This window comes from Gordionus sp. m RMFG-2023, chromosome 3 (assembly GCF_954871325.1).
Source record: "Gordionus sp. m RMFG-2023 chromosome 3, tfGorSpeb1-WG-v2, whole genome shotgun sequence".
In the NCBI taxonomy this organism is placed as follows: Eukaryota; Metazoa; Nematomorpha; class Gordioida; order Chordodea; family Parachordodidae; genus Gordionus; species Gordionus sp. m RMFG-2023.
This window is the reverse complement of record NC_088777.1, coordinates 13,831,655-13,975,833: the sequence shown is the minus strand read 5'-3', so window position 1 is coordinate 13,975,833 and position 144,179 is coordinate 13,831,655. Positions and strand designations below refer to the sequence as shown.

Sequence of the window (144,179 nt, the reverse complement as noted above, 5' to 3'; positions counted from 1 at the left end):
CTAAAATATTGAGTTAGCCATTTTTAAAAATCGCCTCAAAACGAGCCGTTTAACAACACTAGTCGTTTACCTCAACAATGTTTAATTTTTGAATAATTCAAAAAATCAATTATATTATTTTAAAATTTTGATAGATAAATATGTTTATACCAATGTAATAATAAAGAAAAATAAATTATAAAAGTTTTATATAGGGCTGCGCCTATATTAAATATCGGATCGGCACCAATATTTAGCATTTTAAAAAAATATTGGATCGGGTCAATAAAAACCCGATCCGATCTTTTTACTTTTTTTCTTATTTTATGTTATATATGTAAATAGTTTATTTTACATTATTTTAATATTTCAAAGATTTTTTATTTATTTTTATAAAAATTGAAAGATCTAAATGTTTTTTTTAAATTGTAGTCTTAATTGTAGAAATAAATTAAATGCATAATTCAATTTTTTGCAAGAAAATAGGGATTTTTTAATTACATTTGGTTCAATAAAAAATCAATATAAATGAATTTTTCTGGGTTCGAAAACTATATCATTTAGCACGCAAAATAAATTAATCACTATAAATTTTAATATAATCTTCAAAAATTTTCCAGAAGTAATGAACTTATCCCCCCAATACCTTCGTAACGCTTCTTCCATAGCAGCATTGACCCAATTTCTCGATTCAGTCGAGCCGTCGGCTTCTCTAATTTCGATCTTTTATATCCTGTTCCCCATTCTAAAGTTGAAAGCCATCAAAAATAGAATTAACATGCATATATACCCATCCTTATCATTTTTTCTTATTTTCATTCTTCGGTAAGCCTTATTCTATCGAAATAGGATGAGTTGGTAAGTCATTCTTCCTAACTTGTTTCATGTATTTATCTTTAGAAATATAGGTAGTAGGTTTGTTCTCTTCAGCATGAGAATACATAATATTTTCGTATATTTTTTCACATCTTTATCAGGATTATCTCTAAATAATTATATTAATAAATATTTCATAATATTTTAATATCTTATATAGAATTCTCAAATTAAGACCAATTCCGACTTAACTCATGCTTAAAAAATGTTTTGGGCACGGCTGATTTTTAAAAAATTATTTCTGAAACGAAAAAATATATGGTACAATATATGTATCACCAAAATTTTATAAATAAATGTATGGTATTCATACATAAGGGTAATATATGACACCCCTTATTTATGGTTTTTTACCTGGAAAATATTTGAAGATTATATAAAAAATTTTACAATGATTAATTTATATTGATATAGTTTTCGAACCCAGAAAAACTCATTGATTTTGAATCTGATGCAAGAAGGCTTTAGGACTTGTATATCCTGGTATACATGTCAAAGGTTGTCTGTTCCATTTTGCACAAGCTCAATATCGTAGAATAAATAAATTTGGCCTGTCGAAAATTTATAATAATCCATCATATAATATTAATTTGCAATACCTTTTCTACGTGAAAAAGATGTTCATATGGTCTAGCTACAACATACATTAATGTTTTAAGCCTTAAAAATTCGAATTTTCTACATTCTTCTAATTTTATTAAAAATTCATGGCTTAAACATCGCTCGCATCCTTACAGAATGCCAAATGTTTTGGATATTATTGGTCCTAGGACCAATAATCATATAGAAGGATTCCAAAGGCGCATGAGGATATTAGAAAAATGTCAATATCCTAATATATATATATAATTTAATTGAAATCTAAAGAAAACGACTGAGTGAATATGATATGATAAAATTACAAATAGTTAATGGAAGAAAAATTAAAAGACAAAATAATAAATATTTTAAATGATACGTTTACGAAACAATGGAGATGGACCTAATAGCTTATGTTGATAAAATAGGTTCACTTGTTAGGCTATTTCCAAACGGAGCATTTTTTCAAAGTTATTTTTGATGCATGTTTTTCAGTGAATTTTTTTTATTTCCAAACAAAAAGATAATATTGTGTGGAATTAATTTTTTGGTTGCTGCCTCACTCGGGGGACTTATTATTTTTTTTTTAGTTTATTTAAATATTTTTTTATTTAAATATAATAAGCGATCGCACAAATCTAATTTAATATTTTTCCGTTCTAACAATCTTAATGAAAATGTGTATATGATCATTATTCGGGCAATCAGAGCAGAAACTTTATAGACCCAAATGATATATCGACCATACTCAACGTATTGAGCGTTTATGGAGGGATCTTAAGGCGAGCATCCCAGAACTGGAAGAAAATATTCTCATTTTATATGTGTGAATATTATTTTTGTAATATTAAAAATATGTCAAATTTAAGTAAATTTTTAAATGATATATTTATATAGTACTATTTTTGTTTTTCCTTAAAATTATATATATCTATATTATGTTGTTTATATATTATGTTTTTTTAAATAAATTGCTTAATTATCTAGTATTCGATTTAATAGTCCTAACTTAGTAGCATCCAATAAAGTACATGCCTTTTTAAAATTTATAAATATTATACTCTATTTTTAATGTAAAATTAAAGAATTGTGAAAATTTTCACCGAATCCCTTCAAAAATATAATCCAAAAATTTGTCATATTAATATATAAAAAAATAACATATAAAAATAATAAGCCCCAACCCCCGGAGGCAGCAACCATTTTTACAATATTTTAAAAAACAATCTGGATCCCTATTTCAGACGCCATTTAATCGTTATTAAAATCAAACCAGTTTGTTTTCTATTTACTATTAAATGGCGTCTGAAATAGGTATCCGGATTGTTTTTTTAAAATGATTCTATAAATTATAATCCTTTGCTTGAAAATAAAAATAAAAATGCTGATAAAATTACCCCAAAACTTCTTTCTAAAAACGTTCTGTCTGGAAATAGCATTAGTCGTCAACTTTTAGCTGAGTATGAGTCTGACGCTGAATTATCTGCCGCTATAAGTCAAAATAATCCAGAAATTAAAAATTCCGATGATATAGGTAAAATTAATCCAGATGTATGGAATTCCTTCAATACTTATTTAGATCTTTAAATTTAAATAGTAGGTTGAATTCTTTCGACATTATTTTTATATTTTTAATTTTCATACCAACATTTATTTGTGGATTAACTATCTCAATTACAATTTTAAAGGATTCCGGATCATCAGGTTATAACCAATAACAATGATAATATGGATCTTTATTAAACCTCCTTTTAATGGCATTAAGCTTTAGTAATTTTTTAGTATTTATTTATTAATTAGTTTTTTATTTCAAGTTGTTTTTTACTGGCCTAAGAAAGTAGATATACTCTCCAACTGGAGATTAACCTCTCCCTATTGTTGGGCAAGTCTGGACAAGTAATGAATATTTATACTAAGTAACCACTAAATATCGAAATGGGTATCAAATACGAATTGAAAAATCTTTTGACTGATTCATTTATGATTAATGGGTTGAACAATGTCTGGGGGAGGAGAGGTGTCCCCAAGACCTAGACTAACTCACTTAAAGTGTATTCAAAATATTGTAAAAGATTTTTCAAATTTAAAGCTCGCGCCGATGGCAAATGATTTAAAATTGAGAGATTTCCAATTCCCATGAATAATTTGAGAAAGGAGATATTGAAGGGCATTTTGATGCTGGGAAAACGAAATCATTGGCGAGAGATTGTGGTGGCCTGGTTTAAACGCTGAAATAGATCAGGAGGTGAAAAGTTGTGATACATGTAATAAATATGCTGATAATCCTCATAATATACAAAACCCTTGGGAAACAACATATTCGGAAAGATGTGAGATTTTATATCGATGATCTACTGATTATTGGGGACGACGATGAAGCTTATTTGAATTAGATAAAAATGGTGTTTGATAAGATATCAAAATATGGGCTTACACCAAACTTTACAAAAATTATATTTAAAAAAAAACTAGGTATACATCCGAATGCAGATAAGATTAAAGCTATTTCTAACATGCCGGAACCGAAGAATTGGCAACTTTTTTGGGGATGTCAAGCTATTATCGGAAATTTTTATGTAATTTTGCGGACATAACTAATCCCTTATACATAGTTAATAAAGACAAATGGTTATGGGATAGTACACAATACTTCAAGAAATCTTCGATGACCTAAAAAAAACTATCCAGGATCGTACAATAATTCTTCAAGATTTGATAATAGAGCTAGTTATAATAACAATAACTATAATAATTATAGGTTTAATAATTATTATAATTACAGATATAACAGACATTATAACGATTCAACATTTATTCAAAGACATAACGATAATCATAATATTGGAAATCAAGGAAGAAATCAAGTATGCAATTGTAAATATCATAACAATGATAATAATCAATCACGATACACAAATAAAGAACATTATGTACAATATCATATTAAATTTAGAAAACTTCATGGTGGCAGCTGCCCCAAGAACCGTAGTTTTTTTTTAAAATATACTTTTTGTAAAGTTTGGTATAAGCCCATTTGATATCTTATCAAACACCATTTTTATGTTATTCAAATGAGCTTCATCGTCGTCCCCAGTAATCAGTAGTTCATCGATATAAAATATCACATCTTTCATGTCTCCGAATATGTTGTCCATAGTTTGTTGGAATATTGCTGACGAAGTCTTTAACCCAAACGGAAATCTCGCAAACCTGTAATAGCCCTTGTGTGTTGATATTGTGAGAAAATCTCTAGATTCCTTGTGTATAGGTACTTGAAGAAATGCGCTTTTAAAATCAATCTTGATAAATTTCTTACCTTTAGATAATTTTGCAATTAAATCATTGATGCGTGGTATTGGGTACTTAAAATCTTCTAAAGCACGGTTAATAGTATTTTTGAAGTCAGCACAGAGCCGAAGTGAGCCATCGCTCTTAAAAACGGGAGTGAGAGGATTAGCCCATCTAACATCTTCAACAGGTTCAATGATTTTGTCGTTTATCCACTTTTGAAGTTCTTTTGTTATCAAATCAATTCTAGAATATGGTATACGCCTTGGCGGTATGATTTTCGGTGTGGCATCTTGTTTTAAACGTAATTTGACATAGCTGCGAATCATTGGCTTTTTGTTAAGTTTAAAATTGCATTGCTTAATTAATTCTTATATAGTATTATCATAATCATCCTCAACCAGATTCACAAATTTATCTAGTATATTTCCAAAAACTGTTATCTATCCAGGTCCTTCCTAAAAGTGCAATCTTATCACTCTGGACCACATAAGCAGTTAAGATTTATTTATTATTTTACTAATAATTTGTTTTCAATGTCAGCCATCTGTCTGCTGAATCAACAAAGTTAAAATAATTTTATCTATTTTATTATGTGAGAATGGTATTGTACACATATCCAATTTTCATCTTGTATTAATTATCAAACTGCAAATTTTATGGTACAAAAATATTAAAATTATTTTTTTATAATTCTAAATAATATATATCTATATGTACATCATATTTCAAATGTATATAAATTTATATATTTTTAAAAAAATCAATTATTACAACTTTTTAATTTTTTTCTAAAACTAAATATTATATATCGATATCGACATATACATCATTAAATTGCAAATTTTGTGGAGATTCTAAATATATATAAATTTCTATATTTTCTTAAAAATTTTACATAAATATTATATACCGAATATGTAACATTAAACCGCAAATTTAATGTTAATTCCGAATATATATAAATCTATATACTTTAAAAAAAATTTTACAAATATTATTCTTAATTAATTTTAATAAATTTTTTTATAATAAATATATTATATCAATTATATCATTAAATTACAAATTTAATAAGGATTCTTAATATGTAAATATATATATTTATTTATTATATAATATAAGATGCCCAATTATCTAATTACAATCATTGCTTTGGAAGCTTTTATTATTATTTATTACATTTTCGTAATTTTGGCCAAATATTTTCTATATTTTTTAACATCTTCGTGATTTTAGGCCAATACGTTCAATATCAATTCTAGAGGGCAACACATAGTATATATTTATTTAGCGTTTACAGATTATACTTGTTACCATTTTTTATTTTAAATTAAAGATTTAATATATTCTAATCGTGATTATTGATTAATTTTTGTTGATACTAACCTAAACTCATTACTAAGATACCCTATGAAGATACCACAATTAGAAAAGTTGAAAGAAACTTTTTTATTTTAATTACAATATATTTAATATTTTAACTATTTATTAAAGAAAAATCCACAGTTTTACAATTTCCAGATCAAACAATCAAAATTGAATCGTAAGATTTATTACCAATTTAATCCTTTTTTTTAAAATATAAAATCTTATAACATTTACAAAAATGCTTGTTTTTAAACTAAATTCCATATAATATAAAGGATACTATATTACTTTAATACAATTTTAATCAAGCTTGGCCTATACATATACAGTCAACCCTGTATAATTTCGGCACCTGATAATTTGGGAAATTCCCTAATTTGACCAAAATTTTGAGTCCTAATCAAATTCCTATTAATTATTATTATTAGAAAACGCCTTGATAAATTGGGCAACTATTTACTTTTAAAAGTGGGTATTTATTATTTTTTAATGCATTCATTCATTTATAATATACAATTTTATCATCTTTTTAAAACTATGTCATAAATAACAAAATTAATAAAGAAAACAAATATAATGAGTAAGAAGAATTCAAAGGGAATGTGCTAAAAGATTTAATATTTCTAAAAGAACAGTTCACAATATTCATAAATCTAAAGAAGGCATTATCAAATGTCATACAAATAATGCCAAATAGACAAAAAAGATAACTTATCTTATACATACATAATTTTACTCATATTTGAAAATGGTTGACCATAATCTCAATTTTTCCTAAACTAAGTATATAACAGGTGGTAAAATGTTTTTAAAAAAGTGAAAAGTCTTGATGAATTAGGCAAAAATTTTGGTCAAACGGTGCCCAAATTGGATAGTTTTGACTATAGTTAGCCTAGTCGTCCGCCAACATACTCGGCCCGCTAAAAGATCGCCGATTGAACCGAACAAGCTGGCCAACCATTTTTAATAAAGTTGTAGCGTGGCAAGAAAATTTTTAAAATTATATAATATAATCCATATCGCGAAATTGTTTTTATAAATTTTATAAAAAATGACTTTATATTATTCTACCCCCCATTGTTAGTTTCTATGCTACATTTTATATCAGTGATAGAATGCCATTTTTTTATTCCTCAACATTTCTAGCTGTTTTTTTAAAGTTGCCATATTATTCCTGGGAGCGAAGAAGGCATTTAAAAATAATAGGAATACACATTTTTATCTATTTACACAATTTTATAAATTTTGTTCGTTTAACAGATTTGATTGAATTGAAACAAAAATTTACAGAAGATAAGGCGCGGATAGCTGAAATGAAGGCCAAAAGGAAATTTAGGCCGTTATAAAGATGAAAAAATATTTGTTTTTTATGAATTTTTTTTGATTTATAATATATAAAAATTGTTTATTCCTTTTCGAAAAAAACTTTATAAATTTGGAAAATTCAGTTGGAAATTCCTTAAGTCTCTCTTGATTCTAAGTAAAGTCTTTAATTGTTAAATAGGAAAAAATAACACGAATGGTTGGATGGGCATAACTCGCCCATATTTTAAAATTGTCATATATCAACCCTATATTGAGCTTTGATAAGACATTTACTAAGTTAACTTAAAATTAATTATAATATACATTAGATTTAGTAATAAAAATCTTATGATAATTTTTGTAAAGAGTGTCGAAAATAAACCAAAATTGCTTAAATTTTCATATTTCTATTATAAAATCTACTTGAAATATGCAATTTAACATTTAATTATAGTATAAACCCTTGGGTCGTTAACTTTTTTAGAAGGGGTTTATTTTTCGAGAATTAACAGTAAATGGTTATATTTAAAATTACCAAATAAATGAGTTACTATCTAAAATTTAAAAAATATTATATCTTAAATTATTTCAGGGAGTCTTCAATTTTTATGCATCTTGAGCCCCTCTGCGGATCCTCCTAACTACATTACTAATATTAACTTGTTTTCAAATTATATTTAAAAAAATTAATAAGAGTTGATATGTGCATCCTTGTCTAAAAAAAATGCCTATATCCTAAAAATTATTCAATAAAAATGCACGAAAATTTACAGATACCTAATTTGGCATAAAATGGGAGGCTACTGAAAAGAAACAGGTCAACATATACAGTAGTGACAATTTAAAAACCTTCGGGATCTTGCTATGCCTCAGTATACCACATAAGGGTTATAAGCAGGAACAGAAACGGAACGTTCCGGAAACAGAACTTGGAGAAAATTATCATAATGATAAATCAGAGGCCCGGAAAGTGATTGACTTAAAAATTGAAAGGGGGGTTAAAAATGTAAAAAGATAAAAAAATCCGGATTATTTTAAAAAAATGGTTTTCAATTGTTATGCTTTTTTCGACAAGCAAATTTATGTAATACCCAACTTGATTAATACTTAAAGATGTAATAATTGTCTAAAGATTATTGAATAAGATGAGAGAAATAAAATTAGATTTATAGGAACGCGTTCCGAAACGTGAGCGTTAATATTTTAGGATTTCTAAAAAATAATTTAAAGAAAATTAAGGGACAAAAATAATTTTTTTTAATGTACATTGACTAAATCCAAAAATTGTAAAATTGAATTTAAATTATCAAATTAATTTTAAAGTTTAGCGCCCTTAATTTATTAACTGACAGTAAATGATAAAAATTATGGTGGAAAAAATAATTTTATCAAAACCTAAAATCTTCTAACCTCTAATAGTCGCTTACTCAGGTTCTGTGGGTATTTTAATGGACAAATTGGATAAGGTAACCACTTAAACGATAAAATTACAAATATAACCAATGCTTATGGTATTTTAACTGGCTAGACTTCAAAATACCGAAGAATGTAGGAATCAGAATCAATACTTTACATTAAGGAACTATGCCCTAAAAATTTAATCGTCCAATTTATTTCTCTCAAGATAAAATATATATTAGTATAGAATAGAAATCATCACTAAGCCGTCAATTTTTGGTAATAGAGAACAAAACCCCATCGAATCGGAAATGGGGGAAAAAAATCAAAATTAACAACTGGCCCTGTCAGGAAAATCAAATAGAATCAATTTCATTTTACTGATCTTCATCCACCTGTTAAAACATTTTAATTTGTTTGATTTTATTGATTCTTCATCCATTTAGCTATAGTTAAAACAAAACAATAATTTTATTTTTAAAGAAAATTAGAATTACATTTAATTATATAGTATAATTAAAACAATTTTCTTTAAAATGTAAAAAAAATTGAGCGGAAAAATTAAAGTAATTATTTTTTAAATTATAATTTTTTCAGAAATTTGAAAAAAACATATATGTATATTTTTGTGTTATTATATTAAATAAAGTTTATTAGACTTTTTTAAATATATAATTAGAAGATTTAAATTATTAATAAAATGTTCATATTCCTGGATATTAATCCTAATTATTTTCGCCATTAATATATCGCAATTAGTCTCTAAATTTAGGTTTTGTTTGATGTCAAATGTGGGATATTATTAAATTTTATAAAATTAAAATAAGTTATTTGTTTTAATTTAAAATACAAGAATATAAATACTTTTTGGTTTGATTTTATAATTGTTATTTTAAGAACATCGGGTATAATTAATTTTATTTCAAAATTTAAGCAGAAGTTGAGTTATCTTTGTATTATATAAACAAGAAACGTCTTGATTAGTACCGTGTTTACTAATATCCTCAATCGATGCTTTACAAACAAATAATTTGAAACCCGTTGATCTTTTACAATATTTTTAACAAAATGTATATTATATTACGTATACGATACCAAAGAATTTATTTCCAAAAAATAATATCTTCATATAATAGTGCATTTCTTTAACAGGCTTTCTCCGCCCCCTCCTGTTAGGTTGCTTAGCATGTTTCCCCCCGCACCGGACATCAAACTTTTAATGTTAAGAGTTCCTTCCGAAAGTCCGCCTATGATCTTCACCACCTCTCCGTAGTTGCCTTCTTGAGCGTATTGTAAAGGGGTCTTGCCCATGCTGTCGGCTTTGAATAAGTCGGCACCTTTAACGCAAAGCATTTTGACAGTATCAAGAGCTCCGCCCTTTGCTGCTATAGTGAGTGGAGAGTTGCCTTGGGCATCGGTTGAATTAACGTCTGCTCCACCTTTGAGAAGCGTTTTCACAACTCCATCCATCATACTCTTACCAACACCCCCTCCACTCTGACCTCCTGTTAGGGTAGAAGAAACCCCCGCTTTTATAGCTTCTAACAGAGGGGTGTTGCCATGAGCATCTTTGAGGTTGGGGTCGGCTCCGCTTTTGAGAAGTGTTTTGACTATATCAGTGGAACCCTTTTGCGCGGCATATGATATGGCAGTTTTCCCCAAGTTGTTGGCTAAATTCGCATCAGCTCCCTTTGATAGCAGTGCTTTTACCATCTTAACGTTGCCAAGCTGGGATGCCAACAAGAGAGGAGTATTATTATCAGAGTCCATGGCGTTAAGGGCGTCAAAAGGAAGCCCCGCCGTATTTCCACCACCACCTGTTGCGGCCGAGGAGGCAACTTTGATCAGCTTCTTAAAAGTATCGTTATCGTTGTTTTTGACAGCGTTCAGTAATTCCATTTTTTTTTATTGTTTATATAAATATTTATATTTTTGAGTAAGTAACAAATTGTATCAGGAACAGAATTTATAAATTTGTCGAAAGGCAACTAATTCCAAGAATGCTTGCTAGATGATGAATTTAATTTGTCTAAATAATTTTCCTAAGAAAAATAAGAAAAAATTGAAGATTTAATATGGAATATAAATATTTATATTTTTGAGTAAGTAACAAATTGTATCAGGAACAGAATTTATAAATTTGTCGAAAGGCAACTAATTCCAAGAATGCTTGCTAGATGATGAATTTAATTTGTCTAAATAATTTTCCTAAGAAAAATAAGAAAAAATTGAAGATTTAATATGGAATATAAAGTTCAGCCACCAGATATCTGTAACTATCCTCAGAAGGACCAAAGAATGAATATGTAATAATGTTACACAAAATGTTTATATTATTAATGTTTTGGCGTATTTTGTTCCCTTTAATCGTTCAACTGTTCTCTTTTAAGCAAAAAAAGGCGAATACGCAAAAATATTTAAAATATATAAGCTTTTTTTTCAAATTAAAAAAAATCTATTCAAGGATAATAAATAATATAATTTTTTTTCTTAATGAAAATTATGTTTTTTTTTAAAATATATAAATTTTTAGCAGTATTAAATTGTGAAAAAAAACCTTTTAAAAATAAAAAAACATTATTTTTTAAAAAAATTTCAATGACAAAAATATGAAAAATAATTAAAGAAATTTTATATTAATTAATTCAAAAATTAAAATGAAGAATCTTTTTAAAATCTTTCTTCAAGAAGAAATTAGAATTCTGATAAATATTCCAGCATTTCTAACTATTAAGAATAGAGATACAACAATCTTCTACTATATGTATAGCCTTGGCTTGGTATTGAGATAAAATTTTCTATTAAAATCAAAACCACAATAATCCTCCATTTGTGTAAACATCACACAATCCTTTTAAAATACAAAAAAAAATGAATTATAAATATTACATAATCTAATCTACCTGAGGGAGGAAGGTGTTTTTTTTCCCTCTTCATATTATTGATTTATTATTTCGTCTAGTAAATTCTCTCAAAGTGAGAATTATTACCTTGAAATTTTTTTTTGTTGAAAATATCAAGTCTAAACAAAAACAAAATTTGACAAAAAAAAGTGTAGCATCTTAATAAGTTAGGATTTATAATTACTACTCCAAAAATAAATTTCGAAATATTTATATAAAAGATAAATCGGATAAAACTACCTTGATATATATTTATTAAATTCTATTTTCTTAAAATTGGGGCCAATAGGTGTTCCCCCTACCCAAGGGGTATTTGAGTTTTATTTCTGTAAATTTCATTATTTAGACTAATATTTCCTTTTAATTAAAATTTAAAATAACTGAAAACATTCATCCCCATGCGAATGGGACAGCAAAATTTTATGCAATTAAAATAATTATATACCTTTTTTTTAAAAAAAATAATATTTACATAAATAATCTATATCACAAATTATTTAATATTAGACTATAAATGTATAAATAATTACCTAATTCATATTATAGGTTCACGAATCCCATTTTAAAATGAAGAAACCTAGTTAGTTATTTTATGATTTTTACTAAAAACTTAATTAGTAAATTAGGGCTTTTTTTAAGAATAGCTAAATATAATTTTCCCGCTTGCCAAAAATCTTAAGCGCCCTGAAAATATTGTATTTTTGAGGAAATTTTTATTTAAAATTTTTAAAACTGAAAATGAGGTAAAAAATATATCATAATTAGATAAATCTTTTGCTTTAAGGCACATATAAATCATTCAATGATTTACGATATTTATTAAAAAATCATTTATAAAACTTGAAGAACAAAAAAATATAATATTGTTTCACGAGTTAATATATTGTGCTGTGTGTGTTGGCTTGGTATATTTGTTTATATTTTGATAGAATATAGATAAGAAACAAAAAGAACTAAATTTTACAAATACTTTACATAATTGCAAAAAAATTAAAATCTAAACAGAAATGTAAATATTTATTAAAAAAAGTCAATAAAAATAAACATAAGGGGAAAAAATTAAAAAATAATATATTAAGGAATAAAAAAAAATGTATATAGTTTCTAAACGAGTTCAATATAAGTTATAATTATGTTATATTGTGTTATCATAACCTAGATCTAAGCGTGGCATGAATTTCCATTTTTTTTTCTCTTTCTCACCCCATCCCAATTCATTAAATTCATATAAATCTCTGTTTATGTAATTAATGTTTTATAACAAAACATTTTTTTTACATATAATTATTTTTAAGAGTATTATAATAATTTAGTAGAAAAAATCTTTTACTTTATGAATTTAAACTAAGTGTAGTTATCTTGTAGAAGTAGGCGCGCGCTGGCAGTAAATTATTTTGCTCAGCCCGTAAAATATTTTTAATAAATTTGATAAATTCTTAACTTTAAAAAAATTCAAACTTGTGGTTGCAGCTTAATCTACAAAAATATTTTTCGCAAGTTATATCTGGTATAGTTAAGTATGACCCAGATCGTTAAATTGTAAATTTTCTCTAGAAACATTGGAAATAATTTACATAATGAAATATCATTACCAAAAATATCAGTGTTTTAATTAAAATAAAGGAAGTTAGGGTGAAATTAATTTTATCATTTAACATTCATATGCTGCTCGTATTTACCGTTTTTTCCGATATTTCTTCAACTTAAAATCATTTTTTGGAGCGCGTTTTTTAAAATTTAAAAATCTGATTTTATCTAAAATTTTGATCATGTTTGTAACAACCCTATAAATTTCAGACAATTTTGACACGAACTTTTGAACTTAACATAATTTATATTAGTTTTTCGATATATTATAGAAATTTTAAATGACTCAAAGGTTATCTTCAAGATCGTCTACAATTCATAAGTAAGGTATTCTAAACATGCTAAATACATTTCCGGTATAATCTGATTTTTAAATTTAAATAAACGCGCACAAAAAATAATTTTAAGTTGAAAAAATAACACATTGCCGGAAAAAGTACATTGCCGCTAATATACACATTATTTATAAATATAAATAAGAGCCGGGGTATAAAAAAATTTTCTTTTTGATGGACTTGAATTTTTTAAACTTTGGTCGATCAATAAATATTCGACCTCTATAGGTCTGATATTTATCAAGCCCCTTTAAAAATAATATTACATTTTAAATCTTAGCACAAGTTATAAATGGAAACGTGTTATCAATCTTTTGAAGTCTACATTGTCCCATACAACTTCATTGCCATTCATTGGTCAAATATCAAAGAAGGAATATGCCAAAATGTTGCGAGTTACTTAACATTTTTATTTACCAAAAAAAGAATGTCAAAATATTGTTATAGTTTATTGACATTTTTATTTATATCAGAAACCTGCAGCTGTGGAGTACTAATTTCTAGCTCTCCCGGTCTAAAGTTTTTTAAGAAAAAATACAATGGTAGATAGTTTTATTTGATTTTAATTTTTGAATATTTTAAAATTTATTCGATTCTAATATAAATCTAGTCACTAATCTAAAATATTTTTGATTTTAAATTTTACAGATGGATGCATCTTCGAATAGTAAAAACGATTTCAATTGACTATTTAAAAGAAAAGATTATGAATATTTTTAATATTTTTTCATAATACAATATTAAAAATATTTTTATTATTTATCATTCCATTATGAAAGATTATGCAGTAATGCAAAACTTTAACTAATAAAAAGTGTAGATGGGGTAACAGTTAAATTAATCATCGGCGTCAGGAGGGAGGGTTAGCAACCTTAAGTTAAATTGCAACCCAATTTATAAAAAGTAGCTTTGAAACCCTGTCAGAGCCAGTGTTATCACCAACAAAATAGCTATGAGTAGTATCATAGAATGATACAATGTCATAGACTATGACGCCATAAAACGACTAAATTTTAATAACTACGAATAATCGCCTATAGTTAATTTTAAATATCTATGGCTAATAGTTATTTTTTTTTAAATCAATTAACCGTCCCCCTATTCCTTTATATTAGAACTTTATATAAAATTAAAAAATCTTTTTAAAATATTTACAGCCTGAGCTATTTAAAATTGACTATAAATGGCTAGTTATTTTTTATAAGCGATGGCTAGTTAAACTTAGCCATTCTCCATCTTACGAGGAGCGAATATCGCACTACTTCAAAAAAAATATAAATCGGGATTGATAATGTTGTGTTACAAATATATGATTATTTATAAGATGAGTTAAACAATCAAGAATTAAATTTAAAGTTGGCTGCCTGTTTAAATATGACGACTTCTATCTCATATGAATGTGCTGCATAAACCAATAAGTCAATCTGTCCGACATAGTCTCAGCAAAGGGGTCATCACGCTGCAGGTATTAAATTCAACCACGTTTTCCTATCATCCACTGTCCATTCCTTCTAACTTTATACTAAAATTTTCAAAACTTACTCAATTATTAAATTGATTGTAAACACAAACTTGTAAATATTATATTAAAGTTTTATTATTTTTCTTTTAAAATTTAATTTTATATCATCCATAATTTTATAATCTACTAATCTCGTATATTAATTCTACAATTTAGTATTCTTTCTTACATATATTTTCACGTTAATATTAAGTAAATTTTACAATCTAATATAAATATAATTTCTAAAATATTATTAATTTCATTAAAAAAGATAATTACAATTATATAAATATAATAAATGGCTTTGGTTAGCCTTCATGTGAAGGCACAAATATATTGATAATTTTGTCATAGTAAGAGAAAATTTACATAATAATAAAATTGTATTTTTGATTCCATAATGTTTAAGTTAATCGAAGCTCAATTAAAAAACTATTGCTCTTTGATTAATTTAAATGCTTATAAATTTATTTTAAATAATTCTATATATTACCCTATTTCTGTTAAATATAAATATTTTATAAATTTATATAAAAAAAATTGCATTAGATCATTATTTTTATGAATGAATTTGTAAACGACTAGTTAATGAATATCCCATTGCTATAGAATTAAAATTATTACTGGTGAAATCTGTCAAAGGAAGAATCTTGATAGATGAAAGAAAATTAATTTCCTTTTAAAAACTATTTTTACAGACAAAATCTTAATTTTTAGAGCGGTTGTAACGAGATGTGGGCGAAAATTATGACGAATATTCCAAAAATTAAATTTAGTATACCTAAACCATTTAGACAGAGAGTAGCAAAATATTATTAAAAAAAATTATTGAACAATTCCTATTTTTTGTTTACTAAAGTGCTTTTTCTATATCACAATTTGTATTGGTGCTAAATAACTTCAAAAAAAGGGAAAGGAAAATTTTATAGGCATTTTAGGATTTTCCATCTGTCAGATTTCATTGTAATAACTTTTATAATTATATATTTGAGGAAAAAATAAATTATACAAATAAATATAAGTATATAATTTACAATATCTATAAAACAATTATTTATAATAAATTAATGAGGTAGACCTATATGCTACTTGTAAAAATGGGCGGACAAAAAACATTTATTATTTAAATTTTGTTTGCAATTTATCGAGCGTGACTAGAAAGCTGGAGATTTTTTTGATACCAGAAAATTTGTGTGCTTCATCTATATATATATAATATTTTTTTAAAAAAAAACATTATTAATTTCTGAAAATGATTTATTTATTAATAAATAAAAGCTAAATGTAGATCACCTAAACCTCGGTTTTTACCTGTGACAGCTATCATTTAAGAAAACCTCAAATTATTCGAGGTCGAGGTGGTCGATATCTAATAAAATTATAGCCAAGCATGTATAATATAGAAAACATATATAATTATTTTGTATGGAAAATAGAAATGGTTAAAGAAAAATAACACAAGGGGAAGAAAAGTGTACAATAATTTTTGTGGTTAAACCTCTTGAAGAAATAGCAGTATTGGATGAAGTTTAAGATTTAGCTAGGGTCAGGTATAGTTGATAATAATTCTTTGAAATAGGTTTTAATCTATCTAACCATCTATTGTTAAAAAAAATTTAGTTAAAAGAATGTAAATATAATTAATGTTTTTAGATTTCTTTTTTGATAAAAATTACTGCATTCTTCTAGCAATGAGTGAGGCAAGGTCTAGATTATAAATTTCGCTTATTAATATGATATTATGGTTTCCAGCGTTATTTCTCTCTCAATTTAAAATTCGTTTCATCTAAAAAAAAAGAAGTTAAAATAACTTTTTGAAATCGGAATTGGTCGGCATAGCCATATATAAGACGAGTCCTTGGCCCATAAATTTTATACAATTGTGCATTCTTATAGAAGGCTTTACCAAATAATCGGGCACGAATATCGTCTCCGTTTTGAAGCTCATCTTCAAAAAGAATAAATAAGATTTTAACCCATCAGTATACTCTCGTATGGTCTACAGGACCACAAAGCGTGTTAAAATTAATATTACTTGGAAATGGTTACTATGATCTCAAATCTTAGAATATATACATATATCCAAAATTTTGTTAATTTTGATTAAGTGGTTTTGATAAATATAAATTATTTGTAAAGGACGTGGGTCTGTCAAATAAAATTCCAAGCCTAACATACGTAGGTTTTTTTAAGTTAATATTTGAGTATTTTTTAAAAAATTTTAGAAAATTTTGGCGTAAATAGAATTTATCTTAAACATTTTTTACCTAATCATAATAAATAAATGTTTTATAAAGTTTAAGGTTGGATTGAGTTGCCAAAATAAATATAATGAATAGAAGTGGAGATAAATTAACATTTTAAATTTGACAGACCCCATCAGAGCTCTTATGTCATTTTTTCAAGAAGATCTCATATCCCTTACTTATTTATAAATCCAAATTAACTTATTTAATCACCAAATTTTTAGACCCTTAATTTTGATATCCTTATTTAATAATGATAAAATGAAGAGTAATTTGATTACAAAATAATAACCTGATTCAAAAATCGATCCCAAGATGGCGTCTGTAAATACATATATGGTGCTGGTGCTATCTCAAATTTTTTTTTTTCTTTAATTTCCGCAATTTCATTTTCATTGCGAAAATAGATTAGTGCCCTAGTTTGAAACCATCCAGTTTTAAGAGACGCTGGCAGGAAAGACAAAATGGCAGAGGAAACAAAAGCAGATGATTTTGAAGTATTATTATTATCGTTCGTTTGCCTGTATTTGTCGTCTGGAGATTTAATTGGAATTTCCTCTTCTAGCTTGTATTTATCGTTTGAAAAAGATGCTGAAGCAGACGATGATAAATAGTGCAAATTATCGCCTTCTATGTGTTTATCGGTAATAAATCTTTGTAAGTAAGGAGTTGAAAAAGGCGATAAAAATGTTTTATGAATGCCTTTGGGTGAATCTACTTTTTTGACCAACACCCAAGTAGTATAATTCATCAATCCTTTGTCATTTTTGGTCGAAACTTGAATGCTTTTGTCCAAATTATTTTCTAGTTACATATACAAATTAGCGTGTAAAATAAAATTGTCTTAAATGTTAGCATGTGGTTTGATTTCAAAAAATAAAATTTTACCCTCAATTTACCAGAAAAATTACTATGCATGTCTTACTAACGGGGTCAAATACAACCAGTAACTAAAATATAAAGAATTAGTTCACATCAATTCCTTTTAATAAATATATTTCATATTAGCATGGATTAGTGACCTATCTATAACAGTAGCCCCTGCAACGGCGCAGGTTAGAAGAAACTGCTAAATAAAAATTGCATGGGAGTACCGACCTTTCAAGCAATTGCTTCAATAGGGAAATATTGCACCCCCATGATAGGGGTATATTTATTTTAAAAAAATTATATGAAAAATATGTTATTAAAAAAATTTGAAAAGAAATTGAGGCTAATAGATGCTACTCGATTATAGTCAATGGTATTTCTGACGCTTTTAAATTAGAAGTAATGGAATTAAAGATATATATAAAATGGTGAAAAACAAAACACAGTTAAAAGAGTCATTGATACATAGTACTGGTAACACAAATGGTGTTAATATAAAAAATATATTTACAAACTTAACTAAAAGTTACCGCTAGAATTAGTTGGGCAGAGCTATGATTGAGTAGATGGATAAAAGGAATTCAGGCTTTGATATAAACTGAGGGCCTAAATGTGGTTTTATTTGGAACGATTAAACTTAATAATTGTTCAATTAGATTCATGTTTATTTTAATGGGGTTAAAAGGTAAGTGAAAGCATGTCAGAGTGAAGAACTGATAAAATAGCAACGATTTTTGCGAATCAATAATATCCTTCGATAATATTATCTTTTTGTTTAGGTTTAAATATTTATTTTATATATTTATAGAAGCTGATTATTAGCATATAAAGCCATTGAAACTGTTTTTCTACTTTATGATGCCTTGAGGGCATCATTGACTAATTTAAAGCTGTCACTTCTGCAATGATTAGTGCTATTGTTTTTAGAATAGAAAAATTTGATATAATTTTATCATTTTGTGTTTTGAAAAAAGAATTATTTATTGATAACAAACTTGGCATGTACAAAATTGCAAACCATGTCAAAGGGCATATGGTTTGCAATTAATCAAGTTCAATTGGCAAAAGGTTGTCTGATTCATTTGGAAGTAAAATTTAAATTAATGTCTTGTATCATTTTTTTAATCTTATTAGATAATGAAATTGAATATTATCGTATTTTCTAAGGCTCAAGAATTTATAAAGGTAAGAGATCTATCTTCTGATTTGAAGGTTCGAGGATTTAAACAATTCAATCCAAAAAGGAAGGAATTATATACTTTCATTATTAAATTTAATATTTTATTTAATCCTTAAAACTAGCGTGTTTTATGCTGCATTTGATTTTGTTATAATGCAATTTAATGAAGAATATAATGATAATTCCATATACTTTTAAATCAAACAGAAAATTGTAAATTTTATCAAAATATTTCATTATTTAACATCTTTTGATGATAATGTGTTATGATTCAGACTGGAAAAACTATTCTTTAATTTTACCTTATTATTCAATTCCCTTTTCAGCTTTACCTAATTTATTAATTTTATATACATATTTATCCTATAATCTCAGATATTGCCGAAAGGGTCATGTGCAAAATGAAACAAGACTTAGGAGCATTATGAATGATCTATTACTTAATAATTTAACCATTATATCAATGGAACAAAATTTATTTAGACAGTTAAATATCGACGAAATTATAACTTATTTCGCTCTCCTAATTTATCTAAATTATTAATTTATTTTATTGTGAATAATTATATTTAAAAGAACTTTCCAAAATGAGAATTCCAACCTGACAAACTCATTAAGTTTTTATTAATAACATAAATTCGTCAATTTATAGTGGTGGTTAGTAGTCTACAGTGCCTGTCAAGGGTTAATATTATAGGCCTGACGTTAAAAATAGATATATTATTTCTTCCATTTATAAAAAGTCGGGCCTCGAACCGTTAGACTTAGTGCTAAACATTCTTACCACTGAGCTTTAGATATACCGATGCTAAATCTCCTAGCCTTAGTTGACTAAATACAGCTTAGCCAAGTTTTTAACCTAAAAAAATAATTTAAACCTCTAAATTGAGCCTCAAATTAAAGATTGAGATGAATTTTTTAAGATAAAAACTTGGCAAGCATTTTGGTGGAATTGCCAAAAGTTAGATGGCTTGAAAATAAATAGCTTTTGCAGGTCTCTAGTTGTGGGTATTAAGTATACAAGGTCTTAGCGGTCCATCTGTAAAAATTTTCAAAAAGGTTTCTCAGCTCAATCCTAAATAAAAAAAAATTATGAAGAAAATAGAATAGATATAAAATTTTGCTAAATTAGGCCCGTAAAAATATTTTGCACAAGTTTGCCTGACCCCAAAATCTTTTCCCGCACTCGGGTTGAGGTCTATTAGGTATTAAAGATAAGACTTTGTTTGGAGAAGGTTTTAGGTAAATTTATAATAAAAATAAACTATATACTTTGTTGTTCCAGCTTGACGTTAGAGAGTTTATCGGCTAAATCCTTTTAAAATCAATAAAAGAAGAAGAAAAATAGACTCAAAAAAATGTATTCAACACAAATATAACAATATTTTTAAATATTAAAAATTACGTCATTTTAAAATGAGCGCTTTAATGAAAACTTAATTTATTAAATGTGGTAAACTTTGAAAGTTATAAAAATATCATTTAACTTTTATAGATTTCTATAAATTAATTACCAAGGCCTCGTTCGATATGGTGTATCTTTTAGGTATGGATATAATAGAATTATCCCATTTTTTCTGTCCTATAATCTTTTTATTATCAAGATTTTTAGGGTCTATGTAAGGCATTTTCGCCAAACCTACACTTTGGTTGGCGGGAATCCCCAAAATATTCATATTTTTTCCGTTCTCAGTGGCCTCAAAGTTTCTATAAGGTAATTGATAACCGTAACATTTAGACCCAAAGAGATTTGTATTATTTATACAATTTTTCTTGTTCCCTTGAATAATATTATTGCTTAGACTTTTATAAAATTTAGAAGTATATGAGAATTTTGGTGAGAAATTCTCTTTAGTCATCTGGAAATTATCGTTCAGTTTTTTGGCGGAATTTGAAAGGGTCAATTTTTTGACCATCTTTTTGGCGGCGGAAAATTTTTTGAGGGATAAAATTAAGATATTGTCGTTCATATTTTTTTTTGAGCCTTGAATCGAGAAATCGGAGGAGGAAATGGAATGTTTGGTCGTTGTTTCTTTGGAAAACATATTCTGTTGAAATTCTATAACAAAATTTAAAAAATATTTTTTTAAACGTTATATCGATTTAAAGAGAATAATATTTATTATATCATTGGATGCAAAAATTTCATTATTGATAAAACTATATTATCATTATAATTTAAGAAAGCACCTCAAATGCGAAAATATTTGGAGTGATAGATTGGAGGTGTATATTAGAATCCTGTATGGACAAATGAAGCCCGAGGGGAAGTCAGATCAAGCGGACTCGGGCCAAACTTTATAAAATCAAATGGACTCTGCGGAGGAAGGCAAGACCGATAAAAACAGATAGGTATTTAACGTAAAATATATTATTCTTGTCAGCAATTTTCAATCATAATTTATTTCATTAAAAACTATGTGAAATAATTTATAATACGTCCTTATTAATTTTCAACCTAGATTATTGTCATAAAATGTCACAAGTTTATTCACACATTTTCCAATTGAATCTATTTAAAACTTACTTTTATATGATCGCCATTGCAATATGAATATACTGTTTTATTAGGTGATTTGGATTTTCGAAGTTTATGTTTCAAAAACAAAGAATAAATTATTATTTTGAAATTATTACTTAATTATTTAATTTAAAAAAATTTAATTTTTTGAAATAAACCTGTATCCAAATGATCCACTAGGAATGATTTTCTTTTACCACCGATTTCCATAGAGTTCGAAGGATTTGTTTTTCTTTCAAATATCGTATTGTGAATTTTTTTAAAAAACCCATGCGTGTCAATCGAATTGTGATCGATTTGAGATGGAATGATCCCCCTTTTCATTCTTTATTTTTCTCAATCATTCTTTTGCCCATTCATTCTACCCTTCCTTTCTTTCTTCCTTTCTTTCTTTCTTTCTTTCTTTCTTTCTTTCTTTCTTTCTTTCTTTCTTTCTTTCTTTCTTTCTTTCTTTCCTTCCTTCCTTCCTTCCTTCCTTCTTTATTTAATATCAACTTTCTTTAACGTCCTCCCCCTTTTCCCCCTTTTTATTTCTTCAAAAATTACTTTTTAAACGGTAATATGATCCGATCTCCAAAATAAAATTTAGGTTTTGACGAATTGTTATCTTTTGCGGTAATAGTGGCATCGTTCCCAAATTCTCGGCTCATTTTACAGTCCAATGAGTTTTTAAAAAAATTTCTCCGATTTTGATGCAACAACCAATTTTTCATGGCTTAATTTATAAAATTAAGGCAAAAAAAACATAATAAAGATAATTATTTTTTAAAGAAATAAATGTACGGCGGCGAACTATAAAAAATTGTATAATTATGATTGCTATAAGAAGTTTTTCTATATATATATATATATATATTGAAAAGTCATAGAATGAAAGAAAGAAAAGGAGGTAATAAATAGTGATTGTTTCCTATTGGTTGCGCTTGTCAATCTAGATAAATTACAAGCACCAATATAGGTGGATATATTTTGAACCCAGATAAGGATCCCTACATGGAATCGTAATTAAATTTGTTATTTTGATCTTTATAAACTAAATTATTCGATCTAAACAAATATATGATATAATGGTAAAGTAATTAACTTCATTTTTCGAATTTTAGCATATTCGACATTTTGTAAGATTTTAGCAAAAATAATATTATATAAGCTTTGAAATTTAGCAAATAGAAGTCCAAACTTTTATGACATCGGAGTTAAATCTCCAGGCTTACATAATATTATCTCGACTAAAATCTTAATAGGGCCGTTTTTAAAAATCAAATCGGATGGTTACTTTTTGAAAAATCGATCTATAAACGATTATTATTTTACTGTCGATTTTTTATGCACAATAATTTTACTTTTAAAATTCAGATTTATAAAGGTTTGTACTTTTAAATTGAAAATGATTTCTTTTATAATTTCCACCATTGAGAAAAGGTTCCTTATTTCGTTGAGCAGATGAAGCACTCATATCCGGGATTAACATGTTAACATCGGTCCTTGATCTATTTTTAAATACATTTTCTTCGTAATCGGAAGAAGAAAAGGAGGAATTGTGGTCCATTAAACGGTTTTTACACTTAAATTTATTTACCTTTAAAGTGGAAAGAAAAAGAAATGATTTGAGAAAAAGAACATATATGGGGATTTGAGACTTGCAAACCCCGGCCTGCCCTGGTTGTAAACATTTTAAAAAAATTATAACGGGCCGGGCAATTTATCAGAGACGAAGGCCCGGCCCTAAGCCCAGCCAAGATACTCGGGCCAGGCCGTATTTTAATTTTTTTAAAATATACCCGGATTGAGCCTGAAGATTTTTTTAAAAAAAATATACCTGAGTCGGGCCGTATATTTTAAAACCAAATATTTTAAATAGCCATTATTAGTTATAAAAATTGAAAATAAATATAATATATTTTAAAAAAATCAGGGCCGGGCCTAAAAATATTTTTAAAAAAAACCGTGGGTTTGAAAATATAAAATCCGGGCCGGAACGAAAAAATTTTTTTAAAAAAATTCCGGACCGAGCCTTGCTAATAGTACTTCTACAGGTCTCTGCAATTTTTACATAAAAAATTAGGCAGAAATCTCTCATCTTTTGTAAAATTTTGATAATTTATTTTAATTTTCAAACTAATATTTTGAATTAATATAATTTTAAAATACTACAATATGCTCATTTCATTGTATTTTAAGAATCATCTAACCAAAATAATAAATCTATAAATAACATAGTAAATTCAAAAAAATTAAACAAGTAATTTATATGATCCAATTACAAATACACAATACAGATATGGTTGTTGTAAAAAGAAATAGATAGTCATAGAGGAAAAATATAAAGTCCTTAATTAAAATTGGGAAAAAATTACAAACAGATAATAAAAAATGTGATGGCCGGAAAATCCGTACAAAAAAATTTAAAAAGCCCGGGGCGGACTTCATAGAATTTAAATGAGCCTGGTCGGGTCTGGCAAATTTAAAAAATTTTAAGAACCGGGCAGGCAACTATTGCAAAAATTCTTAACCGGTCGTATCAGACAGGTATTATATTGTCGTTCGTAATATTGTTAAAAGAAATAGGGTTTTGGGGACAGTGATGATCACATTAAATAGGCTAATAAACAATCATCGAATTCCTAAATAATTTACGCAAGATTGTTCTTTCAGAATATTTTCAACTATGTTCATGGTTCGTTTAATTTCGGGAGCAGACGACTCCGAATCGTAAGTAGTCGGCGAAAATTTAAATTGGCTGGCGAGAATATCATTTTGGCCATTAGAGGGTGCATTTGATACGTACCCATTTTTCCTAGAGTTTTTATATAAATTAAATATATTATGCAAAAGATATATTATAATATTGCAATTTGCAGGTGAAGAATCCTCATCATCTAAGGCTGTGTAAAAAAGGAGAATAATTAGAAAACGTTTCCGTAGTAAAAATTTAATTTGCAATTCAAGAATATCATAATTAAAATGTGAACACTGATGATAATTATTTATAAAATTAATTTATTATTTTCATTACCAATAAAGTGCAAGTTTATTGGTAATATAAAAAACGTGGCCATCTTCATTATGATGGCGACAATTTTTTTAACCCTTTGGACAAAATTGAGCTGGTGATCACCTTGTAAATAATATTATTGTAATGCCAATAAATAATCTAAATTAACTTAGCATCATGAATATCTGAACCAGGAGACACGATAATATTAGCTTGGGTAGAGTAGGTAATATTCTTAACTTGTCGCCAATTTGTACATGTTCTAGTTATTAGGGTTAGATAGGAAGGTGGATCGACTGAGGAGAGTAGAAGATTTTTGACGTTGGTTATTTCCCAACCAATCTCGAAAATGTAAATGATGTAATAAATTAAATAAATAATAAACGTTATTAATAAAATAATTGAATTTGAATAAACATGAATGCTCCTTTAATTTTGCGATTAAACAAATTATTGATGAATGTAAAGAATAAATTTAAAGGATACTTCTTTAAAATTAAGTTCCTTTTTCGCCATTTTACGATGCTAACTTACACCATATTTTATATTTTTTTGAACTTATCTTTGATTCACAGAAAATCCATTTTTTTAAAAAAACTATCTCAAAGGGCAAGCAATTTATTTAAAAAATTAATGCTATAAAAATTAAAGAAAAATAGGAAATTAGGGCACGATTTCTTGATGTCATTTTTTGCCATACAGCCAAATAGTATATATTAGAAAGGTAATGTGCTTTTTGAAAAAATCAATTATAATAATGACACTCCCAGTGTACTATAATGCATATTTCGAGAAAAAAGGGAGGTATATTTGCTGTACCATGGTGAATGGAAAGGGTTAATCTGGGAAAATGAAAAGGATATTAATTAGCCTAAAATGCACACTAATATTTTTTTTTAAATATATGTAAACAAAATTTTGATTTAAAAACAATAAATAAACTATGAGCTTGTTGGATATCATCAAAACTTGGTCTCCTAGATCTAAGCGACCGCAAAGCGAGGCTGGAGACTGCATATAAAAAAATAAATTATTAACAAACATATTTTGGACTAAAAAATTTTCTAAACAGATGTAGCTGAGCTACACTTCCTTAAAAAAAGTATAGACCATATATAAAAAAAAGAGAAGAGATTTCCTAATATTAAAATATATAAATGGCGAAAAATTTTTTTGTTTAAAAAATTCTGATCTCCATTTAATGATATGAAACAGAGATTTGCAAAGCCCGACCCCTCCTGTCCCAAAATCCAGCTTGCGGGCCAGGTAAATCTAAAAAAATATATAAAGGGTTGAACAATTCGTACCTAAAAATTTTAGGGCCATGACGGACAATTTGTACACAAAAATTTGGATGGGTTTGAAAATCTCTAATTTTTCATAAAAAAATTTGATAAATTTTTTTTGAATTTAAAGATAGTATTTTGATTAATAAAATTTAGAAATAAATTACAATATCCGTATTTCTTTATATTTTAAGAACTCTCTAACTAAAATACTAATTTTTAAATAATATAATAAATTGATAATAAATTAAACAAGTTATTCATAATCAAGTTAATTATGATGTGTTCTAATTACAAATACACAAACACAATACAGATGTCAAACACAATTGATTTATAAAACAGTTGTTGTAGAAATAGGTGGCCATAGAGGCTCCCGTTCTAAATCGCTAAAAACAAAAATAAATAATCGAGAATTACGCTTATATCTCCTAGATAATTTTTAAAGTAAAATTGTAATTAATATTTAAATAAATGCCAAGGAAGTAAACACTTGTATTTTTAAATTGAGTTTTTCTTAAAAATAGCCAAAAAATGGGGTAAATATCATCAAGATTCTCCCCAAAAAAATCCAATCAACTATTATTATTTTCAATATTACTTTTAAAATTTTCCAGGAGATATAAACGAGATTCCAATTTTTCTTAGCGATTTAGAATCGATCCTGCCATAGATGAGAGATATAAGAGCCTTAATAGTATTTGAGGAATATAGATAATAAAAAATATAATGGCCGGAAATTCGTATAAAAAAATTTAAAAATCCAGGGTGGAGTTTTCGTAAACTTTTAATGGAACAGGTCGGGTCGAGCAATTAAAAAAGTTGGGCTCTAAAAAAATTCATATCAATTAGACTCCTGCTCTGTATTTAGCTGTTTGCTCCGTCCATCGAGTCAGGTCTATTTAAGGCTATATTCATAGTGAGATCTTCCGGCGCCATTTAGAAGCTGATTGATTTTTTAAATCTGTTTATGAGATCAATTTTTCTTTATTAAATCAATAATTCCTAGATTATTATCATGAATAGGAATTAAGGATAAAATTAATATAAAAAAAAATTGATTTTTTTAAACAGATTTTTAAAATCGATCAGGTGTTAAATCGTGTCGGATCGGATCATACTTAGTATTCAATTTAGAGCAGTTAAATCCGAAACGTCCGGACTAACTTCAGGAGCCAAACTCGAATCTGTAGCCTAGTGTGTAAAAAAGATTTATATTTTTCTTTTAAATAGAATATATTTATTTAAATAATAAGATTTGGCGGCGTCTTGATAAAAAAAAATAACTAACATTAATGCAAAAAAAAGTAAATTCAATAAATTAAATAATAAGTATTGTTAAAAGTATTAAGTTACCGTTACAATTTGCATTCTTAAAAATGTAACTAGTTATAGTTACTAATTTATACTTTAAAAAAAGGTAGCTAGTAAGAGCAACCAGTTAATTTCTAGTTTATAAATTATTTATTATAACTCAACAGTAAAATTAATATGTAACAATAATCATTAATAATAAGAAAGGAAATTTTTTTTAAATATTCTAATAATCACAAAAAAATGAAGTAATTAAGTATAAATGAGGAATGGAGGTTGTCATTCATTATAAAGAAAACTTTTTATTAGCGCATTTTTGGTAATCAATATCAACCTTATTGTAAGTATTACTAATTCAGTTTCTTTCTTAAGAAATAAGAGATAAAATATAATATATTATAAAATATTATTATAATCAAATATGTTATTTTAGTTTTAAATTGTTAAACGAAATTATTTTGGAAATTAAAAAAAAAGAGTGAAATATCTAAGGCATCCTAGCTCACTTTATAAAATCAAGAACTCATATAGGATGTATGTGTAATCTCTAACATTCGAATTTATTTATGACTAAATAAAGGATCCCTTACTTCAGGTGCTATATAGGAGATTACGTGCCAATCATTCTCGACCTTTATATCGATGCCCTAATAAATAATACAATTTTAGAAAAAGTTGATCTTTCGTTTTAAAAAAATTATGAAATATGAAGTAAAAAAGCTAAAGAAAAACCCATATATTTTCGTTGAATTTGCCATTTTCATCTCCCCTATTTTCCGTCTTATTGGATCTTTCCAACTCGTCGCAACTTCTAGAAGAGTGAAATGTAGCCGGCAAGAAAGAAGATTTGAGAACAAGTTTTCTGTAAAAAAAGGGCGTCAGAAATATTTCCGGTTCAAATTTAGAGGAGGATGACCGAATCACAACACGGCAAAACTCTATAACAACTGACATCTTTAATAATAAATATATATTTATAGGGGGGGGGGGAGAAGAATACAGCGAGACTTGTAAAAATATGAAAAAATCTTATCAAAGTTTTCATTGTTTTATATACTAGACTAACCCTGACAGCGCAAGGGCAATAATTTTCACTGATGGCTTTCGCATGAATACATTGTAATTATCCATTCCACTTTAAATGAGAAAAAAAGGGTATTAAATTATTAAGATTTCTTTTCGTTAGTCAAAAGAATTCCTCCACAATTCACCTCTTTTTTTACATATCTTAAAGCTAATTGCTTTGAGAAATTTATTTAGTCTTATTAGCATTTTAAATGAGAACCGAACTTGAGTGTTCTTCTTTATGAAGGTCTCAGTTCACCATGACCACCGATGCAAACTGGTGTCCTTTGTAAGGAAATTATCCCAAAATTCATGCTTATTTTTTATAAAAAGGCATAAGTTGGAACGGGGACCAAAAAGGTTTCCGGTTCCGCTTTTGAGTATTTTTTAAGTGGTTCTACATTTGGTTCCTAAAATTTTAAAAAGTTGGTGGTACTCCCTAAATTTGGAGCGGTTCCGAGGGTTAAGGATACAGGTTCCAAATGCTGTTAAAGCATTAAAAAAATTAATAAATCGGAGTTAGAAAAAAATTTTCAAATATTTTTGATTTGTTTTTTTAAGAGGATCAAAATCTTTTTTTTTTTAAATTTGTTATTCCATCATGAAAGATTTTTTTATAAATAAAAATAACAAAAGATTTGAATTTGAAGTAAAATTTAAATCAAAAAACTTGTTTTGACATTTGAGCATTCTCAAAAAAATCTTTATAAATCAAATTTTTTAAAATTCTTGAATAAATAAATCCTCTAAAATAAATGAGGCAACTTTTAAGACAATATAAATATATAAATGACTCGCGCTTCTGATAGAAGCGATCCCGGAACGTTTTCTGAAAATTTTAATATAAATACAAATTTTGAAAATAGAGTTCCGGTTCCTAGATTTCTCCCGGTCCAAATGGTTACAGGTTTCAAACTAAAAAAACCAAAATGGTTTTCATTTTTATAAGATAATTCTACAATTTCCAATGACAATAACCCATTAGTGGTATACGTAATATTAGAAGGTATCCACTCCGCCCGCTCATCTTCCCTAATTATTTTTTTCTCAAAATCAAATCAATGTACAGAAATATAGGTAAATATTTTTTTTACAGTGGAATTTAAATCTCTTATTAGTTGATTATCTTTCAGCTGGCTCTCCCTCCTCTTCTTTAAAAATTCTTTAGACTTTTGACAAACATTTTCGTTATTAATACAACCATCGCTTTCTTTTCGAGTATGACCGTCATCCTTATCCTTAAAATCATCTTCCACAACTTCGTGATTAGCTTCATTATAATAGTTGAACTTGGTAGACTTTCCATTCCGAACCTCATCACGATCTTTAGGGCCATCACCGCTAAATTTATGATCAATGTTTTTACTATTATCATTGCCGTAATTAAACATGGAGGGGGCCTGATTTTTAGGAGATGGCGTTTCTCTCAGAACCTTTAAGAAACCCTTGAATACGCGAGATGTCAAATTGACTAAATCCATGCAAAGAAAGCAAGTAGTTATTTTAACGGTTTGGCAATCATCCTCCTGGGAAGTTATGAAATCGAATCTATTGTTATAATGACAAGAATACTAATGTTATTAGTACTAGATAAAAATCTTATTGAGAAGGAAAAAAAATATTATAATTTCCTTTTATTATTATATTGTTCCATCTCAATTTTAGGTAAAATCTTATATTATTTATAAATATGAAATTTAGGAAAATCATATTTTATAAAAGGTTAAAATCCATTTTTCATAATTTATTTACCTAGCCAACCAATGGATGATATCATTAAATATTTTGATCAAATTTTTTAGTTCCGTGTTTATATAGGCTAGCAGTGTATCTTCGTAACTCGATCTCTGTCTATCATAATTTTTAAATGACATCTTATTCTTTAAAACACTTCTCAAGTTGCTGGCAACAGTACAGGCCCTGCAATAAAGTCTCTGTAGTGTCTCATATTTATTGTCGTACACCTAATATTTATAAAATTAATAAGAAAAAAATAAAATAGGGGAAAAAAATTAAGAGAACAAGAGAATAAGAAAAACAAGGAGTTAAATTAAGGTGCATCCATCGAACCCAGTATTTAGAAGGAAGCCAATTGGGTATGATTCCTACTTTACCTATATCAACTCTTTAATAGGGAGAAATGTTTTTGGATAATTGAACAAATTAAAAATATATCGATAAAATAAATATGCATATAAAGCAAATGAGGTATTCCAATTATCCAAAATATCTATATAAACACAATATTTTCCGCCATTTTTATATAGCGGCTCAGTCAATTTTAAAATATCGTCCCCAATATTCTAAAATATGGATAATCGGACCGATCTGATTCATATTTAAAAGAGGGTACATTACTTTCCCTAGATTAAATCAATATTTTTCAAAGGGGAAAAAGAAGATGAATGAGTAAAAGAATCAGAGAAAATGTTAACAAACAAGATTTATAAACAAAAAACTTAAGAAATTTTTTTTTTAATAAATAAATTTGCATACCAAAAAACCAATTTTTGATATTAAATAAGTCATGTGATCTGAAGATTTTTCATCAGTAATTCCAATCACATTTCTAAGGTAATGCTTGTCAGTAAAATTCAAAAGCTTAGAGCCATCTATTTCTTGTTCCTTGTATTTTCCAGCAAATTTTGACAGGTCTTCATTTAGTCCTATTATATAGATTGTATAATTATAACAAAATAAACGAGATAAGATTAAATTTTTAAAATAATATATAAAGCATTCATATATAAATAGACATTGTGTAAAATTAGTTAAAGGATTTCGGATTTTAATATCTAATTTACTAAAATCTAAAAGTCCACCTTGTCTCTGTAATTCCAAGCAAAATAAGGTAATTTAGTTTATTGAGTTCAATTAGCCTAGATAGGTTTTTTACATTTATTAAATATCTAGTGTTGTTAAAAAGCTCGATTTAAAATAATATGTAAATCTGGAGATTTTGTTTGAGGGTGACAAAAAGGGTTTTGACTTTGGAACTCTATATGTCAAATCTCGAGGTTTAAATGATATTATTTGGGTTAAAATCTTAGTTTGGTCGGGAAAATCCACCCAAATTGTTTTTTAATAACCGTAATATAGGCTACCTTTTTCCTTCTCTTTCAAACTTCTCTGCTTATTTTTGAGTTTATGATATCTTTTGGGAGCTGTTTTAATATTTATCACTATAGCCAACTACACAGCATATTCTACACCCTTGACAAGAACTTTGTTATTATAATTGGTCAGAACCTAATCTCGACTCTTGCCAACTACTATGGCATCCTAAGACTCCCTCTTTCCTTTTAAGCAAATACTTCATTAATGTTAAATGTAGGGATCTAACTAACTGCGAGGGTGTTAAAAGCCTCGATACATCACTGTTGTATGTAGACCTAATCCTATTTTATCTTATTGAGCTTATGCTTATCTTTTAATGAATCTTACACTAATAGAATTATTTTACCAAATGAACGTTAAAAATGGTGAAATAAAAAGAAATTACATAAAATGAAATAAAAATGATTACATAAAAAAAACTTCAAGAAGATTCTAATAATGAATATAAATATATTCAAATCCCTGAACCTTATTTATAAAAAAAAGGGTTTGGATTGAAATCACGAGGGTTTGCCCTGATTTTTAGATAGTAATGAATAGGTTGTCAAGAATCTTATTTTTTGCCAAATAATACTTAATCCAATGGGTTCAAGGGTATTTAGTGTAGGAAAAATTTATGGATATTTAAGTAGATGATGCTTTCTGTTGAATCTTATAATGGGTTAATAATAAATCAAGTTTTGTATCAAATTAATAATAAATCTTCTGAAAAATCTTTTATTTATAGAAAAATAAAAATATTTATATATTAACATTATCCATTCAATTTATATTCAACATTGTATGATGAATTTAGCAAAAAATATAAAAATATAGGTTTAATAATATCTAAAAATAAAAAATATTTACATATTATGTTATGTTATTATATAACAAATCAGTGGCTAAATAGGTTGACTCTGGCTATGATTTATTTTCTCTATTAGGGCATGAGTTAATAAAATTTTGAGATTCAAAATCTATTTTCTTTATATTTAGTTAATATTAGAGATAAATATATGGATTTATAAACTAAATTAATATGTTATGAAGCAAGTTATAAAAACGAATTATCTATATGTTGCAGATGATATGTTAGCCCTAATTGGAATGATAACATTCTATAAATATCTGCCATTATCCCCAATTGCAATAAAAAGTATGGGGCCTACCAATTTAGGAGAAAATAGAAGACTTTTCAACAATATATTGGTAAAATATATAAACAAAGAAACCTACATATGAAATTTAAAAAATCTATAGATCAATGGGAATCAAAAAACTCTACAGTAGATATTAATCACAATTCTTTTCAAATCTCCATGCTCATGCTAAATATGCTAAACACAAACAAATATTTTTAACATCCATCATTCATGAATTTTAGTATAAATTTTCATATAAAATTATCAAATATTTGTAGCCCATATGTGAAATACATGCAGATAACAAAGAAAGTCATATTATGTTACAATAGTATCTAATTTCATACAATAATAACTTTCACTAAAATTTGATATAATTTCAATAATTTTTTAAATACCAGCTATCCAATCATAAACATTTTGTGAATCCCATCCTTGGAATAGAAATAATAATAAATTATCATTCTTCATTCAATAACAAGCAGCTTTTGACCAAAATATAATGAACTTATAAATATACTACATCTAAACTTCTCGATATTATAAAAATTAAAAATTTCATATGATTATATGAATGAATGTTTTATATTTAGGTAATGAAATTGAATATCATTATAGCTGATTATTTTCTTCTCGGATGGGAGTTATATTGTCTCGCTAGTGCGCCAGATGTTCTTATTAATTGAGAGTAAATGGTAGACATTGTCTTTCCAGTTCTATTTTAGAACTTATGTCTTACAAAATAGAACAATCAAAAGCTGGCTTTCCAATTCAGATTGAACGAGGGTTTTCTCTTCTTAATATCTTGTGCCCGTCCTATGGTCTCAGAGGCACTCACGTGTTAACGAGTTTCTTTCAGTATTGATAATGATCTCATCGATTTAACTGAGTATCTAAAGATTAATATATATTTAAACAGAACAATAATCACATCTCTCGTTTGGAATACAATTTATCATAAATTTAAATGCTTTTTTAAATTTTACATGCTAAAAACTAAAAATCGTGCAAAATGAGCATAATGAACAAATAAATAATTCTAAATATTTCGGGGTAAACCGCATATGTATTCGGAATCCATTTTATTACCAGTTAGATCTATTCAAAATACTCTTGTATTGTATTAGTAATATATTTTGATTTATCGCTTTTTGGATAATAGTTATTTTTAAAAATCCTTAATGCTAAACTAAACCCGTTTGGATAACCTTACTGAAAAGTATAATTTAAAATTTCTATAAAATTATCATTTTATACTTTCCAGAGGTTTTTCAAATTGAAATTGATGAAAAACTTTTATAATCTATTTCGATATTATATTTTTATTATTATAAGTGTCCTCTCTCTGTAAATTTTAAATTACAAATAAAAAAATAGTGGTATTTGATTATCTTTATTAAAAGGTTCGATTAAAAAAATGGCCTGATTGAGAATTTAGCCAAAATAATATTATATAAGCCTCAAGATTTGGCAAATAGATATTTAAATATTTTTGTCATCTATATGGAAAAATTCCAAGCTACATAAGTTTTTTGACTAAAATCATAATCGAGCCTTTTTAAAAAATGGGGAATTTTAACAATCCTATTCTACACTAGCTTTTAAACATAATATTGAATATAAAATATCTCATAAATTTAATAAATTAAATATATTCTAGATGATTTTTTAGGAGGATATTATTTAGTAAACCTCCAATTAAATTTTCTATACCAAATTTTAAAAAAGAAACAACCTCGGAAATAATATAAACCCATACATTTTTTATTACAAATTTGAGGGAAATTAAAGCTGAAAAATAAATCTTATTTAGCTCCTTTTAAGAAAAACCGTAACATGGAGCCTTGAGAAAATATTTGCATGGGGGCTTGGCCACTGTTACTCTATTATGTAATTAAAATAAGATCATGCATTAGGATGTTCAAATTGTACAAAAGATACATAAAATTAAATTTTTTAATATTATTTTTAGGTATAAATTTTTTATATTCGATGTTTAAATATTAAAAAATCCATTTTTATTCATTAGTCCATATTTTGTTAAAATGAATACTTTACCTATTTTTCGAAAATAAGATATTCGAATACTCAACTTTTTTTTATCTTTTTTGAATAACCAATTTAATAATTTCTTATATAAATTATTACTTATATTTGTCAAATTAGAGAATCTTTTTATAAATAAATATTTTTTTTGCCAGCATTCCTTCTATAGGCGATTTTAAGGCATCATTATTATTTTATATTAACAACCATTCAAGATCAACTTATTAGAATATTCGAAATTCACAGTATTAAATAAATGATTTCATAGTTTTTAAATCAATTTGTTCAGTTTATAATTCATATTTTCACAGTTTTATAATAATTGATTTCCCATTAAATATATATTTTCAGCCTATAATTCATGTTTTCAAAAATTATTTTTTTATTATATTTTACCGAATGTTGGGTTTTGTGTCCGTTAAATTATTTCTCCTCTTCTAATATAAACACCAGAGTTGTTAAAATCTAGATATCTGCTGTATCTAGATACCTTTTTTTAAAGTATCAGTATCCAGATACTATTTAAGAAGTATCTTTTTCTATTATTAGATATAATTTTATTTTACGTTTTTTTAATATTAAAAATAATAATATTTATATTAAATTGATTTAATAACATGTCTTAGATAGGGTTCAGTTTTCCCTGTGCGATGGATGTTGAATATGAAATAGATTATTAATTTTGGACGACTCAATAATTGTTAATAGTTATATATTTTTTTTCCTAGTTTTGCTAAGTACCAACCAATAGAATCTACTCATTTAACATAGATTAAAATCTGTTCTGCCTTACCTTATAATATTATTAAATATAGCTGTAGTTTATGGGTATGGGCTGTAAATCCTGGCCTATTCCCTTTCAATCAGCCCATAGACGTTTAAATATTAGTCCTTGGACTATTATGTGTACACTACGTGCGGCTTGATCACAAACGTGTAAAGGACTTCTCATATTTTTCATCGAAAATTTTTTTTATTAGATGGAAAAGAGAAATACCAAGCCTAGCTCTGTTGTACCAACGTTTAGAGGGTGAATGTGTTTTATCACGTATAATATGTCTTATATAAAAACAAACCATAATTTTACGCAATGGAGACATTCTTATTTAAATTTAAATAATATATGTCATTATTTTTACAGCAATTTTTCTAAATAATATTTGATTTTTTGGAAACCACTTAGATGATTATATCCTACCGTCAAGTACCCCGGTAGAAAGAGATCTGCAGTTTTTGATTACCTTTATATTTTTTTAAATAAATTATATGATGTTGTATTTGCAGCACTGGAATTTTATATATCAAGCAAGGAAAAAGATTCAGAAGATGCTGAGTATCTTTTGCAGGCTATTAATAAGCCATAATTTTTAAATAAATTCAATATATTTATTTCTTATTTAATTATACATATGATTTTAGCAAAATGCTACAAAAAATTGATTTGGATTTAATGGACATTATGATTAGAGCAAAGGATATTGTTGATTTATTAACAAATATCAGAGAGAATGTGGATATAAAATATTTTGAAGTATATGAGAAAGTAAACGAGATTGCCAATATGTTTGGGATTTAAATTTTTAAACCTAGAGTAGTTTCTAGACAATCCAATCGCTCAAATATTGCATCTACGATTGAGGATTATTATAAAATAAACATTTTTATTCATCTTATTGATATATTTTTATTTCATTTAAAGGAAAGATTTATTACTCATAATTTTATTTTAAAAAGCTTTTATATTCTTTTGCCGGTTGAGTCTAAACTGTTGATTACACTTGAAACACGAGAGGATATTAAGAATATCTCAGACGCTAATAATTTAGTAGGCTCATGCTCTGCAGGCCCTTTCCTTGTGTAATTGCACTTTAGATTCCCTGCCTAATATTAAAACATTAATTATTTTAGCTACCTTACTAATTAGTACCTGCACTAATCAAAGGTCTTTTTCAACTTTAAAAAGGTTAAAAACCTATCTAGATGAATTAGGAAAATCTCAAAGAAAAGTAGACCTATCTTTATAAATTCAAGTCAAAAAATTGCTATAAAATCAAATTTTTTCGAAAATGAATTTTTAGTTATAACATTTATATAATTTATGCAATTAATACTATTTTTTATCAAAGAACTGTGTATTATTTATAATTTGATAATATCGTCATATTTTTTTAAATACCATTATTTGCATAAATACTTATATTTTATGTAATTGTTAAATTACATTTTTTTTAAAAATAGTTTTTATAATATAAAATTTTTAATATTATAATCTGTATAAAATATCTACATTTTGAAATTTATTTTAAATAATAAAAATAAATACATGATTAAATAAAGGAATTTAATGGTAAAGCATTTTTATATAATAAATAAAATCTATAATGAAATACTCTCTAAAATTTTGTTATTTGCAAATATTTTAAATAATTTAAACATATTTTAAACCCCCCATCCCCATGATAAAATCCTGACTGCGCCATTGATTTTGACAATAGAATTAAATTACGCATTATGCACAACGCAAAATAAAAATTGCATTTGTATCTATTTTTAGACGATGTATCAATATCAAGATTCATTTGAAAAGTATCTTTTAAAAATTTATAACGCTGATAAACAATAACACTTATTGCATAGCTTTAAGCTACCCGCTAACGCGGTTCACTATTTTGGTATAAGGCAGGCGTATATGGAGAAAGGTGGGGGGGGGGGGATAGGAGATAAATCCCCCTCCCAAAAGCCAAAAATAAATTCAAAGTGGGAATTATCATTATATAGGTCGCTATTTTATATAATTTTTTCCATCCATTATATTTATTCTTGAAGAATGATAATGTTTGTATATCAATATATAAATCCAATAATCAAAAGGCACTGCTAAGTTAAAAATATTCAGCTTTATGAAAGCGCTTCAAAATTTTAATAATGGCTTCATTGTTAAATTCTTGATATCTCACATGAATTCTTTGTCCCTTGTAGAAAATAACATGGATGAATACTATTAATTTCTGGAAATTGTAAAACATCTTTATATATTTTTTTCATCATCCATTTATCGTTAGTCTTTTTTAAAAGGAATAAAATTTTACATTACTCGTTGGGAAAGTAGAATAAATGTCTTGCGTACATTTCAATTAGAAGAAATTTATAACGCACTCCTTGAAATAATAATATAAATATTGGTTCATATGGTAATAAAACTAAAAATGAGAAAAAAATTATTTCAAAAAAATAAAAAAAAGATCAACTAGCAACACAGGCCTTGGACCTACCGTTTACTATAACCAAATATAAAGAATTCTCGGTATGAGGCTATTTCTATCATATACCTAATTGAAAATTTTATGCAAAACCCTTCTCTTCTTTATCCTTTATCTTTTATCATGGGGAATATAGAAAATATTAAATTTGTTTTAAAATGATGTAGACATATAATTACTTATTATACTTGTATTTTATATTATAAAATACGATTTATTTATATTTGATATTAATTTGGGGAATTCGCAGACAAAAATAACAGCAACACACCCACATATTTTTTTGAATGAGACTAAGAAAGATTTTGCCTCAGGTCGAATTCATGATCTTGAAACACTCATTAAATCTATAACATATATAATGATTAAATTGTAAATTATCCTATCTTTATTTAATATATATTTTCAATAAAATAAAATATACTACATTGAATATACACATATATATATAGTATATAATACATATTATTATTATAAGATGTTGATTTGTACGAATATTATAATAGATAAATTAGGTATGATGATTTTTTTTTAATTAAATTTTTGTCTATAAACAGTCAAAGTCGATGCCGTCGTTACTGCTGACTTTCTTATCGTTTTCAATTTTCATGATGATCAGCGTTTTTTCCCGTTCCTCTAATTGAGCCTCCAGGTACAAAACTTCTTGTATTAACTGGGCTTTGGTCATGGAATTAAGTCGCTGATTTCGAGCGGTCTCATATTCTTCAGCAAATTCTTTTTCCAGGAAAAGTTCCTCTTCGTATTCCTCGGCTGACAGACCGCCCATACTAGCGGCGCTGTCATCTAAATGGGAAGGGTAATTATGGAGCCCGTAGCCACCGTTATGGGTAGTGGTGTCAAAAGAAGGAGTGAATATAACTCCATGCTCATCTGTGTAGTGATCTTGCATGAGAAACTCGTTGTCATTTTTTGGGGCATGGGCTATCTCCTTCCTCAGCAGGATAGTCTCATTTTCGATCAAAGGATCAAGATGGTGAATTGGAGTGGATTTACCTCCGACTCTTTGGGTATTTTTAACACTTTCACTAATTGTTTTTTTATCCATAATTTGAGTGCGAGAACGTTTGGCGCTATGTCTGCCGCGAGGTTGGTGGATATTTCTCGAAGTGTCTGTCCGTTTAGTTCCACGCCTAATGGTCAGACGATTTCTCAAGGAATATCTACTGTTTGAATTAGCAATGTTTTTGCGGCGTTTATCACCACCGGAATCATAACGTCGACCAGTTTTTAAGTTATTTTTTATGGGATAAGATCTACCGCGTAATTGATACCGTCTTTTATCAGAAGGCCCTTGGATATCATTTAATCCATCCCCTTGATTAGGAGGCATATGGGGCAAAATCAAAGAATCATTTTTTCCCTCTGAGAGGTAGTGACGTGAGGACTTAATTGAAGAACCCCTCTTAGAGACAAAATTTTTACCGATATTGCTGTACCAAGGTTGCCAGTGAAATCGGTCATAATGAGGCGGCTGATGATAAAATGGGACATGAGGGTTGTGTGGACGTGGCGGAAAATGTTGTTTACGAGGATTTTGATGGATTGCTTGTTGACGGTGAGGATTGAAATTATGAAAATGGGGAGGATTAAAGGGGTGATAAGGATGATATGGGAAATAATTAAGGGCTTTGTTAAGGAAGGGAGGTGCGTTCTTGTGAAAAAAAGGTGGGGGGACGGTATGTGGAAGGATAGGATAAATATTTCCAGTGGGAAAACGATTATTGGAATCAATAGGTTTAAAAGGGTGTCTGTTGCCACTAATTGGATCGTTTTCGGATGAACGTGGTAAACGATTTTGGTGAATGCGGCCTTGATCTGATAAACAATATCGGCTGGGTCTAAAATTGGAACTCCCGGATAAGAATCGTTTACGATTTCTATAATTATTTTCATTATTGCCATGGTGGCTCAAATTAAAATCGTTATTGGTAACTTCTGCATGAGAGTCAATTCTAGTCTTTATTATGGCGTCATTTTCAGATTTGTCAGAATTTTTATGAATATCTTTTTTCATTTCTGCATTCAATTTAACTGCTGTATTGTTGGCAGAGCCATGATCTACATTTTTGATTCTGTTTAGCTCTTCTTCAGTGTAATATATTTTTAGATCCATTGCTAAAGTGGAATTATTACAACTTTCCGAATCTACATCTTTAATTTGTGAAGTGATGTTTTCAGGTCCTTCCATTGGAAGAGAATTGGTATTAATTCGATCATTCGAATTACTGCAAGTCGCTGAATCCTCAATTTTACTTTTAATTTCTTTATTTAAGATGGAATTGCTTGAGTTGTGAGGATCGAAGGGAGGTCGATCATTAAAATTGTTTAAGTAGGGGGGTACTTTATAATTGTAAAATCGTTTGTTCACGAAAAAACGGTTTTGGTAAGGCCCATTTTTCAAACATGTGTAACAATTGCAATAGGTATAGAAACAACACTCACAATTAGAGTGTGGCTGCTGTTGATTGTAGTACTGATGATTGCTATAATTTCTAAGTTTATGATGAGATTTATTGAAAAACGAGTGTTTAGTATTACCAACCATCATAGTGGGGCTACTCAAATCACTAATAGTGCCAAGTTGGCTAGCATTAATCACGTTTGTACTAGGTAACATTTTGTTTTTCTTTTTGCGATTGCGTTTTCTCCTCTTTTTGATTGTTGTTTCCAAGGTTTCATTACTATTACTGGCAATGAGTTCAGGTTCAATTTCCCTTCCTTCTAAAGTAGTTTCTTCTGTTATGCAATTCTCTCCTATAAATGATGAAATTGTACTTTTAATTGGTAATACGGCATCCTTATCAATGTTGTCATGTGAAGAATCATCCATAGCCCCATCTCCAATTTGATTTTGGTTAGCACTCATAATATCTAGAAATTAAAAATTGTTTAATATTACTACCCATATATTTGTAAGTTAACAATAAAAATGTTTTAGTAATTCAATAAAATGGTTAATATTTTAGTATACATTACACTCAGTCTTTTATTAATATTTATACCAATATAAAAAAAATGATAAAATAGAAGTTGTTAATCCCCTTTGTTTCTCTTTAACCAAAGTCATCTTGTAATTATTACATATAGCAAGCATTAATGATCTACAAAGGCTTAAAAAAATTATGTTTATTAAAAAATATTTTTAGGGTTAGGCAAGATTTTTACACTTCATAAGCCAATGACAATATTACACCCCTAAAATATAACCCATCACCCCTTTTTAAATTTTACCTAACCTCCCAATGATAGCATCATTAAACTTTATATCCTTATCCCAATTTAAATGATGATCTTGCAACATACCATACCCATAGTATAGATTACTGGGTAGGGGAGTAGTGTTGTTAAAAAGTGGGTTTTTTACACTTCCAAACCTTAGTCATTCAACTTATACCAATGCCAATTTGGTTGTAGCTCAAAAATTTGATATTTGTTATTTTCCATGAAGAGTAAATAAGAGTAATAGATCCAACTTCTTACAATATCCAATATTTATAGAAATTCTTTCTGATATTAAAAACTTTTAGCTCATCTAAAACATGTTAGTAGAATGTGGAATATTTTCATGTCAAGCCATTCATTGAGTAAGGTTTTCACAGGTCAAAATTACTTTCTCATTTAAAAGCCAACCTAATTTTGGATGGGTAATTTAACTAGGTCTGTGTGGATGGAAATGCCCTGGTTATAAATGTGTATATCTGGAATTGGCACAAGATAGGCAGTAAAATTTTTAATGCACAACTATCGGGATATTAATAAAACTTTAAAATACGTGATACGTGATAAAACGTTTTTGCCCTCTGGTTGTGGGTACAACAAAACTACGCTAGGTTTTCCTCAAAATCCATCAAACTGGTAATTAGTGGAAGAAAAATGAGGAGCCCTTCACACATTTGTGGGCAAGCCGGAAGTACTTGTAGGCACAACATTTTGAAAAAAGTTGCTTAAACCTCTATAGGCTTAGTAAAAAGGGGTGGGGTAAAAAAAGAGCCTATACCCAAGAACTAGATTATAATTTAATTACTTTAAAAGTGGGTGATGGCTGATTTTAGGTTTAAATTCTTTAGTGTAAGTTTTGATGATTACTATCATTATTGAGATTTAATGTTTAAATAGAATCTGTAAATAAATATGATTAAAATCCTGAACAGTAAATATAGTGTTATTTTTTATTATTAATTATTCAACCCATACAATACAGTAATCATAGTCTATGTTCAATTTAATGTAACCATTTCAGCTTCAAAGGGAATTGAGTGGGATAAAAATATTTAATATAAAATTGGATGATCCTTTGCTCTTATAAATTGCAAAAGGATGTAGATATATACAATCAAGAGTGGAATGAAATGTTCAATAACCTAATTCCTTTGGTTCTTATATTTACAAGAATAAGGAATTCAATATATCTAATTGTGTGACCCTTCACTTAACTTTGGATCTGATATACTCAACAAATTAAAATAGATCAAATGAAATCATTCCAGTTTAGAAGGTATATGTGTAAGTAAACTTATAATTGCAAAAGGAAATGTAGAATATTATAATAAATCTAATTGTATGGTTATTTCATACTTACTGAGTGGAATAAAAATATTCAATATAAAATTGCATGTCTTTTAATCTTTATAAAGAATAAAGATAATATCTAATTGTGTAAATTTATAAATTACAAAATAATGTAGATATATATAATCAAGAGTGGAATGAAATGTTCAATAACCAAATTGTGTGGTCTTTTAGATCTATCTGATGTACACAACAAATTTAAAATAGATCAAATGTAACCATTACCGTTTAAAGGTATATGTGTAAAAAAAATGATATGTTTATCTACATTATAGTAAATAAATGCTACTTCCTTAAAAGGGATTTATAGATGCAATATCATTACAGTTCTAAAAATATGTCCATAATTAGGGTTCCACAGGTACCAAAACCTTTCTTTAGGTGTAACTAAGGGATTTACAAATGCGATCATTACAGTTCTATACATGTCCATAATTAGAGTTCTATACATGTCCATAATTAGGGTTCTACAAGTACCAAAACCTTTCTTTAGGTGTAACTATCTATGTACTGAGACTGACCATGATTCAAATGTGTATAAGATAAGAAAATTCATGTTATAATTATAAATGGTATAAGCTGGAAGTACATAATTAACAAAATATCTTATCTTGAGGATCTTCTGATAAGTTTAAAACTTCTTGAAAATAATTCCATAACTTTGAATATTCTTCATAGGACTTCAAATAGTGTTTACATGGCATACCCACCACCGATGTTATAGTTTGATGTTTTTAATCTCATGTGTTGAGAGGATAAATCAACTTTAAAATAAGTTATCAAACAAAAAATATTCTAAGGAGTCAGCATTGCCAAATAAAATCAACCCATTTTTTGCTTATCTTACCAAGAATAAGTTGTTGATTTGATCCTGGAAAATTTTTTTTAATCAGCTGATTCTAACACCATTTGTTTTATAACATGTTTAATTTTATATTGGTATTCCAAAATGCTCTTATTTAAAAGATTACCTCCCAATCTAGTGTCTAATCTGAGATACACACATTGATAACTGGGTCATTTTAATAATGGCAAAAATATCACTATAGCCCTAATTTAATACTAATTAAATCAGGCCTATGTTAGTATTAAAATTTTATTTGCAGTAAAAAAAAATTATAACTCTAGCCAAATTTGGAAATGTTTTTTAAAGAATTAGCTAGTATAGCACTATTTCAGTCTATTTGGTAGATCATTAGTAAAATTTTTCAATGGTATATAAAAATTAAAATCCATTTATATATTTTTTTTAAATATAATATCAGTAAAATAAGATTTAAATAATTATTATAATTTCTTAAATTGCATCAATATTTAATTTAAAAATTTTTTCTTTAAAAGAATATTAAAATATACTTATGTATGCATAATAAATTACCTTGTTAGTCTTTTTTTTGTATTTTTTCCAAATTACTATGTGAATTTAAAATTTGCAATATTCTGCAATTTAAAAAAAATATATTAAAAAATAATAAAAACTAAATTTGGATAGAAGTATTTTTTTATTAAGATGTTTAACCCTTTAAACAATTAAAATAAAGGTAATAAGTAAATTGTTCTACAAAAGTCTATTTCATAGATAATAACCAAATTTATTTTCAATTTAGAATAAAAGGAAATAATCCATGATATATATAACTGTTAAGGTTGGCAGGGAGTTAGACAAAGATTAAGAAAGTAATTTTAAAATTTTTATTTAATAAATTTATTTTAAAATTATTAAACTAAAAAAACAATATAATTTTTATCTTTAAATAGTTTATTATATCAATTTATATAAAAAAATCTATTAAATAATTTATATCAAACTATTGAGTTAATAATATAAAATGAGTCCGTGAGTTTAATATTAAAGAATAAAAAAAATCAATCTTTAAGGTTAATATTGAGTTAATAGATAGCGAAAAATATATATCAAAAAAATCAATCAGGACATCTCGACATTCTACTCTCCAAAGAAATTCGGCTTATGATTTCCTTGGATATGTTGAGTGGTATCGCCATTAACGTTCGTGATCGCCACGCAATACGCCACCCATGTTCATGGTGCAATCTTCTTTTCAAACCGAACGATGGCTTGGTAAAGTAAAGGCAGCCATTAGCTAACTTGGCAATCAAATCGTTAATTTTAGGTATGGGGTATTTGAAATCTTCAAGCCCTGTGTTAACTGTCTTTAAAGTAGGCGCACAGTCTAAGACTCCCATTGTTTTTAAAAACTGGTGTGAGTGGACCCATCCACCTGGCATTTTTTACCGGTTCGATGATCTGGTTTCCAGCCAGGTATTTAATTCTTTAGTTATAATATCTATAGGGTACCCTTCTCGGTGGTATAATTTTTGGCTTAGCTTTTGACTTTAGTCGTATAGTTTTCATGACAGGTTTATTATTTAATTTTGACTTGCAATTAGATATCAACTCCGCCAAATCGTCTTTATGATCCGTATCAATCATGCCTATGAATCTTTCAAGTATGTTTTTAAAATGTTTTAACCATGATCTTCCTAGTAAAGGCATCTTGTTACTGTTTACGATTAATGCATCTAAAATTTTAGAATTCCCTTCGTATTCTACATTCAGTCGCGTTGCGCCTATCACTTGTATCGTCTTGCCGTCTTAACCTGATAACTGTATACTGGACTTCGTAAGGTTTTTTATGCCTATTTTCTCAATCATATACTTTGGTAGAACTGTAAATCTCGTGCCCATATCTACTTGTAGTGAAGTTATGACGTTATTTATTTTCATGTTCACCATGTATGCATCATCTTTGATATTTAGAACTTCGTTTTCTAAATTATTTATATCAATAATATTTAATAAATTATAATCTTTTTTATCGTTTGATATGATTTTATCATCTTCGATCTCTTCTATATTAACTGTATTGATTTTTTTTAAATAAGGCGCTTGATGTCTAGGATTATGATTCATGTAATTTTTGTTGTCACGATCGTAAAATTGTTGATACACGTTGGATCTATTATAACCTCTAAAATTTTGAAACGGTTGTCTGGTGTTGTCAAATCTGTTGTGGTTTTCGAAATCATTAAAAGGCTTGTAATTATTATTATATCCATAATTGTTATTATTAAATCAATTATTATTGTTAACTATTGTGTCGTAATTGTTGAAAGAAATATAAGGAGTTTCCCATCTATTTTGATCATGAAATCTGTCATTATTTCGTCATGGAAAATGATAGTTATTTTGGTTGTTAAATTATTGGTTGCAATAATAAGGTCGAGTCTGCCATGGATGTCTAAACAGATGTTTGTAATCATTATCATAAAGTCTGTTGCTCTCAGTATATGGCATCATCTGGGTATTATCATATCTAGTATAAGTTGGTTTTTGTTCGTAAACTTTCTTATCTTGTCTTGCTCCCTCCAAATGTTTTAGATCAGAGTGTGTGTTGTCTTTGATAACAATCTTATGTATACATGTTTCAATGTCAGTTTCGTCTAACTCTTTGCCTATCTTTATAATGTCAACTAAAATGAGTAAATCTATTTAATTTCCTTAGATGAGCTTGATACCTTGATTTTTTATAAAACCCTGTCGTATCTGATAAAGTTTCAGTCCATATTGAGCTGACAAATACGGGTAACCCAATCTAAAAAACTTTCTCTTTTTGAACCGCTGCATTGAATTCGCTAATTTTTTTTGTTTCAAATCTTGGCAGGCTGTAATAATCTGTTTGTTGATGAGTGTCGACGATTTCTTGAGATCGGATTCAGTGCATATCGAATATAGTTTAGAAAATATGTCATCTGGTAAATTATGTAGTAAAGTCATCGTCATCTGTGCTGTTATTTTTTTTAAAAATAGGTTCAATTTTGGTTAAATATGTATCAATGTTTCCTATATATTTAGGAAATTCGCATTTATATTATATAGAAGCATTAGAAACAGTGGGTTTTTATCGTCCATAATTAATTGTAAAAAAAAATTTCTTCTTGTTTTATTTATTATTATTTTTTATATATAATATATTTATTTTATTCTTAGAAATGCGAAATAATTAATATGAAATTCATCTTTATATTTTAATAAAAATTTTTAAATTATAAAGAAATTTACAAAGATAGCCGCTGCCACCATGTTAAGGTTGGCAGGGAGTTAGACAAAGATTAAGAAAGTAATTTTAAAATTTTTATTTATTAAATTTATTTTAAAAATATTTAACTAAAAATACAATATAATTTTTCTCTTTATACAGTTTATAATATCAATTTATATAAAAAATTTATTAAATAATTTATACCAAACTATTGAGTTAATAATATAAAATGAGTCCGTGAGATTAATATTAAAGAATAATATTGAGTTAATAGATAGCGAAAAATAAATATTTAAAAAAATCAATCAGGACATCTCAACATAACATTAATTATGTAAAATTTTTTCCAATAATCAGGAATCGGGGGGGGGGGGGGGGGGGGGTGAGGTAGGAACATGATATCGGGTTGGACACCGCGAATGCTAACAGGTAGAAAAGTAATTAAGTTTTATATTATTTTGAGCGGGGGGGGGGGGGGGGGTAGGAAGAGTTTTCAATAAATTTTTCTTATAGTGGATAGGCCCTTTAAGGGGGATGGGAAAAATTTATTGGGGGTTATCTATTAAATTTTTAGATGAAATGGGACAAAATATATTGCTGTAAAATTAATCTTTTATTGTTGACCTAATATAACACTATGATATTGCTCGTCGTCCAAATCTATAAATTGCAAACAATCATATACATTATTTTCCTAATAAAACTTTTTGCTATCCTTTTAAATGTAATTAAAAAAGGTTAGGCATTCTCAGTAACTCATATTCATACCAAACAATATGCTAAGGCATTCATTGTAAATGAGAGGGTTTTTAATTGAATTATTGATCTAAAAAATAACTTATTATATTCACAATATCTTGAAAGTTGGTAGTAGAAATAAAATAATTTAAGTTATTCTTTTTAAAATTTATGAAAGGAGTACCTTTATAATTAAAAATGTGTAATAATGAAAACGGCGAAAATTATTTAGAGGATTTGGCATAGGTTTTTAAGGGGGGTTTGCATCCAATAAAAACCCTATCATATAGACGTTGATTATATCATACATACACAGAGTTGTACAAAAGATCTTCTTTGAAGATTTTTGAGCAAGATCGTTGAAGATCTTAAAATTTGAGCAAGATCTTTGAAGATCTTAAAATTTGAGCAAGATCTTTGAAGATCTTAAAATTTGAAAATCTTTTAATTTTAAAAAAATTTGAGCAACAATCTACAGAGATCGAGATCTTTGAAGATCGTAAAATTAAAAGATCTTTTATTTTTAAAAAATTCTGAGCAAAGATTTTCAAAGTTCTTCATATTTTATAATGTTATAGTAAATTATTATTTTTTTGATATTATTTTTTGAAGTAAATGGATTAGTAAGCATATTAAATTAAAATAAAAATTCAATTAAGATGTACCGACAATTATCATAATCCTTATTTTTTTTAAACTTTTTTTGACATATATGGGTAAAAATTTGTATTTAAAAAAAATTATATTAAAATTTCAATGAAGATGTAATAAAAAAGTGACAAATGTAATAATCGTTATTTTTTAACTTATTTGATTTATTGTGTCGTAAATAGGTTATAATTTTTATTATTAAGATGTAAAAATAAAATTTCAATGAAGATGTACCATAAAAAAGTGACAATTGTCATAATCGTTATTTTTGAACTTTTTTGAATTTTTTTAGAGCATAGATATTGTTAATATGTTAAATTAAAATTTCAGTGAATATGTATCACAGGAAAGTGACAGTTGTCATAATCGTTATTATTGAACCTTATTGATTTTTTTTTAAAGCAAATGGGTAAAATAGATATTGTTAACATGTTAAATTAAAATTTCAGTAAAGATGTACCACAGAAAAGTGACAATTGTCATAATCGTTATTTTTGAACTTTTTTATTTTTTTTTATATATAACATAGAAAGCTGACAATTGTCATACTCATATGTAATATTTTTTAACCCTTCACTACAAAGGTGGAGTAAATAGGACCCCACAACTTTTATAATCTTTGTAATACAAAAGCTAGAAGATATTCCGACCTGATTTTTTCAGTAGTTTAATATTTTGTAACAAGGAATACAACTTCCAAATTTCATGATTATTGATTTGATAGTTTTTGAGATATATGCTATTTGTTGAGCTTGGGGTAAAATATACCCCACCTATGTAATGATGTAATTTTTTTTTTAAATCCAATTTTTTTTTTGTTACTAATTATATTTATGTATGTCAGGTTAATAAATATAATTGAAAAAAATATAATTATATCTATTTTTTGATTGATATATATGACTTTAAATTTGAAAATTTTATATTATTTATTTTTTCGGTGGAGTAAAAAATCATAAATTTAACATATGATTTTTAATTTGAATTATTCTAGTGACATTTTATACTTTGAAAATAGAATTATATGCTGGCAATCAGCCTGAAGGACCTTATAAATTGAGAAATAAGCCTTTTGATGTGGTTGAAAGGTTAATTCAGCCCATTTTTAAGAGTAATAGGAATGTCACCACAGATAACTGGTTTACTAGTTATGAACTTGCTATACATTTATTAAATTCCCATTCATTAACAATAGTAGGAACTTTAAGAAAAAATAAATAGCAGTTTCCAACATCATTTAATTAAAAAAAAAGATATTTGTTCAAGTTTATTTGCCTGCTAATATAATATGACATTAGTATCATGTACCAAAAAAGTATAAGCATGATGCTTTCTACCCTTCACTATGATAACAATATTGATACATCAACTGGGGATTTGAAAAAACCAGAAATTATCACATTTTACAATCTCACCAAAGCTGGTGTTGATGTTGTGGATCAGCTATGTTCAAATTATTCAATAAGAATAACAAATAGATGGCCATAACAATTTTTTATAACTTGTTGAATATATCTTGCATAAATTCTTTAATAATTTATAAATCCAATAATTTAAAGGAGATTAATAGATCAAAGTTTATAAAATTATTAGCAATGGAGCTAATAACTCTATTAATGAGTAATAGATATGAAAACCCACATGTTAATAAACTACTAAGGGATAATATTGGGAACATGCTAAATATAGAGGAATTAAAACCTATTTCACCCAAACAAAAAGGAAGGTGCCCCTCTTGTCTAAGGGTTAGGGACAAGAAATCCTCATTTATTTGTTCAAATTGTTCAAAATTTATATGCAAAGATCATATTTATGTAACATGTCGTGAATGTTTTATTAAAAAAAAGCATGAACTTTAATATCAAATATTTTTTTTAATATCTGATGTTTTATTATAAAATTCATTTAATTATTACTATAAAATATTGAATTAATAAAATATATAATCAAATTTGCTTCCATTCATTTATTTTTGGTCATATCATATGATTAAGGAAAGTTCCAAAAAAAAGATTTTTTTTTGAGCAGCTTTAGTAAATATATCATAACTTTATTTATAAATAAATGTAAATCTAGAAATTTTGTATTTATTATCTCTAATATTTTTACAATAAGTATATAAAATTTTAGTTCTTAAATTTTATTATTTTCTGAGATATAGCTATTTAAAATTTGGGGTAAAATAGACCCCACCTATGTAACCGCGGGAGTTTTTTTCACCTATGTAGTGAAGGGTTAACTTTTTTAAAAAACAAGGATAAAATAAAGATATTAATTATTTATTATTTCAAAATTATTGAAAATATATATTGTTAACCAGGTTTGTTGTTAGAAAGGTCTTACCCCATCTAATTTTAAAAAATTACCATCCCCAATCTAATTTTTTTTAAATAAAAAATATTGGCTCAGCATGTTTCCTAAATCTTTGATGGCTTTAGATTATAAAATATTAAAAAGTGGTGCTTTCTAACTTCTATAATTTGAGCGTTATTTAAGTAAAAGTCGTGCTTTTACAATTTACAACGACATTAAATAGCAAGCCTTTGCGAACTATAAGGCATAGGTCAAACTTATATTACGAGTCCAGATTTTATAATATATTTATGGATTGTCAAATTCTTGGTTTTGACTAAATAATAAACCTGACCTAATTTATTCAATTGGGTAGATCTAGTTTTTTTATTCTGAAAATATTTTATATTTTTTTTATTTTACTCTTATCAATTCGAGTCGCGAAAGGCAGTTTTAATTATGAATATTTAATGTAAACCTAGCAAATAGTTCAATATTAACATCGAAATATTTCTTCCTATAAAATTCAATCCATACTATTTGATTTAAATTTAAAAAAATGATGTCTTCTAACTTCTATAATGTGAGCGCTATTTAATATAAATTAAAAGTCATACTTTTACTATACAACGACATAAAATAGCAAGCCTTTACGAGCAATAAGGCTTAGGTCAAATTTAGGTTACGAGTCCAAATTTTTAAAGAAATAATAAACCAAACCTAACTTATTCAATTATGTCGATCCAGTTTTTTTCATTCTTCTGAAAATATTGTATATTTTTATTTTGCTCCATCAATTCGAGTCGCGAAAGGCAGTTTTAATTATGAATATTTATTGTAAACCTAGCAAAGAGTTCAATATTAACATCGAAATATTTCTCCTTTTATAATTTGACTCATACTTTTTGAATTTATCATATTATATAGACTTTTACACAAACTTCAAAAACTTATTTGTATCTCTCCTTTTAAAATTCATCACTTTCATATTATTATTACATGTGTTAGTAAAGTCAGTATGATGGGGGATTTCTTAAAAATTTTAAAACTATGGCCATTAATTTATAAAATTTTTATAAATATATAATTTTTTATATTAATAAAAAGAAAAACTTCACTTTTCGCCTTCTATTTTATTTGAAATGCACAGACGATTTTGAAATTTATTTATATATTATTTCTTTTCTACCTCCCCTTCCCTCCCTGCCTTGTTGAAAGAAAAAAACATAAAAAAATATTATTTACTTTTTGTTTTATTTAACTTTTTCTTCCTTTCAAAAAAATAATTACATTATATTTAAATAAAAATATTATTCGTACTTACAATCTATTATATATGCATCATATATAAAAATTGCACAAAACAAAATCCTTAATTTGTGGTATTTATTTATTTACAAAAATAGTACTAATTTTCTTCTAAAAGTTTATTCTACAAATAAAACCACTCTTAGCAAATAGATTATTTCGGCATGTTAAACCTTAATTTTTATGTAAGCCTTAAGATTGTGGTCATAGATGGCACAAAAGTTTGGACATTTAGCAGCAAAATGTCGAGGTAGGTAATAATAGTTAAGCAAATAGATTATCGGCATGTTAAACCTTAATTTTTATGTAAGCCTTAAGATTGTGGTCATAGATGGCACAAAAGTTTGGACATTTATCAGCGAAATGTCGAGGTTTAGGTAAAGTTAAAAATATTTAATTCCCCGAACCAAAGTGAAATTTTTTTCATTCAAATATATTTAGTATTTTTCTTTACTAAATTTAGCCTTTTTTGAAAATCGAGCAGTTTAGCACTTATATTTATATAAAATTCTCAAAAACATGATTTAAAAATACAAATTTATCTTTCATCAAAGGAAAGGTGGGACTATGAAGACCTCAGTCATTTTAAAAATTTCAGTACTTAAAACAAGTATTTATGTGTAAAGTAAAACTAATTTTTATTTTTTCAGTACTTCAATAGTTTGGGTAAAGTCTTACATACTATATATTTAAAAATTTTATTTTGTGCTTCAATTATTCGTCATTTTTTAATTAGTATTTAAAATAATTTTATTTATTTAAATAATACATGATATAATATATACAAATATTCAAATAAAAATTTTACGTTATTTAATAAACTTTTATAAAGTTTAATTAATAAAATATCATTTAATATAGATTTCTCTAATCTTGTTCGTAACGGTAGGATCAATCCCAGAGCACTGAATGATCTTTCAACAGATACTTTAGAGCAAGGAGCAGCTAGAACTACTCGCTAGAGGGCATATAATTCCGGATTTTGAAATTTTTTTGATTGCCAATATTGCAAAACATTTTGATCAGATGGCAATTTTTGACCATATATTAAACCATTAATTTTGGTGTTGATAACAATGCTTTCAATATTTTGATATATTGGAGCATTAACGCTTTCTCGCTCCAAATATATATCTAATCTGGTTTTTTTACAACTTACAGGGATTAAAGGAGAGCCACTCAGAGCTGGATTATCTTTTTTATTAAAAATTTGAATTTGTCTCCATGTAGACATCAGATGGTCCTAAAATAAAATAGATTTATTTAATTTAAATTTAAATATTTCTAAATTTACCCTGGCCAATTTATCACTTTCGGATGGATAGATTCCATTCTGATAATTAAATCTGGGATCCATGTAGATCCCACTTCTAAAAACATTATTATCAAAAAGATATTTTTTCCGATAATCCAAACATTTAATCAAATTATTAGAGAATTCATTATTTATTTCCTCTAAATCCAATTTGCATTCAAGCCATAATTTTAAAAAATCTCCTATGGTGCAAGATTTCTCTTGTAGTTTAATGGTACATAAATTAACTGGAGATAACATGGTGAGATTAGCTTCAATTCTATCCCAGAGTCGTGAATTTATAAAAGTTTCTAAATATATATGCCCCATTTTTAAGTAAAAGTTTTTATTATCCCTCAGATTCTTTAGCATTCTATAGGTGCTATTCCATATAGTAACAGTGTCTAACACTGGTTTGTTTACTTTTTCTAATGTATATAATTTTTTATATTTTTGTGATTTACATATTTTAAGAATAGATCGTATATCTTCTAAGTCCTCCTTTAGAATTTTTTTTATAAAATCATTAACTCCCAACCAATGACATATATAATACCTAGACTGACGATTCATTCATTAAAAGTGTACATCATTGAAAATCAGCTGGAGACGCCATCTTGGTTACACTAATCATTATTAAAATTTTAAACCAGCGCCTAATTTATTCCTATATCTTATGCAAACTTTATTAAAGATTTACCGGATCATCGAGATAATAAGGAAGCAAGTTATCAATTTAATAGTAGTTTTTAACATGAGAATAATTACTATATGTGTTACCAAAATGGCGGGTCCAGCTGATTTGCTTTTAACGATGCTTAAAAATGCATTTTAATGAATGAATCATCAGTCTAGATATTATATATGTCATTGCTCCCAACAAACCTGGTTAACAATATATATTTTCAATAATTTTGAAATTTTCAAAATATCTTTATTTTATCCTTGTTTAAATTTTAAAAAAGTTTAAAAATATTACATATTACAAATATCAGTTTTCTATGTTATATATAAAAAAAAATCAAAAAAGTTGAAAAATAACTATTATGACAATTGTCACTTTCCTGTAGTACATCTTCACTGAAATTTTAATTTAATATGTTAAAAATATATTTTTACCCATTTGCCTTAAAAAAGTTCAAAAAAGTTAAAAATTAAGGATTATGACAATTGTCATTTTCCTGTGGTACATCTTCAGTGAAATTTTAATTTAACATGTTAACAATATCTATTTTTACCTATTTGCTTTAAAAAAATTATATAAGGTTCAAAAATAACGATTATGACAATTGTCCCTCACTGAAATTTTAATTTAACATGTTAATGTTGTATTATAATAAATATTTATTTATTATATAAAAAATAATTGATAAAAAAATAATATTAAAAAAGAAATATATTATATTTTGTAAAAATCGGTGTTTATTGATTATTCTTTTTTGTTGCAAAATCGTGAAAAATATATATAATAAAGAAAAATAAAGGAGTGTTACAAATATTTTATTGACTCTAAGAAAATCCAAGAATAAAAAAGTATAGAAAATAAGGTTAGAAAAGTGGTGCCGTGTAAAAACGACACTGATAATTAATTTGGCATAACCAATTACTATTACTACCATTTTATACGACGGCTGAAATTTAAAAAAAAGTGAAAAATTCATAATAATCAAAGGTAAAATATTTTTTTTTTTTAAATTTAATGTATTATATAACAATTTTATTAACAATAATAGATTTAGCGTATTTTTTTTCATTTAAAATTATAAAGATTTTTATATTAAATTTTTAGTAAATTTATTATAATTACACAAAAATTTGAATAAATTGTAAGGTAAATAAAAAAAAAATTATGTTTAATAAAAAAGTTATAAAAGCTTATAATTATAAAGAAGTCAGGAATTTGTCACAATGTATTTATTTAATATTAGTTTTAAGTCTAATATAAAGTATTAATTTTTGGTATAAAAGAAGAAATTTTATAGAGAAAAAATAAAATAAGATTGTTAAAACAAATGGAAAGAGAAAAATAGAAAAATATGATAAAAATAATGAATGATAAAAAATGATGAAAATATGAAATTTTAAAAACAGATATCTTTAGAGATTCTAAAAAAAGAAAATTTGGAATTAATGTTGATAAAACAGATTATTAGATATTTTGAAAAAATGAAATTGATACGAAAAATAAAAATATAGGAAATGAAAATAATGAAATTGAGATAATAAATATGATAAAGGATATAGTAACAAAAGAAATAGAGATTGAAAATTTAAAAAAAAGGAAAATTGAGAAAGAAAATTTGGAAAGGGAAAATAAGGAAAAAGAAAAAAAAGAATTACTTAAAAGAGTTGAAGAGATGAAATGGGAAATTAAAAAATTGAATGCAGCAAATCAAAGGTATAATAGTGGAATGGGTCAAAATAGAACGTATTGTGGAAAATATGGACATATAAGCAGAGAATGTAATGAAGGAATAAATAAAAAAATGTTACCCGTAGTTTGCAAAAGATGTGGAAACCGAGGACATAATGCTGAGGAATATTATGTTCTGGCATATAAATTATTAAATGAAAAACAAAAAATTACAGCGGCGTGTGAAAATTGTGGAAAGTTGGGGCATAGTCAGGATAAATGTTATAAAAATCAACAGGTAAATTCCAAAGCATTTCCAGCGGTGGAATATAAAAAAAATAAAGGGAATAATATTTATGAAAAAAGAAATGTAGAAGATATTACGTGTTTGTATCGTAATATTGGTCATTATGCGAGAGATTGTACAGCAGGGTGACTGTATGATAGTGAAATAAAAACATTTGGAGGAGTTGTATTAAAAAATCAGTTGGATCAATTGGAAGAAAATATATATATAAATAAGGTAAATAATCATAGTGAAATAGAAAAATAAAATGAAGGAAATGGAAATAACACTTATGGAATTTATAAAAATAAATGTAACACAAAAGAATTTACAAATAAGTAATTTACCGATTTTAAAGTTGGAAGATAATAAAAATTTTGATCAATGTCCAAGAATAAAAGTGAATGTAGGAAATAAATAAATTTTGATGTTATTAGATACAGGTGCAACAATATATGAATTTTACAAATTATGACCGAATGAACCCATAATTAAAGATAAAATGAGAGTAAAACAACTGAGGAAATTATGGTATTGGGAAAAGTAAATTTCCCGGTATTAATAAATAACGAATTAATGAATTAGGATCTTTGGATATTGATTGATACAGTTTTGGAATGGAATTGGATATCAAAATTTGGATTCGAAAATATTTTGTTGAATATATGTCAAGAGACAAATGATAATAAAAAATATTGAAGTATTAAAAAAATCTGTTAAAAGAGTTAGATGTTAAAAACTTGGGAAATAAATTGATGAAAAATGAAATTTTAGAGAATACGGCAAATAATAATCAAGAAATTTGTATTAAAGGAGAAAATGAATTTTTAGAAAATAAATACTAAGGGGTGGTAAAATTAAAAATGTATTAAATAATTCTGAGGAAGTTCAGAAAAATAAAAAAAATATGAGGAATAAAATGGGCCAGGAGAAACTTGATATTTTGGAAAATAAAATTGTTATAAGTATAATACCTGATACGGAAATTAAAAAAAATATAGATGCAGAAATTAGTAATATTTCGATTGATTTAGAAGTTAATGATATTTTAGAAAATCAGGAAATTGAAAAGAATATTGATTTGGAAATTAATAATATTTCGGTTGATTTGAAAGTTGATAGTATTTCGAAAATTAGTGACAAAGATTTTAAAGGAGAAATAAGCAATGAATTGATTGTAGAGGGGAATCGGTGTTGAAAATTAATGATATAGGAGGAGATAAAGATTATAGAGAATCAAAGTTAGAGTTTGAAAGGATATTAATGAATAATAATAATACCCAAAAGTATTTAGATGGTAAACAAACAGAAGTAAGAAAGTTTGAAAGATATAAGCGTCCGGTGTTGGAAATTATACCAGCGAAATTGGTTAGAAAAAAAATGGAAGACGATATAGTATTGGAATATTGAGGTAAATCAAAAATTTAAGTTTTTGGAAAAGGCAGTGATGAATTTGGAAATTAAATATGGAGAAATTTTTGATAAGAAATTAGGTCGATTGGTATATTATGAAGTAGATTTACGTTTAAAAGAGGGATATGTTCCGCAATATTGTGTAGTGCGTAGAGTACCGTTTGAATGGAGAGCCGAAATGGAGAAAGAATTGGATAATTGGGTACGTGAGGGAATAATTTGTCCGATTGGATATAGTGAATGGGCTACGCCGTTAGTTCCGGTGAGAAAATCTAATAATCAATTAAGAATTTGTGCAGATTTTAGAGTAACGCTTAATCCGTGGGTAGTAGAAGTAAAGTATCCGTTACCAAGAATGGAAGAGATTTTGGCGAATTTAAAAGGGGCAAAATATTTAACGAAAATAGATTTTTCATGTGCATATTTATAATTACCTATGAAAGAATGTAAAAGGAAATTATTGACATTAACAACGTTTAAAGGATTATTTACTTTTTGTCGGTTACCTTTTGGGTTGAGTGTGTCAGCTCCGATTTTTCAGCGTACTATGGCTGCAGTTTTTCAGGGGTTGGAAGGAAATTTTTTATATGGATGATGTTTTAGTGACAGGGGTAACAGTTGAGCAACATAATCAGAGAGAGGAAGTTTTCATAAGAATCAGAGATAAGGGTTTAAAGGCGAGTCGTGAAAAGAATGTTATGGGAGTAACTGAAGTTACATATTTGGGGCATAAGATAAATGGGACGGAAGTAAAACCGATGGATAAGAATTTGATGAGTATAGCGAATATGCGTAAACCTGCAAACAAATCTGAAGTTCAATCTTTCATGGGAATGATTAATTATTATCATAGATTTATAGCGGATATTGCTCGAATAGCTGCACCTTTGTATGAATTATTAAAGAAAAATGTAAAGTTTGAATGTAAGAATGAACACGAAATATCATTTGAGAAATTGAAATTGGAAATTAGTAAAGAACCTGTTTTGGTATGTTTTAATAGTGATTTGGAGGTAATTTTAGCTGTAGATGCTTCTAACAAAGGAGTGGGAGGAGCGCTGTTACATGTAATTGAAGGTATGGAAAGGACGGTTATATTTTTCTCGAGAGTATTTAGAAATGTAGAAACGAGATATTCGGTGATAGAGCAAGAATCATTGGCGGTTATTTATGGATTAACAAAATGTCGGGAATATTTGATTGAAAAAAGATTTGTGGCGTTCACGGATCATAAACCGTTGATATTTTTGTTTAAGAGAGATAATAAGGAATTGATGATGTCACCAAGACTTCAGCGTTGGCTATTGTTAGTAGGTAGTTTTGATTTATAGTTGAAATATAGGCAGGGAAAGGAAAATAATTTACCAGATGTTTTATAGAGATTAGGAAGAAGAGAATAATAGAAAGGAGGATTATACAGAAGAGGCATTGATTTGAATATTAACGGGTAGTTTTAAGGGTAGTCCAACTACGTGGAAGGAAATACAAAAATATACTTTAAAGGACAGGGAATTGGATTTGATAAAATTGTGTTTAGCGGGAAAAAAACGTGGAATGATAAAGGAAATAAATTTAAAATTATAGATAAGGATTTGATGATAATTGATGATTGTTTAATGAGAGGAAATAGAGTAGTTGTACCCAGAAAATTGAGAGAAAAAGTTTAAATATGCTACATGAGGGTCATCAAGGAATAGCGAAAATGAAACAATGGGGAAGAGAGTGTGTATGGTGGCCTGGGATGAATAAATAAATTAATAATTTAGGTAAAAGTTTCGTAATGCCTGGTCTAATGTGCCCAGGAAAGAAAAAGGTTATAGTTGGCCAAAATGTGGGAGAGGGTTCATTTAGATTTTTTCGAATGGGAAGGGGAAAAATTTATTTTGAGTGTGGATGCATTTTCTAAGTAGATTGAATTTGAAGAAGTGTGTGGTTTGACCACGAGAATAGTTATAAAACATTGCAAGAAAATTTTTTCGAAAAAAAGTTGGTTAAAGAAACATAAGGAAGGGAAAGCTGAGTTGTGGGTAGCGCAGTTATATTATAATAGTGCAGTGGGAAAAGATGGTAAATCACCTGCGGAAAAAATGATAGGAAGAAAAATTAATATTTTCTTAGATATGTTGAAACCTTTGGATAGGGATGTTGAAATTGAAGATAATGTTATTTTGGAATATGTGATTAATCAATTAGTATGGGTTAGGATGTATGGAATAACTAGAAAATGGAAGAAAGGAGTGATTATAGGTAATGTGGGAAATAAAATATTTAAGGTTAGATTGGAGGATAATAGTGAGGTAACTAGACATCGAGATAAATTGAAATCGAGATCAGCTAAAAACAAGGATATAATTGAGTATTAAAATTTAAAAGAAATATATATATATATGGGTTGATAATAAATGCTTGTTATCTGGAGGAATTATGGAATAATATATTCTAAAACTATTTATGGGGTAAAACGGTTATGGATCGCTTAGTCCAATTGTAAATTGTTAGATAAATTGGATCGCTTACTCCAAGTAAAATGCTTGTTATATGAAAGAATTGTAGAATAATATATTATGAAATTATTTATGGGGTAAAATGGTTATGGATTGATTAGTTCAATTATAAAATGCTAGATGAGTTGTAAATTAGAAATTTAAATTTTAATATTGCAAAATTTGATTGTTATTGTTAATAAGAAAATTGTAAAAATTAGATGCAGACGTGCAGTTGTTTTACGTTTTTTAAAAAATGTTATATTAATGTATAATATGTAGGTCAAATTATATTTTGTTATTTATAGTTCGTAAAAGAAAGTTGGAAAATAAAATGTTTATAGGAGTTGGGAAATAAGTTTGTTAATATAAAGTTGTTTGTTATAATAAATAGTTAATTATTAAAGAATTAAAAAGTAAAATAAGATTATAAAAATTGTAAGTGGTATTGAGAAGAGAAGAAACGTTAATTGCGAAAAACAACTGGTAGTGAAATAGAGAAATCATTGGAAATATAAGGGTAAGAGAATAAAAATAATAAAATGAAAATAATAAGGTTATTGTTTGGTGTAATGGTTCATTATGTTAAAAAAAGGGTATTGTGAATATGTTGTTAATGCGATTAGAGTGGAATAGAGAAATCATTGGAAATATAAGGGTAAGAGAATAAAAAAATAATAAAATGAAAATAATAAGGTTGTTGTTTTGTGTAATGGTTCCTTATGTAAAAAGAAAAAGGGGTATTATGAATATGTTGTTAAAGATATTAAGAAAAAAATTTGACTTGCTTACTGTGTGTAATATCCTGTGTAATCAACTCAATAAATTTGATGCAATAGATCTGACTTACTTACTTTGTGTAATATTCTGTGTAATCAACTCAATAAATTACAATGATGCTCACTCAATAAATTACAATGATGCTCACTCAATAAATTACAATGATGCAATAGATCTATGATACATTAACCATAATTTAATGATAATCAGCAATGCTGGATAATGATACCAAGCTTAAAATAGAATGATCATGACTGACCAATGATGTAATGGATAAATCAAGCTATGAGTCATTAATCAGGATAGTTTTTGATAACAACCAAAACAATCGTTTAATCAAATATCAAATCGTCGTATACGTCAGAAATGAACGATACAATAATATCAAGAAAATATCAACGATATGAAGTTTCGCATTCGATATAAGAAAATATCAACTATATAAAGTTTCGCTCAACGTCGATATCAAGAGAATTTCAATGATGCGAAGTTTTGTCAAAAGAATCTTAAAAAATATATTCTTAAATTATAGTTACGGTTATGGCATGTAGTACTTGAAAAAGGGGTACATGTTGTATTATAATAAATATTTATTTATTATATAAAAAATAATTGATAAAAAAATAATATTAAAAAAGAAATATATTATATTTTGTAAAAATCGGTGTTTATTGATTATTCTTTTTTGTTGTAAAATCGTGAAAAATATATATAATAAAGAAAAATAAAGGAGTGTTACAAATATTTTGTATTTGACTCTAAGAAAATCCAAGAATAAAAAAGTATATAAAATAAGGTTAGAACAGTTAACAATATCTATTTTTACCCATTTGCCTTAAAAAAATTCAAAAAAGTTTAAAAATAACGATTATGACAATTGTCACTTTCTCGTAGTACATCATCACTGAAATTTTTTTACCCATTTGCCTTAAAAAAATTCAAAAAAGTTAAAAATTAACGATTATGACAATTGTCACTTTCCTGTGGTACATCTTCACTGAAATTTTAATTTAACATGTTAACAATTTCTATTTTTACCCATTTGCCTTAAAAAAATTCAAAAAGGTTCAATAATAACGATTATGACAAATGTCACTTTCCTGTAGTACATCTTCAATGAAATTTTTTAATATGTTAACAAACAATATCTATTTTTACCCATTTGCTTTAAAAAAATTCAAAAAAGTTTAAAAATAACGATTATGAATTGTCACTTTTCTATGGTACATCTTCATTTAAATTTTGTTTTTACATCTACTTTTACCTATTTGTGACACAATAAATCAGATTAGTTAAAAAATAACGATTGTGACAATTGTCACTTTTCTGTGTTACATTACATCTTCATTAAAATTTTAATATAAATTTTTTTTTAATATAAATTTTTACCCATATATGTCAAAAAAAGTTTAAAAAAAATAACGATTATGAAAATTGTCGGTACATCTTTATTGAATTTTTTTTTAATTTTAATTTAACATGTTAATGTTGTATTATCGATACAGCAAATTTACACACTGCCCTGACAAAAAATGCATAATTTCACTTTTACAATGTAAATCACTAATATAATTGAATTTTCAAAAATCAACAATAACTTCAAAATATAATTTGACAGTAACCGGAACTTAATGTTTTTAATTTAAAAAAGCGCTATCCACATAATAATTTTCCATTTTTTAAAAAAAAAATCCATTAATTTTTATTAGTCAAACTAAACTATACAAATTAATATTTATATTTGTAAACAAGTGAACGCTGTCTTCTTCTAAAGCAAAATTCTCAATTATAAAATTGAACTAATTTTTTAAATAATTTTTTTTAAAAATAATAACCGAGTTTAAGGAAAGTTTTTAATTGGATGAAATATAAAAAAATTAACAAGAAAGTAGGATTATAAAGGTTAGAAAGATATAGGCTATGGGTATTAAAGAGGGTATTTAATAAAATTTAATCATTTTTGATTAAAAATAATTTCCTTGAGTTGGACCATAATCGTTATTTTTATTTCAATCAAAATTATTTTATAGATTTCGATAATTTTTTTGACTACACTCCATTTCTGCTTTTGTTAGATACAAAAACCCTCGTGAGAAGTTTCCCAATAATTTTTTTTCGAGTATCGATAGCTAAAATATGCTATTTAATTATTAATTATTTAATTTAAGAAAATGTAATATGTATCTGGGTATATTTTATGTTATTTATATTTTAAATTTACCTAAGGTAATTTATTTTTTATAATTTATAAATTCGATATCGGCATCTCGGTTTCAGTATTTTTTACTCATAACAAGAAAAAATAATTTTAAATATAATTTAGAAAGTAACTACTGAATTAGATATAGAGTATGTCACATTTTTGAGAGTCGTGACATTACTACTAATTAGTGCCCTGCATCTGGTCTTTATTTTTGAAATCCGATCCTAGAAATAATTTTAAAAACTTTGTCCAAACTATTCAATCCTATTATATTTTTTAGCATAGATCAGCTCCAATTCAATTTTATATATTGGACTGTGCCAAAAAAAAGGTAGAATGTTTCAATTGATAATATTTTTTTATAAGGGCTGAAGGAAAACTGAATTTTTGGTTGCTATTCTTGAAAACTTATTAAAAAAAAAATCCAAAAATTTAAAATTTATCGAGGCCCAAGTCTGGCCGCACCCAGATTAAAGCTGGAATCATAGTGGAAACCTATTCAACATTATTTAACAGCTGATCGATTTTAAAAATCTGTTTATGAAATGAATTTTTTTTTATTAAAATAAATAATTTCTAGATTAATATCAAGGTGGAAGGAATTAAAGGAAAAATTAATATTAATAGTCAGCTGTTAAATCGTCTTGGATCAAATTCCGCTATGTATCCAGCCTAAAATGTTAAAAGGTCCTATCCAACTGACTCCAAAAAAATGTCATTCCGAGTCCCCCTGTCAGTGCAGAGCTTTATTAGTTATACCCCATTTTAATAACAAACAACTTTTTAAAATGGCTTTAACAATATTGACTATATATTCCTGATAGCATAAATAATAAATCTGCCTTTTTAATACTTTTTAAGCAATTCATTTACCATCATAAAATATAGATACAACTAATTCCTGATATTCTCATAACATATAATTACATAGAAAAATATTTATCTCTCGATTGCTGCCAACCTTTTAAATTGTATATAATATCAAAGAGTAGTTTATATAATTCAACTAATTTAAAATAATTAATCCTCGCATAATGTTAAAATCTAACTGTTATCACATTTATAAACACTAACATATAGTATTAAGAATATTAGGAAATTTAATCCATGTTGCTTTAATTATGATATTTTCTACAATAACAATACTTTTTAATTTCTGACCCGTTTACGCAGTAAGATTGATCCCAGTACCCATCCAAGCGAGAAATGTCTGCTACACGGCTGAATATATTTGAAATATTATACATATCAAAATCTAATGTAGCCTCGAATATTCCTTGGAAGGGTTTAGTTATTAATATTATTATGACACTTTTAAAGGTTTTTATCACTTTGGATATGTAGGAATTTAATCCTTTATTGACCCCTTTGCTCAGTTTGTTCAAGTAATTTCTTATCTCGTTAGCATTATAACCTTGCAACTCTTCTAAATTTGTTTTATTCGCCTTCGATATCAATATAACTTTCTTTATTGTGCTCAATCTAAATTCCTCAAAAATGCATTCATTTTTATAGGGCAGGAGTATATCGTTCTTGATCTTTGAAACTATTAAGTCAGCTCCAAGGTTCAGAATTTTCTGAAATTTTCCGCTAATATTGCCCGTCAAATGTTTTGGATAATTTAAATAGGAGGTTGAAGTAATAGGTGCTAGCCAATTGCATGGGCAATAATAACTAGGCACGTGGGCCGAATCACAATCCCTATCATAAGGGACCATTCTTAAGAGGCTTAGTCCCTTCTTACCGCTATTCTTTAAGCTTTGATTCCCAATCGTGTTTTTAAGTTTAAGGGGGGTTTTTTCTTTGATAATCAGGTGAAGATCCAGCAAATGGAGCAATGTTTCGTGTATATCAAAAGCGGTTACCACTCGTTTGGTATTCATCGAAAAAATAGATTCTTCGATGCCATAATCGTTAAAAAAGTTGTCCGGAGGAATGATTAACAGGAACGGCATGCGATCTTCCAATATTCCTTGGTTTTATTGTTAAAGTAAACATAAAATTTCTTTATTTTTTATTTTTGCACTATATCTTAAAATTAATGCTAAACATTAAAATTAAAAACAAGAAAATCTGTTTTTAATATCGAAATCCAATTTTGCCCTTTACAGTAATAAAATTCAATCTTCCTAAATATTTAAAAATTTTAAAGTAAATAAGTCTACTTTAAAGCTCATTGCAAACTTTTATAAAAAAATAACTCTTTTCAAAATTATTAAAATTTTAAGAGTAGTTCTTTGTAAAGTGACTCTTAAACCCTGTATTGCATATCTCATTCCGCGTTCGACAAATTATATAATAAATATCTTATAAATAAATTTTGGATCAATTGCATGGTATCTAATTGAAGCAACGATCTATATTTTTGATTCAGATGTTAATTTAAGCCACGTGATCTATTATATATTTTTAATTTGGCTTTTTATTACAACCTATTTTTAAAAATGGCTATTTGTATTAAAAAAAATTTCCAAATTACTGCCATCAAAATATAAAGATATTTGACAAATTAAAACATTAAAATTAGATAAATAAAAGGAAAAGCATGGGTTAAAGGTTAACAAGGATAAACTGAGTATATCATCGACATAAATAGATGTCAGATATCGGCAATTGATATCTGTAAATATTTGGGCACTTTATAAAATAATGACGCAATCGAAAGAGAAATAAAAAAAAATAAAATGAATCAAGGAAGCTAAGGTAGACAAATTTATAGAATCTTCGCAAATTAAAGTGTAAAAGGAAAATATAAAGGGAAACTAAGTATCCTATATAGTTTGGAAGATGGTCGAGCAATCAATCAGACGAGTGAAGTTTACAGACATGAGAGTGCGGTTTTTGATAGCAAGGATATCAAAAATGATAAGATAGGAAATACAAATATACTAGATAGTTTAAAGGTAGTACCCTTTAAAATAAAGATCATGGTGAATAGACTTGTATGAAATTACGACGAGAAGGCCTAATAGGAAATAAGGTTAAAAGTATAGAAGTGGTAGGTAAAAGAAAGAGAAAAACCCCAAACTCCGAAGGACACATAGTTAAAGCCAATATCACATAATATATGTGGGTTTAAAGACCCAATATTCAATTAAAAATTTCTAATAATTTTATATTCTTATAATGTGGGCAGTCAGATCTAAAGATAGCGAAAATTCTAATTTAAGTGACAGCTCATTTTAATAGCCGGAAAAATATAGACTAAACCTCGAGATTTCGCTAATATATGCCCAAACCTTTGTGTCGTCTATGAGTAAAATCATTAGGCTTGCGTAATATTATTCTGAATAAATTATTGAATTAGTCGTTTTTTAAAATAGATTCAAATCAAGCCGTTTAACAACACTAGTAACAAATCAATTTGGATTATTTTTTGATAACAGAGAGGAATGATTTGCGCTACCACCGTCAAGCAATGATTTACAATTATCAACTTCCCAACAGATAAGTTGAAAAAGTGGCGAGGATTTTTTTTTAAAAAAAACAATAATAAACGAAGTAGAGCTTAATTCAGGGAAGTGGCCTTGTGCTGTGACCTTAATAAGCATTTTTTTATAGATGCGCTTCTTTAATAGATTGTGAAAGATATGATAGAAGAAAAGGATAAAATCATGATAAATTGTCCAAATGTCATTAAAATTTATAATAAAAGGAGGTTAGAAAAAACATAACGGCTAATTAACTCAATATAACGATAAGAAAGGAAGATGTAAAATGCCAAGATGACTATTTGCAACGAATGTCGCTTGTTGGAGTATATTTACACACCAAAATAATTATCTTATAGATTTTCATCAAAATTAAAATATTTAAACGTTTAATATTTATTGTGTTTAAATAAAGTTAGATATATTTATAGTTAATAAAGATTATAAAAATTGAAATTTGCATCCCTTAATTACATAATGTGCACTTTATTACACATACTATTCATCTTCTAGGAAATTCAGATTTTTTTTTAAAAAAAGCAATGAGATTATCAATAGTATAGAAAGAAGAAAAAATGTGATTAGGGCAAAAAAAAATTATTCCAATATAGTGCATGCAATACTGGGGAAAAAATTGCAAAAAGATCTTATCATTGAGTAACGATTCTAGATTTAATTATAAAGATATAAGAATCAAATTATCCATAAACAAATACAGATGGTAGAGTCTAACCATTAGAAGTCTCTCTATATTTTCCGAACCTTAACCCATGATCGCTAAAAACTATTATAAACGTGTTTTTCAAGAGCTTCTTTTCCAATAACCTCTTAAAGTAAAGGGAAATAAATTGATCCATCACAGCCGCTCCTGGAAGATTATTGTGAGTAAATTTCGTGATAAAGTTTAGATTGAAATAAGGCTGACCAAGAATTTCCATTGATTTAATAAGAGATTCAGAATAATCTAGCAGCATGTCAATTTCACTCTTGCCATACAAAGAACAATGATTGTAACGTTTTGTGAGGTTCATGAATCTCATCCATTCTAGGGAGAATGGTCGAAAGTAAAAGTTTGAAGGAACGGCCAGAAAACCATTTTTTTGGTAGTTGTAGGTTGCATATATAGGTTCGTCCTCGAAATAAATGCTGGCATACCCTCTTTTTTCGTATTCACGCCAAATCAAGCTTAAATTGTCAAAATATTTCATGGGTCCATGTGGAAACTTTTCCCAAACCCATTTTCCAGTGAGTAAAGGGGTTAAATTGGGGTACGTATTATCGCCTACCTTAAAATAACCCTTATAGGAGTAAACGCTTTTTCTGAGAGAACTAAGAAGTCCATAAGTTTTACCGAAGTACCTCTCAAAATTTCCCCTTGATGTTGAATCCACACCCATTAGTAGTATGTTCATCCTATTATTGCTTAATTTGGCTTCATTTAATAAATTACGCTTTATTTGTGTCTTTATATAATGGGCTACTACAACTGGCGCAGGAACTATGTGGGCATTTTGATAAATGACGGAGTTGTTTTTATCATGACATGTCACACTGAGGTAGACATCAAAGCTTTGCTGGTTAATATTAGTAAACGAGATCTGATAAGAGGTTAAGTTGGACATGTAAACTAAGGTGGAGGTATTAAAATGAACAGGTTCCCCGAGAATGTTGTTATCATCAGGAAGGTTTGATTTGTTATCTCTAAGTACATGAAAGTAATAACAACTTCCTAAATTTTTTGAACCTCCATAATAGGCGTCTAGTACTTTAGTATCCAATATAATTTTGAAATTCGAATCTTGTTCCGAAATGTCAATACGATTTATAGCACTGAGAGTTGCAGACTCTATAAAGGTCAAAGGTATTCTTACATCTTGTGTGCAATCTAATTTCGAATAACTCAAATATTTGAGCTCTAGATAAGGGGTTATAACATCTATGGACGTGTTTAATCTTAAAATTTTACAACGAGGCATATTTAAATCATATGAAATAGAAGAAATCTTACCATATTTGATTAAATCTGGGTTAAAATTTATTAAAGTATCAGTAATATGAGAAGTATTAGGAACGGAAAATGGTAGCACAATATTTTTGCCACTCCAAAGTTTCCAGAAAATCCCTGAATTATAACTGTAAGAGTGCCAAGAATAAAAGATAAAGAATAACAAACATAAAAATATGACCTTTCTGAATGTGTTGCGTCTTAGGGTACGAAAAAAAAATCTGGCTCCTCGCATTCCTTTTCCGAAATAAATAAAAAAAGAAATAAAAATTTTAAAAGAAATTTTTTGGAAACTATTTTTGAAATATAGTGCTCATAAATATCTTTATAAAATTTATAGATACTTATTGAAAATTTATTTTATCAAATATTTAAACTAACACAATACCTTTAGACGAGCCAGTACCAGTAGTCTGTAATTTCAATAATATGACAAAAATAATTTTATTTCGGTTTATGGTAACACCAAAATTATATCTCTATACTATAATAAGAAAATATTCAATTACCGTGAATATTATTAAATCACTATACTAATATATATTTTTTCAAAATAAATGACCATTAAACCCAGGGCAATTTAATGTAACTTATTTAAAATATTTTATTTTTATTGTGATGACCGATAAATAAATATAGAATTTTAATCTGTTTGTATGATGAGAGGTTTCAAATCGCGATATAGTTAAAAATTGGGGGTATTTCTTTTAAAAATATATTTTTTTTACAAATCTTTTCATTTATATTCTCAATAGTTGTAAAATTTTAATTTCGACTCTTATTAAATTGCTTAGAAGAAATGAAATGATGATACAACTTGGCTTAGCATTATAGGTCGCAAAAATACAAAATAGTATTTAGGAAATAACATTACTATAAACATTGTCAGATTTCTATCTGAAATTCATTTGTAATAGTAGATATATGATAAGACTAATAAAATTAAAACGTTAAGGACAAAATCGAAACAGAGAAACGCGGAAAAATTAAAATCTCTAAGATATAAATCTATTGTGAGTAGCGTTGTTAGATGATTACATATACGCAGAGTTGTTAACGCTCCTTTTTGAAAGTAGCTAGCTCCCGCTCTTGCTCCCGCTCCCGCTCCCGCTCCCGCTCCCGCTCCCGCTCCTACCTTATCAAAAGAAGCTAGCTCTCGCTCCCTTAAAAGAAGCTAGATCCCGCTCCAAGTAATGGAGTGCCACTCCATAACCGTTCCTTTGATTTTCATTTTTTTAGAAGGTACACGAAACAAAATCATATTTTTTTTCAAAAAGTTTTATTTATATTAAATGATCTATCAAAATATTTATTTATTAGCCTTTAAAGGTAATAAATTTTCTTAATTAGAATCTAACAAACATCCACGCCTCTCCCCTAAGACCTGTTTTGCAATACTAAATAAGCGCTCCACAGGAGCACTAGAGGGAAGCGGGGTATTGTATTTTATAAAGATATTTTTTAATTCATGTATAAAAAAGAAGGTTGAACAAGTAATGAGAAAATTAGAATAAAAATTTTAATATATTTAAAAATGCATCATATATAACTCAAGCTCAACTATAATGAATTTCCCAAAAATAATTTTAACCATTTAAAAAAAAATTATTCTAAAATTAAAAAAATATAGTTATCATTTCGTATTTAAAAGAAAGATTTTTTTCTTGTAGATGCTTTTTTAGATTGGAGCTGCTCACTTTTGAAAATGAAATACTTTTACTTAAACACAAAAGGCATTTTGCCTTTAAATTTGTTTGATCATTTGGATCAACATCTTTTAGAAGTTTAAAATATTTTTTGCATGATTTCTTCTTCTGTGATCTCTAAATCCATAATATCGAAAACTATTTTAATATCTATCAAATGAATATTAATATGACTTACAAGATTTTCCAAAAAATTTTCATTATAAAAATGAAAAATTTGATGTTTAATATTTAAAATGATTAGAAGAAAAACCAATATAAAACTCGGCTCAACATTTAATAATGGATAAATTTAAACAAAATAAAATTTCATTTTTATCGAATTTTAATTAACAAAGATTATTAATATTTAAAAAATAATTTAATTTATACCCTAAATTTATAGGAGCGGTGGAGCGGCGCTCCTCCACTCCAGGCTAAAAAGGAGCTAGCTCCCGCTCCTCATTTTTAAAAAGGAGGGGCGATTCAGGTGTTTTTAAAAAAATATAGCGCCGCTCCTTTACAATTCTGCATATACGTCTATATATTGTATGGTGCGTCCAAACTTAAAAATATCAATAAAAGGTTTACACAATTTAACAATATAATAAGACAGGTAAAGTTAAAATGCGTAAACCTCTTATTATTTTTGAGTTTGGACATGCCTATGATCTCCGTAATCTATAATAATGTCAAATTAAAGAATTATGTGCTTTAATAACTAAAAAAAACATATATTGATGATGAGAAAAACCAACATTATTAATACAATTAATAGGTGCTCGTGAATATAATACTTATATCTTAATTGAGTTTTTTTTTTTAAATTTCCTAATATGATATTGGGAAAACTTAACCATTAAAAGATTTGTCTCCCGAACCTGAACCACTAAAAATGCCTGTGAACCGATTTGAATCTTTTTCTATTTTAACTCTTTTAAAAATGATTAAGTAATTATATTAAATATTTTTCTATATTGCTTTGACGGTGCAAGCTACCCAAGTTGATAGAAGTATTCTTAGTCATAAAATTTATTCTTCCAATTTATAGATATAACTTGATAGAAGAGAAAATTGATAATATTTTATATGTATACGGCTCAATACTATTTTTTAGAGAATAGCGATAAAATTAAAAAAATAATTCTTTTCTTTACATAATTTTAATAAGCTAGGTTTAAACCGAACCAATATTATAATTTTCTACGAACCGAATCTGAACATTTATTATTGTCTGAACCTTCGTTAGGGTTTGGATCCGATCCCTAAATATAAAAAATCAAATAAGAATTTAACCAGCAAAGAATAAATTGCATAAATAAAAATAGAATATAATGAAAGATTTAGTTCTTAAGTAAATAGGTGGCATAGCCTAACCAACATTTTGCTTAGAGAGATGGGGGGGGGCACTATTAGGTGAGTATTTCCCCCATAATTTTATTACAGGTTTTTAGGTCCATTTATTGTAAGACCTTTATTATATTTGATTTTTATAAAAGAAAATTCTGTTTCACTTTTTTTTTTATAAAAATGGTTTTCTTTAAAAATTTCGAATTATAATCTTTATTTTAAAGTTATTAACTTTTACTAATTTTTATTTAAAATTTTTCTTTATAGGGATATATTGTATCAGGGTTGGCAAAGAAGGAGTATTTGACCTGGCCAAATACGGTCAAATACTCTAAAATGTTATTGGTGAATAACTATATTGATTTAATTAACTAATATGTATTTAAAGCATATTTATCAATCTAATTTATTTACAAATTATTTAAAAATATATTTATATCATCAAGGCATCGATTTAATTATAATTCTATATAAAAATATAAAATTTTCATAATAAAATATTAAAATATTAAAATTTCAATCTGAAATAAAAAAAAAGAATTTTTCTCATTATTAATTTGATTGAATCTAAAGATATAAATAAATATTATAATTTTACTTAAGCATGGTTTAAGAAAATTACTAATTGCATTAAATTACATTATGTACAAATATCCAAATAAGATGGGCAACATTAATAAAATGTAATGAGCAAATACATATATGCATAAAAGCTCTGAAAGCAGCTGTTGAAAAAGTTTGATATTTGTCCGAGAGAAATTACCAATAATATATTTATGTAACATTTTAAAATATTCATAAACATTTAGCTATCATATTGACCTTGGCTCACGTAAAAAACGAGATGCTAAATTTAGAAAACACGTAATCATGATATTATAATTTACCAACCTAAAAAAAATATTAAAGATACGTTTGAAAAAGAAAACAATCCAAATACGTGTGCCCACACTGCACTGCTGATTATTTATTGGATCCCAAATATAAGGGGAGAATCTTACTTGAGTTTGATGAAGCCATAATACAAAAATTAGTCGTTTTATAAAGTGATGATCTTTAAAATATTTTAAGTGATATCATAAATTTCAAAAGTAAAAGCGGCGGTATATTTAATAGCCAAAATATATGGAAACCAATAACTTTCATAAAAAACAATCAGATTTTTGGCTTAAGTTGTTGGAATGGACTTTGTTCACCTTGAATATTAAGAGAAGTGTCTAAGAAATTCAATTGAAGATCTCGATAACCAGAAGATTGGTAGGAGTAAATCATAACCTAAGATTGATAAAAAATGTTAAAGAAAATAATAAGAATGAATATTAGTGTTGTAAACGAACGCGTTCAAAATGAATTTTGAAAAAAGGTGATGAACGGCGTTCCTTTTTTTTTGACGAACTTTGTACGTGAACGCGTTCCTTTTCTTTGATGAACGCGTTCAATTTTACGTTCGTTCAATTTTAAAAACACTTTTTATTTTTATTTATTTGAAAAATTAATATTAATCCGCATTTTTTAACAAAAAAGTCTTATATTTTTATTTATTTGAAAAATTAATATTTAATCCAATTTTTTAACAAAAAAGTCTTATATTTTTTAATCAGCTGTTTTTACTTTTTCCTCTTTCATATTGCAATTAACGTACCATAGTGCTACTGCTAGAGAAGATAAGATTAAAGTTTATTAATTTGAATATTTTATATTTTAATTTAATAGATTAGCATTTGCATGGATATAAATATTTCATCATCAGATTCTGAAAATCAAAATTCAATATTAGATGAATTAGAATTACCATGGCCCAAATATCAAAAATATTTCACTGTTTTAAAATCAATTCCGAGATATCCTTTTTTTTTGACGAGGAAGAAGAGGGCAGATTGGAGGATGATAACATATCTCAATTTTTTGAAACAATGGATAAAACATTAAATGTTTTTACTAAATTCTCCCTTTTAAAAGAATTATTTATCAAGTATAACACCGCAATCCCTTCATCTGCCCCTGTTGAGCGAGTTTTTAGTATAGCTAACGCTGTATTAACTGACAAGCGTTCATGCCTATCAGATGAAAATTTTGAAAAGCAATTATTATTAAAAATTAATAAGAAAATTTTTTTATAAATTTATTTTTTTATCGCTCTATTATATTGTATTTATAATTATATTATCAAAATAAAACTATTATTTTTTATCATGGCTAATATATTGTGTTGAAAAATATAAGGCATTTATTTATATCAAATTAAATTTAAAAAAAAATTTATCATAAAATTTTGAACGTATGAACGCGTTCATGAACTTGAACGCGTTCCTTTTTTTGAATTTGAACGTGAACGCGTTCGATTTTTGTCAATGAACGTTGAACGCGTTCGATTTTTTTAAAAATGTTTACAGCACTAATGAATATAAATTAGAACAAGACTCTGCCATGTAGAGCGAAACATTAATTATAGAATTTAAAAAAATATAATTTAATATACATACATTTTTTACTATTATATATAAAATAGAATTAATATTGTCTTATAAAACATTTATTTGAATTTGACCGGCCAAATGCGCAACCCTGTATTGTATACATTTTTGGGAGGAAGAGGGGGTGGGGGGTGTAGAATTTTATTATCTTAAAACGATATTTACGAGATCAAGCAAATTTCCGAAGGGGGAAGGATTTCCTCTTAACCCCTCTCCTGAGACAAACTTCGTGGCAGAAATCGAATATGTTTGCCTTCAACCTTCATATATAAAAGAAGGAAATCTTTCAAATTCATCAATGCGTTCATTCAAAAAGCATTTTAGTTGTTAATATTAATAAATTCATAATAAGACTACGATAATTTTTAGATTTAATATTTATTATTAGATACAATATTAGTAAATAAAAGGGGTAATTCCCACAACCCCCTCCCCCTCCCCATAACATTTGCATCTTCTAGTAGCCCTGGTTTTTGCATTATATCTCTGTTTTTATAAATTGTGGAAAAGAATAATTGCAAGAAAAAAAGCAGATATTTTTTGAACCGTAACTAGAACTTTTTGATTAGTGAAGAGGAAGGCCAATGAGTAAAAAATTTCCAAAATATTTTCAATGTTTCGACCAACACCAAATACATATATTAACTTTCTTATTTTGCCTTCTAACTTCCGGTTTTTTTAATATTCTGTTTAAGAATATGGAGGCACAATTAAGGCACTAAATACCCAAAATAGAAAACAATAACTCTATTTTTAAATTTTGGCATAGTGCCAAAACCTTTTTATTTTGCTTATAACTCACGAACGGTTAATTCTTTCGGTGTCTGGTTTGAAGATCATTTAGGCACATATTATGCACTATATGTTGGTATAAATTTTGGAATTTGTGCGTCACTTTTATAAAGCTATTGCAAACATCACGCTTGTAAAACCACAATAACTTGGTAACGGTTAGTGCCACACCGATATCCTGTTTGGAGAATATGAAAGCCCAACTTAAGCTAATGACGCAAGTTTCTGCTGAATATCATTTTTATTATTTTCGATTTTGTATATTTGACATTTTTTCTTATTTTGTAATTTTTCCAATGTCTGGTTTTAAGATTATTTATGCACTATATTTTGGCATAAGTTTTGGAATTTGAGCCTTTAGTCGTTCTTCCGGCATAAATTTACACACTTTCCTATTCCTATAACTTACTTTCGGTCTTTTGATATTCCGTTTTAAAAATATGGAGGCACAATAAATGCACTAAATATTTGCCCAAAGTAGAAAACGATAGCTCTATTTTTAAATTTTGGCATAGTGCGAAAACCTTTTCTTTTCTTATAACTCACGAAAGGTTAATTTTTCTGTACCCGGTTTGAAGATCATGCAGATTGTGCACCATATTTTGGCATAAGTTTTAAAATTTTTAAAGTCATTCTGTCAACTTCACGCTTATAAAATCTATATAACTTGGTAACGGTTAGTGTTACCGATATCCTGTTTGGAGAATATCAAGGCAAAAATTTTGTACTATGTTTGCATAAGTTTTGGAATTTTTGCCTCAACTAATTCTTCCAGCAGCAAATTTTCATACTTTTCTTATTTTGATTATAACTCACTAACCTTTAATTTTACCGGTGTCTAGCTTGAAGAGGAAAATTAAGCACTAGATATTGGCATAGGTTTTGGAATTTGTGCTTCAAGTCGTTGTGCCTCTATAAAAATGGCACAAAATGTAAAAGAAACAACGATCCTTAATTAGTGGTTACAAATTTTTTTGTGGGGGAAGGGGATGATTTCCAATTACTCAGATTCAAACATATCAGTTAGAATATTCCATTTTTTTAAAGATAAGTGAAGTATATCATATTTTGGTAACATTATATATAATAGCGAATTTATATATTACAGAACAAACAAGTATGGAACTTTTAATGCCCTCCTTTTTATTACTTTACATGGGTAACAAAGTTTTATCGGTTTCTTTCAAAAAATCCGTAAACTGCTAAAGGACGAGTCTTTGACCAACGTGTAAAGTGAATGGAATAGTATCTATCAAATATGACTCATTTTTTTTTCTCAAAAATATTATAGTTCACTCTAACACAAGTTGCGACATTTTTAAAGTACACCAAAAAAATTAAGTTCCTAGATTCTTAACGATTCCTTGGTTCTTTAAAAAAATAATAAAGCTATATAATATTAAAGGTTGTAAAAAAAATATATCCCTTTAAATGTAAAATTTATTTTGAATCAAATATAACCTAAAATTATTTGATATAATTCTAACAATTTAAAATAAATAAATAATACAATACTATTATATATTCCCTCTCCCGGACAGGTTTTTATTGCAAATATATTTCTGTTCTCCTCTCAAAAAAATATAATGCATTTTAAAATACATTAAAATGACGAAAAATAAATACATCATTTCAGGCGATTTTTTTTAAAAAAAAACTATTTTTAAATAATATAATATTCTATTTAGAATCGTCGTAAATCATTTCGAAATCATCGCCATTTTTATTCGGTATGTCGATATCGTGATTGAGCGAAACGTCATCTCCCAAAGTATTCGAAAAATCGTCTGGGTTTGATGCAAATATTATTTGAAATTTTCAAGTTTTTGTTTATGAAAAATAAAATAGGATGTATACATTTAAAAAACATCTCCATAATAAAATAAAAGGCCCTAGGCAAAAAATTTATCAATCATCCCTGTCTTCACCTTCTTTATAATCTCCGGCTCCACCTCCTTTCGCATCTTTATTGTCGTCAGCATCACCATCTTTCGAATCTTTGAGCATTTTGTCGCTGTCGGGATTTTTGAGCGTCGTTTTGGACTTTTTTGATTTTGATACGCCGCTAGCAGAGTGGCATTTTTTGTGAGTGTACAAGGGAATGAATGACTCGACAAAGCCCACGTCCTCCAAAAGGTTTGGCAAAAACCATACGTGATGTGTTCCCAAGGTCATAGTCCATACAGCTCCAAATATCACATACCTCACTATGTTAATGATGTTATTAATATTATATTAATGATACAGTTTTATAACAAAATGGAAAAAATGATTTTTAAATTTCGAGCCCTTTATAAAGAGGCTCTAGGATTTTAGTAATAGTTCATTACTAAATCCAGAAATTTTTTTTACTATATATATATTAAATACCCTATTATTCTTTAATTCGCTAACCCTTATATTTTTCTGATTCGAAAATGAAAAGTGTTCTTACTCAAGGCGAGGAATAAAATGACACCAAGAAAGCCTGCTCCAGCTAGACTGAGATAGTAGACACCCGATCTCATGGCCATCGGCCACAGAGGAAACAAGCAAATCACTATGGCTCCTATAACTGTAACATATTATGTTAATTAATTTTTTTTAAAATAGCGTATAAAAGTATATAAATTAAATTGAATAAAAGAATAAATTTTTTAAAAAAATTTAAAAAATCTCTAAAATATTTCTTTATTTATAAGCATTTTAATTTAAGCTACGGTGTAATTTAAGGAAAGGAAATTGCTAAATGGCACAAAGAAGATATTAGTCGAGGTCAGTGGTTCAGTTTATCAGAGCTTTAAATAAAATGAGCTCAAAAAATTATATAAAGTTGACAAAATAACACATTACCAGTAACATATACATTATTATAAAAATTTTAAATAAAATCAAAGACTTATTAAAACTTAAAATTAATTTTTTAAATTTTGGAAATTAATTGTGCACACATTTTTAAAATCTGATAAAGTGAAAAATTGTGAATCATAATTTATTTGATGTTGCAAGTATAGGGGTAACTTCTTATATTCGACTTAACCTAAAGTTTTCGGTTTTGATAATCAACTTATAATAAATACATTTGTTGTTGTCAGAGGCGTAATTATGTCGATTTTTTTAATTAGGGGGTGCTATAAAAATAATTCTAATTTTTTATTTTATTGTAATAAGTTTAAAATAATAAATTACAAGTGCTAATTTTTATTTTAAATGTTAAGGACCATCTTATCCTTCGCTTTTGATGCCAATGATGGTTACTGTTGTGTTAGTTATCATATTTTCTTATTTCGACATTCGCAAATAAATGAAATTTTTTCAATTCAATAATAATTATTTTATATTATATAGGTGTTCAAAACCAAAACAAAAATGGGTCCGGTTCATGATCCGGTAATTATATTGTTGCCGGTTCGGTTTGGTCCTTTCCACTTAAATTCGGGTTTTTGATATTCGGTTCTATTTCCAAATCTAATTTATTTTTTCTTCCCATCCCCTTATATTAATTAAGTCAATGGATAAAGGATAATAATACCATAATTATGTTATTAAAAATTATAGTAAAATCAAAACAATAAAAAAATATATTTTTAACAAGCAAGATGCAATTATTCATTTCTTTCATGGCAAAAAAATCTAAAATTAGAAATTTATAAAAAAACGGTAATATATTAAAAACAAATAAATTATATTAAAGTATATTTTCATAATTATTATTTTTTTAAAAAAAATGAGCAAACCTATGAAAAATCCTAAGATCCAAGTTTTTATCGGGACCGGATCATAGACCCATACGTAAAACTGGTTTCCAAATATCGAAATTAATATTAATAGAATATATAATAGCTGGTATAAATATTTATGAATTGATATTTTTTTAAGGCATAATTCTCAAAACTAAGGGGGGAGATAATTATTAAACGAGATATTTGAATTCCAATTTTAACCCTTTATATTTTAGGAGAAATTCGGATAAATAAGGTAATTGTTACAACCCTTTCTCTCTAGTCTTATGCTCCGATTATTAAAAAAAATTATTAACGTTCTCTATTATTTAAAATCTACTCTCTTTCTTTCTTAATTCTTTGGTAAATTATTATATTTTAATAAACCTGTTCGTTCCCTTCAACAAAAGCTTGTGTCTCATGAAGTTCCAGTTTGACTTTCTTCTTATCCTTTTTCTTTTTTGTTTCGACACTATTCTTCTTTTAAATATATATATTTGCAAATTTATATACGCCATTTTCAAACTAATAAATTTTTTATTATCCTCTTTTTTGTAGGACGAGGCTAATTTTTTTATGTTTCATTATCCTAGCTGAGTTAGTATTATATTACAACCGATAATATAATCATTCTGCTATCTTTTTAAATATTATTCGATTATTTAAAAAATCTTCAAAAAAAAATTGTGATTTCATCTTCAAAGATTTTTTATGCATGAAAATTACAAAATATTTACTAGATGTTCGAAGATTTTTTAGGGTTGTGCCGATATTAAATATCGTATCGGGGCCAATATTTAGCATTTTGGAAAATATCGGATAGGGTGGATATTTTTCAAAAACCGATCCGATATTTTTATTGCTTTTGGTTTTGATTTTATATAAGATTAAATAACATCAGTTCATTTATATAATTTCATTAAAAAATCTCAATTAATTGCAATGTTTAAAAAAATCGAATTATTTTAAATAATAATGTTAGCTAAAAAGTTGGTATCATTTTTTTGTTATATATAATCTGTAACAAGAAAAGAGTTTAAGCTTATCTAACGAGTCACATAAACTAGTCTTCGATTTCGCCGATTCTTGAAAACTGATAATTCAAGATTTTCACCAGAATAAAATTACCCAAGTTTGGAGATTTTACTCACCGATGACAGAAAGGTTTGGACATCTATTGGCAAAATTTTGAGGCTTATGAAATATTATTTTGACTCTTAATTTAGCCGTTGGGTCAAATCGAGCTGTTTAGTAAAACTAGATTCAGCTATAAGCATTGCCAAAATGAGATGATTAACTTTGGAGAATTCGGTTTTATAGTAATATCGGATCGGTGCAAAATTTGTATATTGGCACAACCCTAATTTTTTTCAAATCTGTTTTCAAAATTTAAACTGTATTTGGGAAATAATATAAAGTTGAAATGAAAAAAAGTTAAAGATTTTAAATTAAGTTATTACTAAGAATTCGGTGGGAAAACAAAAAAAATCATTTAATTATACATCAGAAGAGCTCTTTTTATTTCTCTTTCTCAAATTCGTATTTTTGTCAGGAATTTCTTCAGCGTTTTTGGAAGGCTCGTTTTCATTTGCATCTTCGTGTTTGGCCTTTTTTTCGTTAGTGGAAGAATCTCCATCATTATTATTGATTTTATTGGATTCGTTATTCGACTTTTCATCAGGAATTTCCAATATCTTTATGAACTTCCTCACTCGGTGGAAGAAATTCTTGTAGAGTAATCTTAGGTTTCGAATAGATAAAAATTTGATTAATTTAGAGATAAATATTATTTTTTTTAAAAAACAATACAATGTATCAGGTTTGGCAAATGCCACTATTTGACCAATATTCACGTTATTTCATGCCTAATTTTTAACTCTCACGCATTTTCCCATGTCACACTGAACTCAAGTAGTTTTTTGAATGAATTGAAAAAATCTTAATTTTTAAAAAAATACTTAATTAATTTTGCCAAATTCTTAAAAATAAGATGTAAAATTTGTTAATAATCTAGCCACCCACCACCCAATCACACTTATAGATCAGCATTTAAATAATTAAAAACTGAATATAAAGGTATAGCTAGAAGGCAAATTATTTTTAAAAAAATAACAAGAATGCTCAGAAATAAATAGATGAATTTCCTATCATATTCAGAGAGATAAAGCAATTTTATATTATCAATTCCAAACTCAAATGCATCACGAGAATATTTAGTCTAATGACTGCAGCATCGTGGAGAAAAGAACTATTACACTTAACTGGAAATTGACAACATCGTGGAGAAAAGAACTATTGCACCTCACTGGAAATTGACCTTAAGGTAATAACTATTCGTGCAAAGAATTTTCGGCCTATCTTTACAGGACCGATATCTTAAAAACCATCCATAAAATAAAATTTATTAATTTAACAATAGTATTATTTATAAATAAAAAATATATATTATTGAATCTACTGTAATAATCTTAATAAATCAAACATAAAAAGTGACATAGATAAGTGGGAGATGTCTACCTCCTTCCCACCATAGAAAATATGACATGGTTAAATTATGTATTGATATAAATAGGCGGATTGGGGTTGACACCCCTCTCCCCTCAATCGTATAAAAAATCTAAAGGGGATAAAATTTGATTTTATAATTTCTACCTTAATCTCCTTAATTTTCTTCTCTATAAAATCAACTCGAAAATTTTTTCCCATTTAAATCTAAGAATAAATTTTACGTATTTCTCAAAAAATGTTAGACACATCTCATATAACTAAATTCAAAATATATTGAGATTTTAACTATTTCACAACTACATCAATTAAATAAACAGAAAAGAACAGAAGGATCTTTAGATTCAAAAAGTTTGAATCGAAGAAGAAGACATTTTAATGTATCTGAATGTAATTGATTTTTTGAATAGTGTAAAAGTCTGATATTAAGACATATTCTAACCCCTCATTCACAGTTAGCGTGAATTCGCGGGTAATTTTGTAATGCAGGATAGAACGTGACGTTATAGTTTTTATTTCGCCTATCACGGTTTCTATTACTGGCAAATTTGATCCATGAAATAAAATAGAAATTAAATATTGGTAGAACCAGGATAGTCAGTGCTTCTATCGTTTTCTTAAGGATTTGACTCTATTTTTCCTATTTTTATCATTCATGCTTTTTTTGTTAAACTATCAACCAAATGGGTTACTGATACTAAAATATATTAAATTCAAATAAACCCTAATTATTGAAATAAGGTCGATGCTTCTAGAAGCTTTCCCGAGGCCACGCTTAAAGCATGATATCATAGCTTTTTATTTAGGTTATAATTCGATTACTTTTTCGTGGTTGAAGAACGTGATTAAATAATAATAAATAACGAAGGTCAACAGTCAGTCCTATCGGTCTTAGATCGGGACTGATTAGATATCTTTTTAAAGACCACAGTCCAGACCGGTCTTTTTATTTTTTACGGTCCGGACCGATTTTTGTATTAATATTTATGTTTGCTTTATTATTCAATTAATCTTATTTTTTTGTATATTTTATTTTACTTTACTTTATGTTAGTTATTTTAGTTTTTAAATTTTTAGTTCATTTTTATTTTGCAATATGAAGACCATAAGTTTTTTAAATAAGAATTTTACCTATAGTCACAGTAAACCAAAAAATAAAAAGATCGGCACCGGTCTTTTTATTTAGAACCACCTGGATGGCTTTTTTATAAAAGATCATGGTCTGGTCCGGATAAAAGACCGGACCGTGACCTTCACTAATAATAAAGCATACATGCCATGACGCATACATTTTGCAGTGTTCTTTCTTATTTCCCCAATAAACCTTTTCCCTTTTAATAACAGGGTTAAAGCACTAAAATGTAATAATTAGGCATATTTAATGGTTTGGATAAGTTTCAGATTTGGTGTTTCCAAGAGCTTGGCTCACTCCACCAGCCATGGGATGCCCTCAAATGTTTTTTCGTGAAATGAAGATCGCAAATGGATTATTAGCCGCTGAAATAGAGGAAAGAAATGTGAAAAATTTTGAAAGTTTTATGGGAAGCCTCATTTTGTAAAAAAAATAAATTTTGAATCATTGACAAATTAGGCAATTAAATAAACCTAAAATAAAACCAAAACTATTTAAATATGTAAAATAAATACCTTTTAAGACGAAATTGGATCTTCATTTATTGTTAAATATAGAATGTTCGTAAAGAATAAATTTAAAATAATAAAAGTAAACACGTATAAAAAAATTAAAAATTTAAATAAAAAAGTAATATAAATAATAATGTAAGAAAAATATTGTGGAGAATATAGTAAATTAAATACATGTGAGGATCTATTAATCGATGAAATTGGAGGATATTTGTCCTGTATGTAAGAAAACGTGTGAAAAGGTGAATGTAAATAGAGATGAAATGAAAATAAATTTTTTTCCACCCTAAAGGACGAGCAAATTCTTTTATTTATGCAGCGACATCAGATCTCCTTTTCATATCAAAATATAATATTTTAACAATGAGCCCATCAAATGGGAAGAATTATTATTTATTGCAAAACGAAATTTTCAGGGCGTTCAAAATACTAAATTTGATGAAATGCCAAAAATAAGTAATATCTTTAGTGAATTTTAATTTTCCTATCATATTTGCAATATTATTATAAAATAATCTTTCAAAAATGAAAATTTTTACAAGAAAAAAATTATTATAATCGCAGCTAAAAAATTGCATTTCATGATATTAATGCTGGTCTTATTATTTATATTTAAAAATGGAAAAAATTCAAAAAAAATAATTCAAAATGCGTTATTTTTTAAAAAAAATCATAACTAAAAAAACCCATAGCTGTCCCTAGTTAAAAATATTTTATATATAGATATAATATAAGTGAATAATAAAATATTAAATTCAAAGAAATTCGAAAAGCGAAACAAGTTTTCAAATTTTATAACTTAAAAAAACCGCAAGATTATTATTTTATAATAATCCGTAATAATTAATAAAAGGCCTTTAACAAAGTTTTTATTTTTAGCAACATTATTTTTTAACATATCCCAATTTTTCAAAATCTAATTTTTCAAAATAGGCCATTTTTGAAACTTTTGACCATCGATATCTCAGAAACTATTAGTACTTGAAGGTAAAAATTTTGGATTCGATGCTTTTTAATGATGGTGTCTCGGTATGCAAAATTTTTATCAAAATTAAAAAGGGCAGATTAAAAAGTTATAGATTTGGTATGTAACTAGAACTACCCTTAGACTGAATCATGAGTAGAAACTTAAGTTTTATTATGAAAGTATATAAATATTTCACCAATAGCCATAAAATTCTCATAAATGATAATAGAAGTTGCCAAATGACCAGTTTACTTCTTGTCCAAAAGTTTATTAAGAGTATGGTTTGTATATTTTATATTTACAAATAGGTTAAAACGCCTAAAAAAATTGTACAATTATTTGCTAAATTGAAAAGATTAAAAATTATAGAAATATTGTAATGCCAATTATTAATAAGATGCAACTTGTGATTGAAACAATGTATATAAGGCATCATTTTATTAAAACCTATTTCAATCCTAAACCGGTCGGCTATATCCAGGGGTTCGAACCGAACCGAACCGCAAAACCGGAATGAACCGTTATGATTTTCTGAACCGTAACCTTAACCGAACCGTTATGAAGAAAATAAATATTTTGAACCGGTTTAAACCGGTTCAAAACGGTTTTAAAAATAATTAATTTTAAATTATTAACCTAAATTTAAAATTTTAATTTTCCTTGGGGGCATTTTTTAAATTGGTGATTTCTTTTCAAATTAAATATTTCCATATTATCAACATTATATATCAAATTAAATATTTTTATATTATCAACATTATATATCAAATAATACCAGGTTTGTTGTTTTTTCTTTAAATACTTAATTTATAAGAGATTAGACAATTTATCTGTTAATTAGATAAGATATCTTAAAATCAGACATAATTATTCTTGGCTAAATTAAATTTTTTATCTCATTATAAAAACTTGGATCATAGAATTTAAATGACAATAAATAAAATAGTCAGCAATATTTTAATGATATAATAATTTTTTATTTATAATCATTGTTTTTTTAAATTCAGAATTCTAATATTATAAATTATTTATTATTATAATATGTTAGTTAGCATTTACCATTATCATATATGCAAAATAAAAAAATATGATTAAAGAATGGCATTTGTAATGAATATTTTTCTAAATCTGTATTTTTAAATAATAAAAATCTTACTATAAATCGTTTAAATAAGTTAATTAACATTGCATTAAATTATTTTTATACTTTTATTTATTTATTAATGTGTTTTATATTTAAATAAACTTACAGTGAATTAAAAATAGGAATTACATTTTGATGTTAAACTAAATATAAATACTATAGTTTAACTTAAATTACCTATTCTGTCATATTATATTAACATCTAACAGAAATAAAGCACTGACCAATTTTTATATAATATTGTTTTACAATAATTTCTTATTAATTGATATATTCAAAAAAAGTTTATCTTAGTTTATATAGAATATATCAGAGTGGGTAATTTGAATTAAACTATACTAAATACTATGCCTACGTGTTCGTATTCGAAGGATAATTTAGATGATGATTTTGAAGATTTATTAAAGTAGCATGAAAGTCTTAATAAGAATAATTCTCAGGGCATCGAAAATTATAATAAATGTATAGAAATAGAATATATAATTCGGTCATTTGATAATAAATATAGAGAGATTAGAAAAAGATACTAATTTTTTGAATTATTGGGAAAATGTAAAGAATAGTATGCCAGAATTTATAAGTTAGCTATAACTGTGCTAGCAGTTCCAGCTACGCAGGTCTCCGTAGAAAGAGCATTTTTAAGCCTTAAGTTTATACTCTCTGTGCAGAGAACTAAATTAAATCCTGAAATATTAGAAAATATTTTAGTTATCCGTTCGAATTCTCTTTTTAAACTAAACAGTATAGTATACATATTATTTTATTGATTATTGTATTTATGTTTGTTTTTATCTTATTTATTTATGAAATAAAAAAAAACTAATTTGTCTAATTTATATTTCCTAAATTTAATAAAAATATCTATTAGATTATCATGGATAAATTAAATAAGAAATTATAAACTAAAAAGATTTTTCTCTAAAATTAATATATACATGGTTAATGATTAAATTTAAATTTATAAACAAACCGAAAAGAACTGTTATAAATTATAAACCAAACCGAACCGATATGATTTTTTTTAAAAAAACCGAAATGGAACAAAACCTTTATAAAATTTTAAACTAAAAACCGGAACGAACCGAACCGTTATACTAAACGGTTCGAAACCCTGGCTATATCTTTGCTAGCGTTAATGTAAAAGTTTAATCCTCTAAATTTTTAAATCATTAAGCAGGTGAATGAATGTGTCATTTTACATCCAAAAAATAAGCGTTGGGGGAAGCAAATAAAAAATTGCTTATTTTTTTAATAAATAAAAGGCAAAGAAAATTATTTTATAATATATTTTTTCCCTTCTTTTAAATAAAAAAATTCATTCTTTATTAAATTAATTAATTAATTTTAAATGTCTAATAATTGCAATTTTAAAATTAAATCTGTAACGCTTACAGCAGAAATATTTTCTAAATCAACCATTCCTATTAAATTCTCTTAGATTTTTTCACAAAAAAATATAATTAAACTCAAATTTTCAAAACTTGTTGCATCTTCTGTATTAAGAATTTTGTTCTTTTATTTAAATTTAATAATGAAAATTTAATAACAAATATCTTTTCTATTTTCGCAGTCCAAAATACTTTTGGAGGCAAGGTTTATGGGCCAAATATTTTTGGGTGGGACCATGCATACCATGGCTATGGCCCTGTTGATATGTAATCACTCAAGAGGATTTTATCGAGCAAGCAAATTAAAGATAAATGAACAAAAACAAAATTTAGTGTTAATGTTTTGTAAAAAATAACTATATATTAAATTTAAAAATCGTTAGTAACGATTTTAAATGTACATAATTGTTTGCATTTACAAATTTTCAATAAAAATATTTATGAACATTAAACTATTTGTTTTTTTTTCAAAAATTGACCAACTCAATTAAACTATTGTCTTCCCCACACTTTAAGTAATTGGCTAAAGACATGCACTGTACACTTACTTTATGTGATGTCATAGCTTTTATTTTATTTATAACTCAATTTCTTATTTTGTGATTTATAGTTGATTGAGAAATTAATGAGTATTAATTAGGCATTTATTAGCATTAAACCAGATATTTAGTATTTTTTCTAATATGACATCAATTTTTTTTTATTTTGTTATTAACTTTTTTCTTTATACTTAATATCAAACAAATTAATATACTAAGTATTAATTAAGCACTAAACATTACAAAAATTTTCAGAAGTAATTCTTTCAGTCAATTTTTAACAATAAGGTTGGTCAAATTTTTATTGCTAATATTTTGGGAGTAAATCCTCTAAAAATGGTGAGTAAACCCCCCCCCCTCATAAAACCCTGGCAATAAACAAAAGGCCAAGCAAAAGGCAATCAAAATTAGGGGATGGGTTTGAGACCCCCCCCCCCCTGCCCAAAATATTATAATAAAAGAAAAATTCAAAATTTTGAGTAAAAAAATATCTTGTATTATATTAAATAGAAACCACTGGCATATTTATTTTAAATATCTAATTAAAGAGATTATTATTAATAGCACAATGCATATCACATTCATCTTTTGTTTAAAAAAATGAATGCCAAAACTAAGCTGAATCCAAAATACATTTATTTCTTTTAAATTTTATTAAAGCTAAAAAGAAAAGAAAATAAATTTAATATTTATAATTTTCATGAATATTTATATTAATTTGCAAATTAAATAAAATAAAATGAGATTTAACTAAAATAAATTTTAAAACATACGTATTTAAGTATTCTATAACAGCTTCTCTACTTGTAAAAGAAATATCTGATGCAGCTTTACCAGTGGCCCATTTGGAAGCCATCATAGTGTCTATGGCTTTATTGGCTAGAATTGATAATTAATTGCAAAAATATATTTGTGTGAATATGAAAAAACGATATTTAAAAAATATTTAGTGTAAATTGGTAAACCTGTAAAATACTGAACTTTACTTCCAAACATATTGGCCTTTTTTGAGGGAATTTTAAACCTTAAATATCTTGCTATTTTATTATCTTGTTTAGAGGGTTCATCCGACAAAATCTATATACCAATTTTATAATAAAATAGATATTTTAATCATACCTCTTTCTTATGTTTTGATTTTTTCTTTTCCATATTCTAAGGTTAATCTAATCTTATATATGTAACGCTCTAAATAATATACTATTTGAATGAGTTACATTCCTAATGGTGACAGTTGATTGAATGATTGAAATTTAATTGAAAATTCTAAGGTTTTAGTGATACGCTGTATCGAAAAGTGATGTATGTATTCATTTTTAAATTTAATAACCATGCTTCTTCCTAAAAATATTTCCAAAGTCCAAACAAGTATAAGATATCTCTTTATAAAGTAAGTAAATATATAGTTGATTCACTATTATAAAATATTAGACAAATTACCACTTTTATAGACATATTTGATAGTTTTAGAAAATATTACAATTAATATTTTAATTAACTTTACTAATCAATGCGTTTGATAATAAATATAAGTAAAAATTTTATTCCAATTCTTTAATACCATCTATTTTTTTTAATAAAAAAAATATGATTATTAAACATCGTATTATTCTTTCCAATGGATGTAATCTTTATTAGATATTTTTTTTCCTTTTTCTACATGTTTTAGGAAAGCCATTTTTTCTTCTTTGAATAACATTTTTGAGTTAAATTTTTAATACCAGTATATTTTTGTTGTTACTAGTACTACAAACTACTATTATGTTATGATATAATATACCAACTAAAGGTGGTGCGACAATAATATATAAAATCTTAATTGCTTTCATCATATCACTCTGGTCCTTAATTTCTAGTCACTAAATGATTCATTTCTAATATGGCATTCTTACCGTGTAAATAACGTAAGGCTTCTATATATTTGCTTAATTATTTCTTCTAAAGATTTTTAGTGTTTTTGTTTAATAAATTTATCTAACATAATTTTTACAGATTAGTGACAAAGCTTACTTAATCAATTTACGTATTATATTATTATATTACTTTCTATTATATTATTTTACCTAATCAATTTATATTACTTTACAAGATGTTTTAGGAGGCTGTAAATTAAATATAGATTTATATATAAATATCGCGAAAATATTAAACCGTTGGAAGTTTGATGGAACAGGAGAAAAGAATTATAGAGGACTGCTTGGTGAGAGGGAATCGGAATATAGTACCACGAAGACTAAGTAATTAAGTGGAGAGTTATTGCGTATGGGATATCAGGGGTAAGTAGAATGAAACAATAGGCAAGAAAATATGTATGGTGGCCATCGATGCAGAATATTTTTGGATAAGTGTGCCGAGTGTAAAACGTGTAAAAATGAAGGAGACATCACAGGTATGTGAACGGATACCTCCTTTTTTTGAATAGAAGAAGTATTATTATCTTATAGTGGATGTATTTTCCAAATGGATTGATTGAATTAAAGTTACGGAATTAACTTCAATTATAGTTAAAGAGAGATTAAAGAATTTTTTTGGGAAGTATGGAATGGTAAAGATCATAGTAACTGATGTTGGAACGGCATTTACAAGTGTAGCGTTTACGGCGCTTTGTGATATGCATGGTATTAGACACGTGGTCACGGTTCTAAATTATCCCAGCTCTAACGGTCAAGCTGTGAGAATGGTTGAAGTAGCGAAATTATGGATAAAAGGAAAAGTATGGAGACAGTGAAAGTTGGTTATCTCAAATAATAATAGTAAGATGAAAAGGAGGTTTAAGGAAAAGCTTTTACAAGTGTAGCGTTTAAGGCGTTTTGTGAGATGCATAACCTTCCCAGCTCCAGCGATGAAGCCGAGAGAATGGTTGCAGTGATAAAATTGTGGATGGAAAAGAAAGGTATGGAGGGAGAAGATGGTTATAACAATTGTTCTATAATAATAGTAAGAATGAAAAGGAGGTGTCAGAGGAAGGATTTTTGTGAGGAAACACTTTGTTAATGCTGGATTAATTAAGGAGAGAAAGAAACTAAAAAGTTGGATACGAGTTAAAGTTGAATAATTTCGAATAGGTTAATAATGTATATGTTGATGTTCAAGGGGATTTAAATGGATGAATGAGGGTGGGAAAAAAAATCAATTTTAAAGCGCAAGGCGTTATAATAGACATCAAGATCAATTGAGGCCTAGAGAGGAATGTAAAGGAGGGGAGATGTTATATTCAAGGATAATATGAGTGGAAAATGATTAAATATTAACATTATACGGGAGATGATTGGGGAATTAATTTTAAATCAAATAATGAAATAGCTGATGATAAATTGGGAAATCCTTATAAAAAGTTATTTAAATTAATTAAGCTAAAATGTGGGTAAAAGTAAAAATTGAAAAATAACGAGATATTTTATCAACATTGTTGATAGAGTTAAAAAAAAATTTGTTTTTGTAAAAGAAAAAATTTAATTTATAAAAAATATTGTAAATTAAGTAAAATATATATGGAAACATATTATGTGAGAATGCCGAATATGATGTTGCAAATAAATACTACTGCTTCCATGAAGAGTTCATTTTCTAAACCTGGTCAGAACTCATAGATCAAATATCCAATAGGGCATCTGAAAGGATTATAAAAGCTTTTTTGCTAGTACAACTTTCCGTCCATTCAATGTTTGGGCAACCACAACAAATTAGGTCACAGCTGACTCGCCTCGTATGCTATTCATGTAGAGGAAATGGACATAAAGCCACAAGCGGTTCAAACAATCAAAATAAATGGATAGGAACAAAATACTATTATAACGCCAAAACCTAGATAACGATATCACCCGTTAGTGTTGAAGCGTATAATCAAGACCACACTGTTGTAATATTGGATAAATATTTTTAGACAGAAAATGTCTTATTCAAATTAAAAGAATTGTTACGATATTACTTAATTTCATATTATAGACTATGTAAATGAGGATATTTCGAAATTGTAAATTTTGAAGGAAAGATATATATAGTAATTTTGTGGATATAATTCACTTTTCAGTTTTTGGAAAGAATTCTTTTTTAATTTTTCTTTATTTTTAACTTTAATTTATCATAGTTTTTTACTATTATCTTTATATAATGTTAATTTAATATATTTTCGCTTTATAATTTAATATTTTATATTTAATGGAAATGAATAAAGGAACCATAAATCATGTTATTACATGTTTGTTTCAATCTTCATACCCTTCATTATTCTATTTATCATTTTTTTTTTAATTCAACTGTTTTTTTTTATCTTCTACAATGATGTTCAAACTTTTAATTTTACACACACAACCCCTAAGTTACAGACTGTCCGAAAAGATCCTCTAAATGGGAGGCGCTTAGAAGCGCCAAGGATTAGGAGACATACTTTCTATAAACCCCATACAACGATGCCGAATTCTGAGAACAATACCGAAGAAGTCCAAGATGAATTCGCGGAGATGATAATAACATAACCATGTAATTAAGTAGGCCAATAATGACAGAATACGAATTAATAATGTAATATTTTTTATTTTATAAATAACTTTGCAGAATAGGCATTGAGAATATCTCAGAAAAATAAGGGAGGTATTCTAATCATATGTATAATTTGTAATGCATATTTTTTTGTAATATAACTTTATGTAATAACTATTATTGATTTTGTTTTTTTATATAAAAGCGTTTTTGTAATTATAACTTTTTAATGTTAAATTTATGTTAATTTGAAAAAAAGATAATAAAATTTAATTTTGATTTTTAAGGACTTTTTTAACTAATATAAATTGGAAACTGTACATTAATCTTATTTGATAATATTTAGCGACTTTACAATATCTATTTAAAAAATGTTATATCTTACAATTATTATTTATAGGCGATTTAAATAAAAAAAATTCATAAATACATAAAATATTTAACGTTAAAATCATCATTGCAAATAGCTGACAAATCAGTAATATTTTTATAACATTATAGAAATGGGTTTTAAACTGTCTATATTAATATAAGTCTATAGGTCCAACAAGGTAAAAGCTATAACCATTATCGTCTTCAACTCAAACATGCAACATATGTTAAGCATAAAAATACATTGAATTAACAGCCGTTGTTATATATTATAAAGTTTTAATCAAGGATAGGTTTTTTGTTAATTAAATCTTTATATCCAAAAAATTATTAATTAATATATATATAATTAAATTTTAATCAAAAAGAATATTGGTTTTTACCTTATTGATAGTGTTGTAGCTGTTGAAGAAAAGAAGAAATAAATTTAATATAATACATCAAATGCCAATTATTTTCTGACAGGAGAATTAAGATTACCTTGGTGATAGAGAAAAACACGTGATCATCACGTGGGTTGATGAGGAACAATGGAGCTCTCTTTAGATGACTTTTGGGGTGAAGAATATATGAAGATGGATAATTATTATTTATAATCTTTATATTTTTTTTAATGAATAAGTATTAGATATTTTTAATGAATAAATATGAAGTCTTCTGATAAATATAATTATGAATAAATATGACGTCTTCTTTAGATAGATTTAAAAAAAAATATTTATTCCTCTCTATTTTTCTTTCACCTTTTAATTGTTTGCTTTTCAACAGCCCAAAATTTCTAAAAGAAATTCGAGGACAAATATAATGATTTTATTTCTTTTTTTCTGCCATTTTATATTCATTATAAAAATAAATATATATTTATTAAAGAAATCATTAATCTAAAAATAACAATTTTTATATATCTTTTAAATAATAATATATTAAAAGAATGATTGCGCAAAAAAAATTGAAAAAAATATTAATCACAAAAATGACTTTGCTTATCATAAAAAATGATTCCACACTTTACATAAAAAGCGACACACATAACATATATAATCTTACACTTTTTTGAAATCGTGAAGTTTGGTTTAAAAAGTATAACTTAAAGTAACACCACGGATCTATTTGATCATTAAAAAAAATTACATATGAAAATAATTATAGAATGTTCTGTTTTCTCTTTTCCCATATGATTGACAAAATAAAAATATTTGATAATTAAGTTTATTTAAAAAAGTATAATTATAAATATGCGAATATATTCATGTAAATATATTTTTTTTAAAGCGTAAATTTCTTTTCATACTAATGCTTATTTTAATATAAGATTTAAAAATAAATTGGACATGTAAAAAAAATGGTTTTTAGGTAGCAATTAATTGAATTTAAGGCTTACATATAGGATATGGAGTATTTAAGAGATTGCATTATTAAAATATGAAATTATAATTTTTTAAAATCGTATTTTCAAAAAAAAATACCAATTTATATTTTCTTAAAAAAATGAAATATCAGAAGATTTAGAGATAAAAAATCAAATTATCAATTAAAGGAAAACAACAGTAACCAAAAATAAAAATAGTAATATAAATAAATTATTATTTTTAAAAAAATGAATAAAAAATAGCGCAAATGAGAAAGTATAAACTAATAGTAAAATATAATCGTTTAAAATTGTTAAAATAAGATTTTGTAAATGGAGAATAATAAAATTGGACAATAATGTATTGCATATTCAAATTTAATAAGGATTTCAAGAAAAATGAGAGACAATAAAAAAAACAAGGATGAGAAAAAAAATACAAATATTTGCGTATAATTTTTAAATATTAACAGCCGAATAAATATTCTTCCGTTATTTAAAACTAATGTTAAACTTCCTCTTTTTACATATAAATAACATTTTCGCAATTATTAAAGAATAAATTAGTAAAAGTGAAGCCCAAAAAAATGAAAGAAAATAAAGAGCACAAAAAGGTGAGCGCGAAAAGTTTAGCAATATTTCAGTTTTAAGTAAATTTACAAGCAAAATGACAGTTTAAACTGTTTTTTTTAAATAAATTATTTCAAGAGCAAATATTGATAAATAAATATAGCTTAAGTAGGAAAATTTTTTTAAATAAAAAAATAGAAATTTTGAAAAAATTATTATGCTCAATTTTAGCTAAATCTTTATACATGACATGGCGGTTTAAACTCCGCCCCCACTCCTATCAACACTGATGTTATGCGCACTAATTTGGGCGGCTAAGGCAAACCTGTTGCTAGACACAGTTCCCGTCTTCAATCCGTACATCAGCTAAATTAAATATAAGTATTTATTTATAAAAAACATATTTTATATATAATAAAAACGCAGCTTATTTTCATTTTGATTGGCCTTTTCAGTTAGTCTTAAATCCACATGAATCGATTACTGTTTTATATGGCAATCTGTAATGATAATCTTAAAAATATTTTCCTTATTTTCGAAGATATTTAACAAGAATCCCCTATTAGATTAACTTATGCTCCGCAAAATAAAATTGAATATTCCTGATCTTAATCTGTCCTCAATTTTGTTTCCCTTAATATTTTCTCAAACCTAGCAGCCAATTTTTTTTAATATTTTCATAACCGTTTAAAGTTTTCTATCAGAGTCCTGCAGAGATACTATTTGCATGGTCTGACCTGGATTCTTTAAAAAAATCAGAGAGGTACTATTTGTACCGCCATTTGGATTTTTTAAAAAATATTTCGACGGAATTTATTTAAAAAAATTTCCCGGGTTTATAATTTTTAGGTTTGGCCCGGCCCAAATTTTTTAAAAATATATTATATTTATTTTTAATTTTTATAGTTAATAATGACGATTTAATTTAAAAATATTAGGCTTGGCCGGGCGCGGGTATTTAAAAAAAAATTTTTAAGGTTCGGCCAGGGTATATTTAAACAAATTAAAACACGGATCGTTCGGGCTAGGTTTGCAAGTCTCTGCTTTTTATGCATTCAATATATTTTATTTTCAAAAATTAAATCCAAATTTCGTCGTTCGCATTTACTTGTAAAAATTCGCTGAGTTCGATCTGACCATTCTTGTTCAAATCCACCTCGCTAAGCATTTCGTGCAATTGGTCGTAACTGACTGTTTGGCCATGTTTCTAAGAAATAGACGAATTTTATTGATTTTTGGATTGGGGATAAAATATTTAAAATTAATTTTCAGCTTATAATTTCTCTTTATAATCTATGAGACTCTTAATAATATAATTACACTTCTAAACTAGCTTTTGATCAAAAATTGAAAAAAAAGGTACACTTAATAATCAAATAACCATTTAAAGATCGTGAATGCTAAACTGTGACGACACTATTGAGGGGTAAAAAAATATTTGGCAAACTTATATTTAATCATCGTAAACTGATCAAAAATCCCTTATTTCTAATGGTTCAATTCATTTCTCTTAGATCCCCCTAGTGGTACTGATAGTGTGGGCAGCTAGGATTAGGATAAGTAACGTTAAACTGAATCAAAAAAATAATCACTTTTCAACAAGATATCATGAATTACAAAAATGATATTATGATATTTGAATTGAATCATTTAAAAATAAGGTTAATAAAAAATAAAAGCAATTTTGATAATAAATTTTACATTTTATTAAAAATGAAAAAAACAAATTCTTTGCCCTTTCAGCTACAAAAAAAATTAATTCCTCCTTTTCTGTGACATTAAATATTTTAGTATTTTTAAGTCACATTTCACATAGAGTCCCTTTTCAGAAACACCGTTAACATTTTTTTAAAAACATAGAATTTTCGGTATTTGAAATGATTAAAAACCTCCATATATCGGAAATTTAAAAAAAATACTATCAAAAAATGTTTCAAGTTTTTATTCATTCTATTTTTTTTAAAAATACGCGAATGGCATCTCTAACTTATTAATTCATTCAAGGTTCGATAATTAGATTATACATTATAGTAATTTTAACCAGGGCTGTGAACCAGAACTCTCGATATTTTAGTGAACCCAAACCGAAACCCTTTTTTTAAATTTAGGGTTCAGGCTTCAGGGTTCAATAACTTATTTTTTAAATATTAAACTTTTCTTTATTTTAAAAAATATATTAAAAATAACTATATAATATAAAAAATAATCTTACAAATATTGATGCTGACCGTCAAAGATGAAAAAGAAAAATCAAAGGGAAAACTGGCCAACCCTTGGTATACCTGAGCATGGCTATTAAACGGAGAAGAAGATATATATATATATATATAACTATATTGAAATTAAATATAAAAAACATGTAAATAAACATTTTGTGAAAATCGTTCGTCGTGAAATCCTTTCAATAATATTTTAAATTACTCCATTTTATGTAAAAATTTGAAAATTTCACCAGCATATTTTGTAAATTTTTTATTTTTGTAATAGATAATATTATTTATTGCTGTTTGCAAGATTATTAAATTAAAATTAAGATCTAAGAAAAGAACAAAATTATAAGATAAAATCGCTTTATTAAATGCAAGTTGCAATGCACTGTCAAAGTTAGGCATAAATAAATATTTTAATTTTGAAATGTGAATTTTGGAAGATATCAAGAATAAAATTTTAAAAACATATTGAATATTATTATTTGTATTATTCTAATTATAATTTTAAATAATTTTGGTGAATGCTAAATATAGTAAAATAATTTTTTTTTTTAAAACTGATGCTTCTTTTATTTTTACTAAATTTAATTAGTCTTTATTTTTATGGACCACGAACCCTGAACCCGGTTAAGAAATATTTCACTGAACCAGAACTCTTTTTTTCACAGCCCTGATTTTAACACCCTTAATTTGAATATATAAAACAATAAAGTAAAATTTAACGAAATAAAAAGTAAAATATATATTTTATATAAAGGTCATTAGATATTCTAATGTTATATAATTTAATTATTATATTATAATAATTTATTGAAATTAATTTTTTATTATATTTTTATAATTATTATAATTTATTTAAATTTAATCTAATTATTTTAATTCGTATTTAAAATATTATTATTTCTTTTCCACATCTCTAGATATCAAATTCGATAAAATATCTCGATCGAAAATAAAATTTCATTGTTTTATACAAGATATAAGCAAAATTAATATTAATTGAGTTGCACAGCCATTATGTTTTGACTTCCTTCATTAGCCAGTCTTAGTATTTTATCATCATTATATTCTAAATTTAATTCCGGATAATTATTCAAAAGTTTACTCCTCTAGAGCCACTAAGGAATAATGATCTATGATGTGATTTGAAAATATTACAAACAGTGTTGCTCATAATACGAAGTACAAATTCGCATATATGAATTTGAAATATTTTAAAATTATGGGATTACTTAAAAAATGTTTGAATTATGAGAGCCTTTTTTAAAAAATTGAAAAAATTTAAGTATGAATTACCTTCTTTTTTAAAAAAAAATTAAGTAAGAAGTTTTTTTAAAGAAATTTTTTGATGATTAATGATTTTTTTCTCTCTTGTCGTCACAACATCATTAAATAAAAGGCCAAGAAATCTCTTCAAACAAATATATTGAAAAATTTGCGGTATTATCAATAGGGCTATTTTTTTTTATTAAATGAAATATGTGTTAATATTTTTATAATTAAAATCTGTAGAATTTTTTTACATAATCCTTAATTAACTACAATTTTAGCGTTTATAAGACTACTAAGATTAACTGTTTGGGTAGCATAGCATAACATTTAATCCAATAGGATGTTTAAATTTGTATATATTTTATTATGTATAGAACATCAAATTTCATTGTTGAAGGAATTTTAGCATAATTTTTTCTTTAATAATATGATAATATAAAATGGTGAATATACTATAATGGAACATACCTTTTGTTTTTTTTTACTTTATAGTTAACAAAAAGCATATATAAACATCACTTAATTTATAGAAACCGATCTATAATAATACTTATTATAACACATTTATTACAAGGAATTTTTATAATTTATTTACATAGTATATGGAAACTGATCATTATACTAGATTTTACAGTGAAAGGGGGGATATTTTTTACCAGATGTTAAATCAAAATAAAATGATACTATTATATTTTTATTTTAATCATACTTAAACATTAATCTATGTTAAAAAAATATTAAACAACTTTTTTAAATGTCATACTTAAAAAAAATATAAAAAGTTTTGTCATCACATATTTTCTTTTACTTAGTTAACGATATTTTATGTAGAATAATTTTAAATATAATGATAAATATTCATTTAAGTTGTAAGATCTTAGTCAGAATCTTTTATTTCTGAAAATAGTTTTTTTCTCTCACTTTATTTTATCATATTTGAGACATAACTTTAATTTAATATTTTATTCAATTCGTATAATACATATAATTATATATAATAAGAAATATATTCGTAATTACACTAATACATGAATATTAATTAATAAAATATGAAATATTTAATGATAGTTCATAGTCATAAATTGCTTGCTTAAGTAGTACCTATAAATAATAAAAAATGTTAATCGTAATTTATTATATAATTAGATTACTTTGGTCAAGAGGTAGTCCACGATAGCCCAGCTCCAAATAATGTTGCATATGATTATAGAAATTTGTAAAATCATATGGAATAAATTGATTCATTATTTGATTAATATTATTTATTATATGTTCCCTTGTACTTGGTCTGGGAATTAATGACCTGTACTTGTTTTTGAAAACCTCGAAAAAATTTTCAATTGGGTTTAATTGTGGTGAGTATGGGGGAAGATATTCAATTCTCTCTTTATAGTCATCAATTAGATGACTTTTATGTATTGACGCATTGTCCATAACTAATATGGCATCTGGTGGTAATATACTAATAATATCCATTAATGAATTTCGGAATAACATACCATTATATGATCCTTCGATGATTTTATAATGTATAACTCCACAAATTCTTATAGTGCAAAGTACACTTACATTTTTTCCTTTTGAGGATGGCATTATTGATGGTCTAACGTTGAGTGGTGCCCAAGCATAGACAGGTACAACATGAAAATTGATGCCTGTTTCGTCGAGAAAATAGAGTCTTTCTCTGGAGATGTTCAGCAATTTGCGGCAATACACCTGTCGAATATTGATAGCTCCTGGTGTATTCCTGCGATCTGGTTCTTTCCCAGCTCTTTTTTTGGACCATCGGATGTTTTTAATATATTTCCTTATAGTTCCAATATTTTTTGGAGAACCAGAGGGCAAATTCTCAATAGATTATTATTCGAGTTATAATTTTACTTCACCGTTAAGGTATTATTGTCGATTAGCAAATCCATAATTTGCCTTTCAATATTTGCTGTGTCTTTAATTTTTCTCCCCCTTTGTTTAAGCGAGAATTCCTTTAAGGGCTCACCAATAATTTCTGGGAATGTATCCCGTTTTATTTTATGTATTGATGCCTTCGACATATTAACAAATTTAGCAATGTCCTTAACCTTCATCTGTTCTTCCTCTGGCATTGCTAATATTTTCATTACCATTTCAATTTTATCTTTGTTCCAACAATTGTATGTTCTTTTGGGTTTAGGAATGGATGATATTTGAGAATGATTTATATTTTCACTAATAGTTGCTAAAAAATTATTATTTGCAGAAATATTAGAATGTGATTGATAATTTTCCATATCATTCCCATCTGAGATTGGCAAAGAATAATTTACAGAAGTACTTGAGAGTAAAGGAGATGTATTAAAGTTATAAAGAATGTAGTCTATAATAAACATTATAAGATTGAAAATAATATTAAATTAAATATACAAAAATATTAAATTATATAAATGATATGTGAAAAAATATGTTTTTTTTAAAAAGTTTTTTTTTTAAAAAAAGTTGTTTAAATTTTTTTTAACATAGATTAATGTTTAAGTATGATTAAAATAAAAATATAATAGTATCATTTTATTTTGTTTTAACATCTGGTAAAAAATATCCCCCCTTTCACTGTATCTGTAAAACACTTAATAAAATCCTATTATGGTTAGGTTTAGGGTTAGAGAAAAATAAATACAAGTTTTATGTTTATATAAACTTTCAAAAAGGTTCCTAGATCCTTGACCGTTATATATTGCTTGCCTTGGCTCAAATCGGCAAATTTTTGAGTTAATTCCGTCATTTGAGCCGGATCAAAGTCAACGGGAATTTTTTTGGCAAGCACCTCGCTGTAAGCCTTCAGACCCATCTGTTCGAATAAGAATATTCGGGCTGATTCTATCTCTAGCTATTTATATTTTTTAGGTGTATGAGTATAACAAGCATTTTTAACATAATTAATAGTATCAAAAACGGAAATTTTTATCCTTCGCTTTCCATGGCTTACTGCAAATATAATATAACTCTTCAAATTCTAGCAATGTTTAAGAAAGTTTGCAATAAATAGGAATAACACTATTTATATGTCTATTTTTTCCCTTAATTTCTTGCAAACATTTTTTTAAAATATTTTATCCAATGTTAATGCTCTTTATTCTTACCTCCACCTTTTTTTTGTTCCAACCCAATTCTCCCGCCATCAATTCCGCTATGAAAGGCAAAGCATGTTCGCAGGCGGAAGCATTGAGGAAAGCGAAGCGAGAACGTCTTGCGATAACGTCTACGAGGGTACAGGCGTATTCTTTGCAAGCGTATTTAACCTTTTACGTGCGTTATAAATTAAAAATTTTAATTAGAAATTTATGTTAATTTCGTTATATTAAGAATCTCCCAAATACATGTGGAAATGTAATAAAAGGATTAAAAAATTATCTCCCCCCCCCCAATTAAGAAAGATAATCAATGATATCAGAATATCCTTTCTGGATTTAATTTAATACCAATGTGGAGTTATTATTTGTAAAAAATTTTAAAAAAATTGACCTTTTTCTTATTGTAATGTCAAGATAAGATACGTAGGTTAAGAAGTAAAATCTAGAGTGATAGTTGTTTTTTATTTGATTTCATTATAAGCTATACTAAACTACATAAAAATTTCAAAAAAACCTGAACTCCTTTAAATAAAAATGCATTTAGGAAAAACATACTTAAAATTTAAAAATAAAACATTCAAAATAGAAAAAAATTTCTGCGAAATCTTGCATTTCTTCTGATAAATTTAAATTTTTACGTAGCAAAATCTCATTAAGAAAAAAATTCTGAATGTTTCAGTTTATATAATTGAAATAATGAGTATTCCGCCAGAGCATAAAGGCCGAACCGTAACTTTAAAAAAAACCCGGACTAGGTTTTAATTTTTTTAATAAACTCGGGTTGAGCCTAAAGATATTTATACAAAACCAAGGCTGAGTTAAATTTTTTTCTTATATTATATGAATTAATCAGTTAGAAAATGTTATAACGGAACTTTTAATATTATATATATATATATATGTATATACTGCTCAAATTTTAAATTTTCTTCTTGGAGCAATTTTTAAAATAGTCACAATTATAAAAATTCCGGGCTCGACCATAAAATTATTAAAAAAATCCGAGCGTTTTGACACGACACCTCAGCGAGTCTTTGATTTATTTATTAACGAAATGGAATTATTACCACGAAACACAGAAGCTATATTGCCTCAATAAAAAGGATTAACATTGAACAATTTTTAATAACAAAAAAAGGCTAGGTGCACAAAACCTGAACATAAACAGGTAATTAAAGTTGGTTGCAATCAAATATGACACTGAATTCTGTTACACCGCTATTAATTATGCTTTTTTTGTATATTTCTTTATTTTTTTTACTTTTTTCAACCAGTCCTTACATAAATAAAAGGAGCATTTTTACCTCAGCCTCTATGTAAGGGAATTCTTGATGCAATCTTTTACCTAAGACAGGCCATTTGAGCCCTGTAACTTGTGCGAGCCTGAGAACGGAAAAAGCGGCGTCCCCATATGTATCGGCCAAATGTCGAGCAACCTGAAAAGAATTTAAATAAAGATATAAAATATTGATAAAGGGTAATATATAAAAGCATAAAAATCTGGCTAAATTGGCTACCCAAAATATAAATTTTTTAAAATAGGAGAATTATGTGTTAGCCAAATGTGGAGCTAATAAAAAATAGTAGGTGTTAGACAAATTTAGGATTTCTAAAGAGGAAGTTATGACAAAATTTATATTTAAAAAAAGGGATAAAAATATAATATCTTATATGTGACCAAATGTTACTCTAAAAAAGGAAAAATATTAGTATAATTTTTTTTTAAAAAAATATGTACTGACTAATTGAGTCGATCTATCTGAAAATTTTTTTATAAATTTTTATGGAAAAAAAGTATAAATTGATTTGAATGTCCACTTTAAGAAAGGTCTAACAATTTACGAGTAGATTTTGCAAAATTTATAGAAAATCAAATGAAATGTGAGTTTGGGAAAAATCTGAACTTTATTTTAAATATTTTTTTGATTATCCATAATAAAATGGTCATACACTCAAAGCAAGGAAAACATAAAAACAAAAAAAAGTTGCTATTAGACCTATGCAAATGGAAACCTAACTTTTATGAGAATTTAACTAAAACAGCTGATCTTAACCTAATTTTTCATATTATGAGGTTCGAATAGATATAAAATAGATGAACCTCTGTTTGAATTCCGAAATCTTGAACTAACTGAATGAACAGAGTTGGGGTATATTTGTGAGCCCCATCTAGGAGAAGACCACTGGTTATGCATGGGCCGGCAAAATTCTTGAATTCGGGAAATGTTTTAAGGGCTATGTCGACTGTTTCTTCAGCCATTCTTCGGTATGTTGTCCATTTTCCGCCTTTCATTTGCGTTTAATGTATAAATGATGTAAGGATGGATAGTTAACATTCTCCAAAAAAAAGTAATCAATTAAACTAAAGCAACGGATAAACTGTAAAGGTTTGAAACCAATCAGATATATCACTTCACATTAGTTAATAAAATAAAAATAAAATGAATCAACCAGCTATGGTAATGAGTTTAGCAGGGGAAACATGAATGATGTGATTTCGAGCTATATTTTCGGTATTCTTGAGATCGTTGGGATCGCTAACAAGCGGCCGAATTCCGCTCCAAGCAGAGGTAACGTCTCCTCTCCTAACTTAAAAATCAAAGATCAATTCAAAAACATAAAGAATAGAAATTAAACCTTGCAGTTCCGGTGTTAAATAATTCCTGACTTCCTTGAGGATGAACTCGATCTCGGATTCGGTTGGGATAGGGCTGTGAGTCACCTTACATTTTACATCAGTCGTGCCTTTCAATATAAAAAATAAATAAATCCAGAGAATCAAATAATATTCTTTTATTAAATTCTCCTTTTTCGTAATTGCATTTCAAATAGAAATAAAAAAGGACACCTTAGGAGACATCCAAATCAAACTAAATTTTTGGAAAATTGTTTTGTAAGATATGTTTGAAATGATTATTGCTATTGAAATTTTATTGCTCTAGTAGTTCAGGAGATATGAGCGTTTAAAGCGTAAAAAGTGACGCGTTTTTAAATTTTGCAATAAACCAAAAAAATAATAAAGATTACTCAAACAATATGAATGATAGATTTGGTTTCCTTAAATGCCCTTTAAAACAACCAAAATTTGAGCAAAAACCTTTGAAGATGAAAAAAAAATTTAAAAGCAATTTTTAAAAAAAAGATTAAGATATTTTTTAAAAAAATTTTTTAAATATCAAATGATTCTTAAAGATTCATAAAAATAATCATTATTTAAAAACTCTTTCATTTTATTTTGATCTTTGATATTAAAGTCCTCTATTTAAAAAAACTCGATAAAAAAAAGTAAAGACTACTTTTTTAGTACCAACGATGGGCTCAAATTGGTTAAAAATTTTGTATATAAACTCATTAAAGTAGGATAAATTTGTGATAAAATAATTCGATGAGGCAATTTTTTTTATATTTATTCTAATTTTCTATAAATAAATTATATGGATCAATATAGTGCGCACAAATTTAGCGTCTGACTTTTTAAATACATCCCTTTTTATTAGTATCATCGATTCTAAATTTCAACTAAGGTCTCATCTATAGTAAACGCGTTATATTTAAACGGTACGTTATTTACAAAATCAAGCCAATAAATAAGTATAATTTATAAATATGAAGCGTTATGACGATAACGTTATGATAAAATTTAAAAAACATATGTTGCGAGATTAACGATATGAATAATCAGCTGTGGTTTTGATAACGTTAAATATCGTAATGCTTGAACATAACACGTTTTTCATAAATGAACCCCAAGTAATTAAAAAAATCTATTGATTTTTGTGAATAATATTATCGCCTGCCTTTTTATTTAGTTAAGAAGTTTTATTTTTCCATTTTTATTTAATATTACATTTAATTTATATATAATCAAACAAAAATGAGATTTTTTAGTGTCCTCCCTCTTAATATTCCCATCTGAGTAACGAGGTTTTGTCGGCTTTCTTGCGAAAAAAAATCAAGTTCTGTGGTAAACCAACGTGCAAAACAAACGAAAGAGTATTGAAAAAAACATGCCAGTTTGCGTTTTTTAAAATGGTTTCTAACGCCAACCAAGCAATAGTTTGACCAATTTGCATGATATCATATGCAACGTAGTGTTTAACAATTTGAGCATAACTCGATTTTATTCAAATTTAAATGGTAGTGAGCAACGCTCATAATAAGAGGCCCTCCAAACTAGCCCGAAAATTTATAAGAAATCATATTTCGGCACATATTCTATAATTATTATATAGAATATGTATATAAATAATTATATTATTCAGAATGCCAGCTTATAAAATTTCAGTTACTAAAAAAAAATTGCTAAAATTTTGGATAATTTTAAGCGGCATTTAATCAAGATTTCAAAAGAAAATCATCGATTCGAGAAGTGGTATAAATACATATTCATTAATAAAATTATATATTTATTTTTATTCGAATAAGCCCGAATTTTAAAAATCAACCATTTTACAAACCAACATGCTGGTCGGTGGGTCGATAAATAAAATTGATCTAGGCCGGAAAAAATTCTTTTATTTTCGGGCAAGGGTGGGCCTGGTATCTGAAGCGCTACAAGTCAATGATATCTGAGCAGAAATCGATTTATTTATATTTCACTGGAGTTATCTAGAATATAATATTTCATCGACAAAAGATTGGAAAAAAATAAAATAACTATAAAACGAATTCTTACCTCAATTTTTTGAATTTGTCGCCGGTACATAAAAAAATCGACCCTTACCTTTTGCGGAAGTGATAAAATACTGATAGTTATTCTTCAAATTTATTTATATCTAATAATACGAAATATTGGTTTATTATCGTTATATATTTTTCGAGTAATCTTATGTGTTTTGCAAAAAATGAGTAAAGAGTCAATATTACATTTTACCCTGCATTCATAGTTAGTACGAATTCGCGGCGTATATAATATATGCTGTATTTTTGTATACTTCGTCGCGAATTCGTGTTACCTGTAGGAGAAATAAAATTTCGATTGCAATAACCCTCACAACATACCTAACCATCGTAAAAAATTATAATTTGATTTGAAAGATCTCGCTCAAAACTATTGTGATTTCACGTGGAATAACAATTATTTTTTAAAAAAAAATTTGTGGTATACGTCAAATGTTCGTAATTTTGAGAATTCGGCATATTTTCCGAGAACCTAAATGTTTTGGAAGCCGAAATGTATTCTGAATAATTTTCAAAGATTTGTATTATTTCGCTCAGAAAAAAATTATAACAATCTGCTCAGAATTAAAATACTTAGGCTTTGTCCTGGTTTTATTTAAGATATTTATTGCAGTTTAGTCTAAACGGCTTTTGAACAAGAATCCTATTTTGGGTTGTTTTAGACATTTGTTGCTATTGCCATTTTTTATTTTTTTTATCGTTTTTCCCTTTTTTTGTTATTTTTTTTCGTTTCTCCGTTTTTTCTTCTTATACTTTTTAGGCAGTTTAGTAATAAGTAGAATCAGGACATACCCTTTAAGCTAAGAATTTTTACTGAATTTCAGATATTTTTCATAAAATTGAAGACGATTTACTGAATGTTTCAGTATTATACCTGAGCAATCAATATTTTTTGTGTTAAGTTTTTTTTATATGAGCATTAAGAAATAATTCTGAGCATTCAATATATTTTCCAAGCGTTAAATATTTAATCTGAATAAATTATAGTTTGTCAAAAATATGAAACTTGCTTGCGGAACTGTCCAGGGTCCTGATTTAAGGCAATTGTTTTTTATTATTATTATCTTAAAAATGTGTATTTTAAAATTCATTTTAAAAAAAAATAGAAACTGATAATACAACAAAATTATTTTTAATTTATTCTTTAAGATCCATCATAATGTGACCACATCAGAAACATAACCTTAAATTTGTCAAGAATAAAAAAAAGGTAGAGTGGATAAAATTTTTATAAATGTTATAAATCGACTTTATACCGAGAATAAATGTAAGCAATATTAATGATAAACAACCTGCAATAGTCATATGTTCCCAGGGGAGAAAAAAAATGACGCGTCCATCGCTTGTGGCTGGATCTAATAGCCCCATTTTTTCAGGACTATTAATAAATAAAATATATTATAAGAGATTTTTGAAAAATATTTAATGCCTTTCATTTTTATTCCATTAAAAAGGACCTGTAATAATCGGGTAAAACAATGTGGACTCCTGAGGACGGGCTGCAAATAGGCTTGATGTCAGGTTGATCCATTTGTCTTATGGAGTCCGTAAAAGGCCCAGTGGCGTTAACCACGCATTTAGCCTTCACTTCCCATTCCTTGCCTGTAAGCGTAAGAAGAAAGGAAATAAATAAAAGAAAAACATATATTTCAAAAAATACAATTTAATAAAGAAAAATATAAAGGAAGAAAGAATAATGCACAATCATTCATTCATTTCACCCGTCAAATTATCCTTAAGCTTGACCCCAGAAATCACTTGATTTCCAGTTGCAACATGAATACCGGAATCGAAATGCACTTCCGGCGCTTTAATTATTTCCGTAACTGTAACGTGATTGGCTACGGTTGCTCCGTACCGAACTGCGGTTAAGGCTATTGCTAAGTTCATGCGGGCGTCGTTGTGCTGACCTGGATTGCAAAGAATGAGATAAATAAGTGAATTATTAAAGTACCTTATTAAAATGGTTTGGAAAGAGCGAATAAAAAATCAGAGTTGTTAAAAAATACTTTTTAAATGGATCTAGATATAGATACATAGTCTAAAAAGTTATCTAGATCCAAATACATCATCTAAAAAGTTATCTTGATACAGATACAATTTTTTAATACTCTTATATAAGCTTTGCATAAACCTAAATTAGAATTTGAAGTACTTTGCGATCGGGTCATGATATTTTATTAATAAAAATTCCAAAATTATTTTTAAACATAAAAAAGATTAATAAAGATTTACAAAATTATTTTACAGGAAAAAATAAAGTATCCCAACTATAAAAAATTCGTCCCTTTTATAGGGAAAATAAAAGGCGCAATTATAAATTAAAATTAAATTGGCGCAAAGTGAAAAAAAGAACGTTTTTGTGGAATCGAGTTGTGTTAGTTTTATCGTACATAATTGGGGATAAAACCTACCCCCTTAGACTTCCCGAAACTCAAAATATACCTTGGGATGCAGGGTGGTCTCCCGGACCCAACGGTCTAACTCATATTTTCGGATCACCTTACTAAGGACTCCTAAAGTAAGAAATCCAGTAAAGTGAGAGAAAACACAAAAGCCATATGTGTTAATCTCACTGTGTTTAACTTAAAATAAAAATTACCAAAAAAAAGAAAAACATTTTTTAACTTTCATTTTATGGCACACAAAGGAGATGGATAAAAAAAAACTTTAATTAATTTTAACATAAACAAAAGAAGGGGATAAAAAACTTTTACATCTTACACATAATAAAAGAGGGGGATAAAAAAACTTTTTTATCTTTAACATAATAAAAGAGGGGGTTTAAAGAAAAACTTTTTTTTTATCTTTAACAGAATTCTATTGTGAAAATGTATGAAATAAGCTAAAACTTTATTGACTAGATATTACATTTATCAAAATTAAAATAATGATTTTTAGATTTTAATATAATAATATAATATATGGAATGAAATGAATAAATGATTATAAATAATTATTAGATTGTAATAAAATATTTTTAAAATTTTGGTCATTAAGTCATACTCGTTAATCCGTAAAGACATTTTTAGTTACACTAAAAAGCCTTTCTACCGGGGCACTTGAAGGGATTGTGGTGTTATATTTTATGAATAATAATTTTATATCAGGATATTCTTTAAAAATATTAAAATCTGGGCATTCATTTTCGAAAAAATTATTTAAAATTTGTTGAGTATCAAAATTTAAATCATTATTAACAATCATATCTGCTGCTGTGGGGTACTGAAAAAAATAGGATATAAATTAATTGTTTTTTTTTGCAGGTTATTTGTTTGCAATCAGTTGAAGACTTTGTTAATTCATCAACTAATCTTTGTATTAATTATTTTTTACATTAACATGATTTTTTCTCTTAAAATTGAAAATTACAATTGTAAACATTAAGTCTCTATACCCTTAAATGTTATACAATGTTGCAAGTTGAGTTAATGCTAACTGAAATTTTGGTATTTTTTTGTAGATATGGCAAACATTTTACTATCAGAGATTTGTTTTTTTTATTTTGAGATATTATTTTAAAATATTCTCTATAAATTGGCCATGAAAACAATGTCTGAACTTGTTGATACTTCATTGATTATTACTTCTTTCTCTTCCTCTTCATCACTATTAATATTAATCTTAAAATTAGTATAATAAAATAAAATTAACTAATTCCATTGAAAATTAAAAATGGCAGATTTCTTGAGTTGCATTGTAATATCAAATTTTGTCTGGTTTATTGATAAACTCTGACATAATATTTAATGAATATTTATATATCTATTTTTTATATATTTTAATATTTTATATATTTTAATATTATATATATATATATTTTTATTATAGTAGTCTTAATATTTTTTAATATATATATATATTTAAATTATATGCTCATATGAAATAAAATAAATTTTGCATTCAAGTATTTTTGTTTATAATATAAAAAATAAAAGTATCAAAATGTATCTTGAAAAGTATCTAAAAACAGATACAGATATGTCTAAAATAATATCTAGATACAGATATTTTAATCAAAAATCTATCTAGATACAGATACCACATTTTTATATCTAGATACTTTAACAACTCTCAAAAATAATACAAGATAAAAAGAGAGAGAAGAAATCTATAGCAACCATTTTGCTATAGGATCTTAAATTAATATAAAATTCACATTTTTCTACTAAAATTTCCCATAATTTTCATTCCTTTTAATCTCATTTTTCTTACTGGTTTAAATGTGTGGCTTCTAAAACGTAAAAAATGAATAAATAACAATTTTAACAGTAAAATGTATGTTTTCATAGCCTGCAAATGAAAATTAGAGGAATTTAATATAAAAAACACTGAAATTTATTAATTATAAGATATTCGGTTCTTGTATTATAGCAGACTCCGGTAGGAACCGGGTAGTAAAATAGTGCTATTTTAAAATCCGGGTAGAGTCATATATAAAATAAATTATACTAGTAGTCAGCTGAAATCAGATGATGGATCATTTCAGTTTACCTTTGCAATTATTGACGAAATAATCATAATTATTTTAAATAGATTATATTTTGACATCAGTGAAATTTTTTTTTTAAATTCAAGATAGCCCTTAAAAATGTAACCTCTGAAATATATAAACATATTATACCGTCGTAATACACTATAGCTCCTTTAAGTTCGTCCTTTTTAAGCATGGGGAACAACGACAAAGCTCTTCGCTTACCGATTATATAAGAGGGTTGCAAACATTCTCTCCCGGCCACCCAGTCGTACATTTTTATACCGGCGTAGAAGTATGGTAGCTGCCACCATCTGGGGATGATATAATATTTGAAATTTTATGTAGTTTTTTATGGAACACTTTTTTTTATTAGTAATATATTCGTTTAACCAATAATGATAGGATATAGAATTATATATTAGCGAATACTTTGGTTCCCATTCTTAATAGCTATAATAAAAATCGTTAAAAATTGGAAATCTCGTTTATATCTCCTAAAATTTTAAAAGCGATATTAAAAATGATTATAATAGATGGTAGGGAAGTAGACTCCTATATTTCAATTGAGTTTTTAAAAAAATCGCCATAGAGAAAATATCATCTAGATTTCCAAATAAGATTCCCAAATTTGGAATCTTTAAGATATTTCCCCCGTTATTAGTGATTTCTTTAAGAAACTCAATTTAAATATAATTGTTTAATTCACTGGCATCTATTAATATCATTTCAATATTGCTTTTAAAAAATTTCTAGATGCAAGATTCTTATTTTTTTAGGGTTTTTTGTTTTAGCGATTAAGAACATATCCCAATATTTTTCGTTTTTTATTATAATTAACTTAGAACTTACTGTATTATTATTTATCGTGCGTAATATTACTGTTTTGTATAGTTGGGTAATTGTTCTATTTTTTATTCGAAGTTAATGCTAAAACTCACCGCTTTTGAAATGGCGATTTCCTAAACAACAGCTAAATTTTTATTAAAATACAATATCTAATCTACGAATAAGTGAATGAGTGCGACCGAGTGAGTGAAGAAAATGTGAAAATAGATCAAACTTTATCATTTTATAAAAAAAGGATAATTAAAAAAAAATTAATGATGAAAAATTTAATGGATGGCATTTTGTATAACACGCATTTGTTTTTTAAACCGTCAAAAAGAGTTTATAAATCGAAGGCTAAAAACAAAATAATATTTTAATTTTCAAGTTTTATTTCAATCTTTATATTTTTTTTCTTTCTTCCTTATTCTTTATTTTCTTTTCCTTCCCATCCTTACCTCCTTTTTATTTTTAACTTTTATAAAAATGTAATTTTTTTTAACTAAGGGCATTTGTATTTTAATACATTATCGCTTTATAAATAAAAACAGCATTGGACATAGAGGTAAATAATAATAATATAACTTGTAAACGGGCAACATAATCGGTAAAGAGTTCGACAAATGAGGCGCGATTTTAAGTAAATTAGCTCTTTCGCTAAGAGCCTCTTTCACCATGCGATACTAGTGTTTAAAAAAAAAAAATTTCTTATGGATATTACTCTCTTTTTTAAATATAAATTTTTGAATAATTTAGATTGTTCTAATAAGTGATGCTTTATACCCTCGTTAATTCTTTTCACTTATCTATTTTAAAAAAAAAATTCCTTCTTTTGTCTTTTCTTAAATTATAGGAGTAGGTGTAATAATTCATATTTACAAAAATGTAAAATTTCAATTTATTACTTGATCGATATCTAAATGCATGATGGCTTTTTGTAGATATCTGACACCACCATGGATCAATTTAGTGCTTCTACTGGAAGTGCCAGCAGAAAAATCGTCACACTCCACTAAGGCTGTTTTAAAACCTTAAATATGTTTAAATGAAGAATAGAGCTCATATTTGATTTTCCATTTCATATTAATCTCTCATTTAGTTGTATTCATATTCACTTATTTCATAATATTTCCTTCTATTTCAATTTTAAGTCTTTTTTATTTAGTATCCTTCTGAACATTTATACCTTTTTCATTTTCTTTAAAAAAATTGTTAAAACTAAAATGGAAATAGTTTTTTTTTTATTAATTTCTTAAGAAAATTTTTGATGTCCTTTTTCTCAGTTAAATTAAGTCTGCACTTTCCTTATACTTTCCTCCTATTCATTTTGTTTTTAATTATAATTAATACTAAACTTAAGCTTTAAATTTTATTAAGAAGAATTCCTTACTTTTCTATTATTATGTAGTTTATTTTATAATATAATATTTAAAAATTTTTCCCTTTTATTAACCTCTTGTGACTGCATCAAGTGCTACACCACAACCAGTAGCTCCACCTCCAATAATCAATATATCAAATGATTCCTTCTGCAAAGAATTTAATTGATCTTCCCTACTTGGATATCTTCTAGGTGGAATAGGAGGGATTCTTGCTTTATCCATTAAAACTTTGCTATCACATGATGTATTTGGCATGAATAAATTCTGAAATATTTGAAAAAATTTATAAAAGAGAGATTTAATTGAAATTTATAATTGTAAAATAGAGATTTAATTAAGATTGATAAATATATTATAATGTTAAATAAAAGAGAAGATTGAAAGGATTTTTTTTCTGGTGCAAAAAATGAATTGAGAATTCAATGGAACAACAAGATTAACTTTATGTATACCAAAAGATGAGATGAACAAAATCAAAGGACAATTACAATTTCAATTTATTCATACTAACATCCACATTGAATTTATTTATTTAGCATATATATTTAAAATTATAATCAGCCATCACCCTATACCCAGTAAAATAATTAAATTTATATGCAGCTCCTGGGTATAGGCTTTCTCTTTGCCCAGCTATTTTTTTATTCCAGCCTATAGATGTTTAAATGATGGTTGTGAGGATTACGTACACAAGGACATGTGATGTGCCCACAAATGTATAGAGGACTCCTTATTTATAATTCCCATCCAACTTAATTTACTCCAGTTATATAGAAATGAGGAATGAAACATAATTCTATCGAACCTTTGACAATAGAGGGCAAAGTGATTTAAATCATATATGAGGTAAATAAAAGACACCATAATTAAAATGTACATATTTTTTAAAAATGAGCTAATAAGATAATATAAATTTAATAGTTAGTTGAATAATAAAAAGGTTAATAAGGTTTGATGTAGACTAAGGGTAGTTTACTTGAAATTGCTATATAAGGTCCACTATTTTATTTAATGCTTAAATTTAAAAGTACATAAAAAATTTATTACACATAATCACAATCTACTGTAAAATACAATATTTAATAAATTATTTAAGTTTTATAAAATTATAAGTTTCTACCTGAAATTGTGGTTTTACATTTATATAAACCAAATATGTAAATGCCGTTCCTGATGATCCAATTAAAACATTTTTAAGAAAGCTCTTACTGAATATTGTGTATTTCATGCTCTTTAAAGATTATTTTTTCATTAAATTATTAAAAATATTTTAAAAAATATTGGCTACATATAAAATAAATAAATAAAGTTATGTAAAGTGCTAATCTATTATAGTTTATAATATAAAAATTCGAACTGTGCATTGCAGATAAAAAAAAATGAATGAAGATTGGAAAAATTACAACATATGAAAATAAGTTTCAGCGATAGCTAATCATTACCTAGGTATCCACCCTGAGTAAATAACTAACTTTTATTTAAAATAAAGAGGTTAGTGTTGTTTAGGAATTTCTTAGAGATAGGTTTAAAATTTTATTTCTTATATAGATCCATTTTGTGAGCGTATTGTCAACATTCACTTGTGATCTAGGGTCTAGTTGAATAAAATATATTTTTGTTTTGTGATATAATTTGCTCAATGAAATGTTAATAATTGCTATTATCTTTAATGCATTTTTAATTAATACGAATACATATTATTTTTGGAGTTGTTTTATATTTTGAATATTAAAACTGATTTGGTTAAAAATAATATTTATTTTTATAAACCTTTTATTGAAACGTTTAATTGGCAACGATTAAGGCAAAGAGACGAAGGATATCTATGCCTAACGAAGATAGTTCTTAAGAAAGGCAAAGAATCATCAACGTCTAGTCAAATTTTGATTGAAGACGATGGATTCCCAATTACTAGAAAGTGGGCCCTGATATGCTGTCAAAAAGGTAAAACGTAGTATTTCTTAAATCTGTGCCAGCATTTTATCAGTTTTTTATATTTCAAAATTCTGAAAATCGAAAGTTAACATTCAGGACTAAGTATATTATTTAGAACATACCTTTAATGTAAAAATATCTTTGATCATAAATTAGCTCACATCGGTACCTAATATTAATTAATATTAAGAACTTCATTATCCGAATAATTAGCATAGCAAAAATATCTACAGAATTTTCCTACATCAATATAATTTTTATACCATAAAAAGTCGTGGAAAAACGATTTTAAGATCCTTCGGTCAAAATGTGCCAAAGTCGATATCGCTTTTAAAGATTCCGTTCGTCGCAATCGCTCTTTCTTCCTTGAAAAAGGAAATCAAGGAAGAAGTTAAAAAATTAATACATAAGCTGACGCATGATTCTAAAACGTATTTTAGGAATAATAGTTATAATAACCTTAATAAATTCAATATTAATAAATTTTTATTATTAAATATTTATATGTAAATTTAGCCAGGAGACGATACGAAATATAAAGAGGGAAAATAGCTACCAGATTCTTGAAAGTAGGCCAATAGTGAAAATGGGCTATACATTTATACAGCGGAAATTTTATTATAAATAAATCCCTATAATTTCTAGGTTATTACAAATTAATAAAGATTTGTTGTGTAACAAAAAATAAATATACAAAAAATAATTTTTTTTTAATATGGACTATAAAAAAATATATAATCATTTTGAATTTTAATAGATTTTTTTGGTAAATTTTGCAGACGCTTTTAAACCCAAACACCAGTGCAGTTATTTTGAATGTCTTTTTCATCTGTTTTTTTAAAAAAAAATTAATTATAATTAATATCTTAAACTAATTAGTGTCGTTCGTAAAACTTAATAAGTACCTTTTCTTAGAATATAAAAATTGATAAATTGTCACATTACAATAGCGATGTTTACAGCTTCTATTATATAATTAAACAAAACAAATTTTTCTTTCAAATTATACTTACAATAAATCGAATATTAGCATTCTTTGTATTTTCTAATAGAATAATACATTATTCGTATATCGATTAATTCCTATTCGTATTCGTACGAACAATAAGATGTGGAAATATTTTTAGCATAAATACTTCTAAATAATTTTAAATATTTATAAATAATTTTGAATATTTATAAAAAATATGTTGTATTCCATATCAAAACAACTGAAGATTCAACCCGACACCTTTCGATTTTTTTTAAAATTTATGTGATGCTAGTATAAACATTAACTAGTAAAAATTTATATTCTTGCTTGTATTATTTGTATCAACATTTTTATTATGGTGGAAAGTTAATAGCATTATGACATCCTTTTCTTTCTTTGGATATGATAATAATGTTATTTTTTCATATCCAACTCAAATATATGAAAAATGATATTACATTTTAAATAATTTTATTATATTTAATTTCAGAATATGTGAAAATCATAATAAATGATAAAAATAATTTGAAAAATGAGATAATTATAAAAAATTTACAAAAAAATCACATATTTATTCTGGTGGGGTCTCATAAACCACAATCAGTCACAAAATGTTTATATCTTAAAAACTATTCAGCAAAAATATATGAAATATGGAATGATTCTAAGATATATTTGATGAAGCTACTGAAGATTCCAGATCATAATAATAAACCGTTTGTATATAATATCAATTCTAGCAAGCCTGGGGTCTCATATATCCCACCCGAGTATTGAAGGGTTAATAAAACAATATAATACATTAAATAATCGAATGAATTAGAATAAAATTTGACTTTCATTTTTCCTTCCATTGGAATAAATAAATGCATAATATTTTTGTGTCACGATATTCGTTTAAAAATCTAGTTTGGAGATTGGTTTCCATTCCTGAATATTCAATGTTGCTGACAAATATATATTTAATCTCCGGGATATTAATTTTCGCATAATTATATAAATCCATAGGTGTTAGTATATGATTTTACATGAACGTTGCAAACTTGCTCTAGGCGCTAATCTCTTAGTAATTCTCTCCAAACTATCGCAAAAGTTTAGCCATGTGCAGTTGCAAAAAAATGCCATTCTGCCTTTATCTGAAATTATTATAATGGCTGTTTGGGATTTTATTCGATTTTTATGTGGGCTGAAGAGATTGTCGAGCTAACTTTTTATTATCATAGTTATTACTTTTTAAAAATCATATCATTTATCCCTTATAATGCTTCCAAATTAAGGCGTTTTGCTTTAAAGCATCCGATTTTTTAGGATTAAGATTTAATGCTATTATTCACATATATTGCCCACTTCTTTAAAAAAATAAATTACTATATATTTGGTATAATATAGGATTTAAGTCATACTACTTATAATTAAAGTGTAATAACTCTTGGCCCAGTACTTGTCCCAGTCTATGATTTTTTACAAATATTAGAAAGTATAAGGTCTATCTGTAAAAAATTTAAAAGAAAAAAAAAGAACAATTTTTATTTTAATGCCAAGATATTTTAAATTTTCGCGTTTCTAAAGATAGCCGTATATCATGAAGTAGGTCGATTTGAAAAGTAAAATTTACATCTTTATTTGTTAGTGTAGTAGGCAGGGATGCGAACCCGACAAAATTTTTGCCCGGGTTCGGTTCGGCTTAGGTTCAAGGTATAAAAAAAAGGTGGGTTCGGTTCGGGTTCGGTTCAGGGAAATATTTTTGAACCCGGGTTTGGTTCGGGTTCGGTTCGGGTTCAAGAATTTTTGAGTTGATAAAAAAAATTCTATATTTAAATCATAATAAAAAACTAGACATAAATTTGATATAAAAAATAAAAAAATTTTTTATTTATAGGCAAATATAGTTAAAAATACAAAGCATATAGTCATGTATCAATTTTAAAAATTTTATTAAGACGTATTAGCATAATATCTTCCAAGAGTTGTTCACTCATCCTCGATCTATGTGGTGAAAGAATGAATTTCAAATGTGAAAAAGATCTTTCAACGCTAACCTATGTTAAATGTATTTATATGTGAAAATATGATAAATTAACTTGGGTTGCAGGAACAGCAAATAAGATTTTAGATAAAATATATAATTAAGGGTGTTCCAGCTTAGCAGACTCCCAAAATGCAAAATATTTTCCTTCTTATCTAATCTTTTATAATCGCTAAATCCAGTAATTATTGTTCAATACTTTTCTCAGCAATCGTTGGCCCTCTTTTAAGTATTTTCTCCTGCCTTTCTTTAAGTTGTATCAATTTCTCTAAATCATCTTCTTGTTCAATAACTTCATCGGAACTTATATCATCAGATAAAATCGGCGTTGTTAAGCTTTTAATTCGTCTCCATAAATTGACAAGATGCCTTTTCGCACAAATCTTATCATCATCACTTAGTAATACCTGTAATATTTAAGGATTTTTATTGTTTATATTTAAATATTCCATAAAATAACAATTTTAATATAAATCTAAAATAATTAATTTACTAAGCTTTTAATTAACCTTGTATCTTGGGTCCAGGTATATGGCAGCTAAGAGAATTTCGTTCTTTATAAACCTTTCTTCTCTGTTCTTAAGACAAGAATATAGTAATTGAGCAAAATGGTTTGGATTTTTTTCCAGTTCGATGCAGCATCTTAACCATGCTGCATAAAAATCTGTCAGTGTTAACTGTTCAGATTGGAATTGTTTGGTTGCGATTTTTAGCGGTTTTAAAATTTCAACAATCGTTATTATCTCTTTCCAATCTTCAGTCAATAAATAATCAGATTGCTCTGAAAAAAATCTTCGATATTGGGTTTTAGTAAAATCAGCCTTTCTAACATATCATGGGTTGAATGCCATCTGTGGCAATCTAACACAGGCTTAGGGAGTTACATATTTTTTAATAACTTTTGGTAAGTGGGATGTCTTAATTTTAAATTTAGGCTCCTAGCTTTTGCAATGGTTTCCACAATAGGTGATAATTCTATAGCATCTTGAAGTGCCAGCTGAAGTGTGTGAGCTGCACACCGTACACTATATATCGGATAGGATATAATAGTTGATAAAAAAGTATTTTGTATATCATCAATATCATATTTATATACATTTACATCCATATTTTCCTCATCTGCTGATTCACTTCTTATATCATAATCAGTTTCAGGTTGCAGGAGCTTTATAGCTCTTAAAAAATTACAACCATTATCAGAAGTAATTGTGTATATTTGTTCAATATTAATTTTAAATTTTAGTAAAATTTTTAATATATTCTCTTTTATATATTCTCCTGTACATCTCTCTTTCAGCTCTACAATTCCAAGAGTCCTCAAATTTATAATGGACTTTGATATAAATTGAATATTTACACCAAGAATTGACCTATCTAGTCGTTGAACTGCATCAACTTTTAAGCTTATTAATTTTCCTTCTACCTCTCTCGATATTTTGTCTCGAATTGATTGGGCTGTTTTATTAATAGTTCTGAATAAATTTTCTTTGTTTATAACTAAATTGAGCCCAGATAGGAGTGGATTTATAATTCTTTGAAATCCCGAATCTTCAATAATTGATAAAGGCCCGCCATTTACAGTAACAAGTTTTAGTATAGAACTCATCAAATCATTAGATGATATATTTATACTTATATGCTTTTTTGGAAAAAAGGTTTCTATATTAATTTTAGGTTTTTTTGCCAAAAACAATTCCTGATATTTGGTTTTTTCATTTAAATAATTTAAATATTCATTGTTGTGATTTCTTTCCAGGTGTCTTTCTAAATTTGACAAGTGATTACCAGACATTTTTACTTTGCAATATGAACATATTGATTTTTTTTCTATTGTATTAAGGGTAAAATGCTTATCAAATATGACTATATCTTTAATCTTAAATCTATAAAAAGAGAACAATTTTATGATTTCAGAATTAAAAAAGAGATATTTATAAATTTAATTTCATTTATAATATGCACTTCATTAATATCTTGTAAAAATTAATCTGAACCAAAAATAAATGATTAGCATATATAAATTTTAAAATCATTTTAATAAGTTCACAAAAACTGCCCTATACATTTAACAATTTTTAAGTTAGATGTTTAGAATTTTTTAAATTAACAATATAATAATTTTTACTTTGATTTGTTAACCATTTTCTAATTAATAATCTTTAAGAATAATAAGATAAAAATTTAAAAATAAATGGCGTAAATTAATTCAATTGTTTAAAATTTTTTAACACTCCAATAGGAATCGAGAATAAATTTAAAAATGGCATAAATGAATTAAGTTGTTTAAAATTTATTAACACTTCATTTAATTGGAAATTTGAAAATATAATATTTGTATTTACATATATTAATATATGATTTTAAATAATACACTGAACCCGGTTGAACCCGGGTTCAAATAAAATTCTTGGGTTCGGTTCGGGGTTTTGAAAATTTTATAAATGGGGTTCAGGTTCGGTTCGGGTTCAGAGTTTTTTTCTAAAAACCCGGGTTCACTTCTCCGGGTTTGGGTTCGGTTCGAATCCCTGGTAGTAGGTATAGCTTCTATAATTTAGGCGCATTGAAAAAACGACTGAATGATAAGTTGTATATGACATAAAGAAGGATAATACTAATAACGTTAAAATAATTTGATTTTGATTCATTATCACGCCTAGGATATAAAAAGTTATGCAATATTTTAATTTAATTAAAATTGAAATGGAAATAGAGGATTTACTTTAGAGGTCGGCAAAAAGCGGGCACGTTCAAACCCGTCCATACTATTGGGCAGACGGAAGGGTAGGTTAAAAATCAAGAACAAAAAAATTGGGCGAAATGAGTAAACAAGCTAATATCTATTAAAGGTTATTTTTTTATTTGATAATATTGCATATTTTATACGTTTAAAATACGTGTCGCATTGAAATAATGAATAAATTCATGGGAATTTGGAATCATTTAATTTTATAATCCTTTGCTGAGAGCAATTTATAAATTTGATTCGACGATAAATATATTCCAAAACGTGTAAAGTATCTACCCTATGAATTTCAGAGTATTTCGCCATCCTTTTTAGTATTTTTTTATTTATAAATATATTTCAGGTCAAATTTAAAATTGTAAACATAGCCTTGTGAAAATAATTCAAAATGGAGATTCCGAATCCCCATGGATTCCATATCCCAATTATGACATATATATTAAAATAATGGGAGAAAGTAAACAAAAATTTTTGGATAAATTAGTGGGCGACTTTTTTTAGAAGGTTCGGGTTAAAAGCCCATCTATTATAGTCCCCTAATCCCCTTCATTTTATAACATATTTAATGAAAAATTAATTCTTTAAAAAAAATCTAAACAATAAAATAGTAAATTATGCTGGAAAATCGTAAATTTTTTTTTGAAAATATATAAAGAAACCAGGATAACGTGTCCCTTTAACTACCTACACCTTATAATTTAAAAAAAAATCAATCAAAATCTAAAATAATTTCTTTTTAAATCATGGGATAACATTTTTTTAAACATCATTATAAATTTACAAAAAAACAGAGATGGAACTATATAATCAAATGATAATATCCCTCACCCAAATTGGAGAGGATTGATGAAGACTTTGAGGTATTGAGCAAACCCTTGGGCAATAAAGTATTTGCAAAATTGAATTCAGAATATTTGGTTAAATCAGTTTGGGCTTTTGAGATCAAATTTTCTAACTCCTCTAGGTATTTGGTTTGGGATTTGATACATTGCTCTTTCGCAGATATTTTGTCTCGCCAATTTTGTAAATTTTCTTTGGGGAGCTTAAAATGTATTTATTTAAAAATATATATCCTTTTTTTCATAATGCAATTTAAATAAGGTAATCCACATCATAAATGGGTAGAGAAATCATAGTTAATGTGCCTAAAATGTTTTAAATTTTAAAAAACAATTTTTACTTTCATGGTATAGTTGTAAAATAATGTCGATAAAATTGACTTCGTTACTAATGGCGCTATTTTTGGAGGAAAAGGATCGCCATTCGTTACTTGTTTTAAAAGTTAACTATAAACATGTTTCTTTTTTTGAGTAACAGTAACACAAAACATTACTTTAATTTTTTTCTTAAAAAATAAGGCAAAAAAAAAAATTTATTTTTTAATTTTATAAATAATTTAAAGAGTTTTTAATTCAGATCAATCGCCAAAGTTCTTCATTTTTATTTTATTTATTACATTTTTATTGTTGAATTACAGTCAATATTGCTAATCTATATTCACTAATATAATCATTTATATAAAGAATACATGTCAATAGTACTTATTTCTTTAGATAAAGATGTTAACTCTGCCCAACATTTTTTACACTAATAAAAAAAAGGGCAAGTGTAGGTAATGTTTTAATTCAAATATTTCACCCTCAATGTCCAGCTAGACAAATATAAAAAGAAATATGAAGGTAAAATATGAAATTAGATTAAATTCTGATAAAGATTTTTTAAAATTGATGAGGATCCGAATGAAGAGTCTTATGATGATGATCTAACAGGTTTTTTGAAAAAAAGATCATACTTTGAAGATTTTTAGTAAATTCCATTAAATAAATTTTTTATTATAATATAACCCTCCCATTCCATCCTCTGCGTAAGTTGAACGTGTTTCGCACAGCGAAAGTTGTATTGAGCACTAAATGCTCTTTTTTATCTGATAAAAATTTTTAAAAGCAATTGTAGTTAAAATAATTAAAATTTTCTTATCTTATATATTATTTTTGTATAATTAATTTTAATTTTATTGTCTATGGGGGTGGGGTGGGGGGGGGGGGGGGTTTATAATGTTTAAATTTTTTTTAAATAACGAGTAACGCACTACTTCTTTGAACAGAAAGTAATGCATTCACAAGGTAAAGGTAACGCTTTTTTCAAACGTAACGAGTAACGTGCTTCTTTTTTGAAGTAATGTTTACAGCACCAGTATATAGTAGTTAGTGTTGCTAAAAGTTATTTTTGAAAACCAATTACAGTTACATTAATTTAAAAAGTATCTAGTTATAATTAGGATATATTTCAAAAAATAGCTTACTACATTTAAATCATTATTTTTGACATAATTTTTTTTTATTTTTGCAAAAATAATTTTACAATAAGGAAAAAAATTTAAATGAAAATACAATTTATAATAAAGAAAATCTATTCTCTTCACTAAACTAAAACAAACGTTTTACATTTGAGTGCATTTACTAAACAGTTAAAAATTGATAAAACAACATATAAAAATAATGAGTGAGATATTATGTTACAGACAATGAGTTTGATCAGTATCAGTACGTGTATTACTTGATTAATATTTCTGCCAATTCGAGTAATTTTAGTAAAATAAATTTAAAATAACTTAAACCGTCTGAACAAATTTTTCTGAGATGTATAGGAATAGAAATTTACATGATCTGGAATGGAATAAATTTTGGTAAAATAAAAAAAAGACGTTCAACAAATTATTTTAACAAAACTAATAGTAATAATACAAAAACTTCTGAAATTATTTTCCAAAATATTTAGTTAGGTCCATTATTAAGATAAGTAATCTCATATTCGTCATTAATATTTTTAAGAAATAAAAACACTAGTCATCTCATTTGATTAAATAATTTTGTTATGATATACTTTGGATAATCAGGGTATAAAAATAAAAATCACAATTTAATATATATTTTTCGATTAAGTATCATTGGTTTGAATTTAGATGTTTAATAACGATCCTAAATTTGATCGTAATTTTGGCAAATTGCCTAGATCGTCGATCATTTATATTATTTTTTTTTAACTTAACGTAAGATAAATTATAGATAAAATAGAATAGAACATTAAAGATAATGGAAGGTTCGAGTTAAATAAAGGTGATTTAAGTCAGATAATAAAAAAAATATATTCGAATTTTTTTCAAAGGAAATATTCACTTGAGTAGAAAAACAAAAAATAAATTGCTAGGGTGAGTTTTAAAATAGTTAAAGCTACAATTTTTATAAAAAAATTACCACTTTTAAAACAGAGCCAATGGAATTTACAATTTAATAAAAACATAGTTCCATCAAAATTACTTGGGTATCTAACTCAAATGAAGATTTTGTAAGAATCCTGATTTCCATGTTATGATCTTGAATTTCTTGTTGGAGGTGAGATTTGTTTTGACTTTAAAAAAAATTTATATATATATATTTAAATATATAAATACTATAGGTTAACCCCCCCTCCCTCCAAAAAAAAATATGATTGAAAATTCTTTAGAACTTCAAAAAAAAACTTTAACAATCTAAAAAAATATTTCTTCTTAATAAATGACAAAATATTAGTGTCAAATAAGTAACTTAAAGTAACGATTTTTTTCAAGCAGTTAACGGCATTATTGTTCAAAAAAATAATGTCGTTCCCATCATTACTTAATATTTTATTATGTATTAAATTATAATATGAAGACACTGAAAATACTATATAATGATTTTTGATATTATTTTAATCAATTTTAAAATTTGCTTCGAGTTTTATAGGCATCTTGTTTGTCTAATTTTATAATGTTTATAATTTGAAACAAAACATATTTTGATTTTGTAATTAAATATTTTCACTCAATTTTTTTTATGATCATAAATTTGATTGTCAATCACGTCTAGTCATATCTGTTTATACGTTCAGTTTGGGCTATTAAATTACTATTGGATGAGATTGAATAATATTACAGTAACATTTAATTAATTTAACATTGTTATTATAATGAATGCTAAAATATAGGAAACGGTAATAATGATTTTTGATATAAAATAATTTGAATTAATAAATTGCGGTTATTAAATCAAACTCATACGTTTAGTCGAGGATTTAGATTTAAGCGTTTATCAAGGAGTGTGATTGTTTACTTGAAATAGTGATGCAAATCGCTCCATTTGAGTCGATTTTTAAAAACGGTCAATTCCGTATTTTATTCAAAAAAAATATAATGCAAGCCTGAAGATTTAGGTCATAGATGCCACAATGGTTTATAAATCTTTTAGCTAAATTTCAAGGCTTGGCAATATTTTCCTGGCTAAAAATTTGAGTTAGCTGTTTTTAAAAATAGGCTTGAATGGAGCGATTTTTCATCACCAAGTTGCACTAATAATAAATGTAACAATTTTTATTTTAAAAAAAGCGGGATAATTTTTCTTAAATGAAAGAAAAAAGTTGAGCAAAAATAGGTATGAAATAGTGAGAATCAGAGCCAAATCCTGACATCTGTTCTTAAAAGATATGGAACCAAATATTTACACTGTGAGTACAATCTGTCCTCATAACGAAGTAATAAATTTTAACATCAAGGAGTTATTGTTCACACTTGAAATATATAAATATTTTTTACTTAAATTTACGCTATATTTGATAAAAATATTATACCATATTGTAATTTGTGCCTGATGGGATCTGCAGACCCAAACCAAGTTGTAATATTTTATTGAAAAATAAAACCGGGCTGGGTGGAATTTTATTTTTTACAAAATTGAAGCCATCCCATTTTAATTTTTTTTTATATATAAATTAATCCCAATTCAATTATCTTTAAACTAAGATCGGCCAAGAATTGCTTTGAGGCCATCCCTAGCTCATCTAATCTCTGGCTGATTCTATATGCAGAAAAAATTATAATCTCAATTGGTTGACGCTTTGGCTTCTACCATCGACTGTGGCCAAATTATAGACAACAAAGGCCACTACCCCCTCCATTTATAATATTCTCGCCGTCGTAAACCCCGTCATAAAGCAAGTTAAAACATGATTCCAAAGGTTTTCAATATAGGGCCAATATATCTTCTACCCTGGAATCACTAGGTCTTTTCAATAATTTCCAAAATACCAGACAAACTGCCAAATATCCTAGTTAAATTGCCTCCTTTCATCTGGGACTATGCCTGTATCGATTTCTCGGCCATGTCAAATAATCATCACTAGGCCTTAATTTATGCCAAATAAATAAATATTCAGACCTACTATATTATTTTTATCCCCATCGCCTTCAGCAACAATCCTCTTCATTTTATTAAATAAAAAATAACTCTCAATATTGGAGATATCAATGATAGAAATTAACTGCCAAAGGATCTTACTGGGAATTTGTTGCTCCATGTATCCACTCCTACCTTAGTTCAAAATATCATGTACAACGGAACAGTTAATGTTTATTTTTTGCTCATATTTCCAAAATTCTTTCAAAACAATTTATAAAATTCAGCCAAAATTATTCAAAATTCGGGTATGATTAAAATACGCGCCCCCTATGAAAGAAGCTAAATTATATTATTTTAGAATCGTATTTAGCTTCATAAGATAAGGTAGAAAATGTTTTTTTTTCATTTAAAAAAAAAGACAACATTAAAATTTAAAAAAAATTTTTTTTTTACATAACTAAAATACGCGCCCCCTATCAAAGAAGCTTAATTTATAAAAAATGAACGCAGAATCATATAGAGCTTATTAAAAGGTATAAAAAATGTTAATATTATATTTTAAAACTTATTATAACCTAGTGGGCTTTTGAAAAAACAAAATTTTTTTGACTTAACTACACGCCCCCTATCAAAGAAACTAAATTCATAAAAAATTAAAGCATAATCGTATTAAGCTCATTAAAAGGAATCAAAAAATGTTAATATTAAGTTTATAAATGATTTATAACTTATTGAGATTTGGAAAAAACACTTAATTTCTTCTTTTTTTGACTAAACTACGCGCCCCGTTAAATATACATTATTTTTAAAAAATGAATACAGATCCATGTATAACTTTTCAAGTTCAGAAAATGATATTATTTATTTTGTTTAAATAAATATTTTTATCAGGGATTCGAACCGAACCCGAACCCGGAGAAGTGAACCCGGGTTTTTAGAAAAAAACTCTGAACCCGAACCGAACCTGAACCCCATTTATAAAATTTCCAAAACCCCGAACCGAACCCAAGAATTTTATTTGAACCCGGGTTCAATCGGGTTCAGTGTATTATTTAAAATCATATATTAATATATGTAAATACAAATATTATATTTTCAAATTTCCAATTAAATGAAGTCTTAATAAATTTTAAACAATTTAATTCATTTATGCCATTTTTAAATTTATTCTCGATTCCTATTGGAGTGTTAAAAAATTTTAAACAATTGAATTAATTTACGCCATTTATTTTTAAATTTTTATCTTATTATTCTTAAAGATTATTAATTAGAAGAAAATGGTTAACAAATCAAAGTAAAAATTATTATATTGTTAATTTAAAAAATTCTAAACATCTAACTTAAAAATTGTTAAATGTAGGGCAGTTTTTGTGAACTTATTAAAATGATTTTAAAATTTATATATGCTAATCATTTATTTTTGGTTTAGTTTAATTTTTACAAGATATTAATGAAGTGCATATTATAAATGAAATTAAATTTATAAATATCTCTTTTTTAATTCTGAAATCATTGCTATTTAAAAAAATTGTTCTCTTTTTATAGATTTAAGATTAAAGATAAAGTCATATTTGATAAACATTTTACCCTTAATAAAATAGAAAAAAAATCAATATGTTTTTATTGCAAAGTAAAAATGTCTAGTAATCACTTGTCAAATTTAGAAAGACACCTGGAAAGAAATCACAACAATGAATATTTAAATTATTTAAATGAAAAAACCAAATATCAGGAATTGTTATTGGCAAAAAAACCTAAAATTAATATAGAAACCTTTTTTCCAAAAAAGCATATAAGTATAAATATATCATCTAATGATTTGATGAGTTCTATACTAGAACTTGTTACTGTAAATGGCCGGCCTTTATCAATTATTGAAGATTCGGGATTTCAAAGAATTATAAATCCACTCCTATCTGGGCTCAATTTAGTTATAAACAAAGAAAATTTATCCAGAACTATTAATAAAACAGCCCAATCAATTAGAGACAAAATATCGAGAGAGGTAGAAGGAAAATTAATAAGTTTAAAAGTTGATGCAGTTCAACGACTAGATAGGTCAATTCTTGGTGTAAATATTCAATTTATATCAAAGTCCATTATAAATTTGAGGACTCTTGGAATTGTAGAGCTGAAAGAGAGATGTACAGGAGAATATATAAAAGAGAATATATTAAAAACTTTACTAAAATTTAAAATTAATATTCAACAAATATACACAATTACTTCTGATAATGGTTGTAATTTTTTAAGAGCTATAAAGCTCCTGCAACCTGAAACTGATTATGATATAAGGAGTGAATCAGCAGATGAGGAAAATATGGATGTAAATGTATATAAATATGATATTGATGATATACAAAATACTTTTTTATCAACTATTATATCCTATCCGATTTATAGTGTACGGTGTGCACACACTTCAGCTGGCACTTCAAGATGCTATAAAATTATCACCTATTGTGGAAACCATTGCAAAAGCTAGGAGCCTAAATTTAAAATTAAGACATCCCACTTACCAAAAGTTATTAAAAAATATGAAACTCCCTAAGCCTGTGTTAGATTGCCACAGATGGCATTCAACCCATGATATGTTAGAAAGGCTGATTTTACTAAAACCCAATATGGAAGATTTTTTTACAGAGCAATCTGATTATTTATTGACTGAAGATTGGAAAGAGATAATAACGATTGTTGAAATTTTAAAACCGCTAAAAATCGCAACCAAACAATTCCAATCTGAACAGTTAACACTGACAGATTTTTATGCAGCATGGTTAAGATGCTGCATCGAACTGGAAAAAAATCCAAACCATTTTGCTCAATTACTATATTCTTGTCTTAAGAACAGAGAAGAAAGGTTTATAAAGAACGAAATTCTCTTAGCTGCCATATACCTGGGCCCAAGATACAAGGTTAATTAAAAGCTTAGTAAATTAATTATTTTAGATTTATATTAAAATTGTTATTTTATGAAATATTTAAATATAAACAATATAAATCCTTAAATATTACAGGTATTACTTAGTGATGATGATAAGATTTGTGCGAAAAAACATCTTGTCAATTTATGGAGACGAATTAAAAGCTTAACAACGCCAATTTTATCTGATGATATTAGTTCCGATGAAGTTATTGAACAAGAAGATGATTTAGAGAAATTGATACAACTTAAAGAAAGGAAGGAGAAAATACTTAAAAGAGGGCCAACGATTGCTGAGAAAAGTATTGGAACAATAATTACTGGATTTAGCGATTATATAAGATTAGATAAGAAGGAAAATATTTTGCATTTTTGGGAGTCTGCTAAGCTGGAACACCCTGAATTATATATTTTATCTATAATCTTATTTGCTGTTCCTGCAACCCAAGTTAATTTTTCATATTTTCACATATAAATACATTTAACATAGGTTAGCGTTGAAAGATCTTTTTCACATTTGAAATTCATTCTTTCACCACATAGATCGAGGATGAGTGAACAACTCTTGGAAGATATTATGCTAATACGTCTAAATAAAATTTTTAAAATTGATACATGACTATATGCTTTGTATTTTTAACTATATTTGCCTATAAATAAAATAAAAAATTTATTTTTTATATCAAATTTATGTCTAGTTTTTTATTATGATTTAAATATAGAATTTTTTTTATCAACTTAAAAATTCTTGAACCCGAACCAAACCCAAACCAAACCCGGGTTCAAAAATATTTCCCTGAACCGAACCCGAACCGAACCCAACTCTTTTTTTTATACCCCGAACCGAACCCGAACCGAACCCGGTCTAAAATTTTGTCGGGTTCGCATCCCTGATTTTTATTATCAAAAAAAATTTTTTTGACTAAACTACGCGCTCTCTATTAAAGAAGCTTAATTCATAAAAAAAATAAAGCATAATCGTATTAAGCTCATTAAAAGGAACCAAAAAATGTTAATATTAAGTTTATAAATTATTTATAACTTATTGAGATTTGGAAAAAACACTTAATTTCTTCTTTTTTTGACTAACCCCCAGTAAATATACATTATTTTTAAAAAATGAATACAGAATCAAGTATAACTTTTATAGGAGATTTAGAAAATGGTACTATTTATTATTTTTTAAAAAAATTTTTGACTAAACTACGCGCCCCTGTTAAATATACATTATTTTTAAAAAATGAATACAGAACCATGTATAACTTTTCAAGGAGATTCAGAAAATGATATTATTTATTTTTTTTAAATAAATATTTTTATCATCAAAAAATTTTGTTTTGACTAAACTAGAGAACGGCACGGGCTGTCCGTAGCCCGACCCGACCCGAGCTTCGGGTTCGGACATCAAAAAAAAAATTTCTCGGGTTCGGGCTCGGGTCGGGTTGTAAAATCTGTCCGACCCGAAAACCCGACCCGAAAATAAATAATAATAATATCTTAAATAGTCAGTATAATTTATAATATTAATTATAAAATCATATTATTTAATATTTATCACATTTAAAATTAAAATGTCAATCATATTAACATGTCATGTCATTAATTATTATTTTATAAACCAATGAAGATAAAACTCTGCATTGGTCAATCAATAATACACATCCTTTCATTATATGCTCCTCAAACGGGTTGCAAGGAAGAAGAGAAAGATGATTTTAGAGCTATCCTCGATGAAGCTGTAATGGAAATCCCTAAGGATGACCTAGTCATAATTGGTGGTGACTTAAATGCGCATGTGGGGAAAGCAAGAGATAGCTACAAAAGGCATCATGGTGGTTTTGGATATGGAATGATGAAGGAGAGCATATACTGAAATTTGCGCAAGCCTTCGACCTTGCCCCTAACCAACACCTATTATAGGAAAAAGGATAATCATTTAATAACATGCGAGAGTGGTACAAGGAAAACACAGATAGACAGGCGCGTACGCAGGAATTTGGTCTGGGGGGGATAATAAAATTTTTTAAGAAATATTATTGTTAATTAAAAATACTAAGCATAAATTTATTAGGACTAATAACTTTTCTAATCCACAATTTTAAACTAATGTGAATTAAAAAAATTATATAAAACCGGCATTGAAAAACTATAAAATAAATGTGAATTATAAAATATAAAGTGAATATAACCCACGATATGAATCACTTAAATGACCTAAAATTGAAATTTGAATTTTTTGAGCTTTTAAAATATATAAAGTATAAAAAATTTAAATGTTGGAAATAAAAATTAATACACAAAAAGTTTCTTAGGAATAATTGTATTTTGTATGTTTTGAGCTAATTTTTCAATTATCTATCCTTCCTTGGCGTTAAATGCCTATGAATATTCAAAAGATTCAAATCATTCAATCTACTTTCAGATTTTGTATTTCATAATTATGTTTTTCACAGACTGCAGGCCCAGCCCCCGAGCCGGACCGTATTTTAATTTTTTTAAATATACACGGGCGGGGCCCGTAATTTTTTTATAAAAAAACACCCGGGCCGGGCCTGAAAATTTTTTTAGAAAGAATATCCGGGCCGAGCTGTATATTTTAAAACCAAATATTTGAAATCGCCATTATTAGCTATAAAAATCAAAAATAAATATAATTTTTTTTAAAAAATTCGGGCCGGGCCTGAAAATTTTATTTTCAAAAAATCCGGGCCAGAAAAAATTTAATAAAAAAATCTGAGCCATGTCCTGCAAATAGTACCTCTGCAAAGCTCTGTTATTCTTCTTAAAAAAGAGAATGTTCTCTCATTAGTTTACTAAAGAGCTGCTAATATATATAACCATTTTAATATATTGGGAGTATAATCTAAAATGTGTTTGAAATAATGCAAAGCATCCATAGCATTTTTTAGGACTGTATCAACCATAGTTAATCTTTAAATCATAGTTATTCAGCTAATAAGGCATCATAAGATATTTTAACATCTTCATGATAAAAATCTAACAAATATTTATATTTTTTTTCTATCACCATGTGAAAAAGGTTGCGAGAGGGGACATTTGTTTTTTAATACTCTTTTACTGATCCTATATTAATGTTTTGACGATGAGCTTGCTTACTGCAAGTCGAGGGAACAAATATTAAACTCGTATCCTCTGCTTTTGACTCAACAATAACATATAAAATATGAAATTCTTCATCAAATTTCCTTGAGTTCTAATAAAATGCTCTCCGCTATTCTCATCTTCTTAATCAAGTCAATGTTATGTTTTTGAAAGGTATTACATAAAGTTGTATAATTAAATAATACATTCTAATGAGAAAAAAAATTTGGAATAAGTATTGAATCCATTAATTTTGCTTCTGAGGAAATATTTCTTTCAAGCCATTGTGATATTTCAGTAATAGCATTAATAATCGGCTCTTCTAACTCCATAAAAGCTGTTACTGCTTGATGGCGGAGACTCGATCTCGTTGGAGAAGCTTGCAATTTCTTTCTCCCTGTTGTACAAGGAGTTTCAGAGATAATTTTTATTTAACTAGAGTTTTAGATAAATATTACGCCACTAAAATTTTTAAATAACAGGTAAATTACGCCAAGGAAAACTTGAAATCGAAATTAATTGATAAAATAACTTAGTAGATGAATGTGATAAATAAATGTAATTAAATATATATATATATGAGATAGTAATAAATATTAACAAATATAAATTAATATTAACAATAATATTTTTGAAAAATATAATCCGGCATCTGCATTTTTTGGCTTTGGATGTGGGGGGGGGGGGGGGGGGGGGTTTGTCCCCCTGCCCCCCCCCCCGCTGCATACGCCAATGCAGATAGATTACATACTAATCTCTCGCAGAAGATTAAAAGATGTAATAGACTGCAAAGTCATGTCAGGAGAAGATATCGCCGCACAACACAAGCTACTAGTCATGGATTTACACATCTCAAATAAATCCACTCAAAACAAGATAAAACTGGAACCATGCATCAAATGGGGCAAATTAAAAACAATGACAGATGCCTTTGCAATCAATGCAAACATTGAAACAATAGATTCCTCACAAGTCAGTGAAAAAATGTGGACAGACCTTTCATCCAGATTAATAGACACTGCCAAATTGACACTAGGCTTGACAAGAGGAGGTAACAAATCATATAAAGAACTATGGTGGTGGAATGAAGAGGTACAAACCACTATACAGGAGAAAAAAGCCCTTTATAAAATATGGTACAAATCCAAAAACGCAGATGACAAGACAAGATACAAAAAATCCAAGAGATTAGCTACAAAAGCGGTGGCTAGAGCCAAATCTATGGCATACGATGACATGTACGAAGATCTACATACCAAAGAAGGGCAAAATAAAATATACAGATTAGCCAAACAGCGAGAAAAGAACTCTAGGGATATAAACGGAGCTCCGAAAGTAATCAAAAATAAAGATGGGAAATTGATAATAAAGGAAAAAGAAATAATGAGTAGATGGAGAGAATATTTTCAGGAGCTTCTCAACTTTAATCCGCACATACTGCATCTAGACGAACACTCCCCTTGTCAAAACCTTGTACAACCTATAAAACAACAAGAAATAATCACATGCCTCAAGCATATGAAAAACAACAAAGCTAGGGGTCCAGACGATATTCCAATAGAAAGCCTTAAAGCACTAGGAGATGATGGAATACATCTCCTCACAAATCTATACAATAAGATACTTGGAAATGAAGAGGTTCCCCAAAAATTGAAGAGCTATCTAGTTCCTATCTTCAAAAATAAAGGGGATCCACATAATTGTCAAAATTACAGGGGCATAAAACTAATGTCACACTGTCTAAAACTATACGAAAAAATAATTGAAAAAAGATTAAGAGATATAATCGAAATAGGAGAGACGCAGTTTGGCTTTATGCCTGGAAGATCAACAACCGATGCTATCCACGCAATTAGGCAAATGAGTGAAAAATACAGGGAAAAGAACAAAAAGCTACACATGGTCTTTCTCGATCTAGAAAAGGCCTTTGATAGAATCCCAAGAAAACTTATCTGGTGGGCGCTACGCCACAAAAATGTTCCCGAAAAATATATAAGAATAATACAGGATATGTATATGGGCCATACAACAATGGTCCGTAGCACAACAGGTACTTCAGCAGGCTTCACAATAGCCGAAGGAGTTCATCAAGGGTCGGCTCTCAGCCCACTTCTCTTCATTACAGTAATAGATGTATTAGCACAGTCTATACCTTAAACAGTCCCGTGGAATATGATATTTGCAGATGATATTGTGATACTTGCCGAATCTAAGGATGAAATGAAAGAAAGACTAGTGAGTTGGATAAATATCCTAGAAACGCACGGATTAAAAGTAAATAGAGAAAAGACGGAGTATATGGTGATAGGAGGAGATGAAACAGAGAGTATTGATATAAATGAATGGCAGATATCGGCAATTGAAAGCTGCAGATATTTGGGCTCCACTATACAAACAAACGGCACAATAGAAAAAGAGATAAAGAGTAAGATTTATCAAGGGTGGCTAAAGTGGAGATCTTTATCTGGAGTGCTATTTGATAAAAGAATCCCACACAAATTAAAGGGAAAAATATACAGTTCCATAATACAACCAACTATTCTATATATTTCGGAAACATGGTCAACCAAATAATCAGACGAGAGGAGTCTACAAACCCTGGAGATGAGATTGCTGAGGATGATTGCTGGGGTAACAAGAAAGGAAGTGCGCAGTACAAGAATACTAAGTAGTTTAAAGGTAGTGCCCATTAAGACTAAGTTAATGGTAAACAGACTTAGGTGGTATGGGCACACAATGAGAAGGCCTATGAACTACATAGAAAATAAAGTTAAGAGTTTGGAAATGGTGGGCAAACGTAAAAGAGGAAGGCCAAAACTTCAATGGGGCCATAAAGTTAGAGCCAATATAAAGAAGTATAAATTAGATAAAAGAGATTGTATTAATAACATAAAGTGGAGAGAGATGTTGAGAGAAAAAAAAAACCTAACAACCGGATACCAAACTATTTTATCACTAAATTGTGTGTTTCCCGTGAATTACAAGATAAGACATATTTTATGTACTAAAGATAAGTTTTATTCATTATTTATCTAGCCTATACATTGTCTTTTTTTAAATTTGTTTTAAAAAATTTCCATATAAAATTTAAGATTGGGATTTGATTCAGGGGAACTTATTTCTATAATTTAAATTTCACTACCATAAATGTTAATCATCCTAGAAATTAAAAAATATTATATAAAATTGGTAATGATATTCTAAGTTACATTTATATATAAAATATAATCTTTACTTATTTCGTTTTGGTATTATTATTTTTTTATCTATCTACCTTAATATGAGTTGTAAATTTTCCAGCTAATTTTGGTTGTCAATATTTTAAAATATGGCAGAAAAAAATTAGGAAATTAATACAAGATTCTCAAAGAAAATAAGATGTATACTGTGATATGTAAAATTTAAAACAAATATTAAAGATACAAGATTCTTTTCAGAATTAAGGATCTTAGATACAGATATTAGTATCTTATTAAAAATGTCAAAATATACTGAGTACAAGATATAAAGGGATCTTGTATCATGTATCTTAGATACAAGTATTCGCAGTACTGCCCAACTCTGTTTATTTCAATCTAATTGATTAAAGTCATTTTAAATATTTTTTTTAGATTTTAGACACAGCCATATTAAAAAAATTATCTCAATGGATGCAAAATTAAAAAGAATTGGTGAAAAGATTAAGACAAAAGAGTATGAAGTAAGGGAGAATCTTAATGAAAAATCCGATGTATGGAAGAAATTTTCATTTATATATGATGAAAATAAAGAAAAGCTTAATTATGTCATTTGTATTATATGCAAATTTATTTATGTATATAATTCAATAACAACAGGTTAGATATTTATACATAAAATATGATCTTATTAAATTATTTTAGGCACAAATCAACTTAAAAGTCATAAATGTGTATATACAAATACAAGTACAACAGCAGAGAGTAAAAAGACACAATTAACAATTGATAGTCTTTTTGGTACTGATCCGAAAAAACTCAAAAGTTGTACAAAATTGAAAAAAGAGTGCACAAAGGTGCTTACTATGTTTTGTGGACGTGATTTGAGATCATTTGATACAATTCATGGGGAAGGCTTTGTTGATTGTTGCCAATATTTTGCCAAAATTGGTTCAATATATGGAAATATTGATGTTAAAAGCATCATTCCAAATCCTACGACAACTTCTAGAAATTTAGTAGATACTGCTGATGGTATCCGCAATAAATTATTTCCTATATTAAACTCATATATGAAAAAGGGTCGATGTGCTGGTAACAAATTTATGAAAATATGGTTAAATTATTAATATTTTTTTATAGCCACCACAGACCTTTGGACTGATGATTATAAAAAAATATCATATGTAACTCTAACAATTCATTTTATAAATGATTCCTGGAAATTAAATAAAATTGTATTGTTTACATGCAAATTTGAAGAGAAAAAAAAGACAGGAGAAAATATCAAAAAGGAAATTATTAGAAATTTCACCTTGTTAGGTATTGATTTCATTAAAAATATTTATAAAAATCCATGTATTCTTTGTATCAGGATACAGCAGGGCCTATTTATCGGAAATTCCAATTATTACCGACCAAGGAGCTAATATGATTAAAGCTTTTGAAAATCATAAGCGTTTAAATTGTGCTTCTCATCTATTAAATACAGTATTGAGAAATACTTTTGATAACAAAAATATTGAATCTTGTTCGGAGATAAATCAATGTTTTAATGACTGTAAAAGTTTAGTAACGTATATGAAACAGAGTGGGTATGTTAAATTAACTTTTTATTAAAATATATCATTACATTTTAGATTAGTTAATCGCCTCGATAAAACTCTCCACATGTGTTGAGACTATGTGGAATAGTAGGCTGAATATGATTGAATCGATCTTTAATCAATTTAATAACATATTGAAAATCCTCAATTCCAGAGGAGAGTCGATTAGACTTGAAAATATTGAATTTGAAATGATGAGGGATCTGATCAAGTTTCTGACGCCTTTTAAAATTGCGAGTGATGAACTTGAGAGTGATTTAAAACCTACTATTCACAAAGTTATTTTATGTTATCATAAAATATTGAGTTTTTTAGCTAATCCTAGCTTAAACTATCAGCTAAACCAGCTTTCATTAAGATGCCGGGAAATATTGGTGGATAAATTTAAAATAGATTTATTCCACCAAATTTCGACGTTTTTGTGCCCAAAATTTCGGGATATGAAAATGTTATCCCGGGAACATTATAAAGATTTGTGTCAACATATCAACACGTTGATTAATGCAGAGAAAATCAACAGAGATGTGATTGAGCAAAAGTCTTTAAACAACTCACCATCTAACTCGTGCTCAACCGATAGAGTAGTAAATAAAGGTTTATTAAATTAATAATAAAATTATTTATTAAAAAATAATAAATATATATCTTAATATTATTAATGAATATTTTTTTCTTAAGAAACTACAGAGGTGGTAGATAAGTTTTTGGACTTCTTTCTATGGGAGGCTGACAATGCGTATTCTGATGCTAGCGCCGAAGTTGACGAGCTAAAAAAATACCTAGATCCGAAATTATGTATTGATGACGATAATATTTTAAAATGGTAGAAAACAAACCATTATGAGTTTCCAAATTTAAGTATTTTAGCTCTTAAATTCCTAGCTATCCCTGCTTCGTCGGCTAGCAGTGAAAGGGCGTTTTCAGCTGCTGATAAGGCCTTTGAGGAAAGAAGGACTCGTTTAAAACCAGATAAACTGGACGCCTCTTTATTTATATATCATAATTATTCACTTTGTAATAATTTTGATAATGATATTGATGAGGTCAATATAATATAATATGTTCATTATATTTTTTATATATTTATTAACTTTTATACCATATCTATATTCGCATAAATGATGCTTATTGTATTATATAATCGTTATAATTTTTAAATTCGCTTGTATATTAATCGTTTTATAATATTTTTTACAAATTTAATAAAATGCAACTTAATATATATCTTGAATAGATTATGGCCGTCAAATAAACTTTTATTTAAGGTGGCTGAACTGAATAAATACACATAAAATTTTTTTTGGTTATTATAATATAAAAACTTAAATTGCAAAATTTTATTCGGGTCGGGCTCTGGTCGGGTTGGACTAAAAAATGTGTGCTCGGGCTCGGGTCGGGCTCGGACAAAAAAATTAAATTCGGGCTCGGGTCGGGCTCGGGTTGCGAAAAAATTACTTTGCAGTTCTCTAGACTAAACTACGCGCTCCCCTATTAAGCTTAATTCATTAAAAAAATAAAGCATAATCGTATTAAGCTCATTAAAAGGAACAAAAAATGTTAATATTAAGTTTATAAATTTAACAATTTTTTTTTTTTTATTTATATTAATTTTTAAAAAATATATATCATAATTTGTAGATCAATATTTATAGACAATCTCTGAAAAAATATCGATGGCTCTAAAAAGAGCTTATAGTAAAAATGTTCCTAAAAAATGTATAATTATGTTTAAAAATTTCTAATTGTATTTTTTGTTTTAGGAAGATTGACTCGCGTTTTTCGTTTGTTATGTTAAAAATTTTACGTGCTAAAATTTTTAAAAATGAATATGTTGATTGGGAGAAATTACCATTAGTTGAGATGACTAACTTATTGAGATTTGGGAAAAACACTTAATTTCTTCTTTTTTTGACTAAACTACGCGGCCCTACGCGCTCCCGGTAAATATACATTATTTTAAAAAATAAATACAGAATCAAGTATGACTTTTATAGGAGATTCAGAAAATGGTATTATTTTTTTTTTAATTTTAATTATCAAAATAAAATTTTTTGACTAAACTACGCCCCTACGCGCCCCCTATCAAAGAAGCTTAATTCATAAAAAATTAAAAGCATAATCGGATTAAACTCAGTAAAAGGAATCAAAAAATATTAATATTAAGTTTATAAATTATTATATGTATTTATTTTTTAAAAATAATGTATATTTAAAGAGGGCGCGTAGTTTAGTCAAAAAAAGAAGAAATTAAGTGTTTTTTGCAAATCTCAATAAATTATAATAATTTATAAACTTAATATTAACATTTTTTGATTCCTTTTAATGAGCTTAATCCGATTATGCTTTAATTTTTTATGAATTAAGCTTCTTTGATAGGGGGCGCGTAGTTTAGGCAAAAAAAATTTTTTGATAATTAAATTTTTAAAAAAAATACCATTTTCTGAATCTCCTTTAAAAGTTACACATGATTCTGTATTCATTTTTTAAAAACAATGTATATTTACCGGGAGCGCGTAGGGGGAGCGTAGTTTAGTCAAAAAAAAGAAGAAATTAAGTCTTTTTTCCAAATCTCAATAAGTTATAAATAATTTATAAACTTAATATTAACATTTTTTGATTCCTTTTAATGAGCTTAATCCGATTATGCTTTAATTTTTTATGAATTAAGCTTCTTTGATAGGGGGCGCGTAGTTTAGGCAAAAAAAATTTTTTGATAATTAAATTTTGAAAAAAAATACCATTTTCTTATCTCCTTTCAAAGTTACACATGATTCTGTATTCATTTTTTAAAAACAATGTATATTTACCGGGAGCGCGTAAGGGGAGCGTAGTTTAGTCAAAAAAAAGAAGAAATTAAGTGTTTTTTCCAAATCTCAATAAGTTATAAATAATTTATAAACTTAATATTAACATTTTTTGGTTCCTTTTAATGAGCTTAATACGATTATGCTTTATTTTTTTTATGAATTAAGCTTCTTTAATAGGGAGCGCGTAGTTTAGTCAAAATAAAATTTTTTTGATAATAAAAATATTTATTTAAAAAAAATAAATAATATTATTTTCTGAACTTGAAAAGTTATACTTGGTTCTGTATTCATTTTTTAAAAATAATGTATATTTAACGGGGGCGCGTAGTTTAGTCAAAAAAAATTTTTTGTTTTTTTCAAAAGCCCACTAGGTTATAAGTTTTAAAATATAATATTAACATTTTTTATGCCTTTTAATAAGCTCTATATGATTTTGCGTTCATTTTTTATAAATTAAGCTTCTTTGATAGGGGGCGCGTAGGAGCGCGTATTTTAGTCATAAAAAAATAATTTTTTAAAAATTTTAATATGTTATCATTTTTTTTAAATGAAAAAAAAACATTTTCTGCCTTATCTTATAAAGCTAAATACGATTCTAAAATAATATAATTTAAATTAAGCTTCTTTCATAGGGGGTGAGTAGGGGTGCTGCCAGACCATTCAATAATCAAAAATAAAAATTCTGTCTGAACCAAAGCAAAAAACATTAGGATAGGCTGTGGAATAGGCACTCTATAAGTTTCTGATAAATATTGTATCAATTGATAAAAATAGGTGATCTTCTTTAATAGTCAATAACAACTAATATTATAATTTTTGCAGAGTAACACAAAATGTAATGGCAGTTTATATATCTGAGTAATGTTTATATCAGCTCAAAAATAACTATATATTTTAAAGTGTTATAATTTTTAGATCATTTTCAATTTAATATTTATTAATTAAAGACGCTTATTTCAGTTATTGAAAGTTTTTTGTGTTTGTAACCTTCATAAACAAACGGTTTTTTATTTTCTGTGAATTAAATATACTATCAATTCCATTTTTTGGAATGAAATGTCTCAGACAAAGAGACACTACAAAATACTAACAGAGAAAAGTACCCTAATTATCAACAAAAATTGCATTAAAAATTTCTGTAATTCAAGTATTTTGGTCTGTTGTATTTTGTCAAATGTTATTTTTCCAGGGTACTTCACTGGCAATTTGATATCAATTTGATAACCAATGTCAGCCAATCCAATTTTATATAATAACATTATAGGAAAAATGCCTAAAAAATACATCCAAGTGGGATATCAAAATTTAAAATAATAATTAGCATGTTTAAAAAAAATTGTATCATAAATCATTTTTTATCTACCTGATATATCTGATTGGCTAATTAAATATTTTCTAATAGCTGATGATTGAAAATACAAATAATAAGCTAATCCAATATTAAAAAAATTGACAAATAATAGAGATCTGCAAATCACGGCCCAGTCTGTACTGAACCCAGCCCAAATGTGTTTCGGGCAAGGTGTATTTTAAAAATATATTTCAGTTCGAGCTGGGTAGGGCCTAATATTTTTTTAAAAATTTTGGGCCAGGCCAGACTTAAATTTTTAAATATAATATCATTATATTTTGTGAAATAAATCTTGAAAAGGATGGCATAGTGGGCCTGGTTGAGTACAGCGATTCTTGCAGGAAAGAAGGTGCTAATGATTTTTTTTGTAGAACATTTTTTTATAATCAAAAAATATTACGCCAACAGAGTTAAACCCTTCTCGGTAGGTAGAATTACAGTGTCAATTTCTATGTGTATTTTCTCATCTCTTTTGTCATATATATGACTACATATATATGACAAAACAGATGAGAAAATACATATAGAAATTGACACAGTAAGGATCAAAAGATGAGAATAAATTTATTATCATTTAAGTCAGTTATTTACCAGTAAGAACAAATTTTAATGACATAAATTTATCAAACTTGTCTAGGTAGATATTTAGTAGATTTTTGTTTTGACTTTGTAATAAATATTGTATATTTTTCATGGTCTCTAGATTTGTAAATTTGTGTGGTTTGCTAAGTATATCATAATCTAGATTTGAGTTACAAATTTTTATCAAGAATTAATATACTTAATGTCAAGAGAATGATTAGGAAAAAATATTGTTGTAATACACAATATATCAATTGCTCTTTATCACTTATATTATCATTTGAATACGATACATTCTTTTCTAAATTATTGTTAAATTTTTCCATTTGCATAGACAATAAATCATATAAATTATCTTGAGTGATGCAAACAAAATTTGCTTGAGATTTTTCTGAACTTTGACTATTGGAGGGGCTAATATTTATGGTTTTTGAATTTCTATTAGTAACACTAAAACTTCTTGGAGAATTGTGATTAGAATATATATTATTTTCCATAATTTTAAATAAAAAATTATTAATTGAGCATTTGTTTTTGATGAAGTCTCTTACCTCTAAAATTTTAACATATATAGGTAATATAATAATTTTTTCTGGACTTTGATTATTTTTTTTTATGTGTATATATAAACTAAGCCGTCTATGTTTTATATACAACTTGCTGCTTAAGAAATTTAGCAAATCTACACATCTAGTCGAGCTATCTATGCCACAAATCGTTTTCGGAATCTCTCTATATATTATTTGTAGTTCAACCATCAATTTTAAGATTTTCACATTATATTTTATTTTGATTTATTTTTTAAATATAGTTAACATGATAAAAAAAAAAAGAATAAAGTGCATCTTTATGTCAAATGACATATCTGCAACCTGTCGTGTACCTCACTCATTGTATATGATCTACCATTGAATAAAATAAGATTCTTAAACTATCTAAATTCCTGGATTCAGTTCACATTATGGAAAAGGACGTGATGGTCTTATAAAAACTCCTTGATAAGGAAAGCATCTTACAAAGGATTTCACCTGTCTTACAGTTCTTCATCTAATAGTTCATCAATCTTTACATTAATATTTTTACTCCTAATGAATTTTTTTTTAAAGATTTTAGGTAAAAATCTTAAAATCAATGATATATATCCTCTTTTGAAATTTTACAATTAACTTAAATTTCCTTGTTAGGACTTAATTTAGATCTCAATGTGGGCCTTGTTTTACTTTTTTTTAAAATTCTTCGTTTACAATTCATGTTCTTTATATAATTTTAATATACCTATATATTATTTTAAGTTTTAGTTTATGACAAAGTTTTTAAATATATATTTTATAAATTGTTTACATTATGCGTTAATTATAATATTATTTTTTAAATATAAATGTTAGTTATTTTAGATAAATTAAGGGTGATATTTTTGTTTAATTCATAGATAACATAATAATTTTTATATGAGTTAAAGTATCTCACAATCTTCAAAAAGTGTGTATCTATATCAAATGTTAATATTATAACTAAAATAAAAGGTCGATTTAGCATATCAAGTAATGAAGATATTGAACTACATTTAGATACTAACTTATAATTAATTTAATATTTTAAGTTATATTAATTATAAGAATAGAACATTCTTTGAATTTCTATTAAATGGAATATGTTCAAGTTTCAGCAAATTTGATTTTTAATATCTTTGCCTTGTATTATAAGCATACAGTGGCGTAGAAAAGGGAGGGGGGGGGGGAGGGTAACCTCTAAAATAAAAAAATTTTATAAAAAAACAAATAAGAATATTTAATTTAATTGATAACATGGCTTAAAAATATATATTAAAAATTATTTGTATAATATTAAATAACAATAAAAATATATTGTAAATTTTTTCTCGCATAGTTAAATTAGATATTTATAAATTTAATAATAAAATTTATAATGTTAAACTAATTAGATAGTTTTAAAAATTTTAATTAATTTTTTATAATTTTTAGATAAAAATCTTAGTTACCTTACCTATTAGCACCTGCACTACTGAAAGGTATTTTTCAACTGTAAAGTTTAAAAACCTTTTTAATAAATAGCACCGGTAAAAGCCGTTTAAATGGATTCGCAATATTAAATATTTATAAGGAGATTATTCTAGATAAAAATTTGATTCTAGATGAATTAGGCAAATCTCAGAGAAAAGTAAACCTCTCTTTATAAATTCAAATTATAAAATTGCTATATTATTATAATATGATCTTAGTCATAAAATTTTTATATTCAAAACGTAATTATAATTAATTCTTAGTCATAAAATTTATATATTATACTATTTTTAATAAAAATATTGCATTTTCACTAAGAATTAGTGATCTGTAATCGAGTCTAATTTTCAAGCCCGGCCCTGCCCAAAATTATTTTAAAAAATTTTGCCGGCCCGAACCCGAAATTTTTTTTAAAAAATTTTTTCGGCCTGGCCCGAATTTATTTAAATATAGAAATTCATTTTTATAATTACTCAAAATAAAAGATATATGTTATATGGCGTCTAGTTTTTATAAATAAAATCAAATATTTTTATTATACATAAAAAAATTTAACATAAAATTGATATATTTAGAAATATATTTTAAAAAATTTCCAAGGCCCGACCCAACCCGGCCCGAATTTTTTTTTAAAAATATTAGGTCCGACCCAGCCTGATCCAAATCCTACTTCGAATCTCTAATAAGTATTATTTATGTTTTATTAATACACTCATTTGTATTAATTATATTATAATTGTTAAATTAGATTCTTTTTTAATTATCACAAAAGAATTACTCATATTTTATTGTAATTTTATTTTTTTTAAATATAGTTATTTAAGAATAAATTTTTAATATAATCTGTATAAAATTTATACATTTTGAAATTTATTTTATTGTATAAATAATAAATAAAATCTATAATGAAATTCTCAGTAAAATTTTGTTATATGCAAAAATTTAATTAAAATTGTTGCATAATATAATTTAATATCATAATAAATTAATTGAAGCTTTAAACTATGACTATTTACATATACAAAAACATTCACTAAATAATATATTATTTTATTTCTACATACGAAGCCTCAAACCATCAATTGATTTACCTTAAATTGATTTACTAGATATATATATATTTGAAGTTTTTGACTTTCCAAGCACGCGATAATTTTACTTTAAAAATTACTTTTTTAACGACTTGATATATATATATTTGCGTTTTATTTAAACACTAATAAAAGAATAAATTTAATCGCATTTTTATTATTATTTGGAGATATAGTTATATATTCTTATTCTACCCGATTCTTTCTAGCGCAATTATTCTTTATTTGCGTCATGGTGGAGGATAGGGGCACCAGCTTATTAGAAGCTGGTGCGGAGAATGAATTCAACCTATGTGCTCCTAGTATGGGTCTGAAGTTGAAAAGACGTGTTAAAGAGACTGGTTACTTCCTTTGCGTCTTAGGTATGGGTCTGAAGATGAAGAGACGGTTGTTAAAAGAATGATTCAATTTAATCGATATAAAAAAAAATTTCCATTCTAATAATTGCAAAAGATTTTGTAAGCACCTATTTGTTTTACAATTAAAACTTTCTTAAATTTATTTTTTTTAACATGTGAATTTAATTTATTGTTTAATAACAAGGATTAGTATTTAAAGTAATACCATTTCTGGAATGTGGTAATATAATAATTAACTTAAAACCAGTATTGGTTATTATTATTATATTATTCCAATTTATGTAGTGTAAGCCTCTCTTCTAGATCTAAGTCAAGGGTATAATTACGAAAAAAATTATATTGTTTTGCGAATTTGACCCCTCCCCACTCCCCTCCCAATTTATTTGAATTGTTTGTATACTAATCATTGTTATTTAACTATTTCTTCCAAATATCTTCTGTATCATACATACCTACTTATACAAATTTTTAATTCTTGTTATTATAGTATTGTCAATACTTTTTTTTTATCCTAACCCGTCCCCTCATTATTACCATATGTTGTCCCATTTAATTAACCAATTCTTTATATTAATTTTTATTCCAAATATATTATTAATTTTTATTCCAAATATATTTAGTGATGATTGGCCACCGATAGTGTAAATTGTACCAATGGATAGTGTAATCTATACCTTTGTAAGGGTAATTACCTAAAAAACTATCATGTACAACTATGGTGCCATTTCCCCATTAGTAATTTTATTCATTATATGAATTCCAAATATATTGATTGATTATTGGACACCTATAGTGTATTGTACCTATGGATTGTGTAATCTATACCTTTGTTAAGGGTAATTACATAAAAAACTATCATGTACAACTATGGTGCCATTTTCCCATTAGTAATTTTCTTCATTATATGAATTATATTCCAAATATATTGATTGATTATTGGACACCTATAGTGTTAATTGTACCTACAGATAGTGTAATCTATACCTTTGTTAAGGGTAATTACATAAAAAACTATCATGTATAATTATGGTGCCATTTCCCATTATACATATATTTTCAAATCAATATAATACATAATCCGTCCCCTCATTATTACCCTATGTTTTCCCACTTGATTAACCAATTTGTATTTTAAGGTCAAAGTTTTTTATAGCCCCTTTTGCATTATTGTTGTTATTATCTTCTTATAAGTAAATCAAAATTACCTCCCGCATGCCAAGCGAGCTCCTATTCCCTATGTTATTAATTTTAGTTCATATTTTTTTTTTTTGAGGAGGTGCATGTTGCATAATATAATTTAATATCATAGTATACAAAGTTAATTGAAGTTTTAAACTATGACTATT

General features: G+C 26.7%; 9 protein-coding genes across 22 annotated transcripts in view; 2 read left to right on the top strand and 7 right to left on the bottom strand.

The window, feature by feature from the left end:
• The window catches only part of LOC135926467 (ribosomal RNA-processing protein 7 homolog A-like), a 20,816-nt gene extending 13,099 nt beyond the window's left edge, over positions 1-7,717 (top strand). The window contains exons 7-8 of one of the 2 annotated variants that reach the window (XM_065462354.1): positions 6,220-6,268; positions 7,354-7,717. In XM_065462354.1, coding sequence (XP_065318426.1) covers positions 6,220-6,268; positions 7,354-7,439 — 135 coding nt within the window. In that variant the 3' untranslated portion in view covers positions 7,440-7,717. Of the gene's footprint in view, positions 1-2,059; positions 2,326-6,219; positions 6,269-7,353 lie in introns of those variants that run through there. The other variant, XM_065462355.1, reaches the window with a different exon arrangement.
• A 1,703-nt stretch (positions 7,718-9,420) lies between these two features.
• LOC135925647 (26S proteasome non-ATPase regulatory subunit 10-like) lies at positions 9,421-10,867 on the bottom strand. Its single transcript, XM_065461043.1, has one exon. It carries the CDS (start codon positions 10,693-10,695, stop codon positions 9,922-9,924), a length of 774 nt encoding a protein of 257 aa, XP_065317115.1. The 5' UTR covers positions 10,696-10,867; the 3' UTR covers positions 9,421-9,921.
• Positions 10,868-16,202: 5,335 nt separating this feature from the next.
• LOC135925675 (uncharacterized) lies at positions 16,203-33,397 on the bottom strand. Its single transcript, XM_065461109.1, has 18 exons — positions 33,242-33,397; positions 31,099-31,268; positions 30,355-30,566; positions 29,697-30,150; positions 28,270-28,491; positions 28,128-28,184; positions 25,880-25,948; positions 25,107-25,279; positions 24,580-24,739; positions 23,317-23,521; positions 22,489-22,657; positions 22,101-22,174; positions 20,936-21,480; positions 20,694-20,736; positions 17,664-18,175; positions 16,937-17,073; positions 16,624-16,724; positions 16,203-16,327 (listed from the first exon to the last, which is right to left on the bottom strand). Exons 1-17 carry the CDS (start codon positions 33,312-33,314, stop codon positions 16,655-16,657), a joined length of 3,345 nt encoding a protein of 1,114 aa, XP_065317181.1. The 5' UTR covers positions 33,315-33,397; the 3' UTR covers positions 16,203-16,327; positions 16,624-16,654.
• Positions 33,398-38,587: 5,190 nt separating this feature from the next.
• LOC135925702 (uncharacterized) lies at positions 38,588-44,226 on the bottom strand. The gene is made up of 2 exons (XM_065461155.1): positions 44,118-44,226; positions 38,588-41,041 (listed from the first exon to the last, which is right to left on the bottom strand). The coding sequence occupies exon 2, from the start codon at positions 41,034-41,036 to the stop codon at positions 38,697-38,699; it is 2,340 nt and encodes a 779-aa protein (XP_065317227.1). The 5' UTR covers positions 41,037-41,041; positions 44,118-44,226; the 3' UTR covers positions 38,588-38,696.
• Positions 44,227-63,716: 19,490 nt separating this feature from the next.
• Positions 63,717-68,008, bottom strand: LOC135926746 (uncharacterized). The gene is made up of 2 exons (XM_065462676.1): positions 66,766-68,008; positions 63,717-64,573 (listed from the first exon to the last, which is right to left on the bottom strand). Exons 1-2 carry the CDS (start codon positions 68,006-68,008, stop codon positions 63,717-63,719), a joined length of 2,100 nt encoding a protein of 699 aa, XP_065318748.1.
• Positions 68,009-75,760: 7,752 nt separating this feature from the next.
• On the bottom strand, positions 75,761-87,470 carry LOC135925828 (translocation protein SEC62-like). Of its 2 annotated transcripts, none has more exons than XM_065461345.1 (9): positions 87,346-87,470; positions 87,192-87,303; positions 87,000-87,105; positions 79,542-79,779; positions 78,427-78,519; positions 78,055-78,115; positions 76,773-76,892; positions 76,267-76,545; positions 75,761-76,125 (listed from the first exon to the last, which is right to left on the bottom strand). In XM_065461345.1, exons 1-9 carry the CDS (start codon positions 87,376-87,378, stop codon positions 76,019-76,021), a joined length of 1,149 nt encoding a protein of 382 aa, XP_065317417.1. In that variant the 5' UTR covers positions 87,379-87,470; the 3' UTR covers positions 75,761-76,018. The 2 variants fall into 2 exon arrangements, with proteins under 2 accessions (XP_065317417.1, XP_065317418.1); XM_065461346.1 differs by having other exon boundaries at positions 78,427-78,516.
• A 5,414-nt stretch (positions 87,471-92,884) lies between these two features.
• On the bottom strand, positions 92,885-112,249 carry LOC135927674 (glycerol-3-phosphate dehydrogenase, mitochondrial-like). The gene is made up of 16 exons (XM_065463825.1): positions 112,066-112,249; positions 111,017-111,209; positions 110,469-110,593; positions 110,149-110,246; positions 108,886-109,049; positions 105,983-106,171; positions 105,719-105,863; positions 105,554-105,639; positions 102,219-102,326; positions 102,033-102,170; positions 101,683-101,867; positions 100,886-101,017; positions 99,591-99,749; positions 99,149-99,337; positions 94,104-94,202; positions 92,885-93,361 (listed from the first exon to the last, which is right to left on the bottom strand). The coding sequence occupies exons 1-16, from the start codon at positions 112,171-112,173 to the stop codon at positions 93,254-93,256; spliced, it is 2,226 nt and encodes a 741-aa protein (XP_065319897.1). The 5' UTR covers positions 112,174-112,249; the 3' UTR covers positions 92,885-93,253.
• A 1,235-nt stretch (positions 112,250-113,484) lies between these two features.
• LOC135926336 (uncharacterized) lies at positions 113,485-140,196 on the bottom strand. 10 transcript variants are annotated; one of them, XR_010571844.1, is made up of 8 exons: positions 139,562-140,196; positions 139,410-139,521; positions 121,940-122,030; positions 119,451-119,664; positions 118,763-118,929; positions 118,599-118,716; positions 113,786-113,845; positions 113,485-113,709 (listed from the first exon to the last, which is right to left on the bottom strand). XR_010571844.1 is itself a non-coding variant. In XM_065462175.1 (5 exons), the coding sequence occupies exons 1-5, from the start codon at positions 140,118-140,120 to the stop codon at positions 113,666-113,668; spliced, it is 1,020 nt and encodes a 339-aa protein (XP_065318247.1). In that variant the 5' UTR covers positions 140,121-140,196; the 3' UTR covers positions 113,485-113,665. The 10 variants fall into 10 exon arrangements, 3 of the variants coding, with proteins under 3 accessions (XP_065318247.1, XP_065318249.1, XP_065318248.1); XR_010571843.1 differs by lacking the exon at positions 113,786-113,845; XR_010571839.1 differs by lacking the exon at positions 118,763-118,929.
• Positions 125,497-127,629, top strand: LOC135926387 (uncharacterized). Of its 3 annotated transcripts, none has more exons than XM_065462252.1 (3): positions 125,497-126,729; positions 126,856-127,185; positions 127,228-127,629. In XM_065462252.1, exons 1-3 carry the CDS (start codon positions 126,145-126,147, stop codon positions 127,354-127,356), a joined length of 1,044 nt encoding a protein of 347 aa, XP_065318324.1. In that variant the 5' UTR covers positions 125,497-126,144; the 3' UTR covers positions 127,357-127,629. The 3 variants fall into 3 exon arrangements, with proteins under 3 accessions (XP_065318324.1, XP_065318325.1, XP_065318323.1); XM_065462253.1 differs by having other exon boundaries at positions 126,832-127,039; XM_065462251.1 differs by having other exon boundaries at positions 126,832-127,185.
• Positions 140,197-144,179: the final 3,983 nt, after the last annotated feature.

Bases quoted from the DNA above. Each gene is read 5' to 3' on its own strand.
- LOC135925647 (XM_065461043.1), bottom strand. From the start codon at position 10,695: ATGGAATTACTGAACGCTGTCAAAAACAACGATAACGATACTTTTAAG.
- LOC135925675 (XM_065461109.1), bottom strand. From the start codon at position 33,314: ATGAAGAATGATAATTTATTATTATTTCTATTCCAAGGATGGGATTCA. The intron at 25,949-28,127 runs GTAAGGGATCCT...TTTTATATGCAG, and splicing joins TCTCCTATATAGCACCTGAA to TCTCCAGCCTCGCTTTGCGG. The intron at 16,725-16,936 runs GTTATTTTAACT...TTTTAACAATAG, and splicing joins ACCAATTCCGATTTCAAAAA to ATGGTTAGATAGATTAAAAC.
- LOC135925702 (XM_065461155.1), bottom strand. From the start codon at position 41,036: ATGAGTGCTAACCAAAATCAAATTGGAGATGGGGCTATGGATGATTCT.
- LOC135926746 (XM_065462676.1), bottom strand. From the start codon at position 68,008: ATGCCTCGTTGTAAAATTTTAAGATTAAACACGTCCATAGATGTTATA. The intron at 64,574-66,765 runs GTTAGACTCTAC...AATAAAACCAAG, and splicing joins ATATAGAGAGACTTCTAATG to GAATATTGGAAGATCGCATG.
- LOC135925828 (XM_065461345.1), bottom strand. From the start codon at position 87,378: ATGGAAAAGAAAAAATCAAAACATAAGAAAGAG. The intron at 87,304-87,345 runs GTATGATTAAAA...ATTGGTATATAG, and splicing joins AATCAAAACATAAGAAAGAG to ATTTTGTCGGATGAACCCTC. The intron at 76,893-78,054 runs GTTTGCTCATTT...AATATGTTACAG, and splicing joins GATCTTAGGATTTTTCATAG to TTATAGGAGCCATAGTGATT.
- LOC135927674 (XM_065463825.1), bottom strand. From the start codon at position 112,173: ATGAAATACACAATATTCAGTAAGAGCTTTCTTAAAAATGTTTTAATT. The intron at 111,210-112,065 runs GTAGAAACTTAT...CAAATATTTCAG, and splicing joins ATGTAAAACCACAATTTCAG to AATTTATTCATGCCAAATAC. The intron at 109,050-110,148 runs GTTATATTATTA...TATCATCCCCAG, and splicing joins ATTATGTTGCCCGTTTACAA to ATGGTGGCAGCTACCATACT.
- LOC135926387 (XM_065462251.1), top strand. From the start codon at position 126,145: ATGTATATAAATATGATATTGATGATATACAAAATACTTTTTTATCAA. The intron at 126,730-126,831 runs GTTAATTAAAAG...TAAATATTACAG, and splicing joins ACCTGGGCCCAAGATACAAG to GTATTACTTAGTGATGATGA. The intron at 127,186-127,227 runs GTTAATTTTTCA...CATTTAACATAG, and splicing joins TTGCTGTTCCTGCAACCCAA to GTTAGCGTTGAAAGATCTTT.
- LOC135926336 (XM_065462175.1), bottom strand. From the start codon at position 140,120: ATGGTTGAACTACAAATAATATATAGAGAGATTCCGAAAACGATTTGT. The intron at 139,522-139,561 runs GTATATTAATTC...ACTCAAATCTAG, and splicing joins AATCATTCTCTTGACATTAA to ATTATGATATACTTAGCAAA. The intron at 119,665-121,939 runs GTAATTTTGATG...ATACATTTTAAG, and splicing joins CATTTGAGTTAGATACCCAA to CTCCCCAAAGAAAATTTACA.